The sequence below is a fragment of the Myxocyprinus asiaticus genome, chromosome 7, assembly GCF_019703515.2.
Source record: "Myxocyprinus asiaticus isolate MX2 ecotype Aquarium Trade chromosome 7, UBuf_Myxa_2, whole genome shotgun sequence".
NCBI classification, from domain to species: Eukaryota; Metazoa; Chordata; class Actinopteri; order Cypriniformes; family Catostomidae; genus Myxocyprinus; species Myxocyprinus asiaticus.
Genome location: NC_059350.1, coordinates 22,168,295 through 22,279,013, shown reverse-complemented (window position 1 = coordinate 22,279,013; position 110,719 = coordinate 22,168,295). Strand labels below are relative to the sequence as shown.

General features: G+C 39.0%; 1 pseudogene; it reads left to right on the top strand.

Annotated features, from left to right (window-relative positions):
• Positions 1-6,540: 6,540 nt before the first annotated feature.
• Positions 6,541-101,077, top strand: LOC127444318 (dehydrogenase/reductase SDR family member on chromosome X-like; annotated as a pseudogene).
• The last annotated feature ends 9,642 nt before the right edge of the window (positions 101,078-110,719 follow it).

Here is a 110,719-nt window from a genome sequence, read left to right as displayed (position 1 = left end):
GAACAATCTGACAATAAATGACTGAGAACTCCGGGTTTAAATGGAGCAGTCTGGTGATGAGAGGATGGCTTGCAGGTGAGAAGTAATCAGCGGGGAGAGCTGCCACGCCACCGGAACAGACCAACTCACAAACACACAGAGGGAGACACAGACAGACAGAAACACACAGAAGGCCAAAAGCCAACACCCTAACATAATCATTGTTCTGTTTGCATGTGCAATTAGTTTGTATGTACAATTATTATGTTTTATTTGTTTGGAGAAGTTTTACACAATTTTAGATGTTTTTGGACACTAGGTTACATTATTTTGGTAATGCTGTAACTTTTGATTGCTTTGTCATATAAACACAAAATAATTTTTTGTCTCAATTTTTTTTTTTTGTTTTGTTTTTGTTTTCAGCAGTTTCTCATGCTGAGAGTCTCAGAATTTATCATAATCTATATAATTATTATTATTTTTATTTATTTATTTATTTTTTATTTTTGTTGAGTTATATGCCTTTAATTTTGGCCTTTAAACAGAAAGTCTTTAGAATCACCCTCAGAGCTTAAACCTCAGGGTTAAACAAGTGTTCTTGAAACACATGAAACATATATGCTACAGAGAGAGAAAGAGAGAGAGAGAGAGAGAGAGAGAATGCTATACACAGAGAGATAATAATAGGAAACAATAGTGTGAGAGATGGGGGAGGGATGGAGCTTCCAGGTTAAAAGTGCTGTTGTACTTAATGCATTGTGACAAGATGTCTGTAGATACAAACAAACTCTGAAAGGGGAAATACAACAGCTGTTTTGTTCTGCAGCATCTTCATTATGTGAAGAGAGGGAGATCAAGTTTATGCGTGAGTGTTTGTTTGTCTGGAGGCTTAGCACTTCTGGAATGAAGGACTGCAAGTAGGGATTCAGGTCAGTCTTAAAAACATACTAAGGAGAAGCACCCTCCCCGACACTGAAAGGGTAAAGCAACATGTGTGCTGAAAAATATGAAGATAGTGGGTAGGAGACAAGAGAAGCCCCTCGGGTCCCACTGACATGCAATTATTAGAAGTTTTCACTTTTGATCGGTGGTACTGATTTTCCTGAGGAGAGCTTCTATAGAAAAGCAAGTTGTCATTTTGTCACTCCTTCAGTATGATTACGCAGGAAATGGGCTTATTATTTCTGAATTTTTTTTAACCCATATTTGGACCCAATGTGCCAAATTTAAACAAGTGCCACTATGCGGCAAATTCCTGGGAAGGGTTTTTTGACGTCACTTCTCTTTTGAACTCCATTTAGCGAGTTACAACATTTGCAAACAAGTTAGTGTAAGAACGCTTTTTTGGTCCCATTAGAGTTAGGGTTAGGTTAAGAGTTTGGGTTATGGTTTGAACTACTTGTATGTTTCCAAAATCAGAAGAGCTGTGCCTTTCTTGTCATATCCATTCAAAGAAGCATTTGGAAAAAAAGCAATTTTAATGTCAGCACTGCTGGTTAAGGTTAGGTTTAGGTTTTGGTTAAGGATAGGAGTATATTAGGTACTGTATATTCTGGAATATAAGTCATGTTTTTTTCTTCCATCATCTGAAAGGTCATGCACAGGGGTAGACTGACCATCGGGAGCACCGGGTGTTTTCCTAGTGGGCTGCTGGGTTAGAATGATAGTATTGATCAGGGTCGGCCCATCCTAAATGCACATAGACATCCACCCTGGGCTCCAACATGGCTGCGCGGACCCTGTAAAAGAGAAATTTTTTTTAAACTTTGTAAGGTCAAAACAATAGAATGGATTTTATTTTAATATCATGTAATGATTTTTATTTTGAAATTGCTTACACAGTGTTGAGGTTTCTGTATGCAGGTGTTTGTTCTGTTACTCGTGGGGACTTGATTATTTGACATACATATCACAATAATGGTGACAACCAAAAACAAAATATTAAGTATAAGATGAGCTCTGAAAAATCACAAATGACAAATAACTGCAAGTTATAACAAATACAATAACAGCTGTGTAAATAAAATCAGCAGAGTAAAGCTATGAGCAGTACACAGTCATTTGCATAATTTACTCATACTGCAAAGTATTTTGGGAGCTGAAGCGCGGCTTCTTCACTGATTGTAGACCTTGCTGAATAATGCTCACACCTGACAGAAACGCAGAACATAAGTCATGAAAAATATTACTTTGTGGCTATTTGAGTCTTTGAGGCTTACTTTGTTTAAAGGATGGCAAAAACAGCGCCTGTAAAATCATAGGACTTTTTTTCAAGAAAAATCTGGGGAAGGAATTAAAACACTGTAGATATAAAGACACAACAAACTCACATAGAGTGAAAATATGAGCAATTCATATATTCATATATATATATATATATATATATATATATATATTATATAGTAAATAAACATTTACACATAGTTATGTGGGTAATTGACATAAAATTTTAAGCATTGTCATTAGTGTTCTGCAATGTGACACTCATCTAACTATTTTAAACAACATTTTTTGATCTTGTATATAAATAATATATTATTATTATACTTGTTGTTTCCACGATCTCATATTAACATATGACATATATAAGACAATAGTTTATCTGCACTTCAAGGAAAAAGTTGAAAGATTCCAAATCATCACATTTACAGTGGTTCTATAGATGTTTTAAAGTTATGACCATTTTTACATCGGTGGGGCCCATTGTCACGACTAGCAGTCAATATTAATGTTTTTTTTTTTTTTTTTCTCAAAACAAAAATGTGAAATTAAGCCGGAAAATGAAATCAGTTTATATTCAGCTGTGACTTAATTTCCAGAAAATACGGTAATTACTACTGTTTCTCACAGTGCGTAGCACAAAGGTGCACATGTGCACGACTGTAGTTCCAGCCTCCTGTCACTGTGTCCCTGTGTGTTCAGTCTTTTCTCTGTTGTCCATTTTACACATATTCAACCCTTTCCCATTTTCCTGGATTCTTTTGCATTATGCAAACTCATTCAGAGATACTGGCTTGTTATAATAAGTCAAAACTCCATGGATGGTTCATTTTTATACAAAATCAGAGAAAGAATTCCTTGGTGCTTAGTTTTTCCATCTGTCCTTCTTAAAAATCCCTTTTAAGAAGGCCTTGGAATGCTTCCTGTAGAAATGTCTGTTTACACAGCGCTAGTCAAACATCAAGAAATCTCACCAACCTGCTGTCACTGCACTAAAGCTGATCCCCAGGTTTGCATTTCTGTCTCTTGAGGGGTTTCCATGGCATACATTGCCCCTTGTATGACAGTAGGCTACAAGAATACCTGTTTGCTCCTCACATTGTAAATGCTATGTGAACCATAGCATAGTTACTAAACTACACTCTGTAGTGCTTCCAACAAGCATGTATTTAGCATGCTGACTCTCACTTTCTGTAGCTAGTACATGAAGAAAAAAAAAATTGATTTATTTGAGTTGCACTGACACTACTAATTTTGTTGGGTTTACCCAATTCAGCTAGGTTCTTTCTACACATACTTTTGTGTTGAGATTGCATTGTAATTGAGATTGCATTGTAAGTTAAGAAAACTAATTTCAAACAAGTGAAACCATGACTGAATCAAGTTCAGCCAAACAGCAATGTTTTTCAGTGTTTGATTCTAATGTACAAGATGATTTGTTCTAAATATCAACATGAAACTGAGCATAATATAAGCACCCGCTCTTCTGAGAATGAATGTCATTTGATTTGAGGTAGAACAGCTTTTGATTACTAATTGGTTAGTCACAATACTGTATACTGTACATGAAAGAAGATATAAAGATTCAACATAAAATGTGTTCTGGACCCACAAAAGTGCTCTGGTAATACTGCTCCTCTTTTAGTATTTGGAGCAAGTGTTCAAAGAGGCATGAATAAATAACAAAAGAGAAAACAAATGCCATAAAGAAGAAGGTGAAGGTGAAGAAGCAGAGATTATTTTATTTATTTTTACATTTGTGCACTTTTTTTTTCAATATTGCATGTATTCCATATTCAAATCTGTGCATGGATACAACAGTCATAAGCACAGAAAGGGTATGGCTCCTATGTCAAGCAGAGTTAAATTTCTATCTACATTGCACATGAGTCCTTACATATTGAATGTTTCCATTTTTTGTGTAAGTTGTGGGCTCTCCTTCTGTGCCTCTCACACTGTGCTTATCTTTTTTATGTGGGTTTGAATTAATTGAATATTCTTATTTCATCATATATCAGCATTGCAAAGTATTACAGACATAGTTTGAAAAATTATTTTCTGGCATCAATCTGATGCATGTAAGATTAAAAAATGTCACAGTAATGTGATTTACTGTAAGAACGTAAAGAAAATTGCTTAATTTCAGGGTTACTGAAGGAAATGCCCACCAATGACAAAATATCATTTTTAGCTAGATTGATTTGGGGAAAAAGAAAACTGCCAAAATCACATTTAAAAACATTTTAGCAATATTGATTAATGGAGGAAAAGGGGTGGGGAGCCTGAGTGTTTAAAATCCTCCTCTTTTCAGAGACACCTCATTTGGCCAAAATCAGGCCGAAATCTGAGATGATATTATATATTTGTATAACAATATAAATTATTGCAGGACAGAACTTGATGCTTTTTATTTTTATTTATAAATTCTTAAAATATGAGAGATTTTGATTACATTTCAGTCTCTTAATTATCCAAGGTCTTGACATGACAACATTTTTAATGTCTAATGTTTAACAAGCCCAAGCCTTATTCTTCCCTTCTTTCTTTCTTGTTCTAAAGTAAATATGAAAGTAAGTGATTGACGCTTGACATAGAGAGATGAACTATTGTAAGAACCGCTGAACATCGAGGACAGATCTCACTGTTTTTTTTAAAAATAATTCTATTTTTATTTTTTTTTTACAACTGGTTACATGCTTTTCTCAATACTGAATACCCTTTTTGCAAACACTTCACACAGTTGTCTTTTGCAACATGCATCTCGACCCATCAGTTCATTTCTCTTTTAAAATTCACTAACACTTTCAAGATTGATAAAGCAAGAATCCAGGGCATGCAGAGTGACTCCTGTCTGGCTTCCTAAGCAACCAATTGGCCCGGTTTCTAGGGTGGGTAGAGTCACATTGGGTTAACCTCCTCGTGGTCACTATAATGTGGTTCTCGCTCTCGGTGGGGCATGTGGTGAGTTGGGCGTGGATGCCGCGTAGAACAGCGTGAAGCCTCCACATGCGCTAGGTCTCCGCGGTAATGCTCAACAAGCCACATGATAAGATGCGCGGATTGACAGTCTCAGATGCGGAGGCAACTGAAATTTGTCCTCCGCCACCCAGATTGAATCGAGCCACTATGCCACCACGAGGACCTAGAGCGCATTGGGGATTGGGCATTCCAAACTGGGGAGAAAATAAAAATCTTATAATATATCTATAATCTTATATAAAAAAATTAAAATCTTGAGTAGGTCATGAGCTAAAAGAGAAATCTGTCACCCTATCTGTCACTCACTCGATGTTGTGTCGATGTAATGACACTAGGGGTCACTCTTTGGAGCCCGAGACACCTCTGGTCTTTGATAAAAGGCCAATGAAAATTGGCGAGTGGTATTTGCATGCCACTCCCCCGAACATACGGGTATAAAAGGAGCTGGTATGCAACCACTCATTCAGATTTTCTCTTCGGAGCCGAACTGTCATGCTCACTGAGCTGAATTCCCATGACTGTTCATTCACCTCTGCTGGATCTGACGGCGCATTTCAGCGGCTTCTCCCTCCTCTGCACTGGTGCACAAAAGTGATGAGCTCTCAAGCGCAGCATCGGAGAGCGGGCTCGTCCAGTCGGATGCGGAAGCCTCAGCTGGGCTCCTCCCTTCGGGGACGATTGCCCAGTTCTCACCACTTCTCATTTACTTGCATTGACTGGACCAACAGAGCTGAGATAGTCTTCTAAACATATTCATTCATGTTCTGCAGAAGAAAGTCATACACATCTGGGATGGCATGAGGTTGAGGAAATGATCAAATATCCCTTTAACATTCACTTATTTTTACAACACATACAATGAAGTCTTATGACAAAGTGAAAATCTTAGTGAATGCCGTATGTGGTATAATGACATGGAGAGCTTAAATAATTTTCAAGTAATTGCATATATTGTATATTTTTGCTGTGATCTTGTTTTATTGTTATCATCTTCACCTCCAACCCCCCTTTTGGGTGTGGGCTGACTTGGACATGACATCCCGGGCTGAATATGAATCCCACTCCGACCATGGCTACTGTAGTTTTTCATATGGTTTAGTTTGTATCAAAGCATTAACAAGATGATTCATTTTCAGTCCACAGACTTTGATGTTTTGTTGATAGTATAGAGATTTTTGAAAATGAATAGGTATTGAGAAAAACATGTAACCATCTGTAAAAAACTGTAAATGTTTGACAAGCCCTTTCTTTCTTTCTTTCTTTCTTTCTTACGAGAGTGGAACTATCGTAACAACTGCTGAAGTGTTCCTGCTGTACTTCATCACGGAGCGTAAATACTGAGACGCGCTATCATCTTCAGAAATGTGGCGGTTTCTGGCGTGTATACTTGGCTTCATCAGACTCTACTTAGATGGAGTGAAAGTTCTCCTTTACCAGCTTTTCAACAAGTCCTTTACCCTGCCAGGTTAGGATTTTATCCTTAAAGATTTGTGGTGATCTAACATGTGTTTTTCCCTAACAGCTGTCAAACTAACTGTACAAGTTGACAGGTGCGTTTAACGGTTCTTTCTTAGACCTCTGATACTGAGACATTTAGTCTCAGATTCACAGTTTGTACAGTGCGGCTCATAGGCTGCTGTCTGTGTCAAGCCTAACCCTAAAAACAAACAGCTTAAACATGCGTAAATGTTATCACTTTATAGTAAGCATTGACCAACTGCAACCTTTGAGTTATGTTTTGTGGATGTTTTGAAACTATTTTTAATTTTTTTTAAAGAAGGAACATTTTTCTCTTTTCATATCAGAAATTCACATGTTCCATTCATACAATGGACTCTTGTATCAAAAATATCTGAAAACTTCTGTATCCTGATGGGATTAGCTAAAAAGAGGAAGTCATTAGAAGAACACTGTTTTTTTAGGACTTGTATTTTAACATTTAATATTTAATAAGTGTAAACAAAGCCTTACATTTAATATGCTGTATGTTTAACTTTACGTAAACATGGGAATGACAAGTAAAACATTGCTTATCAGTGCTTGTAATCATAATAGACCTTCTTTAGTGATTTCCAGTAAAGAAAATTTAAACAGCCTTTAAGAACAAGAAACATTTACTTGAGAAGCAAAATTGTGTGAGATATTACAGAGAAAAGTAGAGAATATAACAGGTAAAGTATTATTTCAGAAAATTTAACTTGAATTGTTTATTTTTCTTACCCCACCGACAAATAGTTTTTTCCCCCCTCATTTGAATCTCTGAGAATAAATCAAAGAACTTTGTGAGGGTTTTTGCTTAAAATGAGAAAAAACAAACTTGAAAACAGGTCCTAATGCCTAATGAAACGTTGTTAATATTTATCTAGGGTGTGTATACATTTGTATAGGAAAACAAGACAACAAATTCTGTTTAAGGAAATAATTTGTTTGCAGTGCAAACGCCTTCACGCACCAAACGCAATTTCTCGCCGCGATCAACATTTTGAAATGAAACAATGTATTACTAATGAGCCATTCTCACCTGGAGCGAACATCAGTGCCAAATTGAGCGGTGACAAAGCGAAGCTTTTTTTTACGGTGAGTGTGTACATTTTTTTTTCTTCGCCCAGAGAAGAAATGCCCTGACCAATAAAATATAAGCTTTAGATCATATGAATGTTCGCTCCAAGTGAGAATAGCTCTTTAGGAATAGTTTAGATTCAAAATGTTGATCGCGACAAGAAATTGCGCAGAAAATTCGCATATGTTGTGCAAAGGCCTTAAGACACCAATAATGGACATTTTTCATTTGAATTAATATTAAATGCATATGAAGCAAAGAGTAAAGGAATTACATCATTAGCAGGCATCATAGGCATGTTTCCAGTTGATGTGTGAGATGGTGAATGCAGTCTCTACATTTAATGATGCTTCTGGCTATTACACATTTAAGAACACATTATGTCCCAAACAAGGACAGTCTGTGTCAGGGTACAACAACCATTTTTCTAGCTTTTTTGAAATTTTCCAGTAATATCTTTTCCATAATTTTCTTGCTTCCTGTCTTGCCCAGATTTGCCCAAGCAGAATGGAAACGTTGCCATAGTGACAGGGGGAACCAGAGGAATGGGATATGAGATTTCCAGACATTTGGTCAGCCTGGGCATGCATGTGGTTATTGGTACAGTATCATCTCACACCTGAATTCAGATCAGTAAACCAACACCAGTTCTTATTAATTAAGCCCTGCCTACAGATCAGTTGTGGTTATGCAGTCGGCATCCTGCTTCTTGTGAAATTTTATATATTTTCTTATTAGGTTATTGGTGTGGTTTGTTACTTGAGAACATTATCTGAGATCTGTATGCTTGTCTATTCTTTTTCTTTTTTGTCAGTCCACATCATAACTAAGAGCATTCATCTAGAGTATAGTGACAGTTAAAAGGCAATGAGGAGAGCCTATGTAGGAATTTATCGCCACACATGTTCATTTAAATATACAGGACAGTTGGTCCTGATGATTTTTCCTACCTCACAGAGTGTATGCAGCAACAGGGCTTGATTTTGGAAGACGTTTTTTGCTCCAACTTTTGTTATATATGCTTGCTTTCATGGTTATAGTGGAGCCCTGCGGTACATACATTACGGTTTTGTTTAGAATGTAAACAGAGGTGTTGTTTGCAAATTGATATGTTGAGTAGACTGTTATACATTTGTTAAATGTTATTTGTCATTCTTGTCTTTTTGCTGGTTTATAGATACAAGTTTTACACTTGCTGTTGCATTCCAGTGAATGGTGTGATAAGAACTTGATCATTAGTATGTTTACTAATTATGCCAATCTTTCCTGTCATTTTCTTTTTCAGCTGGAAATAAGGAATAGGCGAGTCTGGCAGCAGTGAAGAAGATTCAGAAGGAGTGAAGTCAGGGAAAAGGTAAATCTCACAAAAAATGTGCATTGTGTTTTTCTCTGGTCTACAATCTCATTGTAATACTTTCGCTGGTCCTTGTTCTTTACAAATGAATTATTGTGAATATGTTGTTTTGTTGAATTTTTTTTCTGTACATTTTTTTTTAAGGTAAATGGTATTTGCATGTGAGTTGAGCATAGTTGTGAAGTTAACAAACTAGATGCACGTAAGGATTACAGGCTCAAATTACATGGTGTACAATGTTATCAAAAATTAATGTGAAATGACGTTTGCAACACATTTTACATCCGTGTGGTGAAACGGGATATTCAATGACAAGAAATAATGAGCAGAACTTGATTTTAACCATTGCAAATTAATTGAATCATAAAAAGTGGGCTTTACCAGAAATGATTTAAAAGAGATGGGTCACTTCTATCAAAATGAGTGGGAGAAATTGGAGCGCCCAACAGCAGCCAACATTCAATGGATGTAGAAGGAAGTCACACCTTACAGGTAAAAGAGCCAATCAACTTTTAAATACAGACATTGCCTGTCAATCAAATTGGCAACGTGTATGCGCATTTGCTATACAAGCTGAGGAAATTGCATTGTTTTAGCGTAATCTGAGGTAAGAAGCACAGTTTATGATACCAGTGTTGTCAGATTTTACTGCTGATTTGAAATATGTCCTTTGATGATGTTGACCAACCTTTTAGGAGATTTCAGTCTTTTCCCATTCAAGTAGATAGGAGCTGCACTGGCATGACTGGAAATAGCCTCCCGAGAGCACTCCAAAGATGGCTGACAGTGGACTGACTTGCTAGAAAGACTTTGGTTTATATAGCAGAATGAAGCTAAGTGGTTGAATGGGAGGGGTTGAAAAAGAGCAATTCTTTAAGTCGTACAAAAAGGAAAGACATTTGAAGACTGGGTTAGTATTAGTAGTAAACAGGATTTTGGGATAAAAATATTAGAAAACACATCTCCTTAGCATTTCTATGCTAGTTTCATGTGGTGGTCACAGCTAGCAGCTAGTAGGTGGTTGGAGGTGAGTGTTTAAAACAGTTTGTTGGAGTGTTTAGCTATTTTCCCCACCCATGCCATCATGATGTCAGCGGAAAAGAAAGTCATTCAGTTACTTTAAAGTTGGCATGAAACGGATGTTGCGACCGACTTCCATATTTTGATTTATTTCTGGATGAAATGGCTTATCGAAAACAGAAAACAATGTAGGGCGAGGACTTGATTTTTATCTGTCGGTTGTTGATTAGATTGTGAAAAGTGGGCATTGCAGATCTGAATGTGAGTTAGCAGTCGACACACACACACACACACACACACACACACACACACACACACACGCACACCCCTTCCACCATGCTGCTCTTGCCATAGCTGTTTACTGGGGAAATTGAGCTGCTATCTTAACACACTAATGATCTAACTGACAACATTAATACATTATCAGCCAACAAATGCACACAGCACATCACAGTTTATGCTTTCGACAAGGCTGTAGCCATTGAGAAATGAGCGAGTATAACATCACAATATTTAAAGGTTTTAAATCACAATAAATGAAATATAAAGGGGAAAAATAACACTTACTCATGCTGTCCTAAAATAGCAGCAAAAGATGCCTGCATTAAAAAACATAAATAAACTCCAGCCACTTTCTCCCCATCTGACTCGTGGTCCACTCAGAAGCGATCACCTCTGGAAGTTATCAGGCGTGAAATGTCTCAAACACAACCGCAAATTCACAATTTTTTTGTCTTTCAAAATGTAAATTCAAGCCAGCAGGCCTGTAACCAATGTAGTTTGGGGAAGGGAACAGGGTTTTGACAGGTAAACAGCCCAAAATATACCCCTTCATCTCTGAATTAGCTGCTGTGACCCCATGTTTGTGGCAGAAACTGAAACAGGAAGCACCCGCCCTCAGAACGATCCAGTGCTGGCCGGACCAATCAGATTCTATGCTACAAGACTGTTTTGATCACGTGGACTGGGAGATGTTCCGGTCCACCTCTGATGACATGTACCGTACCGTAATAGTGATGTTTGTGCGGCAATTAATACTCGGACCTCCGCTTTTAATTCCGGGAACGTGGAGGAGCAAAAACAAGCCAGTTATGCCCTCCGCAAAACTATCAGATCAGCCAAACGCCAGTACAGGGACAAGATTGAAGGACAGTTTAACACCACTGACTCTAGAAGCATGTGGCAGGGAATTATTATAATCATGGACTTCAAAGGGAATAAAAACTCTGCCGTGAACACCGCTGCCTCTCTCCCGGATGAGCTTAATAATTTTTATGCTCGTTTGTTGGGAAATAACACACCCTCGTGGAGAGAGCTCTCGTGGCCGAAGCTACAGAGGTTAGTTCACTCTCCGTCTCTATAGCGAATGTAACCTGATTCTTCCGACGGGCAAATATCTGTAAAGCTGTGGGTCCAGATGGCATTCCAGGCCACGTCATCAGAGCATGCCTCTCCTTGTCTGTGGTCCCCACATGCTTTAAACATCCACCATTGTGCCTGTACCAAAGCAATCCAAAATCACTTGCTTAAATGACTGGTGTCCTGTTGCTTTGACCCCCATCATCAGCAAATGCTTTGAGAGGCTAATCAGAGATTACATCTGCTCTGTGCTGCCTGCCTCACTGCATACTGCAACAACCGCTCCACTGATGATGCCATTGCATCTACACTACACACTGCTCACTCCCACCTGGAAAAAAGGAACACATATGTGAGAATGCTGTTTGTAGACTATAGCTCAGCATTCAACACCATAGTGCCCTCCAAGCTTGATGTGAAACTCCGGGCTCTAGGCTTAAACAGCTCGCTGTGCAGCGGGATACTGGACTTCCTGTCAAGCAGACACCAGGTGGTTAGAATGGGCAGCAACATCTCCTCATCACTGACCCTCAACACTGGAGCCCAGCAGTGCTGTGTTCTCAGCCCACTCCTGTATTCCCTGTACACACATGACTGTGTGGCAACACACAGCTCCAATGCCGTCATTATGTTTGCTGATAATACGACGGTAGTAGGTCTGATCACTGACAATGATGAAACAGCCTACAGAGAAGAGGTGCACACTCTGACACGCTGGTGTCAGGAGCACAACCTCTCCCTCAACATCAGTAAGACCAAGGAGCCTGTGGTGGACTTCAGGAGAAAAGACAGAGCACACAGCCCCATCACAATCAATGGAGCACCAGCGGAGAGAGTCAGCAGCTTCAAGTTCCTCGGTGTCCACATCACAGAGGAACTTACATGGTCCATCCGCACTGAGGCCGTTGTGAAGAAGGCTCACCTTCCTGAGACGGCTGAGGACGTTTGGAATGAACCACCACATCCTCACACGGTTCTACACCAGCATTGTAGAGAGCAGCCTGACAGGCTGCATCACCGCCTGGTACAGCAACAGCACTGCCCTCAACCGCAAAGCCCTGCAAAGGGTGGTTTCATCGGACACATCATTGGAGGTGAGCTTCCCTCCCTCCAGGACATATATACCAGGCGGTGTGTGAAAAAAGCTTGGAGGATCATCAGAGACTCCAGCCACCCGAGCCATGTGCTACTCTCACTGCTACAATCAGGCAGGCGGTATCGCAGCATCAGGACCCACACCAACCGACTTCATGACAGCTTCTTCCCCCAAGCAATCAGACATTTGAACTCTTGATCTCTCACGATCAATTTACATCTGCACTGCACTTTATTAATCTTATTAATCTCACACTGGACTGTCATAAATTATATTCTCTCTTAAAACACACTGGCAACTGACTATCAACCGACAGCCTGAATGTCAATACAGCACAATACAACCTACTGTATATTTTATATATACTATTTTTATTGTATACTGTGTATTTTATATTGTGTGTATTGTATACTGTACATTGTATATTATTATTTGTATATTGTGTTGTAATTATGTGTATATTAGATATGTAAATTGTGTTGTGTAAATATGATGTTTATTGTAAATTGGTATATGTCTCATCACTGTCATGACAATAAAGTGATTTGATTTGATTTGATTTGATTTAATCTTTTGACTCAAACAGGTTTCAATGTAAAAACCTGGTTTTTTACCAGGTGTATTTTTGTTGCCGTTTCTCCCAAAGACAAACTCCGCTGAGATCGGTGCCATGTTGTTTTGTCACATGACTCCATACGTCGAAAGTTTAACCCTTTACTGACAGCACGGGGTCTACTGAACTGAGATCAGTCAGTTTAAATTAAATTATGCTTTGAGTATAGCGAAGCCAAAATACAATGTCCACGCATGTATACACAAGGTCGCACGAGGTTAAGGTACTGCCTTCACAGAAGTTTTGCTTGTTGCCACATTCACCAATAATTGTTTTGTCAGACCAGCATAGCATCCAGGTTACTCTGCCCTTTCTGCTACGTAGTGCAAGCGTGACTGCTGAATGCATGAAGTGTTTAACATTCCACACTCCATTATTTCGGGTAAAGCAATACAGCATCCGTGTACTCGTAGTACACTTCTTTTAATAGCATTTTCAGTGTAAACAAACTATTTGCCTTAATTACACTACAAAATGGCATCGAATAGTGCACAATTATGCGTTTGGCTCACCTATTTAAGTATAATTAGAGTCTTTGAAGTTAAGCAGCCATATTATTTCCAGTGTACGATGTTTAATTCTTAACTGCGTTCATGTGAATTGGAAGTTGTAAATGATGCCAGTCCTGAGTTATTGCTAAAACCAAGTGCTGACTGAGTCAGGATGGTGCTGGTTTAAAAGCATTGTGTGGGGTCATAGCAGTCACACTTGAAAATGTTTACCGATAACATTTGGCAATTTCATACCCATTTAAGTAATCGTGTCTTTGCTTTTGAGTCAGAGTAAACTGTTGACTAAAAGCGCACACATTGCATCAACAGAAGCTTCATTATGATCCATGCTGATGTCCATTAGGGAATGAGCTGAATTGAACTGAATTGAACTTAATTAATCTAAACTGTAGTAAATTAGATTGACCTATCCCCAGCCCTGACTGAAGTGATTGGAGTTGAAATGAATTGAATTTGAATAGTTTGAATTGAATGTACCCAAGCTCGAGTGAACCAAACCACCCAAAATGGCACTGGCTAAGCTCTTCATGGGGTCACGTTGACCCTTTACTCTGCGTCTCAGACAGATAGTGCTGAGTGACTGATTCAGGGCAGAGCGCTGCTGGCAGACACACTCGCCCCACGCTGATCCGCTTTCGTCTCTCCTGGACTGACGACACAAGGCAGACATGCAGAGCGGAGCCGTGGCAGGCAGCAATACACCCTGTCAATGCGTTATGGATTCAGTCACTCTGGTTGGGCTGACAGTTATGTTCCCATAGTTTTTCCACCCATTCCTCTGTTTGTCTCTCTCTCTCTCAACGCAGCTGCTGCAGCTCCTGATCTGTGGCATGATGTGTGACTGACTGGGGCCTTTGTAGCTCATCACAATTGTTTTCAGTTCTCAGAAATCATCTTTGTCAGATGTAAGATGTGGTCATAAAGCCTGCCATAATGACACACACTCTTAAGATTTAATCAAATCAAATCAAATCACTTTTATTGTCACACAACCATATACACAAGTGCAATAGTGTGTGAAATTCTTGGGTACAGTTCCAAGCAACATAGTAGTCGTGACAGTGATGAGACATATACCAATTTACAATAAACATCAGATTTACAACACAATTTAAAATCTAATATATACATAATTACACATAACACAATATACAAATAATAACATACAATGTACAGTATACAATACACACAATATAGAATACACATTACACAATAAAAATAGTATATATAGTATATATAAAATGTACAGTAGGTTGTATTGTACTGTATTGACATTCAGGCTGTCGGTTGATAGTAAGTTGCCAGTGTGTTGTTAAGAGAGAATATAATATAATAATAGTATAATTTATGACAGTCCGGTGTGAGATATAAGAGTAATAAAGTGCAGTGCTGATGATCCTCCGAGTTTTTTTCACACACCGCCTGGTATATATGTCCTGGAGGGAGGGAAGCTCACCTCCAATGATGTGTCTGGCAGTTCGCACCACCCTTTGCAGGGCTTTGCGGTTGTGGGCGGTGATATTGCCGTACCAGGTGGAGATGCATCCAGTCAGGATGCTTTCTACAGTGCAGGTGTAGAACAGTGTGAGGATATGGTGGTTCATTCCAAACTTCCTCAGCCATCTCAGGAAGAAGAGGCGCTAATGAGCCTTCTTCACAACGGCTTCAGTGTGGATGGACCATGTGAGTTCATCAGTGATGTGGACACCCAGGAACTTGAAGCTGCTGACTCTCTCCACTGGTGCTCCATTGATGGTGATGGGACTGTGTTCTCTATCTCTTCTCCTGAAGTCCACCACAAGCTCCTTTGTCTTACTGATGTTGAGGGAGATGTTATGCTACTGACACCAGTGTGTCAGAGTGTGCACCTCCTCTCTGTAGGCTGTTTCATCATTGTCAGTGATCAGACCAACCACTGTCGTATCATCAGCAAACTTAATGATGGCATTGGAGCTGTGTGTTGCCACACAGTCATGTGTGTACAGGGAATACAGGAGTGGGCTGAGAACACAGCCCTGCAGGGCTCCAGTGTTGAGGGTCAGTGATGAGGAGATGTTGCTGCCCATTCTAACCACCTGGCATCTGCTTGACAGGAAGTCCAGGATCCAACTGCACAGTGAGCTGTTTAAGCCCAGTGCCCAGAGTTTCTTATCAAGTAAATTTGACTGACAGCAGGGCACTATGGAGGGCACTATGGTGTTGAATGCTGAGCTGTAGTCTACAAACAACATTCTCACATAAGTGTTCTTTTTTTCCAGGTGGGAGAGAGCAGTGTGTATTTTAGATGCAATGGCATCATCAGTGGAGCAATTGTTGTGGTAAGCAAACTGCAATGGGTCCAGTGATGGAGGCAGCACAGAGCAGATGTAATCTCTGATTAGTCTCTCAAAGCATTTGCTGATGATGGGGGTCTGAGCAACAGGACGCCAGTCATTTAAGCAAGTGATTTTGGATTGCTTTGGAACAGGCACAATGGTGGACGTTTTAAAGCATGTGGGGACTACAGACAAAGAGAGGGAAAGGTTGAAAATGTCTGTAAAAACACCAGCCAGTTGGTTCGTGCACACTCTGATGACGAGGCCCGGAATGCTGTCTGGACCCGCGGCTTTGCGGATATTCACCCGTCGGAAGGATCGGGTTACATCCGCTACAGAGACGGAGAGTGAACTAACCTCTGTAGCTTCAGCTGCAAGAGCTCTCTCTCCGCAAGGGCGGAAATTTGATAAACATGTGATTTACTTCAGTTATTTGACCAAGCTGTGCTGAAATGTGACATACATATTGTGTGGCCATTAAATATCTGTTTATCTGTCTCTTCCTCTACTTTGCACGGGCTGCATCCCAATTCACATACTGTCTGTCCTAAATAGTATGTAAGATTAGGATTAGTGTGTCCCAAATTATAGTGCATTGAAATAGTTTGCCAAAGATTTGCTTGGATGGTATACTTTTTCCAAGTGGATTTTGGAAGTATGCATCTGTGCATGCTTTTTGGGCTAATATTGTCCACAATAATATTGTATGCGAAGACATCTTCAATTCTAGAATAAAGGCAAGGAATGTTTGTTGGAAAGCAGCGGTTTACTTCATAGTGTCTTGCCATGGACACCATGCCTCACAAACAGAGATGTTAACCAGTTTCAATGATTCCTTCAAGTCTTTAGCTGTAACTCTATGGTTCTTTTTACCTCATTGAGATTCTGTGGCATGCCATTTGAGTCATCTTGGCTGGACGGCAACTTCTAGGGAGAGTAGGCACAGTACTAAATCGTATCCATTTATAGACAGTTTGTCTAATTGTGGACAGATGAATATGTAAGCTCTTCGAGATAACTTTGTTACCCTTTTCAGCTTTATGCAAAGCAACAATTAATGATCGTAGGTCTTCTGAGATCTCTTTTTTGCAAAACATGGTCCACGTCAACAGATTCTTCTTGAGAATTTCAAACTCAAAATTTTGAGTGCTTTTTATAAGTCTAAGTAGCTCTAACTAGTGCCCAACCGATTTATCAGTCGGCCGATATTAGCCTTTCACAGATATATAGGTATCAGCGTAAATGTTTTACCATATGCACTGAAATGAAACTTTTTTTTCAGAACATATAATGCAGAAAACAATGCTTGGGGTGATTTAGAATTGGTGTCATAACGTAGTTTTTCTAGCAGAACATGCTCCGACTCCATTGTTTACAGAGCTGAGCTGACGGTGGTTCTGCTGACAGTGCAGAGTTAAGAGGTGTCTTCACAGTAAGTTGCTAACTAGATTGGTAGTACATACTGGAAAGTTAATAAACAATGACCCCATCATTTTCCCTTTTCAATATAACTCAAATAATGTTAACCCTGTCCCTGACAACCATGTCACTCATGTTTATCACATCTGTTTAGCCAGCTATATTTTGTCAGTGCAGTCAGTAATGTAGCAGATTGAAAGGTAAGCATCAGCGCATCTTTTTGCAGCTCAGCAGACAACGGTGCCGTGGTGGATTGTGTCTGTTTAGTGCTGATTTCATGCTACGTTGTTACCTAGTTGGTGAGACACAATGCTGGAAAGTAAATAAACAACCAATCCATCTTTTATTCTCCATGACAACGAGCTTGTAGCTAAGTAGCTAACCATGTAGCTACTTTCATACCTTGTCAGCTGAATGGAAGCTAATGTGTAAACATGTATTCACCAAACTGTTTTGTTCAGGATTCGCAGATTGGTACCCCCTTAAGCCGAACAATTCCAGTTGTTGCATTTACAAAATGTAATATTTAAAAGTCTGGTTTTCCACCATTGAAAGTTTCCCCTGAACTTGTATAGCAGAATACAGTGTAACACCACTGCCGCTGTTTATCTCTTGACTCGGCAGGTGTAAATGCTTCTTGTTTTACAGCCTGTCCCCTAATTGACTGGCAGTATTAAAATAGTCAGCCAATGACTGACAATAAACATACAGTACTGATTTTTATTTAGCTATAATTTTAATTCTTTATTTAAGTGGTCAGCAACTGACTGATACTGAACATACAGTACTGATGTTTATTTAGCTATTTATTGTATTTTTATTCTTTATTTTCTCAGTGTTCATTTCTAGAATTTGTTGACAATGTATAATAATAATGTCAAATTATTGATAAAAATATTTAAGAAAGCAGCCTTCTGAGTACCTTTGCATAGTCATATCGGTGCACAATCCACATAGAAAAGGTCTGTATAGTGGTCTCAAAAATTAACTATATCACCACCATATCGGTAATCAGTGAATTTTCCTCCTCTAAAATCAGTATCGTTATCAGTCTAAAAAATCCCATATCGGTCAGGCTCTAGCTCTAACTCACACCTCCAATTTTGTCTCTTCGTCTTCGACTGCCATCTCTATTCCACTGTTTCGGCAGAAAGCCAAAAGACTGATTTATACTGCCGTTGATTTTAACAATTTGTCATCGCTTCCATGTCTGGAGGTTTCCCCATCTTCTTCTCTGTCTCCGAGTCTGGTTAAAACAGCGTTATTTAATGCATGCTCTGTGAATAACAAGGCTCTGTTGTTATCGGACATTATAAGACTTTTTATGCTTAACAGAAACATGGCATAAACAGAGTGATGGTTTCCTCTTTAATCAAATTACTCCCAAGGGATATGGGTTGTTTGATCTCCCATGACCCTCTGGCAGAGGTGGGGGTATTATGGTGCTTTGAAACCTAAAATACAACATAAGTCCTGTGTCTGTACCACAGTTCACTTCATTTGAGTGCCTTGTTCTGAGTGTCTCTGCCCCTCACACTACCATCATCGCTACAGTCTATAGGCCTCCAAAGACTAATGAAGCCTTTTTGACTGAGTTTGCTGATTTGTTGTCTCTGCTGTGCCTCAAGTTCAAGAGAATTCTTATTTTGGGGGACTTTAACATCCACATTTACTCAAAAGACTCAGTATTGACAAAGGACTTTCTGTCTTTATTGGAGTGTTTTGATTTGATTCAGTTTGTTGACTGTTCTACACATAACAAAGGTCACACCTTAGACCTTGTTATTGCAAATGGTTCTTTTGTGTCTGAGTTTTCCTCTGTTGATTTAGGTCTTTCTGACCATTTAGCCATCTTTTTTAATATGGAACTACCAAACATTAATTCTTCTTCTCACACTGTAAAATATCGTAAATGGAAATCTATTGATTTATCAGCTTTTACAAACTCAACTGATTCTTCTTTAAGTTGTTTTTCTTCTTCTGATCTTCTTGAAGACAAGATTTCTCTGTTAAACACTGTTCTCTCATCTGGCTTAGATGATTTTGCTCCACTGAAATCACAGACCATCTCTTCTTTGTGTTCTGCTCCCTGGTATAAAGACTATCTGCGCACAATGAAGGCTGCTTGTCATAAAATGGAGTGAAAGTGGCATCTTTCTGGCCAGAATGTATATTACCAGGCTTGGAAAGACAACTTACAAGATTATAAAGAAGAAATCAGATAAGCCAGAACCTGTAATTTTTCTGAAGTAATTTTAAATAATCAAAATAATCCGTGACATCTATTCAATACTATTAATAGATTGCTCAAATGTAATTGTTCTACCACCTTGCCTGCATCACCTCCACAGTGTAACATGTTTTTAGACTTTTTTAGCACTAAGATAGACACTGTTCAGAAAAATATTCTTGCTACCACATTTGTTTTTTCGGTTTCATTTCTCAGCCTGTCCTGTCTCTTTCAAATTTCTCTCAACTCGACCATGTTACTCTAAGTAATGAGGTATCACGTATGAAAGCTACCACTAGCATAGTTGATCCTCTACCAACTAGTCTATTCAAATCCTGTTTTGCCTCTCTGTGTCCCATTGTTTTGGACATAATAAATGACTCTTTGTGTACTGGTGTTGTACCTGCAGCATTTAAAATTGCTGCTGTAACTCCAGTTCCAAAAAAGCCTAATATGGATTTGGACAATTTGAGCAACTTCCGTACCATTTCAAATCTTCCCTTCCTTGCAAAAATCTTAGAGTGAGCTGTTGCCTCTCAATTACACAATCAATTCATTGTCAATGATCTCTTTGAGCCATTTCAGTCTGGTTCTCGGAAATTTCATAGTACAGAAACGGCTCTAGTCAAGGTCACTAATGACTTGATAATGGCTTCAGACTCAGGCTTTTTTTCTATTCTCATCCTTCTTGATCTCAGTGCTGCTTTTGACACTGTTGATCACACTGTTTTACTCACCCATCTTGAATCTGTCTTTGGTGTTTCCGGTACTACATTAAACTGGTTCAGGTCCTATCTCTCTGATCGTAGGCAGTTTGTCTCTCTAGGTGGTTATAGGTCTGAGATTGGTTCAGTCCACTCTGGTGTCCCACAGGGTTCAATTTTGGGCTCTTTACTTTTTAGTATTTATATTTTGCCTCTTGGTCAGCTTTTAAGATCACTGGGTCTTAATTATCATTTCTACGCAGACGACACACAGATATACATTCATTCTAAATCTGATGAAAATCTGGCAAATGCCTTTTTTTCAAACTGCATTTCTGAGATAAATGAATGGCCCAAAATTTTCTTTGTCTTAACAGTAATAAGACAGAGGTTATGCTTATTGGATCTCCTCACCAGCTTCGGGAGGCTGGCTCCTTAATTCTGTCCATTGGGGGCTCAGTTTTGGAGCTTCAAACAAAAATGAAAAATTTGGGTGTTATATTTGACGCAAATTTGTCATTTGATCCACATATAAAAAATACTGTTAAAACATTATTTTATCATCTCAGAAACATTGCAAGGCTGCACCCTATGTTATCATTCTCTGTGGCTGAAAAGCTGATCAATACTTTTGTTTTCTCTTGCATTGATTATTGCAATGCTCTCCTTGCCGGAGTCTCAAAATCTACATTAAATAAATTGCAATATGTGCAAAACTCAGCTGCCAGAATCCTGACTAGGGCCAGGGCAAGTGATCACATCACTCCTATCTTGGAATCCTTGCACTGGCTCCCTGTCAGGTTTCGTGTTGATTTTAAAATTTGTATGCTTACCTACAAGGCTTTGCATGGTTTGGTTCCCCAATATTTGTCTGAGCTTTTAACCCCATACACCCCAAAGTGCGATCTCCACTCCTCTAAATCTGGTTTTTTAACTGTTCCTCAGACTCGTTTATGCTCTGTGGGTGACAGGGCAATTCTCTTCTTATGCTCTGAAACTATGGAAATCTCCAACCTCAGAACTTAGAGAAGTTCAGTCTTAAGTGAATTTAAATCATATCTTCAAACTTATTTTTTCCGGGAGGCTCTTAATTGATACTGTTGTATTCAATTAATTTAATACTATCACTTTATTTGCTGTGTTTTATCATTAGTTGTTTTGAGATGCATGTTTTATCCATTTGTATTAAGCTCTGTATTTTTCTATTATATTTTTATTTTTCCTTTCTATGTAAAGCACCTTGAGAGGCCTCTTTAAAGGCGCCATTTAAAATAAAGTTTATTATTATTATTATTATTACATCCAATCTTGTTTCTTTCATTTATTGGATGCCAGGTTTGCCAACTGCTGACTGTAACTAGCTTTTATTGACATCACTAGCCTAGGGGTTCACATACTTTTTCCAACCTACACTGTGAATGTTCGAATAAAGTATTCAATATGTACAAAAAAATAAATAAAAAATACAATAATTTGTGTGTTATTAGTTAAAACCGATTGTGTTTGTTCATTATTGTAACTTAGATGAAGATCAAACCAGATTTTAAAACAAATTCATGCATAAATGCAGGTAATTTCAGGCGCTCATATACTTTTTCTTGCCCTTGTATTTCATTCCTTCATTTATTCTTTTATAAAATTCTTCTGATTATAACAAAACTCATGTGTATCTTTAACTATACATTGTTATATGAACAACCAGTCAGTAACTGCATTGCCTGATTGAAGTCTCACAACCCTAATGGAATAGTTCACCCAAAAATGAGAATTCTCTCATCATTTACTCTCCCATATGCCATCCCAGATGTGTATGACTTTCTTTCTTCTGTTGAACAATTACGATTTTTAGAATAATATTTCCGCTCCATATGTCCATACAATGCAAGAGAATGGGTGCCAAAATCTTGATGTATAAAAGTAATCCATATGACCCCAGTGGTTAAATCTATATCTTCAGAAGTGATATGATAAGTGTGGGTGAGAAACAGATCAATACATAAGTAAATTTTTGCTAGAAATTCTTCTCTCTGCCCAGTATGGGAAGTATGCATGAAGAATGTGAATCACCAAAAACACAAGAAGAATGTGAAAGTTAAAGTGGAGATTTACTGAGCAGGGAGGATAATTTATAGCAAAAATTGACTAATATATTGATCTGTTTCTCACCCACACCTATCAAATCGCTTCTGACATTGATTTGACCACTGGAGTCATGTGGATTACTTTCATGCTGACCTATTTGATTTTTGGATCTTCAGAAGAGGAATTCTTCTAAAACTCTTAATTTGTGTTCTGCTGAAGAGAGAAAATCATACACATCCGGGATGGCATAAAGGTGAGTAAATTAACAGAGAATTTTCATTTTTGGGTGAACTATTCCTTTAAGTATAACATTGCATAAAACCGTAACAATTCTTATTTCATTTTGAGTTGGACATGAAGAAAGTCATTGCTTGCACGCCAGTAAGATTAATTCAATAACCTCTCCAAAAGATGTTTAAGTGTTTTTGATTCATAAGTAATTTGTTCAAGAATCAGTCTACACTGGTAGCACTGTAAATTGTGCGCTGTAGATTCAAAAGAACTGGCTCATAGTCATTCGTTCAGGGAATCTTCCCAACGTCCTGGTTACTTGCGTAACCTCCATTCCCTGATGGAGGGAACGAGATGTTGTGTCGATGTAGTGACACTAGGGGTCACTCTTGGGAGCCCGAAACACCTCTGGTCTTTGATAAAAGGCCAATGAAAACTGGCGAGTGGTATTTGCATACCACTCCCCCGAACATACGGGTATAAAAGGAGCTGGTATGCAACCACTCATTCAGGTTTTGTGCTGTGGAGCCGAGACAAGGTCCCAGACATTTCAGCGAGTAGTCCAGCGTTGTGGCAGGAGGGACACAACGTCTCATTCCCTCCATCAGGGAACGGAGGTTACGCAAGTAACCAGGACATTCCCAATCTGTCACTCACTCGACATTGTGTTAATGTAGTGACACTAGTGGTCCCTATACGAAACGCCACAACTGGCTGAACTGTGTTACGTGAACTGGCAGTGTGTGACGGGCAGACCACTGTGTGCCTTGTAGCCAGCGCACCAGGCCGACACGTAACCTCCCCCAACGCTGTTATGAGTGTCGAACGGCCCTTCGGGGACAAGTCGACTGCCCAAAAGATAGAGACAGGCTAGCCCAGTCGTGGCCTCTTATCCTCTCTTTTTTTCTCTCCCCAAAAATAGAGTGAAATTTGTTAACTGACTGGGGCCACCAGGTCTACGTCAGAAGGGGTGTCACTCCCAAGGGGAAGACACCACGGAGACCACACCCTGTCCAGGGGGGGGGGGGGTATTTTGAGTGGAAATACGTGACATGGTCTAGCCGAGCCTTGTCGGAAGTATGTCATGTGGAGAAGTCCCATGGTAGGTCCTATCCTACTGGGGAGGAGTTTCTACAAACATGGTGACTGGGGCAGAGGGGCCCATGGAAGATGCAGTTTACCAACAGGGAAACGAATTAGCGGAAGATATATGTCGCATGGGGTTACCTATAAAGAACCAACACATGTGGAGCACCTACCTCAGTACAGGGCTTAGTTAGCACATGGCTCGGAGGAAATCATCCAGGGAACAGTTTTTGAACACTACTGGGAGTCAGCAGTGCACGTCTTCAGCTCAGGGGAGGTGAAAAGCGCTATGCGCAAGCGATACACCCGGCCAGCTGTCCTGGACTTACCTGCTTGTGCCTGCCACTACACGGGACGAAACCAGTTCCACCCAGATATTGTAGAACCTCGCAAAGGTGTTGGGTGTTGCCCAGCCCACTGCTCTGCAAATGTCTGTTAGAGAGGCGCCACTGGTCAAGGCCCGGGAGGCCGCCATACTCCTGGTAGAATGGGCTTGTAGCCCTGCCGAGGACGGCACGTCCTGAGCATGATGTGCCATTGCTATGGCGTCGATGAGCCAGTGGGTGATCCTCTGCTTGGAGACAGCGCTTCCTTTCCGCTGTCCACCAAAGCAGACAAAGAGCTGCTTAGAGACTCTAAAGCTCTGCGTGCTCTGATGCGTAAAGCACGCACCGGACACAGCAACGTCAGGGCTGGGTCTGCCTCCTCCTGGGGCAGCACTTGCAGGATCACCACCTGATCCCTAAAAGTCTCTATCGCACTCTTCCGTAGGAGGGTAGCGATTTCTGCGCGCAAGGTAGCGGTGAAAGATTGGGACCGGGCAGTAAAAGGTGCCTCCCACAACCTTGTCAGCTACTCGTGCACTTCCGGGAAGAAAGGAACTGGGGCAGGGCGTGGCTGTAAGCGGCGCCGTGAGCCCAAGAACCAATCATCGAGCCGCGAGGTTTCAAGGGAGAGCGGAGGGTTCCACACTAGCCCGACACTCGCGGCTGCCCGGGAAAGCATGTCCGTCATCTCCACGTCAGCCTGTGACTGAGCGACCGTACTGGAGGGGGGGAAGCCCGATGGGGGCAGACGAGCATTCTGGGGCATGGGAGGTCCGTGGGGGTATACCCGGTGGAGGTGGTCCCATTGGGGTCCCCAAATCGCCCCCAGTGCTAGCCACGCTGGCCTCATACCCATAGGTAGAAGGACCGGGGCGGGGAGCAGCTGGGGTGGCTTGCTTTCTTACGAAGGCAAGCCGCGACCGCATCGTTGCCATGGACATGTTCTCGCAATAAGTACATGACCCATCCTCAAACGCTGTCTCCATGTGGGCAGCGCCCAGACACTAAAGACAGCGATCGTGACCATCAGAAGGCGAGAGATAACGACCGTAACCAGGAATAACACACAAATGGAAGGGCTCTTTTAGAGAAATATACTCTTTTAGAATATAGTCTTTTATTTCTGCCAAAGTGCCCAGGGGCGTTCTCTGCAGTGCACCAGTGCAGAGGGGGGAGAAGCCGCTGAAATGCGCCATCAGATCCAGCAGAGGTGAATAAACAGTCGTGAGAATTCAGCTCTGTGATCATCGACCGTTCAGCTCCGAAGAGATAATCTGAATGAGTGGTTGCATTCCAGCTCCTTTTATACCCGTATGTTCGGGGGAGTGGTATGCAAATACCACTCGCCAATTTTCATTGGCCTTTTATCAAAGACCAGAGGTGTTTCAGGCTCCCAAGAGTGACCCCTAGTGTCACTACATCGACACAACATCGAGTGAGTGACAGATAGGGAACCCTAGTTGCTACAGCAGTTTTTAAATGTATAAACCCACAACTTAAATGTGCAGTATCTAAGATTCAGAAACCCTTTTTATTAATGACACCTGTGGCCGTTAAGTGAACTGCAGCCAGCTACCTATTGCTCGTGCTCGTGCTGATGCACACACTCCATAGGGGCATGAGCATCGGCCAAAACAATGACGTAACGTACTAAGAGACAATGTGATTCACCGGCATCATGATGACAGATGAGGTAGCATAATTAAAATTACACAGTTATGATTGTTTTACTACAAACTTTGAGAATGTATATTATATTTGACTCTCCAGTGCTGGAACAGGGCTAAAACAAAGTGTGGATATAGGTCTGACTATGCAAGACTGTAGTTTGAAGTAATCACTTTTCTTTGCATGATACATTGACTGCATTTATACGATAGCCTATGTCTGTGTTAGCTAGCTAGCCAGCTTAATCAATAGCTGTTAGCTAAATTTGGTGGATGATGACAGTAGCTGTTTATAAAATAGACTGTACATTATAAATATGTTGACACAATGCAGTATTGATGTGATTCCATCACAACTGTAATTTTGATATATCGATGCGCTATTGTTTTATAATAATATATTGTATATATTTTCTGTATAACCAAGTTGCATTACACTAATGAATGGGTCTTTTTGCATTATCTTGAACATTGTCTAGCATTCATTTAATGTGTTATTGTAGTTTACCTTGCTGAATAATTACAGATTAACATTGTTTATGACAGTTACTGTGCAGGCAAGATCAAGTTAGCTAAAATTACACAGATCAGTACTTATGGCACTATATTTCACATGCTTTGTGGTTATAAGCTTACCTGTCCAATAAGAAGAACACAAATTCAGGGTTGAAGGTCCCTCCAGGAATCAAATGCCCTTCCGATGTTCACTCTAGTTTTCGCACGACCACAATCACGTTTCCGCTTAGCCAGACTGGATTCAGTAGATAAATGTTGTTTTTTTTTGGCTTACTCGGTGTTTGTGTATTAGTCGGTGTTGTGCTGGGAGCCAGACGTTTGCTGGATTCCACCTCTAAGATAACGTTACCTAGTGTTGCAGTTTATTGTCACTCTTGAATAGTGGAAGAGAAGTGATTACTGAGGCAAGGCTCTCGGGAGCGTGCATAAATGTTTTTCCGGGCAAAAGCGACCCGCTCCCTTTGCATGAAAATCAGTCTACAGGCTTTAATAGCCAACCTAGGAAGTCCGGGATGGGCTCATTTTTTAAGTTACGTTACAAGCCGTTCACACATTGGCAAAAAAAAAAAAAAACATTTCTTACATATTGCACCTTTAAATAATGATGATTAATAATAATGATGAATTATCATGATAAATGATGAATAATGAATAATCATGAATAAGGATGTATAATGAAACATAAATTTAATTTAATTTGGCTAAGGCTGTAACAATCATGAAATTTTGGCTGACATACAAAAAATGTATTAACGTTTTGTTTGTCTGTCCTGTTCATGTCACTTACATTGCAAAATGAATACACATAGGCCTAATAAACAGCCAGTTTATTTGCTCATATAACATACTGCTTCAACGGAAAGAGAAACCTAACAATATGCATTTAATTTCTGTTTCAGCTTGAATTTCCCATTTGGTGCCAATATTCTTGCAAATTATTGCGACAGACTTAAATTTAGTTGCACATTAACACTTTTTGCAAATGCAAACAGTACACACACACAAAAAAAAAAGAGTTTTATGATGCCCAATAAATCTTACTGTATTCTCAATGCTTACAACTGAGCTGTTTGCTGTAAACCTCCAATTAACCTGTACATAATTGTCAGTAGAACATGGTGAGAGATTATAATTGTTTGAGTGTGGTACCTGTTGAGGGCCAGCTGGCAGCTGATGTGAGCAACAGACGTCTGCAGTGTCAGAACCAACAGAACATTCTGGATCCTCACCAGTGGAGTCAGTGGTTGGTAGAATATCTGCTAGACGGCTCTTCGCAGGGGCAACAGCACCCTACCGCCTGAAATAATTAGGCAGATGCCCCAGCATATGCGCAAAACACAAACTGTGTGTCAAAGGTTCACAACAGTTGTTACAAGTTGTAAAAAATTGAATTATACAGACATCCGTCCATATGTAACAAACAGGAGGTTCATACATCTGTGAGGTGTCAGATACAGAACATTGTAACACAGTGTAGATGTGATTGGATGTCATTATGTGTTATCATCTGTTTTTTGTTTTTGTTTTTTTTTTATGTGTGTGTGTGTTTTAAGATTCCAAACCACTGGCCAATTTATAATATACATTACCAGACTTTTATTTTTTTTATCTCTGAGAAATAGATGTGTATGTATATGCTAATTATTAAACCATCATCAAGACTTCTTATGCAACTTCATCAAATTTAATTAAATTATTATTTTTTAAACCATTTAATGTCCCTCTTGGAGATATAAAAACTATTGGAACTCTTCAGGGAAGACTTTCCACTACATGTTGGAACATTGCTGTGGGGATTTGCTACCATTCAGAAACAAGAGCATCAATGTAAAGTAAGTATTGTAAAGTAAGCGGCATTCTGAAACATCATGTAAAAAAGAACTGCAATTTCCTTACACCATTTAAGGGATTAAGAGAAAGCAGTTTTACACATCCAGGTTTCTCCCAGAGAACGCAGCTTATGTGGCCATGTAAACACATAAGCGGCATTGTAGCAGGTTTTTGAAGAGTGCACATGTGCATGAACCGACTGGATAACAAACGTCATAGGATGGAGTCCATCAACATGTCAACATAGTAGAAAGAAATCAAAATTTCTGGGAGTACAGTGGGAAAAGCACATACACAATAAACTATACCCATTTATGCACACCAATGTAAAATATCGACTAAACGGAAACGCTACTTTCTTGCAGTACGCCGCTTTCTTGCAATAAGCCGCTTTCTGTTGTCCATGTAAATGTAGTCAGTGAGGTCATGCAATGATATTGGGTGATGGAGCCTGGCTCACAGCCTGTGTTCCAATTCATCCCAAAGGTGTTTAAAGGGGTTCAGGTCTGGGCTTTGTGCAGGCCAATAATGTCCTTCCACATCAAACTTGCAATGTGTATAGGGGCATTGTCATGCTGGAACAGAAAAGGGACCTCCCAAAACTGTTACTACAAAGTTTGAAGCAAACAATTTTCAGTCATTGTATGTCATAGAATTAAGATTTCAGACCTGCTAATTAGAAGGGGGTGTTCATATGTAATAGTAGTGACATTGCAGTTGTGACATCAGGGTAGGAAAAATTTTGAATGTTCCCTTCTGTAACTCTGTCCCTTATTGATCTGCTCCCTCTCTTCCTGTCTTGATATGGAGAGATAAATCTTATCATCTCTCTTAAGATTTACCATCCATTCAGCATCCTCCATTTACATTTTCAGAGACCCGTTGGAGACTGACCCGACTGACAAAACTAGGCATCTCAACCAGACCTGTCACTTACACAAGAGATATTCCCTCTCTTATTCTATATCAGTCTTCCTCTGACTGGAGTATGTGTATGTGTGTGTGATTTACTGACACCCTTAGAGGATGGAGGAGGGGGAAATGTCTTTGTTAGTACTTGAAAAATGGTGGTATGTCTCCTTGGCGATCATGATTTGAAGTTTGATTACACTACCTCGCACTGTACAAAGCACTGTGTGCACATGCTTTTTATTTTCACCAGACCACAAGTAGAAGACAGCAACCATATCTAAAAAAATAATGCACCACAAGACAATCTTGTGTGCAGTGTAGAGTGGCTACTATTGCGGTTCCGTCAAAGTCTTTCTAGCAAGTCAATCCACTGGTAGCCATTTTTGGAATGCTCTCAGGAAGCTATTTCCAGTCATGAAAGTGCAGCTCCTATCTGCTTGAATGTGGGAACACCGAAGTCTCAAAAATGGTTGGTCAAGATTACAATCAAAGAACATATTACAAATTAGCAGTAAAATCGGACAACACTGGAATCATAAATTGTACTTCTTTACCTCAGATTATGCTAAAAAAACTAAATTGTCTCAGCTTGTAAGGCTAATGCGCATGTGCATTCTCGAGTTGATGGACATGTGATGTCTGTATCTAAAAGGTGATTGGCTCTTTTACCTGTAAGACTTACTTCCTACATCTGTTGACCATTCCAATTTCTCTCATTCATTTTAATAGAAGTGGCCCATCTCTGCAAAATAGTCTCTGGTTCTGTTCACACAGCACAGATGTTCCGAACTCAAATGTGGGTGTGAATCCTGAAATTTAAGGGAGCCAGTTCATTTATAGAATGCGGTTGTCACTCTTCTTCTTAACCTGTTTGTGAACCATATTTTGCACTTTAAAACAGGACTGACAACCATATTGTGCTATGAGGCTTAGGGGAGACGGACCGGAGGTAATCTTGGACTTGAGTAACAGGGGCCCTAACTGGAGGGGGTCCCACAGAAAGGCTATATTGATATTCTATGATATTATCATGAACATTTATATATTGTTATAACATGCTATTGGTAGGAATAAAATGTTGCAAGACTCAGTTTTCCAAACATAAAATGCCCTATAATCTGCCTTGTTTCCTCTTTTGTTACTTAACCCCTCCTCCCCACCCCCAACGAAAACAAAAGTGGTCTTGTCCTTAAGCCAGTCCGCTGTGCTAACTGTGTACACGTCATGTAGCCTACATTACTGTGTCAGTTAATGTATCTACAGAAATGAAGCTCAAATCGGATGTTCAAAAGAGTTGGGAGCAGAGAAAGAGCGAGAGGTAGCAGACAATTTGAGTTTCTTACAAAAGAAAAGTCAGCCATATGTGTCAACACAGCTACTTTGGTAAATATTTGTTAGATATCCTTGTAAACAAGGTCCAAAACTAACACTTGACATGCACCAAATGTGAGAAAAAAATTGCCTTTGGTGAGAAAATAGAACGGAAATATTGACCAGTCGGCCAGTAACATTATTAGCAACCACATCATTACATGCTTTACATTAAATAATGAGAACATTAATCTGACCCTTGCTAAAAAAGTGATGTGCACAATTCAAATACATTTTCTGTTAACATCTGCCACTACTCACGCATCTATAAACATCTTTTACCTCAGTGGAAAATTTACCATTAGATATTTATCTATTATGCCTATAGGTTTTTTCTCTAGAACTCCATGAGATATATGTGGAATATTCCTCACAATCAGCCACCAAAAGAATATGTCATGACGATGTATTTAATTTTTTCTGAGAGTTGCAGTTTTACTTTTCTAACAACCTATGTTATTTGTCACTGAAATGCAAGGAAAATTCATCTAAATAATTCCACTGTCAAAGACAATGCAAAATTCAGTTTCATGGCTAAAAAGGATTTGTTTTATAAATATTATAATAATAAATACCTTATAAATATTATAATTAGTCAGACCCTGTGTAAATGTCAGTTAGCAAGTTATAACTTGCTAAAACTACCTGAGAGCAGTAATGCCTCAAGATAGACTGAACAGCCTGTCACTCTGCTCAATTTAGACATCTTATGACTTTGCCGACAAGAAAACTTTTACATTTATACATGTATACTTTATTTTGTTAGTAGGCTATATTTTTTATTTTTTTTACTAATTAATTACTTGATTCAAAGAATATTTGTGTTTGAATTTAAAAAGTTATGAATTACTTATAAATAATGTAGCACTGTTAAATATCCATCTAAAAAACGTTCATATATTATCCCCACCACAAAAAATAAGTTTTTCAAGGGGTCATAAAATAGTTCTGTGCATGGGGCCCAGCATTTGATGTACCCTGCACCCTGATAATTTCACTCGCCAGTGATTGAGATGTCTAGTGGCGAAGAACTTTTGAACCGAGATCCCTTCGCTGCATGCTGTGTCTCATTAGCACTCTTACGCCCATTTCACATCGCAAGCTTGAGCAAGACGTGAGAAGAGCATCACTGCAACTATATCATAACTACAGCTGCAGACTCACGAGGGCTTTCACAATGGAAGCATTTTTACAGTGTCACAGAACTGGCTCTATACAAAATAATAATAATAATAATAATTTCTATGTAACTATGTTGAATATTTCCTTTATTTATTATCATAAATTATAAAATGGTGATCAAGAGTGGGAGATTGATAAGTACTGTATTACAAACTTGATCATAATAAAATCTTATTTACATGATGCTGATGTAACCTAGTAAAGTCTTGAAGAATTATTTCACTTAGTGGCAGTGAACACAATAAGCTCTGATCCTTACAAACATAGTTCAGTGGAGAAATTAGTTTTGGACATGAGGGAGAGGGCACCAGACTTTGAATGTTTGTACAACACAGGATGCGATCACACGGTTTGGATCGATCACTCGCTTTTTAGTCAGAAATACTGTATGTGTATGCAACCATTGAATCATGATGTATCTTTGTTCAAACATCAGCCAAAACTGTTGAACACTTTGTTCATAAGAATAAGGATGCACTTCCAAATAAAAAATTTTCTCTGTATAGTAGTAAATAAAAGGCAGGTTTTTTTTAAAGCCATTTAAAACTACAGTTTTCTATAGGTTATTGGCAAAACGTCCTGGTTACTTGCCTAACCTCGGTTCCCTGATGGAGGGAACGAGACGTTGTGTCGATGTAGTGTCACTAGGGGTCAATCTTGGGAGCCCGAAACACCTCTGGTCTTTGATAAAAGGCCAATGAAAATTGGCGAGTGGTATTTGTATACCACTCCCCTGGACATACGGGTATAAAAAGAAGCTGGTATGAAACCACTCATTCAGGTTTTGTGCTGAGGAGCCGAGACAAGGTCCCGACCATTTCAGCGGGTAGTTCAGCACTGTGGCAGGAGGGACACAACGTCTCGTTCCCTCCATCAGAGAACGGAGGTTACGCAAGTAACCAGGACGTTCCCTATCTGTCACTCACTCGATGTTGTGTCGATGTAGTGACACTAGTGGTCCCTATACGAAACGCCGCAACTGGCTGAACTGTGTTACGTGAACTGGCAGTGTGTGACGGGCAGACCACTGTGTGCCTCATAGCCAGCGCACCAGGCCGACACGTAACCTCCCCCAACGCTGTTATGAGTGTCGAACGGCCCTTTGAGGACAAGTCAACTGCCCAAAAGATAGAGACAGGCTAGCCCAGTCGTGGCCTCTTATCCTTTTTTTTTCTCTCCCCCCAAAAATAGGAATTAACCGACTGGGGCCACCAGGTCTACATCAGGGGGGTGTCCCTCCCAAGGGGAAGACACCACGGAGACCACACCCCGCCCAGAAAGGGGGGGTTGAGTGGAAATTCGTCACATGGTCTTGCCGAACTTTGTCGGAAGTATGTCATATGGAGAAGTCCCATGGTTGGTCCTACCCTACGGGGGAGGAGATTCTACAAACATGGTGACTGGGGCAGAGGGGCCTCTGCCCAAGGAAGATGCAATTTACCAACAGGGAAACAAATTATCAGAAGATATACGTTGCATGGGGTTACCTATGGGGAACCACCACATGCGGAGCACCTACCCCAGTACAGGGCTTAGTTAGCACATGTACTGAGCTGGCAGCGAGTTTCTCAGCAAACTCGTCTGCCACAGGGCTCGGAGGAAATCATCCAGGGAACACAGTTTGTGTGAACACTACTGGGAGTCAACAGTGCACGTCTTCCGCCTTCGTCACCCGGAGAGCGAGGTCGGTCGCCGAGTGCAGCTCCTGCATCAATCCCAGGGTGGAACAACCCATGTGCAGTTCCTTTAGCACCTTGGCTTGGTGGACTTGCAGGAGAGCCATGGCGTGCAGGGCGGAGGTGGCTTGTCCAGCGGCACCGTAGACTTTGGCCTTCAGGGACGATGTAAACCTACAGGCCTTGGACAGGAGCTTTGGGCACCCACGCCAAGTGGCAGCGCTCTGCGGGCATAGGTGCACCGCGAGCGCCTTATCGACCGGGGGGATTGCCGCACAGCCCTTGGCCACCCCACCATCGAGAGTAGTGAGGGCGGGGGAGCTGAAAGATCGGGACCGGGCAGTAAAAGGTGCCTCCCACGACCTTGTCAGCTCCTCGTGCACTTCCGGTAAGAAAGGAACTGGGGTGGGGTGTGGCTGTGAGCGGCGCTGCGAGCCCAGGAACCAATCATCGAGCCGCGAGGGTTCAGGGGAGAGTGGAGGGTTCCACTCTAGCCTGACGCTCGTGGCTGCCCGGGAAAGCATGTCTGTCATCTCCGCATCAGCCTGTGACTGGACGACCACACCTGAAGGGAGGAGCCCAGCTGAGGCTTCCACGTCCAACTGGATGAGCCCGCTCTCCGATGCTGCGCTCGAGAGCTCATCACCTTCGCGGGAATAAGAGGTTGAACTCACCGTGAGACGAGCCGGCGGACTCATCCGGAAGCCCGATCGGGGCAGACGAGCGTGCTGGGGAATGGGAGGTCCGTGGGGGGATACCTGGCGGAGATGGTCCCATTGGGGTCCGCAAATCGCCCCCAGTGCTAGCCGCGCTGGCCTCATACCCGTGGGTAGAAGGACTGAGGTGGGGAGCCTCTGGGGTGGCTTGCTTTCTTACGAAGGCAAACTGCGACCGCATCGTTGCCTTGGACATGTTCTCGCAATGAGTACATGAACCATCCACGAATGCTGTCTCCATGTGGGCAGTGCCCAGACACGAAAGACAGTGATTGTGGCCGTCAGAAGGCGAGAGATAACGACCGCAACCAGGAATAACACACAAACAGAAAGGCATCTTTAAAAAGACACGTCTTTAAAAAGACGTTCCGTGTGTGCCGCACTTTTAGAGAAATATACTCTTTTAGAGAAATATACTCTTTTAATTCTGCCGAAGCACCCAGTGCACTGCGTTCTCTGCAGTGTACCAGTGCAGAGGGGGGAGAAGCCGCTGAAATGCGCCGTCAGATCCAGCAGAGGTGAATGAACAGCCGTGGGAATTCAGCTCAGTGAGCACTGACCGTTCGGCTCCGAAGAGAAAATCTGAATGAGTGGTTGCATACCAGCTCCTTTTATACCCGTATGTCCGGGGGAGTGGTTTGCAAATACCACTCGCCAATTTTCATTGGCCTTTTATCAAAGACCAGAGGTGTTTCAGGCTCCCAAGAGTGACCCCTAGTGTCACTACATCGACACAACGTCAAGTGAGTGACAGATAGGGAACCATACTTCTGCATAAGCTATATAATTAAAATAATTTCATTTTGTTTTTGTGTAATTTTACATCTGATAAGTGTTTCTCTTTTTTTATATGCTATAATTCATAAAACACACACTAGACTACAAATACACTGATGAGCCAAAACATTATGATTACCAGCCTAATAAGCTTTGGTCATCTGTTTGCCGCCAAAACAGCACCGACCCGCTGAGGCATGGACTCTACAAGACCCCTGAAGGTGTCCTGTGGTATCTGGTACCAAGACAACAGCAGGTCGTTCAAGTCTTATAAGTTGCAAGGTGGAGCCGCTGTGGATTGTACTTGTTGGTCCAGCACATCCCACAATTGGATTGAGATCTGGGGAATTTGGAGGACAGGGCAACACCTCGAACTCTTCATTATGTTACTCAAACCATTCCTGAACAATGTGTGCAGTGTTGCAGGGTGCATTATCCTGCTGAAAGAGGCTACTGCCATCAGAGAATACTATTGCCATGAAGGGGTGTACCTGGTCTGCAACTATATTTAGGTAGGTGACACGTGTCAAATTGACATCCATATGAATGGCCGGAAGCATCACACTCCCTCCACCGGCTTGTCATCTTCCCACAGTGCATCTTGGTGCCATCACTTCCCCAGGTAAACGGCACACATGTACACGGCCGTTTACGTGATGCAAAAGAAAATGAGGCTCATCAGACCAGGCGACCTTATTTCACTGCTCCAAGGTCCAGTTCCGATGCTAACATGCCCATTATAGGTGCTTTCGACGGTGAACAGGGGTCATCATGGGCACTCTAACCTGTCGGCGGCCACGCAGCCCCATACGCAGCAGGGTGCGATGCACTCCCGTAACCATCATTAAAATTTTCTGTGACTTGTGCCACAATAGACCTTCTGTTAGTTCGGACCAGATGGTATAGCCTTCGTTGCCCTTGTGCATCGATGAGCCTTGGGCACCCAAACCCTGTCGCCGGTTTGTTGTTTGTCTCTCCTTGGACCACTGTTGGTAGGTACTCACCACTGCTGACCGGGAGCACCCCACAACCTCACATGACGATCTGACACGCTGCTGACGCTTCCGATGTGAATACTGTAACCTGTTAACATGGGTGCCGAAAAAATACTCTTTGCTCATGCTTGCAGTGTGAAAGGCCGTTAGGAAATGTACCTTATTTGGCTGCAGTGGGTCCTGAGTTGTTGTGGATCACGGTGTCACCATCGCTTTAGTTGAGCTGTGATATGCCATAGTTCCATTTACATTGCATTTAACAACGTCAACTCAGTGTAACACGCCTGTTAGATGTCTGTTGGAAGGTAAAACTTTTTGCAAATCTTGAGACCTTGTAGATTTGAATTTAAGAAATTGTACAATAACTATTTGTACATTATGTGAGTAAAAGTTGCTTTTATTCGTTTTGTATAATGTGTGTACAAAGCTGAGATCCACGCACTCCATTTTCATTGAATAATGTCTCTTTTAATATCCTTTCTGTTGTTTACAGTCAGTTTTTTTTTTTTTTAAACATTAATTCTAATCACACATTGCACAGATGAAGTAAAAACAATCGTGCAACTTCTCTCTTGTTAATGTGCGCCCAACCGTAAACACTCGCTTGCGGAACTTCCGGTACTCTTACTTTTTAGCACTTGTTATACTGTACATATCAATGTAAACCCAATGTCAATACTTGTAAATATTATAAATGTATATACTATTATATACTTGTATATGTATATAAACAAACGTGACAAAACCTAGTAATGTAGTGAGTGTAATAAATGTGTAAATTTATAAATATTTAAAGGGTCAATCACAATTTCATGACATCATATAAATTGATAGAATGTGAAATGTATACATTTTCAAAAAGCTAAAATGTTATTAAAATGATGAAAAGCGGAATATGAAATATATTATGCACTCACATACTATAGCACGTGAAGTCATATACTGCATATGAATACTATATATACTGTATATGAAGATGCCCCCTTCCCAGTTTGCTTAATATGTATGTCTGTTGCATTACACTTACATGTCGTCAAAAGTTTGGCGAGTAAAAACAAAAATACAATAGCCAGTGGCAATTCTTTCCCCAACTTATCAGTAGAGTGTTGCATACACACGGATGAGGTACCTCACCCAACTGCCCTTTCATTTGATGAGTCATGATACACAATCACACTGCAGAGAGTCATCACTCTTGCTGTTTATTGTCCTCTCTGTTTAATACACCTTTAACAGCCATGTATCATAAATTCAGCTCATTTAATGTGTGTGGGGGGGCAGGGGAGAACTAGGAGAGTCAATGATTTTTACAGCATTCTTACATTTACACATTTGGCTGACACTTTTATCCAAAGCAACTTACAGTGCCCTGATTACAGGGACAATCCCCCTGGAGCAACCTGGAGTTAAGTGCCTTGCTCAAGGACACAATGGTGGTGGCTGTGGGGATTGAACAAACAACCTTCCACTTACCAGTTCAGTGCTTTAGTCCACTACACCACCACTTCTTGTGAAACCAGACTATGAAATGTGGTTGAAATGGACATTTTATGCCTTTGTAAGGCTATAATTGGTACGCTGTATCATTAAAGTCAGACATTTTAAAGCAACATTTTCCTCTGAGAGTTTAATTGTGCTATGCAGTAATCTATTCTTACTAACAGTTACAATTAGACCCGCTGTGCTCTATCTAGATGTACACATTTAGGAAGCTAATACTGTAACTCCTACAGTGCCTCTCAACTGTGTTTTCAGTCCAAATCGCTTGGCCCACTGCACCAGCCCTCCATTAGATTTACCCCAAAAAAGCTACATTTTAAACTTTTAAACTTTAACGTTTAAACGTTTAAATTTTAAACTAACCTAGCTATGATTGGCACCCTTGCTCTTGATAAGTTGTACAAGGATGTTATTTGGGGATAAATGAGTGGTTTTCATAATAAAGAGTTGCCGGTCAGAATGGCATTTCACACTCCAAACGGGAGTAGTATCGGATGATTAATGTAATGTAGTGGGTAATTGCTGCAATTGTGTAACTATAATTAGTTTAATTATGCAGTTGAGTACCCTGCACTGGAAAGGTGCATGCTGTGCCAAAAAGCCGAAAGGAATACTCAGTTAAACATTTTATCATCAGTGTAAGACCTTCGCTTCCAAGTAACCAATTAAATAGTCTGTAATTATAAGTCTTAATGGGAGGAGCAAACAGACAATATTTTTCTATGTTGGTGTGATAAATAGATCATCTCTTGCCACAAAGTCCTATTATCTGCTGTATATGTACCACCATCAGAATCAACAATCATTGCACTTGTTTCTCTTATCCCCTTCCTGCCTTGCTGCCCACCTTCTTCCCTTCATTATTTTATTCTCTGCTGATTGCATGGATTGATAGCATTTGGGTCAAGAGGACTGCTATGGGACCGAAGGCCATTCCGTCCATACAACCAATTTCAATCAGCCAGAGATGGGCTATAAACCTTAAGGGAGTGGTGCTGTTTATCTCAGTAAATCTCAGAAATGAGGACACCTTGAGGATCAGTGCTTTTCATGAAACAGAATTAAATTAACTAGATAACATTTTTAAAGGTGAAAGGTATAATTTATTCAATGTTAAAATACTTTCTCCTTGCTTAATGTACAGAGACAAGTAATCTATTGGTAGGCTGATTTTCTCCTAAAAGTCTAAGCGCTGTGGCGCTATCAAAATATTGCTCTGTTTTGTTTTTGTTTTTGTTTTGTTTTTGGGGGGGGGGGGGGGGGGGGGTTGAGTATCCCGGCAATCTTGACCTGGTAACATTGTATAATGGTGTCAGTTTCCAGTTTTCCAGTTTTGGAGAACGGTGGCAGACACGTTGAGTGTTTATGAAACCTGTTTGAAACCATCATTACTTGTGCATTTCTGTTTTTTCTGCTAGAGGTACAGAAATTACATGCTTCACCTTTAAAAGGAGTAATTCCACCAAGCTAACATAAACTAAATGATCATTTGCTAAAATGAGCAGAATCTTTGAGACATTCATGGCTTACAAGTAGGGCTGTTGATTTAACGTATTAAATTAGTGTGATTAATTATATGTATATTATATATTAATTATAAATTTATGCAATTAATCATGCCTCCGACTGAAATTCTGTTATAAGGAATGTTCCTACCATCAGAGCAATTCAAGCTTGATGTGTAACACCTTGATCCAGTAAGGGGTAGTCAGCACTCCAGCTGTATAGGAAACACGCCTTGTTAAACTAGCAAGCAGGCAGCACAGTCTTCCACTGATGGGGTTCTTGAACTCAGTTAACTGCACTGGACTGAGCACAACAGAATTTAGGGATCTCGAGATGGGTTTTTCAAAGTTTCAAACTACGTTTAACTTGACAGTGTCCTAAAAACACAGCGCTAAAAACTAATGATATGCTAAAAGTATCCATCTGATGCTTAAATACACAGACAAATATTTAAAAATAGAGCAGAGGGAAGTAGGCCAATTGTAGAAGTGTGTTCAATGATATGGAAATAAAACAAACAATATTTTCACTTTTTAAAGACACTTTTTGTACAGTGCTTTACTTGTCTGCTGCCACAATATAATCAAATATACAGTATTTGACTTATGTAATATAGACAGTATTTGAAATGTAATATATATAATATTTTAATTTATTATTTTAATTATTCTAAATTATTTAGGTAAATTATTTTCAGTAAATATTGTTATGCGATTAATTTGATTAATAGGCACATCATGTAATTGATTATCATTTTTAATCGATTGACAACTCTACTTACAAGCTCTATTTATAAAAGAGGAAACAAATGGATATATAAATACAAGATCTTGAATGTAATGAGGAGCAAATTGAAGTAACAATTAGGGCTGTCAATTTAATGCATTGATTCATTAGGATTACTTGTATAAAAAATGACACGTTAAAAAAATTAACACAATTATTCATGCCCCCTGACAATACATACATTCCGTAATAAGAAACTTTAACACCATCGGAGCAATTCAAGCTTGAAATACCACCTTCATATTTTTGCAAGTTGCAGTTAACAGGGGGCAGTCAACGCAACTCCAGCTGTACAGGGAACATGCAGCTGTTCAGACAACAAACCAACAACTGCTCAAAGACAGCTGAGAGCAAAGTGTAGGGGTCTCAAGACGCATTTAAAGTGTTAAACTACTTTAAACTTGACACAGCGTCCAAAAATGCTATAATTTTGATTATCATACATTAACTTTATTTGGGAGCCTAAACCGGCAAAAATTAATACATATGATTAATTACAAGTAATTCGATTAATTAATCAGCATATTATGTTATAATGAATACTGCCATTCTTTAAAGGTGCACTCAGTACATTTTTCCTCAAGTTTAAAAGTTAACTTAAAAGTGTAACTTGTAATTGTGCAATATATGTAGGAAATTATGAACACTCACATTAAAATGAAGAATCCAGTTATAGCAGTAACCTTAAAAAAGCTGTTTTATTCTACATGGAGAGGTTCCGCACATGGGGGCTGCCATGTTAGAATCACATGACCAGCTAAATACTACTCACTTAATCTCCATAACCGCCCTATTATTTTACACTTTCACTCACTGATTAAAGTAATCATGGCTGGCAGTGAATATTAAATTTCTACAATGGCATCTGAAACTGGAAACTATTGATTTTAAAATTATGCTGCATCCAAGCCACTAGGCTTTTAAATCCAAGATGACATAAAGACAAAAGTAAATGAGTGCACCTTTAAGCATCTGATTGGCATGTTATTTTTGCTTGTATGCCTCCTTCAGTTTATTTACACTTGCAAGGCACCATGGGCCACATCTAACTGTAGGTGACTCCAGGGGCAGCTCTAGGGTCATTGACATTTACATTTACATTTATTCATTTGGCAGGAGCTTTTATCCAAAGCGACTTACAAAAGAGGAAAACAAAAGCGAATCATCTTAAGGAGACAGTGATAAGAAAAGTGCCATACTACAAAGTTTCACTAGCATCAGAACAGTATTCAAAACAGATTAAAGTGCAACAAGGAAAATATGTGTTTTTAGTTGTTTTTTGAAGACAGAGAGTGAGTCAGCTTCACGGATGGAGTTGGGAAGGTCATTCCACCAACGTGGTATGATGAAGCTGAAAGTCTGGGAAAGTGTTTTGGTGCCTCTTTGTGTTGGTACAACAAGGCAACGTTCCTTAGCTGACCGCAGGCTTCTAGTGGGTGCGTAGCTCTGCATAAATTATTTTAGGTATGCTGGAGCAGACCCAGTGACTGTTCTGTATGCCAGCATCAGAGCCTTGAATTTGATACGTGCAGCAACTGGCGGCCAGTGGAGAGAGACAAGGAGTGGTGTAACATGCGCTCTCTTTGGTTCATTAAAGACCAGACGTGCTGCTGCATTCTGGATCATTTGCAGGGGTCTAATTGCACATGCAGGGAGGCCTGCAATGAGAGCGTTACAGTATTCCAGTCTAGTTATGACAAGTGACTGGATAAGCAGTTGTGTGGCATGTGCAGAGAGGAAGGATCTTCCTGATATTGTAGAGTGTAAATCTACATGATCTTGCGGTCTTTGAGATGTGGTCTGTGAAATTTAGTCCGTTGTCGATGGTTACCCCTATAATTTCTGACCGTTTAGGAAGGTGTTACTGTAGTTGCACCCAGCTGCACAGTGATGTTGTGTTCAACAGCAGGGTTGGCTGGAAAGACAAGGAGTTCAGTCTTGGCTGGGTTGAGTTGCAGGTGGTGCTCCTTCATCCAGGCTGAGATGTCTGCCAGGCAGGCTGAATATTCAGGGCTTAGACCAGACCTCATGGGGCCATCCTTTCATCAAATATCAGAATATATACAATTTATAATAAAAGTTTAAATGTTACATCTGTGAGATGTAATTTATATAGTAAATCTTTAAATGTTACTGAAACAAATACTAAAAGGTCCCACTAACTTTTGTCTCAGCTTCAGATATGCTCGAAGATTGCATGCTTTTAACACTATGTAATTTAAAACGTGATTTAAAAAACACTACAGTGCTGTACAGACGAACATTGTGTAATACTGACAGTTTTGCATGCATGCACATACATGGTGCTGGAAAGCACGAGCCAACAAAACAGCACCTTGGTACTGATTTGACTCTGTATATGGTGTTATAGATACTGTAGAAAAACAGGTATTTATATATATATATATATATATATATATATATATATATATATATGTAGGGCTTTACTGGTTGTTTAGATCAGTGTTACTATCAGAAATAATTAATAATTATTTCTTTAGTTATTAATCAATATTTAAATTAATTAATTGAATCTAACTCATTAAAACCTCATATGGGTCTCCAGTAAATGTAGTGCGCTACGTTTAGGAGCGGGTTTGGTTATTAGTGTAGGGCTTTACCGGTTGTTTAGATCAGTGTTACTATCAGAAATAATTAATAATTATTTCTGTAGTTATTAATTAATATTTAAATTAATTAATTGGATCTAACTCATTAAAACCTCATATGGGACTCCAGTAAATGTAGTGTGCTACGTTTAGGAGCAAGTTTGGTTATTAGCAATAATTAATAATTATCAAAGATAATTACTAATTATTAAAATCAGTAGAACATTGATGAGAATCAATGTTAGCTTTTTTTAATCCTTTAAAATCAACAATTATCAAAGATAATCGTCAATTGTTAACATCGATGAAACATTAATTAAAATTAACACTAGCTTATTGATCATTCAAATTCAACAATCATCAAAGATAATTATCAATTATCAAAAATCAATAGAATATTAATAAGGATTAACATTGACGGGGCACCACCCTGAAATCAGGGACTAATAACCAGATAGTATAACAGTCTCAATATTAGATTGTTTTCTTAGGAAAATCGACATCCGAAGAATATCGATTTTTGGGAAAAAAAACAATGAATGAAGGCTTGAATCCGAGCACTGACATCCCGTCAGCATGACACAGGTGTATGCAAAACAAACCAAAACACTTCTCTTTGTAATATAAACAAAGTTTATTTATGCAGTAATATCAATTAATAATTAATACAATGCAGTCAATAAACTTCCGACTTACAACTACAAACTAAACAGTGATATGATTAGATATGGAAATAAAAATAATCCTATAACACATAAGGTGTGTGTGTGACAGTGTGTGTGTGTGTGTGTGAGTCAGTGTGGTTAGTGAGAGAGAGAGAGAGAGAGAGATTATCAAGTGACAGCCCTGAAGCTGATTTCGCGATAGCTGGAGAGAAAGGCAGCTGTGTTCATCACTCAGGGACGCGGTTTTACGAGCGGGGCTCGTAAAAGTCCTGCGTTATTTGACTGTAATGGATGAACTCAGTTTCTGTCTCACCCGCTATGGCGAAAATGCACAACAATCCAATTTGGTTGGACCACAATACAGCAAAACAAATTTGTGATAATTAATACCCTAAGTATTAATAATGAGCGGACATGGCGGTCCGTAAACTGTACAAGCAAAAACCTTGAAACACAAGAATAACACACTATAATATTCTATCTCTGCCCAGACGTAACCTCTTACTTGAATCGCATGAGGACACAGGTAGAATGTGTTTTCCTCCGTCCTTTAACTTTGACCCGGTTCCTTGAGGCTCGTGTGATGACGGGAGGCCGTTTCCTCGCTCTGTCGGCGGGCGGTATGGCTGTTGATTTTCGGCGGCCTGGCGGAGAAATCAGAAATGTCGACTTGATTGAAGATGGAAGAGAAATCTTTAATCTCTTTACTTCTGTAGGCCAACGGATGAAGATGCGAATTGCTCAGCGGTCTCCTTCGGATCTGTTAGAGTGTTCGGTTGAACACAGAGTAATCTCAACTCGTCCAGCGAGATGGAGAATGTATGGCTACAGTTTCAAGTCGGACATTACTTCCTTATGCCACGAGGTTGCACAGGAGAGCAGCAAAAAGCTACGTCCGTATTCGGTGAACTAAGTCGCTGGAAGCTAATTCTGGAAGCATTTCAGAATTATTTGAACTCCTGATGATGTCATGTTTGAGGGACGTTCTGTTGTGTGCCTCATCCAATAGGAGTTGAGCGCTCAATCCTTTAGTGAGCAAGGCTTCATGGATCTGTAGTCTGTTTTGGACTCCCTTTGTTTTATTTTGGCGCGCTTTTTATCAGTACAATTTACGACTTAGAAGGTGGGGGCTTGAGTTATGTTTTTTTACGACTGTGTTAGGCCTGCCTTTGTCTTCTATCTGAATACATGAGGCCCAACATTAGCAATGTTAATTATTAAAACCAATAGAACATTGATGAGAATCAAGCTTTTTTTAATCCTTTAAATCAACAATTATCAAAGATAATCGTTAATTGTTAACATCGATGAAACATTAATTAAAATTAACACTACCTTATTGATCATTCATATTCAACAATCATCAAAGATAATTATCAATTATCAAAAATCAATAGAATATTAATAAGGATTAACATTGATGGGGCACCACCCTGGAATTAGAGACTAATAACCAGATAGTATAACAGTCTCAATATTAGATTGTTTCTTAGGAAAATCGACATCCGAAGTATATCGATTTTCGGGAATATAAACAATGAATGAAGGCTTGAATCCGAGCACTGACATCCCATCAGCATGACACAGGTGTATGCAAAACAAACCAAAACACTTCTCTTTGTAATATAACCAAGTTTATTTACGCAGTAATATCAATTAATAATTAATACAATGCATTCAATAAACTTCTGACTTACAACTACAAACTAAACAGTAATATGATTAGATATGGAAACTAAAATAATCCTATAACACATAAGGTGTGTGAGTGTGTGTGTGTGTGTGTGTGTGTGTGTGTGTGTAAGGAGGGACATGTACAAAATGGCGGACGTGACTCTCGTGGAGATTATGTCACGCGAGACTTCCGGCCAGAGAATATGGCCGCGAATTTGGGCGGAGAGAAACCAGTCAATGGCGTCTACCATTTACCGCGTGTATCCGCTTGTACGATAGCTTAGGGACAAAGCTGAGCTTTATCACAAAGCTATCTACTAGCCAAAAATGTATGCCAGAATGTTTGTGAGGGGTCGCGCGTGCATGTGTGGTTAGTACGAGAGAGAGAGAGAGAATAAAGTGACGGCCCCAAAGCCGATTTCGCGATTGTGGGAGAGAAAGCAGCTGTTAGTTTATCACTCAGAGACATGGTGGATGGCTCGTAAACTGTTCCGCGTTCTTTGATTCTTAAATGGATCAATGTCGACTTGATTGAAGATGGAAGAGAAATCTTTTATCTCTTCACTTCTGCAGGCAAACGGATGAAGATGCGGATTGCTCGGCGGTCTCCTTCAGATCCATTAAGAGTTTTCGGTGGAACACAGAGTAATCTCAACTCGTCCAGGGAGATGGAGATTGTATGGCCACAGTTTCAAGTCGGACGTTACTTCCTTGTGCCACAAGGCTACACCTGAGAGCAGCGATGAGCTGCGTCTATGCACGGTGAGCAAAGTTGCTGGAAGCAAATCCCAGAAGCATTTCAGAGGTATTTCTACTCCTGATGATGTCATGGTTGAGGTGCGTTCTGTCGTGTGCCTCATCCAATAGGAGTTGAGAGTTCGATCCTTTAGTGAGCAAGGCTTCATGGGATTTGTAGTCTGTTTTGGAATCCATTTGTTTGATTTTGGGGCGATTTTTATCAGTATAATTTATGACCTGGTATGTGGGGGCCTGAGTTAGGTTTTACGACTGTGTAAGGCCTGCCTTTGTCTTCTATCTGAATACATGAGGCCCAACATATATATATCGTGTTTTTATGATGACGTGTGATTTTTGCCGGAAGCTTCACTATTTTTCACTATTTTTTTTGCCAAACTTTTATTTAACAGCAGTCTTGCTTGTAATATATTGCTTAATTATTATTATTATTATTACAGTGAATATTTTACTATACAGTTGTATTATATTTCTGTCACAATTTCTTCCATTTCAGACATCAAGCTTTTATTATGAATCATACTCTTTTTATGACGTGTTTTTTGCTGGAAGCTTCACTTTGCTAGATAAACAGTCGCAACACTGCCCAGTCACTGGCTGTGTCTCGTTTGGAAGGATGTGTTCTCCGGAGGTTGCATTTCTCAGCCACATACGTCATCGAGGCTGTTTCGTTTCAGAAAAGCGAGTAGGACACTTTGAATGCAGCCTTCGAATGCGACCTTCTTTCATGGGAATTCGGAGGATGCATGCGGTGTATCCTTCATGGGCACTCACAACCCACAATTCTTTGCTTCAACAGAAATGTCTAAAAAACAAATGATGCCAATTTGCCCGTAAATGTGATGTTCAAACATTCCCAAGTTGAAGTACCTCAGTAGATGGGTGCAGAGTATATAACATGTATAATTATATTAATATATATTTAAAATAAAGTATTAGACTAAAAGTACAACTGTAAAATCTATTTACTTTTCTCTTTACATTATTATAACTCTCCTAAAATGTACCTCATACATTCCCTTCCAGAGGGACTTTGTTCCCTTCTCACTCAAAGCGTTCGTGCTTGTTAAAGAGTGGCGTGCACTGTCATAGCAACCATGTTACATTCCGTTTCTGTTTGTCCTATGAAGGACGTCTCATTTAAATGAGATTTGTTTAAAGGAGGACACTAGGTATACAGCAGACTTCAAATGAGACACAGCCTATAGGACTGGAACGCACCTTGTGATCATTGAAGACTTTTAAGTCATTTCTGAAATCTCATCTCTTTACATTGGTTTTTGGGTCTGACAAATGAAATGTAGGACACAGATTTTGAGTGTTTGTATTTTAGATTACTGGTGTTTGTAAATGTGGTAATTTTGAAATGTGTTATGTTTTAAATTTGATTACTGTGAAGCACTTTTGGTCAACTTTGTTGTTTTAAATGTTATATAAGTAAAGTTGATTTGAGATTAAAGCAAAAATGCTGTGATTTAATTATATAAATATATAGTCAACATGTAATATGCGTTTTACAGTGTATTAGTACTCTGCTTTGTCATCTGATACAACGTAAATGATTCTCAATGTCTGTGGAGTTTCCAGTGTTAGAGCAGTTGGATTTATACAGTACACAGCTCATCCACACTAAGACTGCAGCCTTTAGCAGTTTAATAAATCACATTAGGACATGTCACGATTTTAATTTGATTAATTGTCCATTTCATTGTAAAATGAGTAACTAATAAAGCCTGTGAGCATTTTAAAGCTGTCATGTGTCAGTCATACTGTGCGCTGGTACTGGATAGTCGGTGCTTGGTGCTACCGGTACTGCAGAAACACTGGTATCTTTTTTATTTTAGTATCGACTTGGTACCGCTAAAACACTAATATATATACACTATATTGCCAAAAGTATTTGCTCACCCATCCAAATAATTCAATTCAGGTGTTCCAATCACTTCCATGGCCACAGGTGTATAAAATGAAGCACCTAGGCATGCAGACTGCTTCTACAAACATTTGTGAAAGAATGGGCCGCTCTCAGGAGCTCAGTGAATTCCAGCGTGGTACTGTGATAGGATGCCACCTGTGCAACAAGTCCAGTCGTGAAATTTCCTCGCTACTAAATATTCCACAGTCAACTGTCAGTGGTATTATAACAAAGTGGAAGCGATTGGGAATGACAGCAACTCAGCCACGAAGTGGTAGGCCATGTAAAATGACAGAGCGGGGTCAGCGGATGCTGAGCCGCATAGTGCGAAGAGGTCGCCAACTTTCTGCAGAGTCAATCGCTACAGACCTCCAAAGTTCATGTGGCCTTCAGATTAGCTCAAGAACAGTGCGTAGAGAGCTTCATGGAATGGGTTTCCATGGCCGAGCAGCTGCATCCAAGCCATACATCACCAAGTGCAATGCAAAGCGTCGGATGCAGTGGTGTAAAGCACGCCGCCACTGGACTCTAGACCAGTGGAGACGCGTTCTCTGGAGTGACGAATCACGCTTCTCCATCTGGCAATCTGATGGACGAGTCTGGGTTTGGTGGTTGCCAGGAGAACGGTACTTGTCTGACTGCATTGTGCCAACTGTGAAGTTTGGTGGAGGGGGGATTATGGTGTGGGGTTGTTTTTCAGGAGCTGGGCTTGGCCCCTTAGTTCCAGTGAAAGGAACTCTGAATGCTTCAGCATACCAAGAGATTTTGGACAATTCCATGCTCCCAACTTTGTGGGAACAGTTTGGGGATGGCCCCTTCCTGTTCCAAGATGACTGCGCACCAGTGCACAAAGCAAGGTCCATAAAGACATGGATGAGCGAGTCCTGACCTCAACCCGATAGAGCACCTTTGGGATGAATTAGAGCGAAGACTGTGTCTGACTGAAAACATCAGTGTCTGACCTCACAAATGCGCTTCTGGAAGAATGGTCAAAAATTCCCATAAACACACTCCTAAACCTTGTGGAAAGCCTTCCCAGAAGAGTTGAAGCTGTTATAGCTGCAAAGGGTGGGCCGACGTCATATTAAACCCTATGGATTAAGAATGGGATGTCACTTAAATTCATATGCGTCTAAAGGCAGATGAGCGAATACTTTTGGCAATATATATATATATTAGGGCTGCACGATTTGGACAAAAAGTCATATTGCGATTATTTTGAAAAATATTGCGATTGCGATTTGAACTGCGATTATGATAGACAAAAAAAAAATAAAAAAAAATAAAGGTAATGTTTTTCACGTTCAACTGCCAGAAGGCTACTGGGGTTTTCATAGTTGAGTCCTCTTAAAAAGAACCCAACTGAGACCTTTTTTTCATTTCACCCACAAACAAATACATATATAAACAGTGAAACAGAAAAAACAGTCGTCTTCTTATTCAAATTGTACCCATCCACCGTGTACCTGTTTTTGTCCATTTTGTGAAAGGGTCTCAGCAGACTAATAATCATCATTAGTTTTTGAAACCCAATCAACTGGAATCCTCCAGTCAGGATTTGAACATCCGATACCGATCTCAAATTTTCTTTTCATCGAATCATCCGATGCTGATCATTTAACTTTTTATCAGCAGCTCTGTCAAAACTGGTTACATGTAATCTTTCTGCTCAATGTCACTGTTAACTGAATTTTCCTGTTGGTAATACCATAGTTGCTTAGTTTCTGCTGTCAAAAATACTGTTGGTTGAATAAATAAATAAACACAAAAGATTAAATTATACTCTTTACTCTAGGCCTTAAAAACAAGTAGGCTTATACAAACTATTCTCTACTGTAAATAAATTCAAACTGAAGTTGAACTGATAACCCATTGGTGTAATTAAACTTAAAGTGAAACTTTTGGTTAGTTTGTCACCATTTCATTTAATTATTTGTATTCATTATTATATTATATTTCATTTAACAATGCTTTATCTAATTATTTTATATAGATTTTTTATATGTACTTTCCTTCCTTTTCATTTTGTTGGATGTTGGTAATATTAGTTCCGCTTTCACTTGTTGCCGCTGGGAGTGTAATAAGGGCGACACGCTCTCTCGTGAGGTAAACAAATGACAGGAAATGAAGGAAGAGTGCATGTTTCTGGATTATACAGTTGCTACTGATTATGCTGTTTGCTCAGCAATCATTTAATAAAATTGTTTGAATTATACCCCATCTTGTATTCCGGGTTATTATTATGATACCTGTGCCTGGAGGAGACTGAGATGCTGCTGTCGCAGATGATAATAAAAACCGCTTCACGCAAGACGCACCGGTGTAGTGTACTTAAAGCACGTACGGAACAGCTGAGCACTTCTGTTACTCTAAGCATGAGATAGAGTTGTGGAGCACAGAACCACTCCGAAGACGCTGTAATAATGCTCTAACCTAATATAGACTGGACAGAGCAGCGCAAAAAAAATTTTTTGAATCGAGCCCTAATATATATATATATATATATTACTTAAAGCTGCACTATATAAGATTTCCTTGGTTACAATAAACAAAAATCCATTATTGAGTGAGTACATAAAAAAATCCTGTCGTGTTCAAAACCCTGTCGTTGTCTTACCCAGATTCACTAGGTTAAGCCTACAATAAGGATTTTTATTTTGAGCCGTCGGGTCAGATTTAGCATGAAATCGCAGTGTTCCTTGTGTGTTTACACCATGTCGGTAAACTCAGAAAAGAAGGTCTGGCTGAGTGTCAACTGGGGAGGCTATGGCGGTTCAGTCAGTCACAGTTCAGGACAGCAGCGGGAGGACATCAGTCTTTGGATTGATTTTTAACAGTTTTTAACTGTTTGAAAAAGTTGTTTACTTGCTCTAATGCTTGGATATGTTTTCTGGTAGGGTTGTTGAAGCTTAAATTGGTTGTCATGCTTTAATGAATCGAACATAATATTGTGTTATTGTGTTTACAGATTGTGATGTGTTTTATAGGCTACTAAGTTACTGTAACATGTACTAATATTTATGTCTTCTGAGTATTTTATAACATTGCTGCAATTTCAAGATTGCCCATAAGTGAATGTGTCTCGTGTGTGTGCGCCACTTTCTTTTACCCCAGTTATAGAAATGCATAAGTTGTTGTCAGTTTCCATTGCCTTTTTAGCAGATATTGTGTTTAAACTCAGCAGACTATTAAAAATTACTTCTAAAAGCCACTATAGTTACAAGGTAGATCCTCATGAATGTGAAGTTGTTTACTGTATAATGTACCGATTTCATAGCACAGTAATGTACGTATTATTTTGTTTAGCATATAACCATCCCTCTATTATAACTTTACTCCCAAAGAAATTGGTTTTTTATGGAAATAGTTAAATAGCATATTTCTGCATATTATTTTCATGTTTAATAAAGTATCATTTATCCCCATAATTATTTAATCCAGATTTTGTGTTTTTATATTACAATCTTATTATTTGCAGCACATAGACATTAATGTAACGTAAGACAGCGCATGTTCCGCAATATTGTCGTTTTATAGATCACTTGCATTGTCCACTGTGGCTGTTTGTAATATAGAAATAAAATGTCTTCAATTGAACTCATATCAGCCATATCACAAGTTTCACTTCTTAAATTGATGAGTAGTACAATACAAACATTAATGTGTAGTGGATAAAACACTTGATTTTATTTAAATATGTAAATAAGAATGTTGTTTATCTTCCTCAAAGCAAGTAATATCTTGGTTATAAATGTTTAAACAAATAACATACTATCAACATGAAGAAAGCACGTTATGACTCCGGCTCTGCAGGTAGATACAGTGGCAAGAAAAAGAATATTGGTATGGTTTTCTGAATTAATTGGTCATTAAATTCGATCTCATCTTCTAAGTCACAAGTATAGACAAGACACAATGTGCTTAAGCTATCAACACACAAACAATTATAAACCTTCATGTCTTTATTGAACACATCCAATTAGAAATTCACAGTGCTGTGGAAAAAGTAAGTGAACCCCATAGGCTAATGACATCAACAAAAGCTGATTAGAGTCAGGAGTTGGCAAACCTGGCATCCAATTAATTAAATGAGATTGGAAGTGTGGGTTAGAGCTCCTCTGACTTATAAAAAGCACTCAAACATTTTGAGTTTGCTATTCACAAGAAGCATCTGCTGACATGGGCCATGCCTTGCAAAAAAGAGATCTCAGAAGACCTACGATCAAGAATTGTTGCTTTGCATAAATCTGGAAAGGGTTACAAAGTTATCTCGAAGAGTTTAGAAATTCATTTGCCCACAGTTAGACAAACTGTCTATAAATGAAGATGATTTAGTACTGTGGCTACTCTCCCTAGAAGTGGCTGTCCAGTCAAGATGTCTCAAAGGACTCATCGCAGAATTCTCAATGAGGTAAAGAAGAACCCTAGAATGACAGCTAAAGACTTGAAGGAATCATAGGAACTGGTTAAAATCTCTGTTCATAAGTCTACTTTAAACATTAAACAGACATAGCATCCATGGCAGGACACCACGAAGGAATTCACTGCTTTCCAACAAAAACATTGCTGAGCCTGACGTTTGCCAAAGACCGCCTTGACACTCAACAACACTACTGGGAGATTGTTTTGTGATAAACCTGATAAAGCTAAGGTTGATTTGTTTGGGAAGAACACGCAGCATTACATATGGCATAAAAAGGGCACCACATACCAACATAAAAAATATCAGCCATACAGTGGAGGGAACATCCTGATTTGGGGCTGCTTTGCTGCTTCGGAGCCTGGACTGCTTGCCATAATTGAGGGAAAAATTAATTCCCAAGTTTATCAAAATATCCTACTGGATAATGTCAGGGTGGCTGTGCACCAGCTGAAGCTCAGTAGAAGTTGAGTGATGCAGCATGACAATGACCCTAAACATCAAAGTAAATCCACTACAGAATGGCTTCAAAAAAAGAAAATCCACCTTTTAGAGTGGCCCAGTCAGAGCCCAGACTTTAACACAACAGAGATGCTGTGGAATGACCCCAAGAGAGCTGTTCACACCTGACGTCCTTATATGGCTGAGCTGAAGCAGTTCTGTAAGGAACAATGGTCCAAAATTCCTTCTGAATGTTGTGCAGTTCTTATCAATAGCTACCAGAAATGCTTGGTTGAGGTTATTGCTGCCAAAGGAGGATTGACCAGATACCACTGGAGTCATATCGATTACTTTAATGCTGACCTATGTGATTTTTGGAGCGTCAAAATTTTTGCACCCATTCACTTATATTTTATGGACCTACAGAGCTGAAATATTCCTCTAAAATTCTTAATTTGTGTTAGTTGTGTTGCAGAAGAAAGAAATTCATACACATCTGGGATGGCATGAGGGTGAGTAAATGATGAGAGAATTTTCATTTTTGGGTGAACTATTCCTTAAAATCCAAGGGTTGACTTACATTTTCCACAGCACTGTGAATGTTTAATGGGATGTGTTCAATTAAGACATGAAAGATTATAATTGTTTGTGTGTTGTTAGCTTAAGCACACTGTGTTTTGTCTGTACTTGTGACTTTGATGAAAATGAGATCACATTTTATGACCAATTAAAGGTGCTGTAAGCGATTTTAGCCATTCTAACTTCCACAAGACTGAGCCATTGATTTAGCCATGGCTCCTCTTTCCAAAACAATGCACAGATACCGTTGAAACCGACACAAAGCATGTTCCCATGGTTGTCAAACACAACAATAGCAAAATAGGGCCCTCAACTGACAAATTATAAATCAGAATATGGCATTAAGCCTCAATAATTCGCTGCAATGACAACATTATGAGAACGTACAAAATGATTGACAGTCAGAAAGCGTCAGAGACTGCAGACACATTTGTTTGAGTCTAGTGCTGTCACAGAGACTGGTGAGATATCTCTGGACACTTATTTCAATGATATCTTTCAGGGAGTAGGACATTTTTTTGCTAATTTGCCTTTGGCTAATTCCAAAGGGTTTAAATACTTTTTCTTGCCACTGTATCTCAGAGTGATCACAGACAAACCAGGTAAACCCAAACCATGAGATTCATCCACGCAGAAGGTCATTGTCGAAACACCATACTACAAAATGCTCCCCCACAAGTGTCTTGCAATTTTAGGTTTCAACCACAGATGCTGCTATAGAGCCCAAAGTTCCATAGTGCGGCTTTAATAATGAAATATATTGTTAACATATTAAAATATAATATGTTTTAATATTAGCTTGATACCGAAGCACTGGTACTACTGACATCAGACAAGATGATAAAAAACATTCAGAGCTTTCCGGAACACATTTGTGGCTTAAGCCCAGGTAGCCCAGCCCTAGCGCTTCCCATGGGTGACATTGATAGGACAGTAAAGGTAAATGCTTTGTCACATCTGACCTTGCCTCACCTAACTATTGTGCAGGAAGGGAAAGATGAACAAAATACTAGGATTTGCATAACATGAAAATGTAAGCTGATTGAAGCAATGATGTGCACATGACTGGAAGATTTTAATGCGGTTTCGCATTTTGATAAGCTGAAAGCCCAAAGGGCTCATGGAGGTAAACACAATAGAATTTTTATTTGCATTAGTGTGCAACTTTCAGTTATGCTACCTTTAAACACACACACACACACACACACACACACACACACACACACACACACACACACACACACACAAAAAAACTCTAGTTTCAAGGCTTATGGGTTCAGGGTTATGCTCAGACTGAGGCCCTATCAAAATAAATCATGGAAATAAAAAAATTTGGTTTGATAGTCTGACAAGTGTTTTAATGTACTGTATTTAAAAGTGAAATGTGTTATTTCTCCACCAAAAGCTTCACTAAATGGAAGTGCAAAAATAATGAATAATTTCTAACAGATTTCCCCCCAAATGTTTTTGTATTTATGTCAGATTTCTTGGTAACACTTTATAATAACTACACGGTATAAAGTATTGGTAAAGCATTAGTTTATAGTTAATTAATTATTTATAAATTGTTGTTCTTACATTGTTAATAAATTAATAGAGTATATACATATAGTATGTTATTCATTCATTTATATTTTATGTTGCAAATGATTTATTATTTTTTAGTACATCATATACAAGCAGTTTAAAAATGGATTTTCAACAACTTCTTAACTGTACCTTACTATAATATTTCATTTGTCGCAAACCAGTTGTAAAGAAGTGTATATGAGAACATTAAAAAGTTATAAATCCATAATTAATAAAGTAATTATTTATACATTTATACAGTATATGTAATGAATTTGACATACTGTATATGAATGCTTAATTCAATTCCGGGTTCAATACAATTTAAACTTAATCGACAGCATTTGTGGAAAAATTACAAATAAATAAATAACTGTGACCTGTCATTCCTTGACTTTAAAAAAAGCAAAAATCTGGGTTACAGTGAGACACTCACAATGGAAGTGAATAGGGGCAACACCATAAACATTAAAATACTGACTGTTTCAAAAGTATTGCCACAAAATGCAAGCAATATGCATGTTAACAAGATTTAAGTGTAATATAATCACTTACTAACCTTTACTGTGTAAAGTTATATCCAATTTTACAACTTCGTTGCCATGATAATGTTATGGCGCAAACCCTAAAACCCTAAAATGACCGTAAAAATGATGATTTAAACAACCCTACAGCTCAAATAATACACAAGTTTTAACAGGAAAATGTATGTAAGTGCTTTTCATTTCTGCTTTTAAACCCTCCAAAACTTGGTCCCATTCACTTCCATTATTCAATTAATATACAAATATCCAGTTCATTACATATATAAATGCATATTTTATTTCTTTATTAACTATGAATTTATGCTTTCGTACTAAAATACATTAGTTAGGTAATGATTAGCAAGTTGTTTACTAAGGATAAAAACTATAATCAAATTGTTTATATATTAACTTAATAAACAATAATAAAGTGTTTGCTACCACATTTGTATATTTGTACAATATTTGTATGCAGCCTATTAATGTATTAATGTAGGAAAAATAATTTGTTAATTATCAATTAACTATGAACTAATGCTTTACAAATATTTATACTGGGTAGTTGTTATAAAGTGTTACCGATTTCTTTCCCAAACCTTTGGACATGTTCTGATTTAAAAAAAATATATAAATCAACATCATGCCTGCCTGGCCTAATTATTAATTTTGATGCTTTACATCTTATCTAAAAGACATACTACAACTGTGTTAGCTTTATAACTGCTCTTTTACAGGGCTCCTGTGTGCTTTTATCACTGTCCACCTCAGCAGTTGTGTAATGGTCTAATTCTTACTTGGGAGCCATTATTAGCGGAAAGGTTAGTCCCGTCAGACTGAATGAATGATAAGCCTAATTAAAGTTGATGGAGAACAAGAAGAGCAAGGATGAGAAGGCAAAACTCCAGCTTCTGTTTCCAAGATTGGGATTGTTACACAGCTAAACAGAAATATGAAGACTGATCATATTATTTAGATTAGTCGTTAGTAGGGCTGGATGATTTGGACAAAAATGTAATTGGCATTATTTTGAAAAGTTATGCGATTGCGATTTGAACAATGTGATATGATAAACATTTTTTTTTTTAAATTTATAGGTGATTTATTTTAACCAAAATTAAACCATGTTTTGAAATACTGTTCTAGAAAAGGTATTTACACTTGAGTCCTCTTAAAAAGAACCTAAATAAATACAGAAAAAGTGAAACAAAGAGAAAATAAACATCACATTGCACCTATCCATGGGAATTTTTTTTTGTCCAATATGTAAAAGGGTCAGCTCACTTTTCATCATTATTTTTTTAAACCCCGTCAACTTGAATATTATATTATTGTAATATGATAACAATAATAATAATAATAATAATTAATAATTATTATTCAATAGTGCTTTATTTCTTTAGGAATTTCTTAACTTGCTTGTGACTTTGCTATGCAGTCCGGTTAAACCCTCAAGCCTTTATTTTGGCAGAAAACTGAAGGAACTGAAGTTTCTGTTGTTTGTTGCTGAGTTTACAACAGCATTTTAAAGTAAAATGCTCTCAGATCCCTTTCTGTCCACAAAAACCCGGTGTCATGCAGTCAGAGGTGGGTAGAGTAGCCAAAAACTTTACTCAAGTAAAAGGTCTGATTTAAAAAAAATACAAATAATTACTCATGTAGAAGAAAGGATGTTAATAATTACGTAAGTAAGAATAAGAAAATATCCAATTTAAAGAATACTCAAGTAGCGAGTTACTAGTTACTTCCGATCTGATTATTATTATTAACACCTTGCGTGCATGGATCATGTCACACTTTATACCCTCATATATTTATATGTTACAGTGATAGATTAAAGATGAGATTCTTTTATCATTTATTCACCCTCATGTCCTAAACCCACATGACTTTCTTCCATGAAACACAATTCAGGAGACATTAGACAGACTGTTAGCCTCAGTCACCATGAAACTGACCATCACAATCACAAGTCTACGTTATCATTATCACCATAACTTACCACAACGTGGTTTCCTAAATTGGATCTGTAATTTTGTATGCTGAAATATCTTTTTGTTTTGGTGTGCATTGAAGGCATTGCATAATGTGTCTATTCTTTTTCACTGTGTGGACTGAACAGTGTTTGTTTGGAGTGCTTGCTGCTGCTACCTTTCTGGACGAGTGACAAAGTGCAGCTGTAAAGTTCTGGCGTCATAAAAGTCCCATTCATATACTATATGTCTCAATAAATTACACATTTATTAACATTTACTGAATTAAAACTAGTAGGAATGCACCGATGTATTGGCTGCCAATATTTATTGGCCAATTATTCACCAAATTAAAACCATTTGGCATATCGGTAATAAGTATGAAAACGCCGATTTGATCATTTATTTAAAATTAATTAGTAATACACTTGGTAAAAACTCTGAACATTCAAATACACAATCCATAATATGTAGAAGGGTTGGCACTCCTAAGAACATGTAATATTTCATTTTTATTCTTTCTCTTTCTCACGTTAATGCGGGAATAACTGCCATAAATGGACGTGACAGACGTGAAAGCTTTAAAACCAGCAGATTTTAATTTTTGGGATATTGAAAATTATATACAGTATATTATAAATTATTTATTGTTAGGATAGAAAATATGTTTTTTGTACCTCTTTGTAGATTTTTATTCATTTCTAAGTAAAACAGTGATCTGATGACAAAATAAGGTAAGTGGCAATATATCGGTATCAGTGTATAGTTTTTTGTATATATCGGTGCATCCCTAAAAAACAGAACTGTGGCAACAAGAACGTCACCCATTGTAACAATGTAAACTTGAGTCCGAGTAAAAAGTACCCAATAATCAACCTACTCTTAAAAGTAAATTGTCTTGAAAACACGTGTAATACACTGACCCCATTTACATGCATTTAAGAAAGCACAACACTTTTTATTTCGATTAATCGCTCAGTCCTAGTCATTAGGGAACAAGTGCCATATGAACCTGTTCCATCAAAATGAAGCAAACATCAGATTTTAAGAGAGTATCATTAGTGTTATCTCAAAGAAATCTGACAGGCTGATAGTTAGTGAGCACTTTTCAAGGTTAGTAACTTATATTTGAAATCCATTTAATATGGGACAAACTTAAAATTAAGTTTTTGAAGATATGAGACGATAGTGAGTTGTACCGTCATTACTTTGTTTGAGATGAAATAGCTCACAATACAATAACCTTCAAATTATTATTATAGCTTTGTCACTGCAGTTGGTGACATTAACTGGATGTTATCTGGATGATATCTTTTTTTTGGTAGTTTTGTTAGTAAACTAATTTTTATGCCAGGCGTGGTGTTTCATTGGCTCCAGATTTGTATCTTAAAAGAGTGATCATTGAAATATTGCCAAGTCATATGGGATAATAGGAAATATGTCCTATTGACCATACATGAGCGTTAGTTACTGGACTAATCTACCTGCTTTGAAATGAGACTAATTGGACATGTGCTTTGATGTACAGACCCACAGTATAAGGTTATAAAATAAATTACAGCACAAGAAAGCTGGGTGAATCGAATGAGAATTCAACCTACAGCTACTTGTCAACATCAAACCCTGTAAAACCTGACTAACTGATTTAACTTGTTTTATTTGAGGAGCTTTGATTAAATGCTTTGATTATAATGAGCTACTTTTCTGTCATCTGTCATCTTACATGCACATATACTGTGTATTTAGTTAGTCAAATTAAAGAGTAAGGAGTGATCATGGGAGTGCTTGGACTGATTTATACAGTATGCACAAATCTATTTGTGTCCTGCAAAAGCCATTGACTTCAACTGATCAGATGTAGCGTTCACTCAGCGGTCCTGTTTTATTTGATGATTACGTTTTATTGCCATTCACATACTTGCATCAACCTTAAGCAATTCACTGTGCTTGCGTTCATTTTCAGCTTTTTGTCTCATAGGTGTAGTTCCATTAGTACTGATTTTGTCAAATGTACTGATTCAAACGGAATTGGGATCTCTGTAGTTTTTACTAAGATGTCATTTGTCTGGATGTGGGCCTTACGGAAGGTCATGTGCTCTAGATGGGTGCATCACAAAACCTATTGAAATAAACTTGTATTAGACGTGTATATGGAAGGAATAATTGACAACAGACTGTTGAATTATTGAAAAATAATTGTTAATAAATGTTCCGCAATACAATTAAGCAATAATGGTTCCACACCTCAAGACATCTTTCAGTTTTTGTCACTAAAACACTTGTGAGAAGAACTATTTCTTACACCGTGGATTCAGCGTCTTGCTTTGATACAACCCGAATCACTTTAGAACTAGTAACGAGGGCTTGGGCTGCTTTTAAGCACTTTAAGTGACAAGGTCTTTGTATGTGTGTGTGTGTGAGAGAGACAGAGAGAGAGAGAGAGAGATAGCAAGAGATGATAGCAAGAGATAGAGCGCTCGGGTGAGTGTTTACCTGTGTTTGTCACAGCTATCGTCAGCTGTAACATCGCTTCAAATCGTGAAACTGTTAGTGTAACTACACTTCTCAGCAGGGCAGTAGCATTGCCATTCTTTTTGGAGCTTTTCAGTTGCTAAACTGTTTTATTAAAGACCATGTGAAATGCTTTGATGAGCACAGTTCGATTCAAGTAAAGGTCTCTGCAGAACAATAATGGGTGTTTTCCAATCTGTGGGCGTTCTCAAACCGTGATGGGCATTTCTAAACTATCCAATGAAAGTAGGGAATCTCAATGGTTTGAAAAGGCCCACTGATTGGGAAAAGGCCATTTTTGTTATGCAGAGACATAAGTCTCGTACGATTTGGTTTTTTGACGTATTTCCTACTGAAACAGGAAGTGGGGCAGGACATGTCAAACAACTCATCCCATTTTTTAAAAAAATAGCCAGTAGGCTTTGTTTTCAGCCACCCACACATTCCAGTTTCCATCATGCTGCCCATATCAGAGCTGCTTACTGGTGAAACTTGAGAAGCGATCTCAATACCGATCAGCTTTTCCACTGACTTTTAGAACCGAACAATGATCTGACAGCATTAATCCATAACCATCCCACAAATGCACACAGCACATCATGGTCTTGGCTTACAACAAAGCTGGAGCAGTTGTGCAAGATGAATGAGAAACAAGTGAGAAGAGGATAACATATCCATGTTTTTAATCACAATACACTAAGAGTAAAGAATAAAGAACATTTACTGGTGCTGTACATTCCTCTGGCAGCACAAAAAATACAAATGAACTCCAGCACCTTTCTCACATCCAGCTCCCACATTGGCTCGTCCCATTTAATAGCGATCCTCCCTATGCTCTATTCTCACACGTGAACTGCCCAAATACAAACAGCACATTACATGCCCCATCAGAGACAGGAACATACTAGATCATTGCTACACAACAATAAAGGATGCATATCGCTCTGTCCCTAGAGCAGCTTTGGGACTCTCTGATCACTGTCTGGTTCATCTTCTTCCAACCTACAGGCAGTAATTAAAATCATCCAAGCCAGTAGTAAGGACTTTAAAGAGATGGACCAATGAAGCAGAGCGGGAACTACAAGCCTGCTTCGATTGCACGGATTGGAGTGTTTTTGAGGCTGCAGCCACAGACCTGGACGAGCTCACAGATAATGTTACATCATATATCAGTTTCTGTGAGGATATGTGCATTCCTAATAGGACTTATTTAAAGTTCAACAACGACAAACCGTGGTTTACAGCAGAGCTCAGGCAGCTTCATCAGGCCAAAGAGGATGCTTACAAGAGTGGGGATAAAGTCTTATATAATCAGGCCAGGAACACACTGAACAAGGAAATCAGAGTGGCTAAAAGAAGATACTCTGAGAAGCTGACCCTGCATCTTCTACCCCCTACCCTGTGGTGGACCAACAACTGGCTAACGACCTGAATGTGTTCTACAGCAGATTTGAAAGGCCCAATATCACACCCCACACCCACTCTGACCTTCACTTCATACAAACACCAACACCTCCTGCAACCCCCTTCCTCGCTCCTCCTGCTACTCAACCTGCACTTAAGATCTGTGAAGATGATGTGAGCCACGCCTTTCGGAAACAAAAGACGAGGAAAGCTTCAGGCCCAGATGGTGTCTCACCAGCGTGTCTTCGATCCTGTGCTAACCAGCTGGCCCCTATCTTCACACAGATCTTCAATAGATCACTGGAGCAGTGTGAATTCCCATGCTGCTTCAAACGCTCAATCATTATTCCTGTCCCAGAGAAACCAAAAATCACAGGACTTAATGACTACAGACCTGTCGCCCTAACGTCTGTGGTCATGAAATAATTTGAGAGACTGGTGTTGGCCCACCTGAAGAACATCACTGGACCCTTTCTAGATCCCCTTCAGTTTGCTTATCGAGCAAACAGGTCTGTGGACGATGCAGTCGACGTGGGATTGCATCATATCCTGCAACATCTGGACAGACCAGGGACATATGCAAGGATCCTTTTTGTGAACTTCAGTTCAGCTTTCAACACCATCATCCCAGCTATACTCCAGAATAAATTACACCAACTCTCTGTTCCCATGTCTATCTGTCAGTAGATTACCAGCTTTCTGACGAACAGGCAGCAGCTTGTGAGACAGAGGAAACTCACTTCCAGCACCTGTACAATCAGCACTGGTGCCCCTCAGGGATGTGTGCTCTCCCCACTACTCTTCTCTCGCTACACCAATGACTGCATCGCCAAGGACCCATCGGTCAAGCTCCTGAAGTTTGCAGACGACACCACTGTCATCGGCCTCATCTGAGATGATGATGAGTCTGCATAGAGAAGGGAGGTTGAACAGCTGGCTGTCTGGTGCAGTCAAAACAACCTTGAGCTGAACACGCTCAAAATGGTGGAGATGATTGTGGTATTTAGGAGGAACACCCCAACATTGTCCCCCCTCACAATTCTAAACAGCACTGTGGCAGCAGTGGAGTCATTCAGGTTCCTGGCCACTACCATCTCACAGGACCTGAAGTGGGAGACACACATTGACTCCATTGTGAAAAAGGCCCAACAGAGGTTGTACTTCCTTCACCAGCTAAGGAAGTTCAACCTGCCACAGGCACTGCTGATACAGTTCTACTCAGCTGTCATTGAGTCTGTCCTCTGCACTTCAATAACTGTCTGGTTTGGTTCAGCTATGAAATCAGACATCAGAAGACTACAAAGGACAATTCAGACTGCTGAGAGGATTATTGGTTGCCCCCCCCCCCCCCCCCCCATTCAAGAACTATACACTTCTGGAGTGAGGAAAAAGGCTGGAAAAATCACTCTGGACCCCACTCACCCTGCCCACTACATTTTTTAACTGTTGCCTTCTGGCTGACGCTTCAGAGCTCTGAGCACCAGAACCGTTTTTTCCCTCATGCTATCCATCTCATGAACAGTTAAACTGCCCCATTGAGCAATAACTATGTGCAAAACACAGTTTAGTCTTTTTTATATTTATCAAACAAATCCTACCTCTTCTGCCATTTCATTCCTCCAGGAAAAAAAAAAACATTTGCACTGTACATAACAAATTTGTATTTGCACTGTACATAACAGATAACAGATTTGTATTAGATTGCACTACGTATGGGTATGTGTGTATGTATGTATGTGTGTGTCTGTGTGTGTATGTACGTATGTGTATAACTATTTTTTATTTTTTATTATTATCTATGTCTTGCTGCTGTTTTTGTATTGTTTTTGTATTATTGTACACTGGAAGCTCCTGTCATCAAGACAAATTCCTTGTATGTGTAAGCATACTTGGCAATAAAGCTGATTCTGATTCTGATTCCCTTCAAAGACAATTACCCTCCATTGTGAGAGCTTCAGATGGTTGAAAGGTGATAACGGTCAGTCATAACTCACTTTTTAAGCGATTCTTATTGGAAAATCTGTTTGGAATGACCCTACAGCATTGATTGTGCTCCCTTCAAAGTTCCCTGTGATGGCATTATCAGTGGCAGTTAGAACACATCCAGATGCACTGAACATATTATGGGGGAGGGTGCGTTTTAATTCTAGAAAGCATTTGATTAGACAAGGTTTCTTAACCTCTGTGTGACGTAATGGGTGTTCCTGAGTCGTTTTAGCTGGAAGAGAAAGACTGCAGATTTTTTTATCTTCTTTCATCTTCTGAAAACAAATGCTGTCAGTAGCCTAGTTTCCATCCACTTTTCATTTTCACATTTTGTTATCGACAAAGTGAAAATGCGTAAAAAAAAGTTTGCAAAATTTGCCATCTTCTACCTGTTTCCATTCAAATGGCCTTTTATCGATAAAAATGGTGTGCGTGATGATGTCATGCCTAAAAAACACTTTGTTCCATAAGTTTTGGATTATCGCAAAAGAAATCTGCCCTTAAGCCGTTTCCATACTGAAATGTGTGTATATTGCTAATTGTGTACCTTTTGCCTCCCAGATGTCCCTAATATTTTTTCCTCCGAAGTTTTGGTAAAATGGGGAGAGTATTTAGACAATTCATTGAAATTAGACAGCTTACTGTCATTTTAATTTCACAAATAAATGCAATCAGACGACTGAATTGCAGTCAAAAGGGAGCTGTTACCCTTCTTATATTGGTCCTGATGTTGCGCCTATCGCAGGTTGCTACCAGTTCCAACCTGAAAGTGAATCATCATGGCCCTCTTCAAGCTGGCAACCTGCACCAAGTAGTGGGGGAAACTTTTATTCTTAGTGTAAAGACCATCGATCGATGTGTAGGCCTATATGCTGTGTGCACAGCTATTAAAGCAAAATTGATGCGGTGTAATATCAGGGTTTACATATGATACATTCCTTACATTCAATAGGCTATTTTGAACAATCATCTAATCTAAAGCATTGCCATCTCAATTGCATTATGTCTTGCATATTTGTCCAGCAACTTTTAACGACCAACTGAACTTCATCTAAAATAAATATTAGCGTCATAATGCAATTTACATTTTCTGAAGAAGCTCAGCAAATTTGATCCGAGGTAAAGAGGGTTAGATTTAAAATATTTAGAAGTTTTAACATTTTCAAAATCTAGTTTTCTGAAAGTGAACTCAGCATTGGATAAATAGTTCTGATACTTTATAGCCTTAAAAGTTTTTAGAACATTCTGAGAATGTCATTCAGCCAACTTTTTTCATCTACAGAACAGGGTGAGGCTAATTTAAATTTGTGTAAAGAAACAGCATATATAGGTCTAAAAATATTCTTTTTTTCATTTGGTAATTAGTTATACATTAAAAGTGGTGGTGGTGTAGTGGGCTAAAGCACATAACTGGTAATCAGAAGATTGCTGGTTCAATCCCCACAGCCACTACCATTGTGTCCTTGAGCAAGGCACTTAACTCCAGGTTGCTCTGGGGGGATTGTCCCAGTAATAAGTGCATTGTAAGTCACTTTGGATAAAAGCGTCTGCCAAATGCGTAAATTTAATTATTTTATTTAATGCTTCATTTGGTAGGCTAATTTATTTTATTTAATACAGGGAATTTTGCTTGCATTTTTTCAAAAGTAAGCTAAACAATTATTTTATAGAATTGGGCTATATGTTAGTGTTCCAAAAACTTCTTGGTTACTGTCATAACCTCTGTTCCCTGATGGAGGAAACATGAATGACACTAGAGGTTGCTCCTGGGAGCCCCAGACATCTCTGATCTTTGAGAAAAGGCCAATGAGAATTGGCAAGTGGAATTTGAATGCCACTCCCCCGGACATACGGGTATAAAAGGAGATGGAATGCAACCACTCATTCAGGTTTTGCACTGAGGTCCCTATACAAAACGCCACGACTACTGAACAGTGTTACGTGGACTAGCGGGGCGAAAGGGGGAGACCTCTGTGTGCCTCGTAGCCAGTGCATCCGGCTAACATGTAATCTCCCCCATCGCTCTTGTGGGCATCAAATGGTCCCCTGCACCTCAGGGACAAGTCGACTGCACAAAAAAATGAGTCCCAGCCAGCCCAGCCTTTTCTCTTTTTTTTCTCCCCAAAAGGAATGAAATCGTTCAGCTAGGGGCCATATAAGGTCCATGTCGGGGGGGTGTCCCTCCAAAGAGGAGGACACCACGGAGACCACACCCCACCCAGAGGGTCTAGTCGGAAGCACATCATGTGGAAGGGTCCTGTGGTAGGTCCTACCCGAGGGGGGAGGAGTTACTATAGACATGGTGACCCGGGGCAGAGGGGCGTCTGCCCAAGGAAGATGCGGTTTACCAACGGGGAAATCATTTTGCAGAAAATACATCACATGGGGTTGCCAATGGGGTTACCAGTGCATGTGGAGCGCCTACCCCAGTACAGGGCCTAATTAGCACACATACTGGGCCGGCAGCGAGTTTCTAGGGGCTAAGGAGGAAGGACATCCAGGGTCCACAGCGATGGCGTCAATGACCCAGTGGGCAATCCTCTGCTTGGAGACAGCGCTTTCTTTCCGCTGTCCCCCAAAGCAGACAAAGAGCTGCTCGGAGCTTCTAAAGCTCTGCGTGCGATCCAAGTAGATGCGCAAAGCATGCACCAGACACAGCAATGCCAAGGCTGGGTCTGCCTCCTCCTGGGGCAGTACTTGCAGGTTCACCACCTGATCCCTGAACGGGGTCGTGGGAACCTTGGGCACATAGCCCGGTCGAGGTCTCAGGATCACGTGAGAGTCACCCGGGCCGAACTCCAGGCACAGTTCGCTGACAGAGAACGCCTGCAGGTCCCCTACCCTCTTGTTGGAGGTGAGCGCCGTGAGGAGGGCAGTCTTCAAAGAGATCACCTTAAACTCTACTGACTCTAGGGGCTCAAATGTAGCTCCCCATAGACCTCGAAGGACCACGGAGAGGTCTCACGAGGGAACGAGGTTCGGTCTGGGGGGATTTAACCTCCTCGCGCCTCTCAGGAACCTGACAATCAAGTCGTGCTTCCCCAAATACTTACCGTCAACTGCATTGTGATGTGCTGATATAGCGGCTACATATGCCTTCAAGGTGGAGGGGGACATCCGCCCCTCCAGCCTCTCCCGCAGAAAGGAATGCACTGATCCAACTGCGCATCTCTAGGGGTCTTCGCGTCTAGAAGAACACCACTTAGTGAACAGACACCACTTCAGGTCATACAGACACCTTGTCAAGGGAGCCCTGGCCTGAGTGATCGTGTCTACCACTGCCGGTGGTAGGCCACTTAAGTCTTCCGCATCCCGTCCAAGGGCCAGATATGGAGATTCCAGAGGTCTGGTCGTGGTTGCCAGATGGTACCCTGTCCCTGCGAAAGAAGGTCCTTCCTCAGGGGAATCCGTCGTGGGGGGGGGGGGTTGTCACGAGGAGTGTGAGGTCCAAGAACCAAGTCCGGGTGGGCCAATAAGGTGCCACTAGGATGACCTGCTCCTTGTCCTCCCTGACCGTGCACTACGTCTGTGCAAGTAGGCTCACTGGGGGAAACACATACTTGCACAGCCCCAGGGGCCAGCTGTGTGCCAACGCATCTGTGCCGAGGGGAGCGGGCAGTGGGAGGATTCCCGAGAAGCGAACATGTCCACATACGCTTGACCGAATCGACTCCAGATCAGCTGGACCACCTGAGGGTGGAGTCTCCACTCTTCCCTGAGTGTGACCTGCCGTGACAGCGCATCTGCTGTGCTGTTGTGGTTGCCCGGGATATTAGTGGCTCACAGTGACTTGAGCCGCTGCTGACTCCAAAGGAGGAGACGGCGGGCGAATTGCGACATTCGATGAGAGCATAGACCCCCTTGGCAGTTGGTGTACGCACCGTCGCCATGTTGTCCATCTGGACCAACACGTGCTTACCCTGGATCAAAGGCAAAAGCCTCCGCAGGGAGAGCAATACTGCCAACACAGTCAAGGACCAGTCCAAGGGCTGGCGGCTGCGTGCCCATTGCACAGAGTGCCCCAGCCACGCTTGGATGCATTCGTCATAACCACAACGTGCCTGGAGACCTGCCCTAGGGAACTCTTGCCTGTAGGAACGCTAGGCCGGACCAAGGGCTGAACAGACAGCGACAGACCTGCGTGACGAGCACACGGTGTGTGCCGTGGCGCCATGCCCGTCTCGCGACTCGAGTCTGGAGCCAGTGCTGAAGCGGTCTCATATGCATCAACCCGAGCGGCGTGACCGCCGCTGAGGATGCCATATGCCCCATGCCGCAGTCTCATCCCAGAACCCGGCCGGGGCATACGAGCATGCAGGGGAATGGGAGGTCCGTGGGGGGTTACCCGGCGGAGAAGCTCCCATTGAAGTCCCCAAATCACCCCCAGTGCTAACCGACTCATACCCGTAGGTAGAAGGACCTTTCTGATGAAAGAAAACCACGACTGCAACATAGCCATGGTCATGTTCTCACAATGAGGACATGAACCATCCACGAACAATGTCTCCGCGTGGGAAGCACCCAAACACGAGATACAGCGATCGTGGCCGTCAGAAGCGGAATCTTGAAAAAGACGCTTTCATGAGTGCCACTCTTTTAGTTGGAAATATTCTCTTTTAGAGAGAAAATATACTCTTTTTTTTTCTCGCTGTTAAAGCACCCAGGGATGTACTCAGCACAATGCCGGTGCAAGAGGGGGAGAACCGCTATAATGTGCCGTAAGACCAACAGCTCGTGGGAGCAAGAGAGATGACTGGACCAGTAGTAGTTCAGCTTGAATGAACACAACCACTCGGCTCCGAAGAAGAAATCAGAATGAGTGGTTGCATTCCAGCTCCTTTTATACCCGTATGTCTGGGGGAGTGGCATGCAAATTCCACTCGCCAATTCACATTGGCCTTTTCTCAAAGATCAGAGATGTCTGGGGCTCCCAGGAGCGACCCCTAGTGTCACTTCATCGACACATTGTCGAGTGAGTGACAGAAGGGGAAAGCACACTTATTCTTTTCTCCTAGCATTGTGTATTTATTTTTCATATTTAGGGACTCCGCTGCACGTCATGACCGTATTACCACCTCCGGTGTGCATTATTTCTAAACAATTCAACGGTCCGTTGTCAATTATTCCTTACTTAAAACATCTTTGTGCATTGAAATTATATGTTTGTTTTTTTTTTGTATTGTGGGCTAATTCCATGACTGCCGTCTATTATTTTGAATGGTGTGGAAAAGCAACTTTACGGATGGATTAAATTAATCGCAAACAGTGGCCATTAAATTGTTCTCCGTGCACTTGTCGATGTGCATGAGATGAGATATTTGTGTTGGCACTCCTGGAAGTGTCATGTTTGCAGCATCAGATCTGTGCTATGCCGTTAAGATCAATCCATAATCATGTACAATAAATTGGCCTTCAAGGATGTATACCGTCATCATGATTAACACAGACTAACGATTGGGGTAAATTCTGTCATGTGACACTATATTTTTTCATTAATGCCAATTTTCTCCACAAAATGTGTTTCAAAACCAGTTTTTCGCGACATTTGATGTATCGACATTGAGTTTATGTGCTAGAGTTAAACGGAAAAATATTATGTGGTCACTTGTGAAATTTTAGCGATAATTTGCATTTCCATCAGCTTTATTTTGATGCTCTAAAAAATCCTTGAATGGAAACGTAGTTATTGTTTAGAAGTACACTATCATATAGATCAGTGGTCTTTTTTTGATGAACGCCCCCCTACCAGCCCCCTGTTTTTAAGGATATACACATTTCTATTTCATCTTATAAAAATAATGTATTTTGCATTTTCCCTTTTGAAAATGTTAATTTATTCATCAATGATTTATTTTTATAGTTTTAACAGTGGTGTTTGTAACAAGACCATAGTAAGCAAGCACATGGAAAAATGAATCTTCTTCACTACCACGGTTAGATGTAACATGATTTCTAAAAAACAAACTATAGCATTTTTAAAATTATATACAGTAGACCTATTCTAAACACATGTAAAAACAATAAATACAAAAAGTTATTTTAATATTTAAAGTTATTATATTCCCTCACTCCCCTAATGTTGCCTATGACAAATTTAAGAGCTGAAGTAGTAAAATGATAATATTTATTATCAATCTATTTCTGCCTAAAGTACAGTTAGTGTTACTTTATTAAATTCAAGGGTGGTGATGTAGAATTCTGTGCCGAATTCAAATGGTTTCCACTTCTTACTGATTCTCACAAAGCTGCGAGTTTAAGAGCTCGAGACCGGTCTACGTGTAAAAACGCACATTCTTTGCACTCGCACTGCTCTGTCCATTGAGCCGTATCCATTTACAGAGCCTTACAGGTGTATTAGCTGAGGTTGTGCCTCTGCCTGTGTATTTGACGCTGCTAAACCAGATACTTCAGATGTGTCGCTAGACTTCAAAATCAGATGAACCGTGGTACAAATGCATACCAACCTGTATAATTGCGAACCAACTGATATACTCAAAATCTAGATAAATGTTTTAATGCAAAGAAGTACTTGACGATAGATTTGATTATTATGAGTGATAAATGCCCCCATTTGTAAACTAACGCCCCCCCTCCGTTATGCGATCAAGACCTAGAACTACTTCATAGCCGTGTGTTATATGAAAAATAAATGCACACCTTAGAATGTTCATCAACCAATTAGAATCAAGCATTCAACATGCCTGTGGTATAAGTGATTATAATTATAACATTATGTTTATAATTAAAGGAAGAAATTTATCAAGGTGAGTTTCATATCTGACACTGCTACTGCAGTAGCTGTTCTGGGCAGTCCGTGATCAGAATCTCGTTATTGATTTAGTTTTCTTTTTATGTTATGTGGGATGTCAGAACTGTTATTTGACCCCATAAGTTGGCAAAATAATCTAAATCCATAATGAAGGCGCTCCAGGCAGCGAAACAAAACATTTAGGTTTTGTTTCTGTTTTCAACGAAGGAAAAATATGGAGAAAAACTATTCCTCTCCAAATTGGGCTTTATAATAGGTGATTTTTTTTCCTTCTACCTCTTAAATCAAAGCAACATTTTTGTAACAATATAGTGTACTTTTTCATGGTTTATTCATAAATAAACCTATGCAGTTTTATGCAGTGTATTTGGGCTTTTATTTTAAAGAGCTGTACATTTTGTTTCTCAACCTAAAATCTCCTGCGCCCTCCTTATCTCACTCTGTTGGACATGCCTTGTCTGTGTCCTCCTGAGAGCCTTAGGGTTTGTTTTAACTGAATGACTTTTATTTAGAAGCCTGCCCCAGGGAGTGTCTCAAAATGACAGGAACAGTCACACACTGTCCTCTCCATAACAGGATAAATTAATAATTCACAGTCCCCTTTTCTCATTTGTTCTCTTTGGCACACACACACACACACACACACAGACTCCCCCCTTGATGGCAACTGATGGACAAATGCATTTGTATTACTTCATTGAGGGTTTAATGATGTGGAAAGTTCAATGTTTGATCCCTCTAGTGCTCCGGTTGTACAGAACGCTATATGATCAACGGAGTGCCAGGGGTCATTGATTCTCTCTTGAGAGTTTGGATTTTGGACATTTGATTATGGATCGATTAAATTTGGATGCATTAGGTTTAAGGGCTGCACTTTACAGCATGAGTCTGTTTAGTTTAATAAAAAAAATATATATATATATATATATATAAAGGGGCGAATTCAATAAACCGCTTTGTACAATATTTCAGCACAAAAACCTGCATCTTATTTACTAAGCACCCAAAATCCAGTTTAATAGTGATGGGCAGTCCGATTTATTTCCATGAACTGGTTCTTTCGGACAGTTCGTTTCCATGAATTGGTTCAAAACCGATTCAGCGGTTCTTTTACGTCATCATGTAATGACTTCTCTAGCAGGTCTCTAGCACATGGTTTTCTCGCTTAAACATTTAAATAAAGCCATATGTGAATGCATATTGCTGATTATTACCTTTTTATTAAATTAAGTTATAATAATAATGCCGTTTATTGTCATCAGTGTTTCATTCTGTGATCCTGCATTTCGAATACAACTGATATTGATTACAACTTGGGTAAGTTTATATTTTATAAAGAGAATAAACTAGTCTTAATCAACTCACCAGAAACCATGATTCAACTTATAACAATTTAAATTATAATCTGCATGCACAATAAACAATAGTACAATTCATTTACATCTCTCGACTGAAAAGTTTTTGCACATTTCCAGTATGTTTTGATTGCCATTAAAGAAAAGTACAGTTCACCCCAGGCTCGTTCATGTCCGCGGTACACGCATGCTCATAGTATCAGCAGCTCATCTGTAATCCTCGGCAAACTTCGACAGTTTGTGGGACCGGCTCTTTCAATTCTTTTGTAGTCAAACACGACCAAAGAGCTGGCTTTCGATTCTGCCTGTAGGTTTGATTCCTTCATTTTGAACGAGTTCTTTGGTTCAATAACCGGTCTAGTAACTCGTATGAGCCACCTGCCTGTATGAGTCCAACTCATTCATTTCGAACTCGGTGTCAGGCTACTAGTTATCTGCATTAGTGTCATTTTAGTATGCTGTTGCTGATACATACGTTAATGAAATTCAGTTTCTTGAAAATGTCCATCACAGTTAGCTACACAATTCATTAAGTCTAATAAAAAAATACAAATACAACTAGAAAACTAATATGTTATTAATAATTTGTATTAGTATCGAGTAAAAATGACTACTTTATTTTCAAGACCTTCATTTGCAAATATTTTTAAAATGATTAAAAAATAACAGAAAGAAACATCTGTTGGTTTTATAAATGTTTTATTTGGATACTATTAACATCTCAATGCTTTGCAAGTCCTCGGTAATCCTCTGCAAACTTCGACAATTCGTGAAACTGGCTCATTCGGTTCTTGAGTCGGACATGACCAAAAAATTGACTTTCAATTCAGTGTGTAGGTTTGATTCCTTCATTTCAAATGGGTTCTTTGGTTCAGTGACAGGTCCAGTAATTCATAAGTGTAGCGAATTTGGTAGTGTAAATGTACACAGGACGGGTTAAAGTGCCCGCGTACCTCCACCATTATATGTAGGGAAACAGTATGTGTGAGCTAGGAATTTAATTAAACTGTCCTTATTCTACATTATTATGTAAGGAAATTTATAATTATCATGTTGGACAACCATTATAAATTAGATAAATGACAAATAATTAGATTATTTGTCTGAATACAATTCTCCACCATTAAAATCATAATACAACATCTCATTGTATCCGCTCACAATTTCTATTGTAAGGAATTAGCTTTAATTAGCTTTTAAAGGGAATTATGATTAATTCTCTTATTGGAGTAATATTATTCTCATGGCTTATTGAAAATAATATTACACATATTTAGGTACAGCTTTGAAGTGAAATCTTTTAAAAACAGGGATGAGATTATTTATCGAAATATACCACAGTCAAATTATCTTTAAAAGAGGAATATGAATAATGAATCATAACTCATTATAATCAATTATAAACATTTGGATCAGTTAATATAATTAACTTGGATGTAGCTGAATTAACATTACAATCAATTAATCTGTTCGTCCAGCGAACACTCAGTAATGATCGTCTATCAATTCTCAGAAAGGATATTTTTCGTGGCCACAGAAAAATAACTCTTAGCATGTAGCTGTGATCAAATCGTTAAATTGACGTTGATTTACAAGCAGACCAGAATCAACTTGCAAGAATGTGCACAAAAGCTTTATTTAACTAAATAACGAACACATAACTAATCTAAACAAACACATACACACAAATCATGCATACATTAGAAATGGAAAAGTGAAAGTGAATGAAACAGGAACAGAACAGGGGAATGAAGCTATGAAAATAGTAATTTAACCACCTGAAAGAACCATCAGTTTCTTACTTCAAAGCACCTTTGTTAACAAAGGGGTTCACAACTTTTACTAAACCTCTGTTTAGTTAGTTAATTGTACGATACTTGCAATGCCTTGGTGGTTGAGAGAGCGCCCGGATTCAGTCTCAGGAGAAAGTCTTGATGGTTCCTTGAGTCGATGGTGTTGAAGTTGCAATCAATTTCATCCGTGTTGAATTAAGAAATGATGATGAACTTGCGGTGTTAGTTTGACTCTGTTATGGTCGAGGAAGTTACACGTGGCTTGATGTGTTTGAGGCCTGCCGGCCTGCGACCTCGCAGTGTTTCCGGTCCCACACGAGCAGCAACCATGAGCAGAAGGGAGAAAGAGAGGAGGGAAGAGAGAGAGAGGGAGGTCACTCCGACAGTGCCCTTTAACTCCTGAGGGAGGTCACTCCTCTCGAATTTGGCTTGACCAATGAGAAAGGTGCAATTTTCCAGCGGGAAAAGTTCCTTTGTTTGGAAGCTGACTCATTTGCATGATTGGAGTAAGCTAGCAGTTTGTGCCCCTTTATGTTCTGATTAATATAACAAGCATACAATGCATGCTATAAGGGGGTGCTATACTCCAATGTTTAGGGCATCACACAAGGATTCATTTGATAGGAAGCATGATACCAATAATTTTACATTATCTAGTGGCTCTGTCATAAAGCATGCACAAAACGGTATACAGTACAAAAGACACTATATGGGACAGTAATAATCATACACACAATGTCCTGAGGATATGCATGTTCATTTATAGAATAGTTTTTCTATAAATTAATGAAGAAAAGTCTGTTTTATGGGCTTTATGTGTCTATCCTATGGGGGAATGGAGTGAGTAACTTTCCCCACATTCCTTTGCTTTTGCATGTGGCTACCTTCCCCCACCTGGAATGTCTCTGAGGTCCACTAGTTGCTGGACCAGTGTCAGCAAAAGGGGAGTAAGAGCAGATAATGATTAGTGGGAGAGCAGACATCTCGGAGTCTGCTTGGGCCTACTTGGACCTTTGCTTGTTACAGTCTTGAGACGTCTGTTGGATTATTCATTAAATATTGAATAATTGTGTGTCTGATTGGTCCAGATTCCACCTGCCTTTATTAGTAACGTCATTGAGAAAAATGCCTACTTAAGTCTCAAGACCTTCATTTGCAAACATTTGCAAATAATTCAAAAATATCACAGAAACAAACATCTGTAGGTATATAAATGTTTTATTTGGCTACTGCCATTAACATCTCAACACATAGCAAGTCCTCGGTAATCCGGTAAAAATTCGACAGTCATTGAGACCGGCTCATTCGGTTCTTTTTGAGTGTGCTGCATAGCCAGTACATTTACTTCAGCTGTGCATCTTGCATCATCAACCCAGACCTAAATTTCATTTTTGTGAACTGGCACAACAGATTACTTGCTGAGAATCGGCTCAAAAGGATGATTTGTTCAAGAATCGGACATCACTACAATTTAATCTGGCAAAAAAATGCACTGAAATCGCACAATAAATATAAATAATAATACATAAGTATTTATATTAAGTCATTGTCAGTCTTTGCAGCTCAAACACCTTTCTGTGTAAATTAGGCTTATTATAGTTGCGCTTTGTTAAAAAACAAAACTTGCTATTATTGTTTGTGGTAAGCAGGCGGTAAACTGAATTTTTATTAACCCTTTCATACGTCCATCACATATTTGTTAATAACTGGCCCCCGCAGAGGAGCGTCACACATTTGTGTATCTGCAATAGCCAGTGATGTCACAAGCTGCCAGCTTCAAATTGGCTTTGGCACCGACACACAGAGACGCACTGGCCGAGCACATTAATTTTCACACAGTTACTTGTCTTTTCAAGCACATGATAAGATAATTTTATACACAAACTTCCACATGGTTACGAATATACCACAATAACATTTTTACAGCTCATTTACACACAGTCAACACATAAAATGCCATCATCTATGCAGCTATGTCTGCTTATTAGGTAGTTATGAGGTTGTTATTCAACAGCTACTCAAACAATCTTTTCACGCAGGGGAATTTAAATCTTACTCATGAAAAGGTTTAAAAAAGAGTACAGTGTTCTGATCATAGAAGCAGTAATTCATCAAATGATGAAAACATTGTGGAGAAGTGTTATACAACTGGGCATATATCCAGACAAGCAGTGCAATCGAGTGTACTTTAGGCATTTTAAAAAAGCTGACTAGGGTGTCTGGATTGCAGTGGTGGAGTGATGCTGAACAGTCCCAGTAACGTATGCCAGATTGCAGTAATCTGCTGCATATACATTCCTCAAATTTAAGATAAAAATGCAGATTTGAATACAAAAACTGTGCATTAAAATTTTACATGTGTGCTAAGTAGAGCCTGACCCATATGGGATTTTTGAGACCGATACCGATTTTAGAGAAGGAAAATTCACAGATTGCCGATATGGTGACCAATATAGCTAATTTTTGGGCTTGAATGAACAGACCTTTTCTATGTGGATTGTGCACCGATTCTGCACCGATATGACTATGCAAAGGTACTCAGAAGAATATTTTATCAAAGAATATTTGACATTATTATTATACATTGTCAACAAATTCTAGAAATGAACACTGAGAAAATAAAGAATAAATAAAAATACAATAAATAGCTTAATAAACATCAGTACTGTTAGTATAAGTCAATTGCTGACCATTTAAATAAAGAATAAATCAAATAAAAATCAGTACTGTATGTTTAGTATCAATTAATTGCTGACCATTTAAATAAAGAATAAATAAAAATACAATAAATAGCTAAATAAAAATCAGTACTGTATGTTTAGTATAAGTCAACTGCCTTCCATTAAAATAAAGAATAAATAAAAATAAAATAAATAGCTTAATTAACATCAGTACTGTATGTTTAGTATAAGTCAATTGCTGACCATTTAAATAAAGAATAAAAATACAATAAATAGCTAAATAAACATGAGTACTGTTTAGTATCAGTCAAATGCTGACCAATAAATAAATAATAAATTAAAATAAAATAAATAGCTAAATAAACATCAGTATTACTGTTTAGTATCAGTCAAATGCTGACCATTAAAATAATGAATGAATGACAAAAACTGTGTATTCGAATTTTAGATGTGTGCTAAGCACTGACGATGACTTAGTTGGAAACTGCTGCATCCTCGAAATTTGAACACTCAAGGAATTTAAGATAAAAAAATGCACATTTGAATGCAAAAACTGTGCATTGAGAATTTTAGATGTGTGCTAAGCACTGACAGTAACTTAGTTACAAGGTCTGCGGCGTCCATGAAATTTAAATATTGAACTAATGTAAGAAAAAAATTCAGATTTGAATGCAAAAACTATGCATTAGAATTTTAGATGTGTGCTAAGCACTGATGATGGCTTAGCTGGAGGTCTGCTGCATCCTCGAAATTTGATTATTCAACGAATTCAAGATAAAAATGCACATTCGAATGCAAAACTTATGTCTTCAAATTTTAGATGTGTGCTAAGCACTGACGATAACAAAGTTAAAGGTCTACTGCGTCCTCGAAATTTGAATATTTAATACATTTAAGATGAAAATGCAGATTCGAATGCAAAAAGTGTGCATGCGAATTTTAGATGTGTGCCAAGCACTGACGATGACTTAGTTGGAGCTGTTTGGCCATTGAACCTTTTTCTCTTATCAGCATAAGCATTGCATTTTAAAATGCATTGTCAGGAAAGGAGATCAGTTTTCAGTAGGGCTGTGTTGATACAATCAAATATCAATATCTCACGATATTGTATCGATACTTAGATCCATGTTTCATGATATATTATGATATTGTTGGGGCTTCGTTCAGGAGCGGGTTTGGTTATTAGCAATAATAATTATCAAAGATAATTATTAATTATTAAAATCAATAGAACATTGATTAGAATCAACATTAGCTGAATAATCCTTTAAATCAACAATCAACAAAGATACTATCAATTATCAAAATCAATAGAATATTAATAAGAATTAATATTGCCGGGGCACCACCCTGGAATCAGAGATTAATAACCAGACAGTATAGCAGTCTCAATATAGGATTGTTCTCTTAGGAAAGTCAACATCCGGAGAACATTGACATTCAAAATGGGAACAATGAAGGCTTGAAACCGAGCACTGACATCCCCTGCCAGCCCTTGGCACAGGTGCATGCAGAACAATACCAAAACACTTCTCTTTAAAGTATAACAAAGTTTATTGATGCAGTAATATCAATTAATAATCAATACAATGCAGTCAATAAACCTCCGACTTCCAACTACAAACTAAACTGTAACATGATTAAATATGGTAACAGATAAGCCTATAATACATGAGAGGAGAGTAGAGGTGTGTGTGTGTGAATGGATGTATGTGTGTGTGTGTAAGGAGAGGAGTGCACAAAATGGTGGGCGTGGCTCACGTGGAGAATGTCACGTGAGGTTTCCGGCCAGACAGTGTGGCCGCGAATGTGGGCGGAGAGACTGGTTAATGACGTCTGCCCGCTTAACACATGTCTCTGCTGGTACGATAACTTAGGGACAAACCTGGACTCTATTGCCAAGTTATCTGTTCACCAAATGTGTGTGCGGGTATGTTTCTGAGGGGTTATGTGTGTGTGCGGTTAGTACGAGAGAAAGAGAGAACAGGGTGACGGCACCGAAGCCGGTTTAGCGATTGTGGGAGAGACAGCAACCATTAGTTTTATCACTCAGAGACGGGGTAAACGGCTCGTAATCCGTCCGCCGTGGTCTTTGGTTCTTTAATGGATAAACTCAGTGTGCCGTTCTCACCTGCGATGGCGGAAATGCACAAACAGACCAACGTGGTTGGACGACAACACAGCAAATCGCATTCGTGGTAACAGTAAGTTACAGTAATACCTTCAGTATTATTAGCAGCAATGAGTAGACTTGGTGGTCCGTAAACTGTAAAAGCAATAACCTTGATACACAAGAATAACACACTATAATAATCTATCTCTGCCCAGACGTAAACCTTTTTATGGGTAGAATATGTGTTCGTCCATCTTTTGACTCCGACTCGGTTCCTCGAAGCTCGGGTGATGATGGGAGGCCGTTTCCTCAGCTCTACGGCGGCTGATCCTAAGCGGGTTGGTGGAGATATCAGTGAAGTTGACTCGGTTGAAGAAGCAAGAGAAATCTTCTTTCTTCACTTCTGCAGGCAAAAGGGTGAGACACGGATTGCTCAGTGGTCTCCTTCGGATCCATTAGCGTGCTCAGTGGAACACGGAGAATCTCGGCTCGTCCAGCGAGATGGAGATTGTATGGCCAAAGTTCAGGTACGTACGTTACTTCCTTGGGCAGCGAGGCTACACCTGGGAGCAGCAGGGCTGCAACTAAACGTGGCGAATACTGTCGCTGGAAGCAAGGCTTAGGAGGAATCTCCAGGGTTTTATACTCTCGATGACATCATGATTGAGGGATGCGTTCTGTCATGCGTTTCATCCAATAGGAGTTGAGAGTTCGATCCTTCAGAATTTCACACCTAGGTGTAAAGTGAGCAAGGCTTGATGTAGTCTGTTTGGACTCTTTGTTTGATTTTGGCGCCATTTGTGTTATCAGGCTTTGAGTGTTCCTACAGGCCTCAGTCAGGCTTTATGACTGTGTGTAGGCCTGCCTTTGTCTATTATCTGAGAACAAGAGGCCCAACAATATTTTCAGTACAATCAGAGATGCTTCTATGTGGCATGAAAGATACAAACTGATCCTGCAGGATTCATATTTTCTCTCACGGACATGCTGGACCTCTCTCACGAGGGCGGGGCAAAAATATAGATTTTCTACTTAATATTCATTTGTACGATCCTAATGTCGACGCTTAAAACGCTAAGATCAGAGCATGTAAGCGAAGCGTAGCAATCAGAATTTCTCTGGAGCGAGGAGCGTGTTTCAGGAGACTGTGATCAGCCCCGCTCCGGCCGCTCACGAGGCGCTCACTTTCCGCTCCTACCAGAATGCACTACATTTCTTGTGTGGCCACATTAATATGTGTGTGCTTCTACACTGATAAATATCTGGTGTTGGTTGCTGTATTAGGTCCAATATTTTAAACAGAGTGGATTATCAGAGATGAGGCAGCATTTAAACTCGGTGTGATTGGTGAGCTGATGGTGACAGGTGCAGATTTCAACAATAGAAAATAGACTACAGTGAGGTGAGAGCGCAGAGGCAGTTCAAAACACAGTTTCCTGGACAAACGTCTGTAAAGTAAAATAATTTTACTAGGCAACCGTGGATGTTTGTAAGGTTTATAAATATATAAATCCCAGAGATGGGAGTGTCGACTGCATTTACACACTGCTGTCATGTGTAACTGACCCATCAGAATCTGTGTTGATTAATTTTGAAGTAAGTTTTAAATGTGCATATGCTATATCTGGGATTATTAGAAGAAATTGGCTTGAATATCTGGCTAAATATAACAGAACTGGTTACATTAGCAAGCCAGTAATCCTACAGTATACTCTTGAATTAAAAATATAGACAATCATTTCACATTATGTAATTGTATCTTTCCCGCTGGGCTCAAAATATTTTTCCCATTCAGTCTGCTCAAATCACAAAATTAGTACTTGTGTCCTTTTCTAATTTTCCTAATAAAAAGAAATCATGCTCGTTTGTTTCTCATACATCATTCAAATGCAACAGCCAGCGTTAGATTAAGTTTTGAAGAGCATGTTACATTTTCTGGTGTCTTCTCAATGACCAACATCCACTTCAGACACTTGGTGAACTTTAGAAACAATGAGTTAAAGATTTCACAGGCTGGACAGTGCAGATTCACTGGCTTTTTACGTACATGTCAATTCGCACGGGATAAGTATAACAGGGCCAGGAGTGATTTTTACCGTGCGTTTGATAGGTGAAAGACGCTATTATCTTTACAGGCGTGGGAACGCGTAGCCCGCAAAAAGTCCGGAAAAATTACTGACATGAACGATTAGCACGGGATTAAAATAAATGAGAAGCTTTGGTAATTAGGCTGTTACATTACCCCATGTCCCCATATAAAATAACCATGTCCAAATAGGGAAGAGACAACAAGGCTAGTTTTTTTTAAGTAGTCTACATCAAGGCATTGTTTGTGCAATTGTTATTTGCGGCATGAAATATTGGGTCGTATGCCAATATGACGAAGAATTTTTTTGTACCTGATGCAAAAAAAATAAACTTTCAAGATTGTTGACAAAGAATTTATTTCTAATTTCTTTCTCATTTCATGAGCACTCGTGAGCGAGGAGTGGAGCGATCGCACATGAGCGAATATTTGAGCAGAGCGACAACTCGCTCCACTACGCTCACATGCTCTGGCCAAGATCGCTCTTTCTTTCTATCTGCAACAATCCCCAACAATCAGGTGTGCGTAAATACTTTACGTATTTTACTCACCAGTGTTTGAGTGGTGTAGTGGCATAGAAGTTCAGCTCCGAGATCTTTTCACTGCATGATGAGAGTAAAAGTTGACACTTTCTGTGTAATGTGAGTACAAAGACTAGATCCAAGCAAACCGTTTGTTGTTTAATAATGTCTCTTTTAATATCCTTTCTGTTATCTACAGTCAGTTATTTATCAAAAACAAAAGAAACATTTAATTCTAGTCACACATAGCATGGATGCTGTAAAAAAGCCATTCGACCAAGCAAACACCCTGCCACAGGTCTTTAAGAGACAGTACGATTTTAGCACTTGTTTTACATATCAAATCACTTTTATTGTCACACAACCATATACACAAGTGCAATAGTGTGTGAAATTCTTGGGTGCAGTTCCGAGCAACATAGCAGTCATGACAGTGATGAGACATTATTACAATAAACATCAGATTTACACAACACAATTTAAAATCTAATATACACATAATTACACACAACAGAATATACAAATAATAATGTACAATGTACAGTATACAATACACACAATATAGAATACACATTATTCAATAAAAAAAATTGTATATATAGTATATATAAAATGTACAGTAGGTTGTATTGTACTGTATTGACATTCAGGCTGTCAGCTGATAGTCAGTTGCCAGTGTGTTGTTAAGGGATAATATAATTTATGACAGTCCAGTGTGAGATAATAAGATTAATAAAGTGCAGTGCTGATGTATATTGATCGTGAGAGATCAAGAGTTCAAAAGTCTGATTGCTTCGGGGAAGAAGCTGTCATGAAGTCGGCTGGTGCGGGTCCTGATGCTGCGATACCGCCTGCCTGATGGTAGCAGTGAGAGCAGCCCATGGCTCGGGTGGCTGGAGTCTCTGCTGATCCTCCAAGCTTTTTTCACACACCGCCTGGTATATTTGTCCTGGAGGGAGGGAAGCTCACCTCCGATGATGTGTCTGGCAGTTCACACCACCCTTTGAAGGGCTTTGCAGTTGTAGGTGGTGCTATTGCCGTACCAGGAGGAGATGTAGCCAGTCAGGATGCTTTCTACAGTGCTGGTGTAGAACCGTGTGAGGATGTGGCAGTTCATTCCAAACTTCCTCAGCCGTCTCAGGAAGAAGAGGCGCTGATGAGCCTTCATCACAACGGCCTCAGTGTGGACAGACCATGTGAGTTCCTCAGTGATGTGGACACCGAGGAACTTGAAGCTGCTGACTCTTTCCTCCGGTGATCCATTGATGGTGATGGGGCTGTGTTCTCTGTCTTTTCTCCTGAAGTCCGCCACAAGCTCCTTGGTCTTGATGACGTTGAGGGAGAGGTTGTGCTCCTGACACCAGCGTGTCAGAGTGTGCACCTCCTCTCTGTAGGCTGTTTCATCATTGTCAGTGATTAGACCTACCACCGTCATATCATCAGCAAACTTAATGATGGCATTGGAGCTGTGTGTTGCCACACAGTCATGTGTGTACAGGGAATACAGGAGTGGGCTAAGAACACAGCCCTGTGGGGCTCCAGAGTTGAGGGTCAGTGATGAGGAGATGTTACTGCCCATTCTAACCACCTGGCATCTGCTTGACAGGAAGTCCAGGATCCAGCTGCACAGCGAGCTGTTTAAGCCCAGAGCCAGAGTTTCTCATCAAGCTTGGAGGGCTCTATGGTGTTGAATGCTGAGCTGTAGTCTACAAACAGCATTCTCACATAAGTGTTCCTTTTTTCCAGGTGGGAGAGAGCAGTGTGTAGTGTAGATGCAATGGCATCATCAGTGGAGCGGTTGTTGCGGTAAGCAAACTGCAATGGGTCCAGTGAAGGAGGCAGCACAGAGCAGATGTAATCTCTGATTAGTCTCTCAAAGCATTTGCTGATGATGGGGGTCAGAGCAACAGGACACCAGTCATTTAAGCAAGTGATTTTGGATTGCTTTGGAACAGGCACAATGGTGGATGTTTTGAAGCAAGTGGGGACCACAGACAAGGGGAGGGAAAGGTTGAAAATGTCCCTAAAAACACCAGCCAGTTGGTTCACGCATGCTCTGATGACATGGCCCGGAATGCCATCTGGACCCGCGGCTTTACGGATATTCACCCGTCGGAAGGATCGGGTTACATCCACTACAGAGACGGAGAGTGAACTAACCTCTAGCTTCAGCCACGAGAACTCTCTCCACGAGGGCGGTGTTAATTCCATCGAAACGAGCATAAAAAGTATTTAGCTCATCCGAGAGAGAGGCAGCGGTGTTCACGGTGGAGTTTTTATTCCCTTTAAAGTCCGTAATGATATTAATTCCCTGCCACGTAATTCTAGAGTTGGTGGTGTTAAACTGTCCTTCAATCTTGATCCTGTACTGTCGTTTTGCTGCTCTGATAGTTTTGCGGAGGGCATAACTGGCTTGTTTATGCTCCTCCGACGTTCCCGGAATTAAAAGCAGAGGTCAGTGCATCAAGTGCCGCGTGAACATCACTATTAATCCAAGGTTTCTGGTTGGGGTAGATCCGTATTGTTTTGATCGGAACAACATCCTCTACGCACTTTCTAATGAAACACGTTACGTTATCAGCGTAAAGCTCAATGTCGTCATCAGAGGCGGACCGGAACATCTCCCAGTCCACGTGATCAAAACAGTCTTGTAGCATAGAGTCTGATTGGTCCGACCAGCACTGGATCGTTCTGAGGGTGGGTGCTTCCTGTTTCAGTTTCTGCCTGTAAGCGGGCAGAAGCAGAACGGAAGAGTGGTCCGATTTGCCAAATGGTGGGTGGGGGAGGGATTTGTAGCCATCCCGGAAGGGAGAGTAGCAATGGTCCAAAACCTGGTCCCCTCATGTGTTGAAACTGATATGTTGGTGGTATTTTGGTGCGATTGATTTGAGATTGGCATTGTTAAAGTCCCCGGTCACAATGAACGCGGCCTCAGGGTGCGCGGTTTCCTGCTTGCTTATAATCCCATACAGTTCCTTGAGTGCCCGGTGTGTGTCAGCTTGTGGCGGGATGTACACAGCCATTATAATGACCGCTGTGAATTTCCTCGGTAGCCAGAATGGTTGACACAGAAGCATGAGAAATTCCAGATCAGGAGAGCAGAAAGACTTGATAGAATGTACATTCCTCTGATCACACCAGGATTTGTTGATCTTAAACATACACCACCACCTCTGCTTTTACCTGAAAGGTCTTTCGCTCTGTCCGCTCAGTGCACGGAGAACCCTGCGGGTTCGATGGCTGAGTCTGGAATCTCCGCAGACATCCAAGTTTCTGTTAGGCAGATAATTCAGCAGTCCCTCATCTCTCGTTGGAAAGAGATCCACGCTCTCAGCTCACAGAGCTTGTTGTCTAGATACTGAACATTTGCCAGTAGAATACTGGGTAGCGGGGATCGATTTGCGTAATGTCTTACTCTGATGAGAACGGCGGCTCTATTTCCCCTTTTCCTTCTGTGTTTCCACGGCGGGGCTGCCCAGACAAAGGGCTCCGCTGCCGTGTTTGTAAACAGTGGGTTGGCATTGAGGAATTTGAAGTCCGGTTTACAGTGTGTAAATGCAGAACCAATGTCCAAAAGTGTTTGTCTGTCATAAACAATAATCCAAGACAAAAAAATATAAGAACTGTAAACAAAACAAACAAAAAACTACAATGTTGTGTCGGAGCTCGCAACGCAGCAGCCATACTCAGTGCCATCTTGAGTCAAGATTCCCATATCTAAGTAAATACTTGTAAATAATACAAATTAGGTATGTAAATAACAAACATGTAACAATATAATGTATATATGCAATATAATATATGCAATTTCAATACACCATATTTATTGATGTAATGCATGGATTACATTTTACAAAAAGCTAAAATGTCACCAAAAGTAATGATAAAATTAAATTGTCAAATTGATATGTCCGTAATTTAACTATTTAGAAGGTCCCCTGTATAATGAATAACAGCATTAGCTGAAAGAGAATTTCTTTCTTACTGTATGCAAGCAAAATTGACATTATTACTGAACTATACCCATATTAATTGAAATGAAAAGCGAAATCGAACCATGATATTGTGATGTATCGCGATATATAGAATCCTGACATGTATATCCCAATACTTAATCGTGAGGTGGCTGGTGATACCCAGCCCTAGTTTCCATTCTGTTCGCTCTGTCTAGCATCCAGTTGCAAGCACTGGGCTCAGATGCATGCCATACCACGATGTGGCATTGAGTCTGAGCTGCAGAATTCCACTTCACAACCAAGTTTATCTGAATACCAATACTCTGGGAAAATTACTACCATACATTCATCTCTATTTAATCAACAACACTGTGGTACTACTGGTATTTTGAATCTTGAGTACCGGGGCACCGGTATACCGTGCAACAATAAGGTAACATAGAACTACCTTAAAGAAAGAAGAAAGAAAAGTTTATTTTCTAGCTTTATTTTTTTACATAAGATTTGAGAATGTGAAGTGGCTAAATCTTTTGATTTTTATAATTTTATGCACTTTATTTCTTAAAATAAATAACTTTTGTTAACAGCAAGGTATGGTCTTTGCAATCAACAATATAACAGTGCTTTTGGTTTAGATTTATTCGTTTTGTACTCTTGTGAATTTAAGAAACAACTGAATTAAAAAATCTGGTGATAATTGATGTCTTGTAGCTTTTTTTCCTCTATCTGAAATAATCTCTCTAAAATAAGTGAAAAAAATTTAATTGGTTTCTCAGCCCTGATGATATCCCTACTCAAAACTGACCCATAGGATCGTGATTTGCGGCGCGTGAATTGTGTTCAGCAATTGTTTGCGTTGTTACCTGATTTGCACAATTCATTTAGTGAATTGATCACTAAAACAACATAGAGAGCACATGCAAATTCATTCTAAAGGAATTTCCCTCATATGGTTTGATTTTCACTCAATATGCTATTGAAGAGGACATTTTTATAATCCTGATTACTGTTTTCTCCACTGAACTAAGCTGTAATACTGTTAAGAGCACAATAATGATGAAACATGTTTTCAAAGGAAGAAGCTTATTCCTGAATGAATGCTGGTGTTCAGTCTCGAACAGGGTTTTAAACCAGATTACATCCATTTAATATTGGGATTCACTAACTTAAATTATCTTTTTGCTACGCTCCTTTTAAAGACACTAAAATGCATTTCTGTAAATGGTGTGTCGTAACACTTTATAATAACTTTTATTAGTAAGTCATTAACAAACATTATATAATGCTTAACAGATCATTAGTGAATGTATATTTAAAAAGTTAGAAATATGAGATAACGTGCTTGTTAATGTTTAGAAATAAATGTAACATTAACTAATGATCTGTTAAGCATTATGTAATGTAAATTCAAATACTTAAAAATGTTATTAAACTTTCTTTCCAATCTGGCCTTGCCCTTTTATCATCTACAAATTATTTTAACAAATGTTATATAATGATTAACAGATAACTTGTTAATGTACATTTAAATGCGTACAAATGTCATTCAACTTTTTCATAAATGATTCATAAATGAGCTAATGCACTTTTTTACATTTCACAAACGTTTTCAGAAATAACTCTTACTTTCCACTAGTTCACACACTATTTATGTTTACAAATTATTTATTAATGTCCAGCTAATTAGTAACCAAGGTCTGTAAAGGCCACACAATTGCTATTTTTTTGTGGAATGTATGCTTTTACTATTTAGTCATTTTTAAAATAATTTATTAAGTATTTATTCATAAATCATTATTTTGCAGTACCAAATCTAAATTTAAAGCTATTCAACACTTGTAAATGTTTAGAAAGGTTTACAAATAATGATTCAGTACCTTTACTGGTATTTAACTTTGATCTACTGAAACAAAGTTTGTGCAAGGTGTGGTTTGTTAAATTTAGTTGTATGCTTGATGCAGACATTAATAACACTTAACAACAATAATAACAAGACTTACCTTGGGAGCTGTATCGTTAAACAGAATATTCCTTTCATCATATATATAGAAAACTTTCAAGAGAGAGAGAAAAAAAGCTCTTGTTCATCTCAGGGTTTCCATTAGTCGGTAAATAATGGTTATTGACTGTTAAAATGTTATAATGTCTGACAAATTCAAAAACTGTTGGACACAGTATGTGGTGAAAATACAAGAAGGAGACCAGGCTTATGTGCATCTCAAGCTGTAGAGAAACACTTATTTTAATATTTATTTGTAAATATTCTTTTGCCCTCTGTTTTTGTTTTGAATTTTTTGTTTTTATTTTAACTGGATGCTAATGACAAGAAGTTTTTTTATTGTATTTTTTATTTTTTATTTTATAGAAAAGCAGCTATAATGAACACATTTTTTTTGTTCATTTGACTTGACTGTGTCATTATTATATTGCATATTATGCATAGTTCAAAATAAACACCAAAATGAGATAACCAGATTTTTTCCAATTTGTCCGGCAAACTTTATAATTCCCGGACATGTTTCCGGCATCAGAATTTCAAAATTTCCAAAAACAAACAAACGCAACGGCAGGGTTGCCGAATTTCCGGTGAAGTACTACACTACCCACAATCATGAAGTGACGACCTTCATGGATCCACTAATCAGATACAGAATTTGGGCATTTGAAAAAGTGACTGCCCACTCCCAGTCGTGCAGTTCATTTGTAAATTATTTGTAAAACATTTTTACTTTATAAACATTTACAATGTATGAATAGTCTCAATTTTAGATTAGTACTGCAAAAATATTAGCAAATAATATAATGAATGATTTGTAAAAATTGATAAAGATGTGTGGCCTTTACAGACCTTGGTTACTAATTGACCCTTCGCTAAGCTCCGCCGCACTTGGTTACAGTTGCTCGCTCTGACAAGCCTTGCAGAACTTCCCATAGGAACTAGTTGGAGATTGCGGTGAACTGTAAACTATAAACCTATAAACGGAATTGACAATATTCTTATGTGGGCTGAAATAAAGAGTGACATTTTAAAGCATATTTATCAGATTTTTTTTTTTTTTTTAAAGAAATTGTTCAATTACACAGTTATTTGATTAAAAACTGTGAAGACTGAATCAGCATAGAGGCAAACAATTATCTCAGTCACTTGAAAGAGAAAAGCGTCATTTGATGGCGATTCACACCTGATACATTAGAGTTCAAATTCAAATGGGCATTAACAAATGATCTGTTAATCATTATATAAATTTTTTTTAAATCATTTGTAGATATTAAAAAGTGCGAGGCCAGATAGGAACAAAAGTGTAATAATATTTGTAAGTATTTGAATTTACATCACATAATGCTTAACAGATCGTTAGTTAATGTGAGTTAAATTCATTAGTAAACATTAACAAGCACATTTTTCTGATATTTCTGTTTGATTTACATTAACTAATGATCTAAGCATTATATAATGTCTGTTAATGATTTATTAATGAATACCAGCAGGGTTGGGAGGGTTACTTTTGAAATGTATTCCACTACAGATTACAGAATACATGCTGTAAAATGTAATTTGTAACATATTTCGTTTGATTACTCAAGGTAACATATTCTAAATACTTTGGATTACTTCTTCAGCACTGGTAGATTTTTTCACTTGTTTTGACTATAACAACTTTGCCAGTACAATAAGAAAAAATACACATGTTAAAAATACATTCTCTGAAAATCCTAAATATCTTATGCAGTGTTGTTTCTAAAACAAGATAAATCAAATTGATCTTGTTTTAAGGATTTTTAGATATTTTTACAGGAAAACAATACAAAAATTATTATCAAGAATAAGATTTTTGCCCTAATATCAAAGGTCTTACTAGAAAAAAGAAATTATGATCCAACGTGAATTTTCTAGATAAAAAAATATGATCGTGCCTGTTAACGTGCATGTAAAATGGCTAGAAATAGCATTTTAGCTTAGCGTAAAGCTGACAGTTTACACAAGGTTTAGTTCTATTTCTTGTGCTCCAAATTTACTTCAAACGTACTTCTCTGTCTGCTCGTATGAATGTAACACATCATAAGAAAGTGTTTCACCGCTGTTCAAATGCACTTTGGATCACACAATTTACATGTATAAATGTTTTCCATCTGAAAGGACTAAATATTAAATGAAACAAATGACAATAAAATGCAAAGTAATCTCTTCAGTAATCAAAATACTTTTTGAATGTAACTGTATTCTAAATACCAATGATTTAAATTGTAACTGTAGTGGAATACAGTTACTTATATTTTGTATTTTAAATACGTATTCCCGTTACTTGTATTTCATTACTCCCCAACCATGACTATCAGATATACATACCGGGTATGTTAGATTATTTGTGAATGTGACACATGATGATCACATCTTTTCATACGAGACATTTCTTCTTAGCAAGAACATGAATTAAACAGAAAGAGGCACATTAAGAACATTAGCAGAGGAAATGGTTTCTCACTGGTTCCGATTCATATGAAGATATATAATATCTATAATATACCTTTGTGTTGGTTAAAAAGTTAAATGATGTCAAAAAAACATATCAATAAACCAGCAATACATAATCCATGTTATTCAGAGAGCTGCATGCGATAGGGCATATGAAGTTCATAGCTTTCCAAACCAGAGGCAATAGTGACTCAGAAAATCTCTTACCAAATCACCTGTGTCCTCACACATGTGCCAGTGTAATCTTTAATGTGTGAATAGTATTTTGATCAAGTCTAAAAGTATTGTACTCTGTGTCCTGCATGTCTGTTCTGTTCACAATATCTCTGTTATGATGTTCCTTTATGTCTCCAGCTGGCATTATGCTTGTTCCTGAGAGGAGGACAGAAGATGGGTTTGAACTGCACTTTGGGCTTAACTATCTGGGCCATTTCCTGTTGACCAGCCTGTTGCTAGATGTGCTGAGGACATCAGGCAAATCTGGGAAATGTTCACGAATAGTGATTATGTCTTCAGCTACCCACTATGGAGGAAGATTAACTCTGGACAACTTGCAAGGAAGGTAAGATTAGAATATATTTTGCATTACATTTGAGATTCTCATTTTGCCCCAAGCATTTGTCTTTCAATGGACAATGCAAGCTGAATCATATAGGGAAAGTTCACCCCAAAATTGATATTATGCCATCAAGTACTCACCTTCATGTTGTTCCAAACCCGTATTAAATTTTTTCATCTGTGGAACACAAAAGGAGATGTTAGGCAGAATGTTAGCCTCAGTCACCATTCACTTTAATTGCACCTTTTTCCATATAATGTAAGTCGATGGTGACTGAGGCTGTCAGTCCCTAACTTTCTGCCACAGTACAAAGAAAGTCAACAAGAAAGCAACAACTTTGAGCAACAACAGAATTTTCATTTTGGGGTTAAATTGTCCCTTTAAAGACAGTGATTTAGTCTTATTACTCTTACTTTAAGAATGATATGATTCTTTAGTCCCAGGGCAAAAACTATTTTGTTCAACCTTGTCTCATATTAAACTCATATCTTGCTGTAATTAGGACCTGTGTTGATGCCTGCTTTACTCTTCAAAATATTGCCACTCCTGTAACCTATTTTTCTCAGGTCTGCTTTTATTGCTTTTCAGTCTTGAGAGTCCTTAGCCATTTCTGCAGTTGTGTACTGCAGAGTCTCGCTAGTGCTCAAGGACACGGTGGCTATAACTTGCAGCATGAATCAGAGCACCATGCATCTATTGATTGAATACTGCAAAGCCTCCTGGGAGGCAGAAAGGGGCAGTTATGAGCGTTAAAATAAATACTGACAAACAACAAATCCAATACAGTAAACAAGGTTCCTGCCTGCAACTGGTGATGACTTCTTGTCACGCTGTATGTTTAGTGTGTGTGGGGAGGGGTGCTCATGCTGTGTGCTGGCACAGAAGATTCCTAATAAATGTGTCTTTCAAGGTGACAGAGGCAGAGAGGACGGGGTGGGCGCAAAGACATCTGCTGGTATAAATAACGGATAAATGAGTCAGCTGAAAGATTAGACTTGGATTCTTCATTCTAGGACATTCTAGGACTTCTATAAACTGAACTTTTTTTTTGTGTAGATATCCCTTCAAGCACCTTTTAAATAGAGACCACACCCATTTAGTTGCATTGGTCCATTCTGTTATACAATGCTCACTTTTAATGATCCAGTCAATTGATGTTTTCTTCATACAAAGCAAGTCAATGGGGAACTAAACTTTTAAGCTCCAAAAAGCACATAAAGGCAGCATAAAAGTAATCCATCTGATTCTAGTGGTACATTCCAAGTCTTCTGAAGAAATACGATAGCTTTGGGTGAGAAACAGACCAAATTTTACATCCTTATTCACTATAAATTTTGACATCTTTCCCACTGGCAACGCCACAATGACGTTACCTCTTGCATGTGCAAACCCATCCTTTGCACTATGTTCCATTCGGAAGTTATCATCCATATGCCCTTCTATGACTTTACCTTCCACGATGTGAGCTTAAAAGAGCTGAAAGGTGTGGGCTTAAAAATAACAGTCAAATGTAACTCACTTTTTAAGTCATTTTTTATGTGAAATTCTGTTTGCAATGACCCTACAGCCTGGATACCATGATTGTACTGAAGTGCCCTGTGAAGGCATTATTTATAGTTTTTTAAACACACTGCAGGCTGACATCACTGTAGGTGATGCTTTGACGCTGCACGAGGTTGCCAGGTTCTCCTTCACGGTATCATTATACATCAATAAGACATTGCATTTTAATTTTGTAGTGTTTAACATCAACCTTTTGGCGACTTTGGTACACTTTCCAACTCCATCCGTGAAGCAGACTCCATCTCTGCCTTCAACTTTTTCATGAGCACTTGACCCTACACTCATAAAAAACATTCTTGCTGCACTATAGTCTCTCTCTTGACTAGTACTTTTCTAATACAATTGAAACTTTGTAATGCAGCACTTTTCGTGTTACAGTCTCCTTAAGATTAATCACTTATGTTGTATCATTTCTATAAAAGCGTTTGTTAAATGAATAAATGTAAAATGTAAGTGTAAAGTGGTGGTGGCGTAGTGGGTCAAAACACAGAACTGGTAAGCAGAAGGTTGCTGGATCGATCCCCACAGCCACCACCATTGTGTTCTTGAGCAAGGGATTGTCCCTGTAATAAGTTCACTGTAAGTCACTTTGGATAAAAGCATCTACCAAATGCATAAATGCACATTTTCAAATTATTCCAAAAAAATCATTTTAACTCGTGTCTGCATTTTCAAAATAGCCAAACTAGGAGTAAAAACTGTGAATCTGGCAACACTGTGGGGCAGATTCACTAAGAATGAATTGCGCCTGCTAAATGCACCAGTTTTTTGCATGCGCTAACTGCGTTCGTTTAGCACCTGATTCACTAAAGGAATTATGCAGATCAGGCAACAGCGCAAATGCACCCACAAAATCACTGCTGAATGTAATTTGCATGCACAATTCTGATCTTGCTGTCCGATTCTGAGTGCAGTATAGCTGAGGATGCCACAGACCACTGTATTTGATCCACCCTGCTGGGACTGAACAGCATCACTTTGATCCAGACACCTGGATTATCTTTTAAACATGCTGATCGTGTGCTTGACGACACTGCGCATCTAGATATATGCCACGTTTTAACGCTCTTCAACATCATTTTATGACTATTTGATTAATTACTCCTGAAATGATCAGTTGAAAATGTTACAAACATCTCTTTTAAATAAACTTTAAAATACTTTCATTTGGCGGTAATAGCGCGATGTAAATTGCAATGTAAGTATTCTGAATGAAGCACAATTTTTAATGAGCCTAATTAACATAGAAAGGAGGCATGTTAGAGGGGGCCTGGGTAGCTCAGCGAGTAAAGACGTTGACTACCACCCCTGGAGTTCACGAGTTCGAATCCAGGGCGTGCTGAGTGACTCCAGCCAGGTCTCCTAAGCAACCAAATTGGCCCGGTTGCTAGGGCAGGTAGTGTCACATGGAGTAACCTTCTCATGGTGGCTATAATGAGGTTTGCTCTTGGTGGGGCACGTGGTGAGTTGTGCATGGATGGCTTGAAGCCTCCACACACATTATGTCTCCATGGTAACATGCTCAACAAGCCACGTGATAGCCTCCGTGTCTCAGACACGGAGGCAACTGAGATTCGTCCTCCGCCACCCAGATTGAGGGGAGTCACTACGCCACCACAAGGACTTAGAGCGCATTGGGAATTGGGCATTCCAAATTGGGGAGAAAAAGGGGAGAAAAAAAAAGAAAGGAGGCATGTTTGCATGGAAAGGAATGACAATGACTTCATTTAAATATTGAAGACGCAGCACAATTTCAGCGCTGATTGTGCCTGCTAAACGTGATTGTGGTTGGTTAGTGAATAATACGCAGGTGTTTGCCCCTGTGTCTGGTTTGTTGTAGTCAAGCACAAGGAAGTGTGGATAACAAGGAGACTGTGAATGATTTACATTTTGGTCTGTTTTTCAACCATAGTGAATGCATCAGAAGATGTGGAATAAACAAGTAAAAAAGTATGGATTCTGATCCCCATTGACTTGCATTATATAGAAAAAAACACCTCATACATTTTTCAAAATATCTTTGTGTTCTGCGGAATATAGTCATACAGGTTTGAAACAGCATGAGGGTGAGTAAATTTGTATGAGCGAAGTAAAATTATGAGCGAATGATAATTTTGGGGTGAACTGCTCCTTTAAGCTTAACTGCTGTATTATGAATGGTCCAGTTTGAACAAACCATCAGCAGGCAAATTTTGTAAGGATGGATCCTCTAACATAAATTAAATTAAACTGCACATTAATGGTTATTATTCTATTCCAAATCCTCTAGCTGCAGGCCAGGGTTGTTTTGGATCCAGTTTAACAAGCCTAAAACCAATATACAGTGCTGTGCAAAAATATTAGGCACATTAGATGTTTCACAAAAACATTTGTCTTAAGATAGTTATTTTACATATTCTGCTTTATTTTTTCAATAGGAAATAGAATTTTAGATTCCAAAACATTCCTTTTGCAAACAGTAAAGAATAGAAGAAGAACAAGAAGTCCTTCAACAGATGGTATGGCCCCCAAAGAGCCCGGATCTCAACATTATTGAGTCAGTCTGGGGTTACATGAAGAGACAGAAGCAGTTGCGACAGCCTAAATATATAGAACTGTGGCCAAATTTTCCAAGATGCTTGGAACAACCTATCTGCCAACAACCTTGAAAAACTTTGTTCAGCTGTGCCTAGAGGAGAATTGGTGCTGTTTTAAAAGCATAGGGTGGTCACTCCAAATATTAATTTAGTGTTTTATGTCCTCTTTAGTGTTTTTATGTTTTATGTGTTATAGTGCCCATGGAGCATATGCCCAGAGTAAACTGGCCCTGCTGCTGTTCTCCTGTTGCCTTCAGGACCAGTTTTGGGCCAAAGGAGAACCAGTACAGGTTAATGCAGTGGACCCAGGCATGGTGGACACAGTGCTGTATGACAATCTGGGTACCCTGGCCCAGCTGGCCAAGAAGCCTTTCTCTAAACTGCTCTTCAGGGTAAGGCAAATCAGATTGCCCTCTGTAAAATCCTCATTAGTCAAGTGTACTGGAGGATAATAATTGCTTGGACATATTGGGAATGCCATATTTCATTTAAATACCTTACCAAACTTTGGAAAGTCAGCCAAACTTGGTCTAAATCACTGGGAGCTATGGTTTATGTCTGGGCTTGGCAGAGAATTCTTGAGGTGTAGTATGACTGGAGCTTCAGTTTCAGACCTGTAAGGGGTCATTTTATTTATTTAATGTATTTTCTATTTTTGATAGGACAGAGGGAGAACACAGGAAATCATGGGGAGGGTGGTGGTGAATGAGATTGCAAAGTGATCATTTGAACATCACAGCTCAATGTGTTAGAGCACATTGTGCAAGGCCACCATTTCTATTATGCGTTTGGGGTCATTAATGAAAACTCAGGAATGTTAAAACTGAACTTAGTTATGGAGGCATCAGGTGTCAGTTTCACTTTGAATTCTTATTCATCAGTGTTGTTGCATATCAGTTCAGTCTTTAATTTGCTGTTCTAACATCAAATGTGCAAAACTTTAATACGTTGAATATTCTACCTCAGATACAAGCTCTGTTCCAAAACCTAGTGAGCTGCCTCACTGCCTACAGCCTACATAGGTAGCTACCAAACAAATTAGGGATGTTCAGATATCGGGTCCGATACTGCACCCGATTCTGTGCTCATGTACTTTTGCTCGTGATCGTACTTGTAAAAATGATCCAATATCAAAACATTATACTGTTACAAACTCGCCAGCTAACAACCACACAAATATTACATTGTCTAGGAGAAAATGGAAGGAAGACTAGTTGGGAATCCTAACATAGAAGACTATGTGTTGCCAGAAATATTCAAACCAGCCCATCTGGCACCAACAATCATGCCACGGTCCAAATCACTGAGATCAATTTTTTTTCCTCATTCCCACATTTTTTCCTGATGGTTGATGTGAACATTAACTAAAGCCCCTGACCCGTATCTGCATAATTTTATGCACTGCTGCCACACGATTGGCCGATTAGATAATTGCATGGATGTTTGTTGGTGCCAGATGGGCTGATTTGAGTATTTCTGTAACTGCTGATCTCCTGGGATTTTTATGCACAACAGTCACTAGAATTACTCAGAATGGTGCCAAAAACAAAGAACATCCAGTGAGTGGCAGTTCTATGGATGGAAATGCCTTGTTGATTAGAGAGCTCAGCAGAGAATGGCCAGACTGGTTCGAACTGACAAAGTCTACGGTAACTCGGATAACCACTCTGTATAATTGTGATGAGAAGAATATCATCTCAGAATGCTGGTTTTAATGTTGTGGCTGATCGTGTATATCTATCTATCTATCTATATATATATATATATATATATATATATATATATTTTTTTTTTTTTTATACATTTTCCCTTTTATATCGATTTAAATGTTTGTTATTGAAAAGGTGAGGTATTTAAATAAGCCCATAAGGGTTTCTAACCTCTCCTGCATATCTCTTTTCTATTTTTGTGTTCTTACTTTGTTTTTTTTAATGTTAAGATGCCAAACAAAGAAATAAACTACACAGTACTCCAGACGGAATCTACGCGTGCAGAAAACTCCACAGATTTCCACAGAACTTCGACATTCCACATAAAAGTTCTGTGCATTCCCCATCTCTCCCATGTTTGTTTATGAAATATTTTGGTTAATTTCATGATGCTTTTAGTTAACAATAAGAGTATAGTACTCTCAGTTCCATTTAATACATTATCTGCAATAGAATCAGCGCAGAAAAGGCAAAAAAAAAGTCTGCAGATTCCGTCTGTGCCTGCTAATAAGCATAAAAATACATAGCACACAGCAAAATGTATATATAAATTTTAGTATTGAAAGAAAGATAAGCATATTTATATAATATGTTATGTTTATATGACTTGAAGTTCAGTCATGAAACTCATTCTCTTCTTTGAACTTGTTATCTGTTAGCCAATCGACTTTAGCCAGTCAGCTCGCATGGTGTAAGCTAATAGGTCCTTTGGCATATACATAATTTTTTGCCATGTCCTTTGCCTAACATTTAAATTGCTCAGTTTTGCAGATAAGCGAGTTTCACTGCAGTGCACTGCGACGGTTTTCTCTGAAAATGCTATTTGCTCAGGTGATTGCTGGGGTTTTCTCCTATCAGGTTGCTTGGAAAGATCAGCTTTTGGCCATGATGCATAGAAGTTTGTTTTTAACAAGTTAAGACTTAGACAAATCTGGCAGTGGCACACATAGCTATCTTAGGACATTAGTTTAATAATATCTACACAAAGCTAGGCTAAGTCCCTAGTTAAATAAACTCTGGGCTTTCCTGGTCCAGATACACATTATGAGTCAGATCACTAGTTGTTTAAGCCATTTAGCCAAGCTGGCCCAGTCTTCCTTAGCTAGTATACACTCTTCTGAGCAGCAGCAGTACACAAGTCACAGCAGTAGATCTGCATTGTTGAGGTATTTGTGTTTTTGTTATGTGTTTGTGCAGATTTCCTGCTTTGTTGTGGGATAATATGTATGTCTAATCTTGCAGCAGCATGTCCTACATACTTAATGCAGTATGTCTTGTGTTTGTCTAATTGTGCAGCAGCATCTCCACATGCTAACACAGTATGTCTGTGTATGTACTAACAGTAGCAAGTCGTTGTACTTGCTCTGCATCAGCCGCAGCATAGCAGACCTAGACTGCAAAGACCAAATCCTATCAACATGACATACCCACATTAACATACTAAATAATTCAGAAATAATTCATGACTGAAATATATTTACTTTTCTATTGCCTCATTCTCCATTTTGAATTTTGTTTTTCGCTGAGCTTGTCACAATGTATTTTGGAATTGCCATCTCCGTGAAGGATACATTCCTACATTTTGGAACAGCATTTGCTTTTGTCAGAAGTGCACATTTAATGCTTTAAAATGCTGCTTCCATAGGCAGCTCACTAGATTTTGGAACAGAGCAACAGTGTGCCTGCGTGAAACATGCTTTAGAGTGACTGACAGTAGCTGCTATGCAACCTGCACTCATAAATGACAATGCTTTATGAAAAACCCACCAGCCCCAATATGTTGCAATAAGACCTTGTGACAGCATAGTGTGTCTTAGGAGACACTGTTTTCACTCTTTCTTTTCTTCTTCTCCATCTGTTTGTCAAACCCAATCACTTGGAATTCATCTTGAAATCTAAAGATTTGGAGCCGCTATGTCAGGGTGAACAGTAATTGGATTTATCTTGTCTCTTTGTTTCAAAGGTGTGTGTGTGTGTGTTAATGAGAGGTGATTCTTTCATCTTCTTTAAAGGGTAATGAAACCCCAAAACACATTTTTTGAGATGTTAACATATATGTACAGGTTGCACATCATTGAAAACAATTATAGCACTCATTATTTTTATTGTTAAGGGTAAAGTAGTTATTTTTATAAGCCATTTCATTCTTTTGGTTTAAAAACGAAACTTGAAGCAACATCATAATGTATGATATATATGCGTTATATATATAAACTCTGAGTTGTGGTTTGTAGTAGAGTACGCCATTCGATTCTGAGTGCTTCTCCAGGTGCATGAGAAGGAACAATTCCATCCAATCACTGTGCTACCTGAGCTCGCATTACAGCAGAGAATTCAAAATCACACACGGACATGATAGTGTTTCCTGGCTGCTGCAAGCTCAACAGCATTTGGGGAAACAGATCTGAGAGGGACTCCATGGTGAGATCGGATAACAATGGAGAATTCAAATCACATGCTGACGTTTCAGCGGTTCCTGGCCCAGATATGAGAGCGGACTTTTACAAAAAACACTGTGGTGAGATCAGAATCACTCATCAGAATGGACCGCAGTCGATAACTGGAACAGAGCGAGCACATTTGTTGGCCGAAGTTCTGCTACTCGTGCTCCAATCATGAAGCAGCATAAAAACACATATATTCCATCGCGTCTTCTCTAATTCTTGCATTCGTTTGATAATGAGAAGGATTAAGGACGGCATGTTCAAAAACAGAAGACAATGATGAAAACTGATATCATTTTCACATGCCTTTCATGAACTTTTTTAAGTCTGAGGTGTGAAGGTGTGGTACTGAACTAGAGGGGTTTCATGACACTTGAAGAATATTTGTTACACCTCTTGAATTTCAGATCAGTGGAAGAAAATAGTAACAAGATTGCAAAAGAAAAAATAAAACAAATGTGAATTAATTAACTGATATGTATATAATTGCAGGGCTGGAGCTGGTCAAATTGGAGAAACGCTATACGTGGTTTGTTATTCGTTATCTGTCTAGTGTTTTATTATTAGTTAATATTTGCTATTAACCGATGTTGACCGAAAGTTCGATAACATTGCTTATGTTTTTCCTTTATTTAGCTTATAGAAATAAGAGACAGCCTACAGACCCAACCAAAGAATTGGTGGTGTATTTAGTTTCTGCCTCATCCCTGACCCCTTACAAACTGAATTTTGCTGTAAACTTTTTTTTTTTTTACACAGACTGATTTTCTGACATGATCAGTAATTGATTCCTCAAGCCAGTCACAGGCTTTCTCTTTGACTCTCTATATCAACTGAGCATGTGCTAAAATAAATTTTAAGGTGATCAAAATAGCAAACCGCAGCGTTTGATTGTGTTGCACCTTTTGCCACAGTATCATATTATTCATTTTCATGTGTGCACACCTCTTTTTATTTATGCAAAACTGGGCAGCATATGAAAAACCCAACAATGGGCTGTGACCTTCGCCTATTCTCAAGAGGAGACCACAAAAGATAATTCAGTGTGTTCATTGAATACAAATTTAATTTCCGTAAAACTTGTAGCCCTGTTCAGGTAGTGTGTGTTGATATTGATTTTTTTTTATAGTTATCAGCATGACAATATCCTTTTGCAGCTTGTAAAGAAGTTAGGTTGAGTCATGGTTCAGAGTGTACCATTATGAATGTTGTACAGACATTCCTGCATTTCTTGGGGCTGCACGAGGATAATTGTATTTATTTGTGAATTCACTTTATTTTTTTTAAATGCCTAACATATATTTGTGGATCTCACTCGATTTATTTGTGAACCAACTTTTTATTTGTAATCTCTTTCCATTTGTATGTTAATATGAAACAAAAATATCCCATAGTGGAGTACTCAAGACCTTAATTGGGTGTGTCAGACCATGTCCACACTAATATATTTTAGTTTGAAAAAGCATATTTTTCTCTACTTTTTGGCCTTCCGTCCACACTGAGACAGCGTTTTTGTCCAGCGAAAATTTAGCTTTTCGGCTATCTTCGCATTGCAGTGCGGACATGAAAAAACAGAGATATCTGAAAGGGATGAGGTATTTTTTTTTTTTTTTTTTTTTTTTTTTGTCATGTGACGCAGTCATGTGATCCATTCATCCTAAAACAATCAAGATGGCATCCCATGTTGTAGCGGTGTTGTTGTGCCTGCAATCCACTTTGATATTGTTGTTAAAGGTAAATCTAACTTTTTAAAACCTTCACATTGCATTCCTTCAAAGGCGTCAGGAAGTTTACTCAGAATTGCTGTCCTGCAACAGAACATGAGGACAGTTGTAAAGTGAAAAGTACCTCTATCGCATCAGTGGAAAGATGTGGTAGGGAATGCATGTTCCACATTAACGTAACATTTAGAAGAAAAAAAGAAAGAGCTTGTTTTTAAAAAGCTGCATCCTCCATGGTGTGGAACTGATCCTCCGCTAAACCCTGTTTCCTACGTATAGAGAGAGAAGCGTTTGCACTGAGAAAATTACATAAATTATTAAATTACACATTTATCAACTGTGTATTTATATTTAGTAAATAGTAGCCAAAAATATTCCCAGTATCCAGTGGATTGAAAAGCAATGCAGAGCAGATAATATAGGTAAAAAAAAAAAAAAACATATTTATTGATGAAGCTGTTTCTTGGAAATGTACATGACTGTTCAAGTACATTAATTTGGGCTTTATTTTGAATCAATTTTCAAATCACTTTTCCATAAAAATGTGAATGTTGTGATATTATCAGTCATGACAACTCTCAGAATAAATTTATAGTGAATATACAAAGTTAGTAGGTTTGGTCTTGGCGGAATAGATCTGCTTACTCTGCCGCTACTGCTTGTCCATTTTACTTAAGCAATGTAGCACTGAATTAAGCCAAGCTTTTAAAAGTGTACTAGCATTTCAGTGCATTTTTTAACATACCACATGACACACACAAGCCTTCCACAGGGAAGCTTAATGCATGCAATGTAGTCTATTAGACAACATCACCTTGCTTAAATGGCAATAGAGACAAGATATAGGGCTGCACACACAGTCCTCAACTCTTTGTGCAAAACATGATGATGGTAACAATCAACAGATAATTACTTTGATCATGAATGGGTAATTTTGAGTAGAAAATGAACTTAAAAAATAAGATGTTACCAAACCTAACAAGTAAATCAACAATAAAAAGGTGTAAATCAACTTGCAAAGAGTGAAACCATGCAAGCTCATTTATTATTCAAGGCACACCAGCTTCGAAATGTTGAGTAAAATTTACTTATTTCATTTACCTGTGAAATTTACTCAAATTAGCAAATAAATATGACAAGATTTTCTACTTTAGGAGTGGTACATGATGATACTTTGTAAAGATAACAAACAATCATAAATAATATTTACTTATAATCAAGTTCACGCTTTAACTTATTCAATGTAGAAAGTACTTAATTTTTTCTGTGATATTTACCACGAAATCGTTTTATTTCAGTGTACTGCTAGAACATACACAGACATGCTGTTGAGTGTGTAAGACATGCTGCTGCGGTGCAACTAGACCTATCATCTATGAAAAGTTTTCCATACTGTATATCACCCACCACTATGCATTTTTACATAGTAAAAAAAAAAAAAAAAATCACCAAAAAGTGATTTTATTCTAGGATTTTAGAAGATATTTCCCCTCGTTTTTTTTTATTTTTTTATATCAGACCATCTAATGTGTCATCTCTGATGAAAACTCCCAACCTTCCTTACAGCTGTGTTGACTTGATGTCCAATTGCTTTCCATTCACAGACGCTTGCAGAAGGAGCATCCACGGCCATCTATGCTGCAGCTGCCTTAGAGCTGGAGGGAAGTGGAGGACTCTATCTTTACAATGGTCGAAAGACAGAGTCTTCAGCGATTTCTTATAATGAGCAGCTGCAAACCAGGCTATGGAATGAGAGCTGTGCTCTAGTGGGCCTCCAACAGGCCTGAGAGAACATTGCTCAAGCATTGAGCTCTTGGTTGGCATCCCAATGATTTTGGCCATGCTGATCGCTCAGTAAGACCTTGGTACTTTACCTCATCTTCTATTTCATATAGCATTCATCTGAAGAACAATTAAATCTCAAGTTATCAAGATAGTACACCTATTTGCCAAATTGTCACTTTCAAAAGCAATTAGTTTTTCTTTAAGTCATCTCATTACAGTTATAGTGTTCATTTGTGTGAGGAGCAAACTTTGGTGGTTCCTCAAGTTTTCAGAGGCACTGCAAAATCAAGAAAATAACTTCAACTTATCCGTCACGTATATGAACACGTGCACCATTTCTGTCCTAATAATGCTAATCCCTGTTCTGGAACTCCTCCACACTTGGAAACTTTCTCAACAAACCTTTCCTGAAATAAGTAAATAAAACACGTGATTTTTGGCAGTTCCACTGATTTCCAATTGGATTTCTTCAATAAAGACTAAGAAAATCAAAGGATAAAAGGATTATATGTGAAATCTTAAGCTGTCTAAACTGGGCAAATATCAGCCTGACTCTGTTGATTCTCTTTTTCGCTCTGGGATTTTGCGTCTCTCTTTGTTAGTACAGTTGTTTATCTTCTATGGCTCCTCCTTTGGGTTATTCCATCTGTCAGTGTCAATCCTTGCTATGCCTACCGCATCTAATGGTCTAAACACAAACTGAAGAAGGGCTAAGGGGGAAAAACGTTTGTCTGTCTAAGCCCTTCATTTTTCATTCCTCCACTGCAATTTGAAATGCTGTGTTTAGAATCTTCCAGAAAAGAGATTGCTTCCTTGTTGCCAGATGCCTCACCGTTGTCCATCTTTTTGCTTCCCTGGGGATAGTTCATCCTACTGTTCTGTTTGTGACTGTAATGTGTTCAGAATTTGTAATACTAATGTCTTACCAGTGTGTAATAATGTAGTTTTGGTGTTTTTCATTTTAATCTTGCTTCTGAGCAGACCTTGGCTAAATAAAACTCTAAAAGAATAATTTTCTTTTTCTTTTGAGTTGTTGATCGTTAACATTTAAGAATTTTTAAAATGTATTTATTCAAAGTCTGCGTGCAATAACCAACTGCTGATTGATTCTTGAACTAATGGGAAATTGTAAGATTTTCTTACAGGAGATGTTGCTTCCTCAATATAAATGTATAAAAGTACTGTAAAATAATTTCTTGAATTACATTTACCCAATGGTGTCTGTAACAACTTAAGAGGTGTTGTCACAAGTTTGGCTGCTTTGGATAAAGTGCTGGATAAATGTACTGGTGTCAAAATGTGCCTGTAGTTTATGTGATTTATGTGACATCAATTATGCAGTTGTTTTGACCAAATGCATTCCCAGAAAGCTATACATGTATGTATCGTCCAGCTAGTTCTGTTCTTTTTCTTTGTTGTAAAATGAACAGTATATGAAGCTTTTGGGGGAATTAGACAAAATAGTCACGCATTTTTATTGCTTTTGAAAATGTGCTTTTATCTCTGTCTAGTGTTGTTCATGGTACTGTAAATATGCATTAATCAGTCCAAGTGCTGCTGTATTATAATGTATTTAGCATTATAGGAAGTGTAATTGACTTCCTTTGCACAGATTGTAATGATCAAACAGATTAATTATATGGTTGTATAACTGAGAAATTAATTTATAAAAATATTTGGAATCACCAAATGATAAAAAGTTGATGATAAATGAATCAAGAATTGGTCTCAGTACAAAATGTGCAAAGAGGATTGTGCGTACTTAGCTTCTCAGCCACATGCACTGTGAATGAGCCCAATGTATCTGTCATTTGTGTATGTGAGAGAGAGAGAGAGAGAGAGAGAGAGAGAAAAGAAAAGAAAAGAAAGTGAATGAGTTTCTTTTTAAGGCACTTGTCTAAATAATAATAATAATAAAAAATAAAAAAATAAAAAACACACACTTTTATTCCTGTTGCAGTATCTGTTTTTGTCTTTTTTTTTAAATATCCTACAAATGGTGAAGCAAAAATGAAAACATGGGATGTGAAATCCAATTTATATTGTAAGAGTTGTAAAAACTGTGCAAGGCTGGTCAGTTGGCTTTTCAAGGATACAGAGCAGTAGTTATACATTCTGATGATGTTTATGTTTTAAAGTTATAGATGTAAGTTTTTCTTTTAGCAGACGGTAAAGTCGTTTCTAAAAGATGGCCGTTGAAGGCTATGTGTGTGTTGTGACCCAAAATCCACTACTAGAGTGGATGACTCATGTGAGATTTTCATGTCATTAATGCCGTAGGCAGTACATCCTAGCGCACACACTCAAACACACACAAGCATATGCAAGACTTACCTCCCTCACATATTTAAATACTGACACACAATCCCTCGCTGATCAGATGCATTAAGATAAGGCCTTTTAAAGCTGTTTTCACCAAACACAGTGCTGTTTTTCCAACGAAAAAGGACTTTAAGCACAAATGTATGTCTACTAATGTTCATTTCAGTTAAATTTATTTGTATAGAGCTTTGCAGCAATACATGTTGGTCCAAAGTAGCATCACATTGTGCCTTAGAAACCCCACTGTAAGCAAGCCAAAAAAGCGACCTTCCCAAGAAACCTTGGGAGGAACCAAGATTCAGCTTTCACATATGGGGCACAGGTGTGGGTTTGATGGCAGGCCAGATGTAGGCATGAAAGGAGCTAGTAAACCTTGGGATGTTGGTGAAGATAAATAATGGGAAAAAGATTCTAGTGCCTCTAACAAGGAAAGGGTTTATCAAAGTAATCATGGATTTTTGGGATATTTAAGAGTTTTCACATATACCTTATTTGTGGAGTTGTAATCTAACATTTGCATTTGATTTGTGAAGAATTTAGGGTTAGGGTCAGGCTTGAGGTTGGGGTTAGGAACATAATAAACAATCATTTTAGGTGTAGGGTTAGGGTGATGATTATTTGATAGGAACATGGTTCATGAATTAACAAATGGTGTTGATTCAAGAACATGTCATACTTGGGTAAATCATGTTGTCAAGCTGAGGTCACCATGATATTGCCAAGTAAGACATGTGTCAGGATCTTTTGTTGTCCATGAAACAAAATTCCTGTCCTAAGTAATAAACCTAACCCTATTCCTGTGCCTAACCTCTAATATTAACCCTAAACCTAACCCTAAAATCTGACTGGTTAATAGGAATGTTGTTCTAGGGCCCTGGTACTGGACAAAGTCACGGTCACTGCTAAGCTATAAATGTTATCTCTGATGGAATTATCAGTATAATGACATTCATGGAAGTGGAATAATTTCACAGACTCACCTTAGAGGTGACCAGCAGGCTCATCTGTATGCCTTAAACTTTATCAGTCATCTATCAGACTTGCTCTAGATGAAATCTTCTGCTTAATTCTGCTCTCTGTGTGAGTAAGAGAAAGGTATGTGTAAAGGGCTGTTTTCTTATCCATAAATCTCTGATTAGTATCCACGGGCCACATAAGTGTTTGAGGGAGTGTCTCTGTGTATACACTTGACTTGATCCATGTTCCTCTGTAGTTTGTGTTCCAGAAAAGGATGGTTATCTCTAATTTATCACTGCCAAGTCTTGTTACACTTTTCCAGTCACTCCTTGGCCTCTGTGGTGCTCCGGGTGGTGCCCCACTGCATCTGGAATCCAGCTCTTAGTTTCACCTTTCTGATTATTATCTAACCCTGATTTGTAATTTTTGTTTGCTCGATAAAAGACGTACACAGCTAAGTATGGCTGAATGTAATTAATTGGTCTACAGTCACCTTCTCACCATGTAATCAATTGGTGAATAGCCCTCTGTCCACTAATTGAGTGAAACACCTTTGCCAAACAATAGTCTTGCCATTCAGAGCACAATTAATGGCAGGTAAAAATTTGAATTTGACCTGTCAAGACAGGTTTGGCTATAATGGGATCTTTAAATAGGTCTTTGTGATTGTGTCCCCCAGAAAGCTTTCCTTGTACCAGCCATAGAACTACAACATGTACAGCCTAATGGCACATGGACCAACTGTATTACCAGAAATGGCCTTTTCCTCCTAACTTACCTGCTGAAATGACCAGCATTTCTGGTCAACAGCTTATATTGTGTTTTGTACACTGGTCCCCCAGCAAGGGATGCTGGTGTGCTGGTGACCCAAAAGGCTTTTTTTAACTAGCTTAACCAGGTTCATAAGACTGTGCTGGTCAACCAGCTTCATCAGGTAGGTTTTGCTGGTGAAAAGCATGGCTAAGCTGGTCCATAGGTAAAACCATTACCAAAACAGCATAAACCAGCCTAGACCAGCATTGGAATTACTTGCTGGTTAAGATGGTCTTTTTAGCATGGTAAGATCTGCTTTCTAGGTGTCTAGTTAGAATAAAAGATCAATTTAAATGACATTTTTGTTAACCATTTATTTCTCATTTTAGGGATATGTTGGGGTTAAGTTTAGAATTGGGCTTGGGCTCTGGGCCAGGGTTAGGGGCTTAAACAACATTAGGTGCTTTTCCAGCATAGGGCCAAACAATTCTGAGCATAGTGAATAACTGTTCCAGTAACATTTCCACTTGAGCACGGTTCAGTACAGTATGATTACAAACTTACAGAGAGTGTCAAAACAATATTAATTCTTTGAATTTCGTAATATCGACAGTTTGAAAGCAGAGACCTTTTTTTTTTTTTTTTTTTTTTAATCAAAATAACATAAAACACAAAATATTTTTTAAAGGTTTTTGTACCATGGGGGATACAAACATTTAAAGAGTCCATATTATACTCATTTACAGGTTCATAATTTTATTTTGGGGGTCTACTAGAATAGATTTACATGCTTTAATGTTCAAAAAACACATTGTTTTTTTCATAATGTACATTGCTGTAGCACCTCTTTTCATCCTCTGTTTGAAACGCTCTGTTGTAGCTCCTGTCTCTTTAAAGCCCCCATTCCAAAAAGCCCAGTCTGCTCTGATTGGTCAGCTGGCCCAGTCTGTTGTGATTGGCCAACCGCTTAGAGCGTGTGTCACAAATGTAACGCCCCTTATGTGAAATGTGAAGCTCCTGAGGCTTCCTGAGCAGCGCATTCCTGAGGCGGGCATTATGCAAATGTGTTACACAGTGACGTAGCTATGTCACAGAAGTAATGGTTGGACTGCAAACCAGGCATTTCAGGCAGCACAGGAGCAGTGTTTTCTGTGGGAGAGAGTAACTCCCTATGGCGTGGACTTTGTGCTTTGTAACTTTGCAGACCTTTAACATGCACAAACAGCTATATTACACACTAAAGGAAAGGTAAAATCCCCAAAAGCATAATAGGGCCTCTTTAAGAGGCTGGGGAGAGGAGCAGTGAGTGAGTCATACATTTTTTGTGAAAAATATTGAAAAGGGGGTCCCTGCAAATACTGAGGACTGTATATAAAGTCTGGCATCAACTCATGATCTTTATCTGAACATAAAAATGCAGCATTTTTTGAGAATGCAGTTTATTTTGAGGCAAACGCTCCTATCTTTCAAATGTCATTGTCATGATTTCTACAAGCTATAAAATAAAAAAGCAATATTTTAGAAAAAACATGGAAATGTATTATGTGTGCACTGATGTGTTGAAAAATAGCAATGAATTAATTTTCAGAGAAACTTTTTGCTTGCCCTTATAGGGATAGTCAAAATTCATGTTTTTAGCTTATTTGGACTTAAAAGAGTATTTATAGTACATAAAATGTGTAAATTTTACATTTGTAAATTAGTAATAGGTTGGTTATTGATGTAAGATTAGTTGTTGGTGGAGATGTGCACATTGTGACTGTTGCACTGTGATTTATCATGGAGGGTCAATTTTACCCAGTAACAGCAATACTGTATCTTCAACAGGAACATCACGGAAGGGTTGAGAGCTGTTAGCTCTCTGCTATTAAGTCTGAGCCCCCTTAGCAGGCTCTGTGGAGAGGCCTTATCTCCACAAACCAGCAGGCCTGTTTAAACCTGGTAATGTGGTCTTGATAAGCCTCAACATTCAACCTCTCCCTCTTTCCCTTGTGTGCCTCAACCAAACCATGGTCATTATCCATATTTAACAAGAGTCTGACTTTTATCTCATAAGTGGAGATACAGTGCCCTTACCAATTATTCATAATCTTACTCCAATTCTCTTATTTTACTGAAAAACAAAGTCTAGGCTATAATACAATTTTTTTTTTTTTTGGTGATATTTTTATTTCAAAGCACTCAAACTAAAATTATTTATAATTATTTTAATGTGACACTGTTTTATGTCAGAAAATATAAGTTTTGAGGTTTCATTTTTTGGGAAGCTTTAGTGAGGTCATGCATTGATGTTGGGCGATGGGGTCTGGCTTGCAGTCGGCATTCTAATGCATCCAAAAGGTATTCAGTGTCTGGGCATTGTGCTGTCCAATTCAGTTCTTCCACACCAGACTCAGTAAAACATTTCTTTATGGACCTCACTTTGAGCATCAGGGAATTGATATGCTGTGACAGAAAAGGTTTGAGGCCAAACTGTTGTCACAAAGTTGGAAGCACTCAATTTTCTAGAATGTCATTGTATGCTGTAGCATTAAGATTTATAGTCACTGGAATTAGGGGCCCAGCCAAACCTGATATTGTCCACATATTTTTGGCCATGTAGTGTATAGAAGCAACATAGTCTCATGACAGCTTGTAATAATTAATAAAAGATGGTGAAATTTTAAGATATTGTACGACTTAGCTCAGTTGAAAAAGTACTTTTATTACCACAGAGACTACCCATTCAACAAACAAATCAATGATAATGTTTCATTCCAAACACTGATGCTTCTTTTCTCTGTTATACAAAAGTTATTTTCCTATTAAAATTATGGTTTTGCATTCGTTTTGGTGGCCAGGGCGAACTTACAGGAAAACTTCTTACTGGCTGCTAAACACGTTCGTACTGTCATTGGCCATGTCATCTGTAGGTGTGACCTGGAGCTCCACCTACTTTAAGGCCGACAGCTAATTCTGTTTACGTTGTTTAGTCAGTCAAGATCAGTAAACATGAACAGACCAGCATGCAGAGTCATAAGCGATATTCCTACATCTGTATGATCGTTAGCGTAGAGACATTTTCCAAGACCATGTCATGCAATGTTTGTTGCTGTGTCTAGTTTCGAAGGCTGCGTGCTAGGTAGGACACATCCTTTGAAGGCTGCAGTATACTGAGCGTCCTCCTTTAAACAAGCCTCATTTAAACGAGATGGCCTTCGTAGGACAAACGGAAACAGAACGTAACATGGTTGCTATGACAGCACGCCACTCTTTAACAAGCGCGAGCGCTTTGAGTGAGAAGGGAAAATTTTAGCACAAGGTAAATTTTAGGAGAGTTATAATAATGTAAAGAGAAAATAAAATATATTTTACAGGTGTACTTTTAGTCTAATACTTTATTTTAATTATATATTAATACAATTATACATATTATATACTCTGCACCCATCTACTGAGGTACTTCAACTTGGGAATTAACATTCCTTGCATTTGAACATCATATTTACGGGCAAATTGGTGTTATTTTTATTTAGAAATTTCCGTTGAAGCAAAGAATTGTGGGTTGTGAGTGCCCACAAAGAATACACCTCATGCATCCTCCGAATTCCCGTGAAAGAAGGTCGCATTCGAAGGCTGCATTCGAAGTGTCCTACTCGCTTTTCTGAAATGAGACAGCCTCGATGACGTATGCGGCTGACAAATGCGACCTCCGGAGGACGCAGCCTTCCAAACGAGACACAGCTTTTGTTTAATTAGTATACAAAAGGAATCAAATCTACGCAAATACTCTCAAGTGCTCATTCACTATAATGTTTGAAATGCTGCTTTACTCATTTGCTATCTGCAGCCGAATGCCATCCACACATCTGCCCTCAGTTAGCATGCTAATAAAGCTGATTGCTACGAGTTTACAGATGTAGCAATCAGCTTTATTAATGTGCTAACTGAGGAAGCAACACACACCATCACAATAAGGACTTTCTCCAACCAGACACCATGGGTGAATAAAACTATTGAAGCTGCGGTGAATGTGAATGCGTGCACGGCTGCATACAACGCGGGGCTCATGTTGGGGAATATGAGTGAGTACAAAGCAGCACGCTATGCTCTCCGACACGCAGTGAGAGCCACTAAACTCCAGTACAGAGGATGGGTGGAGTCTCATTTCCAGCTTATTGTCTCTCGACCAGGGATGTAAAGTAACGAATTACAAATACTCACGTTACTGTAATTAAGTAGGTTTTCCCAGGAACTGTACTTTTTTAAGTAGTTTAAAAATTGTATACTTTTACTTGAATACATTTTAAGTGCTGTAACTGTATATTTTGTATATATAAATGCTATTTTCCACCGTCTGTGTTCGCTACTTCCCTGTCCTGATTTTATTTTTATCTATCAACATGATTGGCTAGGGAGAGTCTCGTGACTCCCGTCAAATCAAATCACACATAAAAAACTTGAATGGCAGGTGCCAACTCTTATGGATGCCTCAAACACATTTTCTTGAACATCACGGCCGCACCTGAAAAGGCTTTTCGCAGTGAAAAAGGCCAATTGCTTGATTGTGTCATGTAAGTTTAGCTTGCTCAAGCCAGATATCAACATTAATCCTGCCTCTAATTTGAAGAAACATATCAAGGTAAATTTCATATTTCTGCCTACTAGATTCTGTGTCTATAACGTAGCCTGTAATTTAGCTATCTGTCACTGAGATTATTGGGTTGATGTGAGAGATTAAGGCAATGTTATCAATATGGCTGGGTGATAAAACAATCTTGATGTATATCTGAAAAAAAAGAGAGAGATGTCCTCTATATCAATGATAAACTTTTGAGTAATTTTCTGTACTTAGCTTATGTTCTACATCTAGAACAGGGGTGTTCATTACATCGATCGGGATAGCAAGACAACCACTGGTTGGTTGATCTAGATAAAATATAAAAGATTTACTTTTTATTTCCTGACATCTGTAGCTGCATGCTGTTTGATTGACAAGCAGCTAATGTTTGTGCGCTAATGCAGGTATGCACCTAAATGGTCAAATACACTTCATAATTCAGCCAATGCCCTTCTTGGTGAGGCATTAAGGTAAACGCAGTCAGTTTGGTCTAAAGTGAATATAAACAGTGGGACAAAAAGCGTATTTGCATCAAAATGTTGGACTTGAAGTGTACATGTAACCAAATAGAGCACTAGGCTATGTCATAAAAAGGCTATTAATCAAACAACAATAACAAGGAAACAAGAAAACCCCACACTAATTTTGGCTGAATAACTTGAGTAGCTTTAAAAGTATTAATGTAATAGAATAAAACAGTGACATTTTTAATAATAATATTTTTTATAATATTGTTAGTTTTTTTTAATAATACTGACCCCTGATGTAGAGAGTGTGTTAATTTGTATAATAAATTACCAGGAAAGCAGAGATGATAAAATATTTTATAATTATGCTTAGCCTTTATCAAGTTTTTTTCTAATGCCTGATAGAAAAGTATCAAACTTTGTAGAGCAATACTTCAGGCAGAATAGTCCCACCAGTCACAAACTTCAGAAAATTGTGCATCATACATTATAATGAGAACACAACTATTGCTGGGCTTAAAAGATACAAGAACTAAATCAATGTGGAACACTGTATCTCAAAAGGAGTACAATGTGACCCCCCATGTGCTACTTAAAGAATTAGTTCTCTCAAAAATGAAAATTCTCTTCTCGTTTACTCACCCTCATGTCATCCCAGATGTGTATGACTTTCTTTCTTCAGCACAACACAAATTAAGATTTTTAGAAGAATATTTCAGCTCTGTAGGTCCATACAATACAAGTGAATGGATGCCAAAATTTTGATGCCCCAAAAAGCACATAAAGGCAGCACAAAAGTAATCCATATGACTCCAGTGGTTAAATCCATGACTTCTGAAGTGATATGATAGGTGCGGGTGAGAAACAGATCAATATTTAAGTCCATTTTTGCTAGAAATTCTTCTCCCTGCCCAGTAGATGGCGATATGCATGAAGAATGTGAATCGCCAAAACGAAGAAGTGAAAGTTAAAG